The 144,179-nt window shown below is 38.2% G+C and overlaps 1 protein-coding gene across 2 annotated transcripts; it reads right to left on the bottom strand.

The window, feature by feature from the left end:
• Positions 1-19,240: 19,240 nt before the first annotated feature.
• On the bottom strand, positions 19,241-117,663 carry tmem19 (transmembrane protein 19). 2 transcript variants are annotated; one of them, XM_051688776.1, is made up of 7 exons: positions 116,921-117,663; positions 99,094-99,243; positions 96,973-97,086; positions 81,151-81,288; positions 52,602-52,856; positions 29,977-30,186; positions 19,241-20,402 (listed from the first exon to the last, which is right to left on the bottom strand). In XM_051688776.1, the coding sequence occupies exons 2-7, from the start codon at positions 99,221-99,223 to the stop codon at positions 20,239-20,241; spliced, it is 1,011 nt and encodes a 336-aa protein (XP_051544736.1). In that variant the 5' UTR covers positions 99,224-99,243; positions 116,921-117,663; the 3' UTR covers positions 19,241-20,238. The 2 variants fall into 2 exon arrangements, with proteins under 2 accessions (XP_051544736.1, XP_051544735.1); XM_051688775.1 differs by having other exon boundaries at positions 116,977-117,660.
• Between the last annotated feature and the right edge of the window lie 26,516 nt (positions 117,664-144,179).

Raw genomic sequence — 144,179 nt, forward strand, 5'->3', positions numbered from 1 at the left:
ATTTTCTCAACCAACTTCTTGAGGTATCACCCTGAGATGCCTTTTAAACAGTATTGAAGGAGTTCCCATCTATGTTGGGCACTTATTGGCTGCTTTTCTTTATTATTTGGTCCAAGTCATCAATTTCAAAAACTTTTTTATTTTTTATTTTTATTAATTTTAGTTTTATAATGAAATAAATTAATATGGTGGCACAATTATATTTTTGTCTACAAAACTAATTTCAAACATTTAAGCATACACCTTCAGATCAAAAGATTTTTAAGATCATGAGAAACATTTCAGTCAAGTGTTTCAAAACTTTTGACCGGTAGTATGTATATACAGTACATGTCTATTATCCCCTTTTCTCCCAATTTGGAATGCCCAATTCCCACTACTTAGTAGGTCCTCCTGGTGGCGCGGTTACTCACCTCAATCCAGGTGGCGGAGGACAAGTCTCAGTTGCCTCCGCTTCTGAGACCGCCAATCTGCACATCTTATCACGTGACTCGTTGTGCATGACACTGCGGAGACTCCGCATGTGGAGGCTCATGCTACCCTCTGCGATCCACACACAACTTACCACACACCCCATTGGGAGCGAGAACCACTAATCGCGACCACGAGGAGGTTACCCCATGTTACCCCTCCCTAGCAACCGGGCCAATTTGGTTGCTTAGGAAACCTGGCTGGAGTAACTCAGCTTTTTTTATTTTATTAATATTTTTTCTTGGTTATTGGTATAATGGTTGCACCATAAACTGCATCTGAAATTTAATTCAATTTAGACTCTTGTAGTCTCTGTGTGGCCCTCCCCACCACAGGAAGGTAAGACTAAGAACATTTAATATAGGCTACTAATTTTAAAAACTATTGGCAGATTAATTGCCTTTCAACACATTATCATATCTGCGAAACTGGTCGACCTCTTATTTGTATTAATTTATATAATGGTACATAAACAAATTTGAATGTGATATACTATATATGTGGAAAACATGTCTTGAGTATTTTAAACTTGCATTCAGCATACCCTGTTTTATTGATAAGCAATGTTGAGGCCTTGTTGAACGTGTGCCCCTGCCTGTTTAAGTAAGAGTCTGTGATACATTATTTATTTTTAGATCGTGTGGGTTTGTTTTTGTATAGGGATACGGTATTAATTTTATTTGTTCAGGTCTTACAAAAGGTCTTAAAAAGACTTAAATTTGATTTTAGAAACTCTGCAGCAACCTTGAATAATCTAAGATGTCTCAAACTAAACGTATATTATTAGATTTATGTCTATTATTAATAAATCCAGATTGCGTCTCATCTATTATCAAATCAAGTAAATTTTTTTAATTCACTTGGAAAATATATGGGCCAAAACTTTATAATCATTGTTTAACAAACTTATTGGGCGCAATTGTCAATAAAGAGCAAATCTTTATTCTGTTTAGCGATGAGGGATATTATACTTGATACATACTAGGAGGTAGTTCATTATTTTTAACACTCTCAATAAAAACCTTTAACAAAAAGGGGGCAAGAATGTCTGAAAATAGTTGGTAAATTTCTGCAACAATGCCATCATTACCAGGTGACTTTTTACATTTAAGGTACTTTATAGTATCAGCTACTTCTAAGTTTATAATTTGGTCACAGCGATCTTTTTCTAAGACACTAATTGGGGTTATATTTTTAAGAGTTCAAGAAATTAGCAGCAGCATCAGCAGCACTATAGCTAGATTTATAAAGGTTAGCATAAAAGTTATAAAAGCGAGAAATATCTTGATAATCATCAGCAACAAGACCATTAATATTGAGTTGATGGATTGCATTTCGTTTACCCCGCTGCCTCTCAACACAAATAAAATACGAGGAGTTTTGTTTACCTTTTTCCAGCCACTTAATTCTCGATCTGACAAAGGCCCCTTCTGCTTTGGATTGTACATTTCATCTAATTTGTAATGTAAGGTCAGACAATCGTAATCTTTCCTCAGGTAAGAGTCTATTAGGACATTTCATAGAAAGAGAGGTAATCTCAGACACAATTTGTTCCTCAGTGATTCTCTGCAATTTAAAAAAAGACTGCCATAATATCTCAAATATTTACCAACTTCAAATTTCAATAGTTCCCAATACCTGCCATAAGTACATTCCTTTTTTGCCAAATCCCAGTAAGAGGATATTAAGTTTAAAATTTCAAATTAAACTGCTTCAGGTGAAAATTCGTAGTCCACGTTTAAGAAATCAGTGCGCTGCTAACAGCAGCCGAAGAGCACCATATCTTATAAAAGATTACTGAAGTGTTCAAAGTCTAAATAGAAATATTGGAGAGATCACCTGTCTTGAGAAAAATTGGATGAACCCAACAAGACTCATATCTGGATTTCTCCTTCTCCTTGAATGAATGCTTGAGACCCCGTGAAGAAAGCTTTTTTTCCCTGCATCTCGTGCCTGCTTCATGAGTGGCCAAAGTTTGGTGCGTCTCTCTCGATCACTTTTAGAGAAGTCCTCCTTGAAAAGGAATCCGTTAGACTGCAGATAGGCAGAAGTCTTGGCTCGCTTCCAAACTTAATTTCTCAGCATTAGTAATGTAAACTGAAGACCAGAGGACATTTCTCCAAAAGGTAAGATCTTTGTCACCATGTGCATTTGCAAACTGTAGTCTGGCTTTTTTATGGAGGTTTTGGCAGTGGCTTCTTCTTTGCTGAGCAGCCTTTCAGGTTATGCCGATATAGGACTCGTTTTTACTGTGGATATAGATACTTGTCTATCTGTCTCCTCCAGCATCTTCACAAGGTCCTTTGCTGTTGTTCTGGGATTGATTTGCATTTTCGCACCAAACTACGTTCATCTCTAGGAGACAGAATGAGAATCCTGAGCAGTATGATGGCCGCATGGTGTTTATACTTGTGTACTATTGTTTGTACAGATGAACATGGTACCTTCAGGCGTTTGGAAATTGCTCCCATGGATGAACCAGACTTGTGGAGGCCCACAATTTTTTTTCTGAGGTCTTGGCTGATTTCTTTTGATTTTCCCATGATATCAAGCAAAGAGGCACTGAGTTTGAAGGTAGGCCTTAAAATACATCCACAGGTACACCTCCAATTCAGTACACCTCCTATCAGAAGCTAATTCTGATCATTTTCTGGAATTTTCCAAGCTGCTTAAAGGCACAGTTAACTTGGTGTATGTAAACTTCTGATCCACTGGAATTGTGATATAGTCAATTTAAAGTGAAACAATCTGTCTGTAAACAATTACTGGAAAAATTACTCCTGTTATGCACAGAGCAACTGCGCCCGACTGCGCCGCCTTGCATGGCCAGCATACGTCAGCATGATATTAGAGCAAGTCAGACGCGGTGATCACCGGTGAACGGTGCTGCACAGATTTTGCTCATCTCGAACGAGCCTATTGTCTGGAGAATGTTGCTTTTTGTGGTTTTTAGTGTGTATCAAAAAAGTGTGCAAGTATTGGGACATATGTCATTAAATCGCGTCTTGAAACCAAAGACCCTTCAGTCGTATTGTGACGTGCGACCTGTCAGTCAATCGTCCTGTTACAGTTATTATGACCTGCACATTCCTCATTTAATTTGTACTATCATTCATTCATCATTCCTCACTGCTTTTCATTTATGATACCCTACAATGCTTCCTACCTTATTGTAGAGGAAACAGCGCATCGTTGAAGATATGTCATGGGATTTTTTTGTGCGCCTGTTGTTTTGATATAATGATATATAGTAGCATATAGTAGCATTGGCAGTTCTAGAGAGGTGACAGAAGCCTGGCCCGGACGGAATTTTGGTGCCACCACAGACTGATCACGGTACCCTGCCTGGCACCCCCTGTAAAAAAATCCTGGCACCGCTCCTGTATAGTAGGTTTATAGTTTATACAAACCAAACTTACCTCTTTTCCTATCGTTATCTCTATTCAATGTGTTATGATCACAATATGTTGCAGATGAAATATAACACAAAAAACTGTTATATTTAATGTTAAAGATGTGATCTTATTATTCATAATCAACTTAAGTAAAAAATCTTGGATTATCTACTTAAATTGAAAGTTATACCAAGTCGGAAAGACAGACCATTTGAATGGCATTGTGCTTGATCACTTTATTTATTTATTTATTTTTTTTATTGTTTGTTTGTTTTTACCACTTTGGCAGTGTTAGCCTACTTACATCACAACAAAAAGAGAATCTAACCTCCACTACATTTCAGTGAAACAATAAATGACAAAAATCAGCTAGCCTCTCTTCACAATATGAAACTTTTTTTAAATCTTTTTTTTTTTTTAGAATATGTTTTATGTTTTTAAGAATGTGATATTATTTGAAAGCATATCAATTGAACTTTTAAGAAACAACAGAATTTTTTTTATGATAGAACTTTAATAATTAGAACTAAAATGTAGAAACCATGTATGAATGAAAATGTTAATATATATATATATATATATATATATATATATATATATATATATATATAAAATCATATAATTTAATGACTATCCAGAAACAAAGAATAAAAAAATACTAATTATAAAAAATAAAAAAAATTCTTAATGTCCGTGTCAAATATGACCTTACCTGAACAATTTCAGAAGCTTGTGTCACTTCTCTGTTGACTTGATCACTGATCACTGACTTTCAGTGACTTTGAAAATAGATATGCCACAAACCTTTACCATTAATCTAAATTAAATATAATAGCCAAACAAACATGGAAAAGTCAAAGTAAAATATCATTGTTTGAATCCAGGGTGTGCTGAGTGACTCCAGTCAAGCTTCCTAAGCAACCAATTGGCCCAGTTGCTAGGGTGGGTAGAGTCACATTGGGGTAACCTCCTCGTGGTCGCTATAATGTGGTTCTCACTCTCGGTGGGGCGCGTGGTGGGTTGTGTGTGGATGCCACAGAGAATAGTGTGAGCCTCCACACGTGCTAGGTCTCCACGGTAACGCGCTCAACAAGCCATGCGATAAGATGCGTGGATTGACGGTCTCAGACGCGGAGGCAACTGAGATTCATCCTACGCCACCACGAGGACCTAGAGCGCATTGGGAATTGGGCATGCCAAATTGTGGAGAAAACCCCCCCCCCCCCAAAATATCATTGTTTATATGTAGGGTACAATGGGGCTAAAGGCAAATATTAAGGTTTTTTCAGGTCACAAAATGTATCAAGGTCTAAAAAATGTATTTCTTTTTATTGAATATTGATGGAGCAACATAATTTGTGTGAAAAGAAATAATAACAGAAGGTTGTTTTTATTCAAATTAATTTATTCAAACCCAGATAGCACGAACCTTTGGGCCAAATGTGGAAGTTAGCTGTCACATCTGGCCTAGATCTGGCATGGCTAAACACATGTGGACCAAAATGTCACCATATATGTTTTGCCAAAGCTTTAGAATTGGAGGGAATTTTCTCTTGGGTCACAACTGGCATTGACCCTACACTACACCCTTAAGTAGCTTTGAGTAAGTGAATTTTTCACTTATATTTTCAGAAAATTAAAAAAAGAATTTTTTATTTTTTTTTTAGCTTAGAACTAAAAGTGTTAAGTGTAGATGATGTGTGTAGTGTTTTTCAGGTCATAAAAAGTGTCTGATATGTGACTAATTCTATTTTCTTCCAAACAGGTTGTGAGTAAAAAAGATATTGCCCATGGGTGAGATTTTTCTAATATGAATACCAACTTTAATACACTTTAATGTGTTATGTTTAACGTCATCTTAAATGAAAAATAAAATGATTGTAAGTATGTTCACATCATGCAGTAGACAATTCTAACTACTTTCAATATTACCACTAACATCAACACACTTCTGTCATGTTTAACATGTTATTTTCACTTTTTCAAAAAAGATTGTGATTTAATTTTGTGGTTTATGTTTGATTTATTGTGCAGTAAATTAAAGTATTGAGTAGGCTAGGTGTTCTTCTAGTTAAATTCTGGGATACTATCACTAAATACTAAATACTATCAGCCACATATGGGCCACATAAGGGCCGTCAGGCCTTAACAGAACTCGGCTGAACAATTACATATAAGGCCCATGTATGGGCCAAACAAGCTTTACTAATTTGGCTCGCTACTGGTGGAGTTATGGCATTGTTTTGGTTCAGTTCGGGAAAAAAATATCTGTACCAGGTTTGGGCTGTCACTCACTTTCTGAGCTGGGACACATTTCAGCTGGGCCAAAGCTGTGCCAAAGGAAATTTGTTGACTGGGAAGTTTTAAAAAAAAAAAGCTGGTGAGGGATCCGCAAATGGTGACTTAGGCTACTGTCCCAACTGTTACACTCTCCAATGTTAAAAACACGGAGGTTGTATTCTCTGTATAGAAATCTTTGTCCGCACTTTGAATATTTACCGGAAATAGTAGTTCTTCCGGGCAACTTTGGGACACTCATTTCCACATACTATGATTTGGGACACCCTAACTGTACGTTTCCACTGGTGCGTTGTGAGCGAAGGTGAGCGCAGTTTTTTTCTCATGCGCTGGCAACTATTTCTCATGGGAAGTCGCCAAAGTCTCAGTACTGAAATGTCGCTTAAAGTAGCTTAATGACATGATGACGTCATTTATTACGTAAGACGTCAAATTTACAAATGTAAAGGAATTGGCGTAAAGAGCTACGGTAGTTCCCTAATGGCATATTGTTGAAGAACCATTTTTTTTATTTTTTATTGAACTATTAATTTATCAATTAGTAGCATATTTAACTACTAATCATTAAACTTTTACTAATTCAACATCAAACATTCAGCAAGTTGTGGTGGACAGTGGGATTTATTTTTTTGCATGTTTTGTAATAAAACTATTTTAATGAACAATCAAGCCAAAAGTAGCTTATCAAACTATATGCATAGCAAGCAGGAGAAGACAGTGGGGGATTTCTATTTCTTTTTTAAATATTATTTTTATTTTGTTTTGTAATTGAACTGCATTATTAAACAAGGACAAGATGGCCAAAATTATCCTAGAAATAGCAACCAGGAATAGGCAGTGGTTTAGTGTTGGGGATTTTTTTTATTTAAACATAGATCTACTGTATATGCTTAATAATGTTTTGGAGATAGTATGTAATATATCTTATTTTTGAACATATCTGGTGTGTGATGCTGAAACATCAGTGTTTATTTCTTGTGCCACTGTGTCACAATGATTTTTGACAGTGACTCATCTGTTCATCACTTATCTCTATACTTTATTATAGATCGGGGGTTGATTTCCATTCTCTCTCTTGCCCTGCTATATAATTTCTCAATGCACTTCTATCGCTGTAGACTGACTTTTCTTCTCTAAAGAGAGAGCATGTACGTGAATTGAGTTTGAGACTGTTGCAACAAATACCAAACACAATTTTTTTTTTCCCACTGGCACGTTGTGAGCGAAGGTGAGTGAACGTTTTCAATTATTTCCTATTGAAGTCGAGCGGCACGCTCTCAAGGTGGATTGTGGGATTGACAGCGGTGTGGAGAAAGTGTTAAGCGTGGTCGAGAGTGTCAAAAAAGTTGAAATTCCTCAGCTTTATTCAAATGAGGAACGAAAAACGCTGGACGGTAACCAATCACTTTGAGCTGAAAGCAGTGACGTCTCTCATAAGCGCTTTACATATGAAGATAATGCTGCAGTTGCTGCTGGATTCAGAGCTTTCATCACAAGCAGACTTCAACTGATGGTTGTACGCATTTATGAGGCAATACTGTGGCTGTGTAAGCAAAAGTTATACTCCAAACAGAATTAATAAATGAAGACTGAATGCATTCACTGTGGCTGGATAAAAAGTACAATAAATCAACACAGTCTTTATACTTTGCACATTCGGAAATAAAGTCTGCATCATTCTGACTGTCATTGCGCATATTTGTGATGATTATATTGGAAGTGAACTGAAAACAATCATGGCTGAGTTCGAAATGGCACACTATATACTACACTTACAGTTTCTGCCATAGACTTATGGAGCAGAAGCAGTCAAAACAGTATGTCACATATATGCCAAATAGTGTGTCAAAATAGTAGTATGAAAATAAAAAGTGGAAAATCCACACACTGTTTTACTCTTCCCTTTTACTTAGTAAACCCCCCCCCCCACATTTCAATCAGAGAGATCTTCGTCAGGCACACCTCAATAGGCAACACTTCATTAAACATCCTTGTTTCAAACACACACCTCATTGGGTACACCTGTTAACAATCAGAATCAATTTATCTCATAAACATTCAATCACACTCAATGTGAACAATTAATTAGAGACCAATTCTAAAAACAGTACATACGTAATTATCTTAGAGATTCAAACAATGTAGACAACTCTCAAAAATATTCAGTGAATCACATTTTAAAGATAATGCAGTAATTTGAATAAAAACATATAGAGTAATAGAAAAAATTGGGACATAGGTCAGCATTAAACGCAAACAGGTACAAAAAACATCTCATCCAAAAGAGTCAGTAAATCAAAGAAATGGGTAGATACCAAAATCCAAATTCATGGGCGCCAAGCGAGGGTCGGACGTGTGAATGGCGAGCTCTGCGCACTTTGCTAGTTTTAATACTTTTTATGTCATAAACCAGTGAGATTCGATACACTCTGATTCTTTTTTCTTTTTGTTATTTTCTCCCCAATTTGCTACCCAGGCCCCACCACACACTGATTCTTGACTGTTCTAGGAAGACAATATGTCAAAGAATTCAAAATCCTCTGGCTCTGGAGACAATAAAAGACACTTACGTGCTCAAGCTTATACCCCTGACAAGGCCGCAGACCAGGGACTCAATTTGGACAGTGCAGTGAAAGAGATTCAGCGTCAACTGCTGAACATGTTGGCACTGCTGGCAAAGGTCGTTGCTGACTTGGAGGATCTTGCTGTAATACGTAGATCGATCACTGCCATGTAGACGAAATTCACTGACGAGTGTTGGATATTGAGAAACAGACCGATTATCTGGAGTCATCGGAGAGGGAATTAGCTGCTAATCCGCTAGTGACCAAGACAGACTTGGAGCGTGTTTGGGAAAAGTTGGAAGACCTTGAGAATCGTAACCGACGTAACAACGTCCGAATTGTTGGAATTCCTGAGGACGAAGAAGCTGGAAATCGAGCGAGCTCACAGAGTTCCGGCTCGGAGATCCGCTGAGGGAGACAGGCCCCGATCAATTCTGGCCAAATTTCTGAGATCATCCAATAAAGATCTTGTGTTATGCGAGACGAGGAGTAAAGAAAGGCTTTCTTGGAAGAACCACAGCATTTTCTTGTTCCCAGACTTTGCAAATTTGACAAGAGAGAAACATGATCGATTCAAGGAATGCAAGAAACTCTTACATCAACGGAAGGTCGCTTTTGCACTGATGTTCCTGGCCAAATTGAGAATAGATACTAAGGATGGCTGCAAAATATTTACATGCCCACAGCAAGTGATGTCCTTCATAAAGTCAATGAAATGAGTAGGTCATTGTGTGATACTCTCTATGCAGCTTAGTGGGCCTGATTCACTGAACATTCACTTGACTGTCCGAGGAAACCGAGCGCCTTATTTGTTTCTTTTTGTGCTGGTTCCGCCTAGCGGCTGGAGTGTGTTTTGTAGAACAACACTCCTTCGGGACAGTTTGTAGATGAAACTGCATGTTCTTTGTGCTTATGCCTCTTATGGGTTGGAGTTTGTTCTGTGGAATATTTCTTGCAAAACATTGGAGTGATTAGGGCATCTGTTGCACTCATGTAACATCCGAGTGGGCCTGACTCACTGAACATTCACTTGACTGTCCGAGGAAACTGGGCGCCTTTTTTTTGTTTGCTTCTTTTTGTGCTGGTTCTGCCTAGTGGCTGGAGTTTGTTTTGTGGAGGAACACACCTTCGGAACAGTTATGTGGATGAATCTACACGTTTTTGTGTTTCTTCTGCTTATTGGCTGGAGTTTGTTTTATAGATTATTTTTTGTTGTGTAATTCTGTCTCACAAAATTTGTGTAGAAGCTCCGGACTTAAGCAATCCGACGGCAACGTTGCCGTTGGGGCTCTCGTAGGCGTATATGGACTGTTTGAGTTTAGAGGGATGGACGCTGGTTGGCTGGTTTTTTTGTTCAGGGGGAAGTTCGGGGTTTGATTGTCACACTAATGTTGGAATGTGGTCGTTATAATTTTATTTTTGACACGCAATCTATTTTTTCTAATATGTCAAAATATCAAATGTTAATATGAGTGGACTGTCTCTCTCCACATGGAATGTGAATGGGTTGGGGCACCCCATAAAAAGAAGGAAGATTATTTATTTTCTTAAACGTAAGAAATATGATATAGTGTTTCTTCACGAAACATATCTTTCCCTGCAGGAAGCTGAAAAATTTGGGGAGATATGGGGTGGACATGTTTTCTTTAGTGCTGGCTCAAATAAGAGCAGGGGAGTCATTACACTAAGTAAGAATCTACAATTCAAATGTCTCAAACAGATTAAGATAAATTAGGAAGGATCATTATTGTTTTAGCAGAAATTCAGGGGTAAAGGTTGATTTTGGCTAATATTTACGCACCTAATGCTGATGACCTTTTTTATAGATCTTGAAGGGATGTTGCAAGCCGTTGGCACCCCTCATGATATACAATTGGGAGGACACTTTAATCTTTTGATGGACTCATTTCTTGATCATAGTGAAGCAAAAGTGTGTAAGCCCCCTAGAGCAACAGTGACGCTTCACAGAATGTGTAAAAAATCTTGGACTTACAGATATTTGGAGACTTTTGAACCCATCTGGTATAGTTTTTTTTTTATATCTAAGTCCTTCATTTCACCTGTTGTTGATTGTTTAATTGGAAACGTTTTAGTCTCAGATCAAGCCCTGGTGTGTTTAGAGGTGTTGCCACATACAGAGAAAAATAAATCATATAGTTGCCGCTTTAATGTATCCCTTTTGCAAAATCCTAAATTCCAACAAATGCTAAAGGTTGGAATCAGTGTGTAGACCAACTGGTCCTCAGAATCTTCTGTGGGCGTGGCTTGGGAGGCACTTAAGGCGGTTCTTAGGGGTCAGATCATACAGTATGCCTCTTTCACCAAAAAATCCAAAGCACGAGAACTCGTGAAGTTGGAAGGGAATATTAAAAGTGCCGAGGCAGAGCTGAAGCGCCGAATGTCGTCTGATGGCCTCAGAGAATTGACCCGATTGAAATACAGATATAATACTATTTTTCTACCATTCCCTCAGTGAAATCTGCTGGTGGTGAAATATTTACCTCAGCCATTTATATTAATAACACTTTTAAAGAATTCTATCTTGATCTCTATAGTTCCAGGTCTTCGACTACTGATGAAGATATTAGAAAATTTGTGGAACCATTAGAACTCCCTAAATTGACGACTGAGCAAAAAATTCTCTTGATTCTGAAATAACCTTGGAGGAGCTTGGCAAGGTAATTAAGGCCTTGCCTACAGTCCAGAGTGTTTAATTCAGACATTTATTTAAATGTTGCTTCGAGTATATGGCTGAACCCAAATTATGTATTAATAAGTCCCCTTTCTGCTGGACAAAGTGGATTGTGAGGGAGGTTAGTAGGTCTCAATTCTTTAGGTATTTACAGCTGTGCCACCTGCTTTGTACTATTTTTGTGAGTAGCATATACCCCCCTAAAGCGGCAGATACTCTGAAAGTGGTGATTACTGCTTTTGGAAAAGGCCATGAGGAATCAGTGTATTACTCCCTGCTAATTCAGAGTCTGGGGGATGGAGCTTCAACTTCTCTCAAGAGATTATGGGAGAAAGATTTAAACTTGGTATTGGAGGAGGGAGTGTGGGCTAGGATTCTAAAAAACGTCAAGTCTACATCTAGAGATGCAATCTACATCTAGAAATGCAATTTAAGATTTTACATCGATTCTACTGGACCCCATCTAGATTGTATTGGCTTGGTCTTAAAGACACACACCCACCTGCTGGCAATGCCAATCAGAAGATGGGGACACAACCCATGTTTTTTGGTGGTGTGTTAAGATCCAAGATTTTTGGTTGAGGTTCAGAGATTTATGTGTGACGTATTGAACACTCAAATTTCATTTTGCACCAGACTCTGTATTTTAGGCAATGGGGAAGTCATTAATATAGGGGATAAATATATAAAAAAATTAGGTCCTAGCCAATTTTATGATTGGCAGGCAGGTCATCCTTAGGGGATGGAAGTCGGTCGGCACGCCCTCATTTCAGGAGTGGTGCAAAGAGATGGGCAGGGTCGAGGCATTTGAAGCAATGTCATATAGAAGGCAGAGAAACTTGGAGTTATTTAATTAAAAATGGGGCAGCTATTTGGCATTTTTGGAAGGCTTTCTGGGAGGGGGAGTGGAGAGAAATGTGTAGTTTTAAATGTGTGTGATATATAATATATTATTATTATTTATTTATTTTTGTGTGTGTGTATTCTCAAGTTGGACCACGGGGATATTTGTTGAGGATCAGGGTGGCGTTGGGGATTAGGAGGGCGAAAGGGAATTATGGGGGTTAAAAGCTGATTCGGTGTATATGTGTTTGCTTTTCTGTTTCATGTGTCCGAATCAATAAAAGTGTTAATCAGAAGAAAAAAACAAATACGAATATTGTCAGTGACTGACTGAATTTATTAATAAATTATTTAGCATGTTTATGTGAGCAAGAATATTCCAATGCAAGTCAGAATGTGGTATTATTTAGATTATGTATGCTAAATGTAAAAGCTTTATTTTAAATAACAGAATTTTTTTATAGCCCTATCTGCACGTTTCCATAGTAAATACAGTTTAAGACCTACGAGATAACAGGCATGTATAATACACAGTACGTAATAGGCTATATCAAGCACAGTTTTGGAGCGAGGAGGAGGAGATATATAGTTTACAGTCCTTAAAACATAGCTAAATCAATATAGAGATGGTTGAAAGCACGGCAACAGTCTCATATTTAAAACTTGCCTTCATTTTTTCATCAATTCACCCTTCAGCCTCTTGCCACCTGTTGTTGAGGACAAATAAAAACGAGTGATTTGACTACAATCCTAATATGCAGTTTGATTAATGGCAAAAGCAAGCAGAAGAGAACAGCGGAAAAAGAAAAGTGCATGATTTTAAGATGAATTGCAATTTATAAAGTAGGATGCATTTAGGAAATTGTCGTACTGTCATATTTAAGATCATATTACGAAAGTCTTTATAAATGAGGCCCCATATGTGCAAAGTTAATAGAGACTTATTCACAAAGACTTGCTGCTGTAATAAATGCAAAAGGTGTGTCCACAAAGTATTAATAAGGTGGGGTCTGCAGACTTATGCAATCAGGGTTTTTTTTTTTTTTTTTACATTTATATTTACATTTATTCATTTGACAGATGCATTTATCCAAAGCAACTTACAAAAGAAGAATAATACATCATAAGCAATCCATCTTAAGGAGAGAGCAGTACGAAAAGTGCGGCATTATAAAGTTTCACTAGCATCAGAACAGTATCCAAGACAGATTAGAGCGCAACAAGAATATACAGTATATCATTTTTATTTATTTATTTTTTCTTTTTATGAGTGCATAGTTAAGTGCTCAAGGAAAAGATGTGACTTTAGCCGATTTTTGAAGACAGAGAGTGAGCCTGCTTCACGGATGGAGTTGGCAAGGTCATTCCACCAATGAGGTACAGTGAAACCAAAAGTGGAAAAGTGATTTGGTGCCTCTTTGTGTTCGCACCGCTTATTAGTCAACTGCAGGCTTCTGGTGGGAACATAGCTCTGCAGAAATGATTTTAGGTATGCTGGAGCAGACCCAGTGACTGTTTTGTATGCCAGCATCAGAGCCTTGAACTTGATACGTGCATCAACCGGCAGCCAGTGAAGAGAGACAAGGAGTGGTGTAACATGCGCTCTCTTTAGTTGATTAAAGACCAGACGTGCTGCTGCATTCTGGATCATTTGCAGGAGTCTAATTGCACATGCAGGGAGGCCTGCAATGAGAGCGTTACAGTAGTCCAGTCTAGTTATGACAAGTGACTGGACAAGCAGTTGTGTGGCATGTTCAGAGAGGAAGGGTCTTATCTTCCTGATATTGTAGAGTGTAAATCTACATGATCTTGCGGTCTTTGAGATGTGGTCTGTGAAATTGAGTTGGTTATCGATGGTTACCCTTAGATTTCTGACCGATTTGAAAGGCGTTATTGTAGTTAAGCCCAGCTGAACGGTGATGTTGTGTTCAACAGCAGGGTTGGCTGGAAAGACAAGGAGTCCAGTCTTCGCTGGGTTAAGTTGCAGGTGGTGTTACTTCATCCAGGCTGAGATGTCTGCCAAACAGGCCGAGATTCGAGCAGTCACCGTAGTGTCATTGGGCTGGAAAGACAAGTGTCATCGGCATAACAATGGCAAGAGAAGACATCTGCTGTCAGTGAGGTGTCAGGCGGTGGAGGGGGAGGATAGAGGAGTGTGTTAAATGCCCTAAATAGGCTGTGAGTGTCTGTGGTGCTGTAGGAAGTTTTTGCAGATTTAACGTTATCTGAAAAAGGAGCAAGCAGAGACTGATACTTACTTAGATCTGCTGGATCTTTAGATTTCTGCCATCTCCTCTCAGCCGCCCTGAGTTCAGTCTGATGTTCATGAAGAACATCAGAGAGCCAGGGGCTGGGCGGTGTCATACGTGCTGGTCTAGAGGAGAGGTTGTTAAAGTAGAGTATAGTGTGTCTGTAGCAGTGTTTTTTTTATTATTAATTTTTTTAAAATATTTTCTGGATTTTTGTTTGTTGGAAGATCACATTAAAAAAGTTGGAAAAAGTTTGACATTTACATTGTAGTTATTTCTATCTATACATTTAAAAAACCTGCAAATTCATAAGGGTGTGTGGACTTTTTATATCCATTATATATATAAGTTGAAGTCAGAAGTTTACATACACTTAGGTTGAAGTCATTAAAACTCAATTTTCAACCACTCCACAGATTTCATATTAGCAAACTATAGTTTTGGCAAGTCGTTTAGGACATCTACTTTGTGCATGACACAAGTAATTTTTCCAAAAATTGTTTACAGATAGATTGGTTCAGTTTTAATTGACTATATCACAATTCCAGTGGGTCAGAAGTTTACATAAGGTTTACTGTGCCTTTGAGCAGCTTGGAAAATTGAAAATGATGTCAAGCCTTTAGACAATTAGCATCTGATAGGCTAACTGGAGCCAATTGGAGGTGTACCTGTGAATGTATTTTAAGGCCTACCTTCAAACTCAGTGTCTCTTTGCTTGACATCATGGGAAAATCAAAAGAAATCAGCCAAGACCTCAGAAAAAAACTGTGAACCTCCACAAGTCTGGTTCATCCTTGGGAGCAATTTCCAAATGCCTGAAGGTACCACGTTCATCTGTACAAACAATAGTACACAAGTATTAACACCATGGGACCACACAGCCATCATACCGCTCAGGCAGGAGACGTATTCTGTCTCCTAGAGATGAACATAGTTTGGTGCGAAAAGTGCATATCAGTCCCAGAACAACAGCAAAGGTCCTTGTGAAGATTCTGGAGGAAACAGGTAGACAAGTATCTATAGCCACAGTAAAACGAGTCCTATATCGACATAACCCGAAAGGCTGCTCGGCAAGGAAGAAGCCACTGCTCCAAAACCACCATAAAAAAGCCAGACTACAGTTTGCAAGTGCACATGGGGACAAAGATCTTACTTTTTGGCCATAATGACCATCGTTATGTTTGGAGGAAAAAGAGTGAGGCTTGCAAGCCAAAGAACACCATCCCAACCATGAAGCAAGGGGGTGGCAGCATCATGTTGTGGGGGTGCTTTGCTGCAGGAGGGACTGGTGCACTTCACAAAATAGATGGCATCATGAGGAAGGAAAATTATGTGGAAATATTGAAGCAACATCTCAAAACATCAGCCAGGAAGTTAAAGCTCAGTCGCAAATGGGTCTTCCAAATGGACAGTGACCACAAGCATACCTCCAAAGCTGTGGCAAAAGGAGGCCTACAAACCTGACTCAGTTACACCAGTTCTATCTGGAGTAATGGGCCAAAATTCCAGCAACTTATTGTGAGAAGCTTGTGGAAGTCTACCCAAAATGTTTGACCCAAGTTAAACAATTCAAAAGGCAATTCTACGAAATACTAACAAAGTGTATGTAAACTTCTGACCCACTGGCAATGTTATGAAAGAAATAAAAGCTGAAATAAATCATGCTCTCTACTATTATTCTGACATTTCACATTCTTAAAATAAAGTAGTGATCCTAACTGACCTAAGACAGGGAATGTTTTCCATGATTAAATGTCAGGAACTGTGAAAAACTGAGTGTAAATGTATTTGGTAAGGTGTATGTAAACTTCTGACTGCAACTGTGTGTGTGTGTGTGTGTGTGTGTGTATATATATATATATATATATATATATATATATGTTTGTAACACCTTTGCGGTGGCACTAATGCGGTCATTTTCTTGATTGTTCTTTTCTACAGGTAAACGTTTAATGTCCAGTAGAAAGGATATTTGAATTTTTTTTTAGTTTAACAGACACTCGTATGAAAGAAAGACTACTTGGAGAAACAGAGTTAACACTTAATAAGGGATTGCACCTCTGCAGATGGCAGTGATAGATTCAGAAGCAGTGGTTCAAATCATAAATAACAGACATGGGCTCTGAGGCAAAGAAAGTGATAAAGAAATACAGAGGTACAAAAAATGAAAAAGGGCAGGAAACAAATAGACGTTGGAAATGTGGGAGGCTACATGAACCAAGGCAATGCCCAGCATATGCAATGTGGCAAGAATAATCACTTTGGGAAAATGTGTTTCAAATGGCCCAGAAATTAGATCTCAAAGGAGTGTTGACAACATTGAAAGTGATATTGACATTGATATGCTCAACATTGGCATAGTTTCAGTAGTTCAGTCTCATAAAGCATGGTATGCCATGGGACATGTAAAAGGCATTGATGTGAAATTTTAATTGGATTCAATGGATTCAATCTGGATTCCAGATGTACTTCCTGTAAATCCTACAAACACAGTGTTGGTGGCTTTTGGAGGAAAACGTATAAAGCCAGAAGGTACTGTATCTTTGATGTGTGAGTCACCCAGTGCGAAATCCATGTTGCAATTCTTCATTTCCCCTCATTCCAGTACTCCAATTTTAGGCAGGGAAGCCTGCAAGATTCTTCAGTTGATTAAGAGAGTGGAGACAGTTGAAGAGACCACTAGCGAAAGATGGAATAACTGAAGCATATTCATCTGTCTTTGCAGAGCTTGAAGAGTTTCCTGGTGTTTATCACATGTATGTTGACTCAAGTATAACTCTAGTAGTGCATAATTCCAGGAAAATCCCTCTGGCCATCACAGACAGACTAAAAACTACTTTGCAAGAATTGGTGAGAACTTAAGTCATAGTTCCAGTGCAGGACCCGAAGTGGTCATAAAAAAAAGAAAAAAAAAGAATGGATCATTATGAGTGTGTTTAGATCTAAGGGACCTGAACAGAGCTACAAAAAGACATTTATCCATTTCTACACCAGAAGATGTGAGATGAAAATTAGCTGGTAAATACATTTTCACGATTCTGGATGAGAAAGAGGGATACTGGCAGGTAAAATTGGACAAATCGTCATCCCTGTTATGCACATTCAACACCCCATGGCGAAGATATCACTTCGTTTATATCATAAATGAATATCAGATGCTAAAACTACACCGAATTATAGTCCTTACCAGGAATATACTTTGATGTCTATTGTTGTTTATGCTTGAGGACTTGCTATTAGCTATTGTCATTGCATAATTAATGAGGTACATCTGTGCAGGTTTTGGAGAGTGTTTGGAGGTGTTATTAATTAACATTTAAAAGTTATTGGGGGTTCCGTTTAATGTTATGTAGTTTTATGTTATGACATGGGTTTATTTTTTAGTTACCCTAGGTGAGATAGTGTTCTTCTGAGTTAGATGTGATACTGTTTGCAGTAATGTTTTTTATAAAAGAGTTTTCTTGAATGTCTGAATCAATTAAATCAGGTAATTTAGTAAGTGACTTTTTCAAATGGCTCATAATGCCATACAATGGCACGATTTGACAAGTATGATGCAAGCTTAGATGCATTGATTTGAAACAAATGATTAGTAAAAATGTCAAAGCTTTATGAAACATGTTTTTTAAGCACCTGTCATTTGTGTAAGTTTGTTGTAACATAACCTATTGATTATTTGAGCAAGACATCAGTTTGATCATTATTATCTATCAAGAACAGGAAGGCAATGTCTCAAAGCAGCTAGTAGTCACTCCTTTTCAGTCAATTCCCTTGCTATACTACTATTAATGCATGCCCCAAAAGTGTGCATATTTTTATTGAGGAGTACGCTAAAAGCCGTAAAAGGATCCCCTGTAACCCGGTTCACGAGCATTGACAGATACTGAGAAACACTATGCTCAGATTGCAAAGGAGCGTTTGGCTGTTGTTTTTGCTGTCAAACACTTCCATCAATATGTGTATGGAAAAACAATGATAGTGCAGTCCAATCATTATATAGGCAAATTATAACCCTAGAGAAATGTATATAAATATTTCAAAATGCATAACAATTAACCTTTTTAAGTGCTTTGTATTTTAGACATTTCAATGAATGTAGCAACAACTGTTCCATGTGTAGGCTACATTTCTTTCTTCTAGATTTTTTCCTCATAAATACAGTTATGTAAAACTCAGAACACAATGTATTAATAATGTTCATAGTGCCAAACAGCACACTGTTTATGAGTTTGACAGTTTTCATGAGTTTAAAAAATCCTCAGTTTTAACCAGATCTGATTGTAAAATGGTGGGTGGAAGAGAAACGCTGATGTTTGAGATGTAGATCTTTGAACCGGTTGCTGAATTAGTGATTGGTAATACCAAGTGAATATCAGAATCTCTGTTATTGAGCGGTGAAATCGTCTTTCTGTAATGCTGATCCCTGTGAAGGAATGTGCTCATGGTCTCAGGTGTAAATATGATTGCTGGTTGAGAGCAGATCAGAGCACATACATAAGCATCACCCAAGTGTCCATGGCCTGATGGTGAATGGCCTTCTTGGGCAGGCTAACAGCAAGGACAGAACTGTGTGGAAAAAGGTTTAAATGTACATACATTTTCAATAAGCACTCCAGTTTTTAAGCATAGTGGAAAGTGAACTAACTGCAGGGTAAGGCAATGTATTCCCCTCCTCCCATCTGAGATTTTATTAATAATAATATTAAAAAACATTTACAATAGCCTCCATACGTTCCACACAAATGTTTTTTATTATTTTCAAATTGCAGGTGTACAACATTCACTCATACAAACACTGCAGCTGAATAAATTGTTTATTATTGACAGATGTCAGTACATATTACTAATTATTTTTAGTAATTTGTTTTCACAACAAACTTGAATAATAAGTGCTGTTTTTTGAAGCAAAATGAAATAGAAATGTCTTATCCGCTTGGCTCCACATCGACAATGCCATTCAGCGATGACTTAAAACATTTTGAAAGTTGTGATAAAATCCAGTGGAGAGTGTCTTCTTCACAAGTTTAATCGTCTGATTAATTTATTTCCAAAGTCATCTCGGTGTTGGCTCATTTCGAGTTTGATTAGATGCTTATTGGTTTAAATGTGAATGGATATAATTAAAAAAAGAAATGCTACAAACTTGTGATGAACTTGTTTTAATTGAAGAGTTACACTATTTAATATTTGTTGTAAAAATGTGAATTAATTTCACAAATAAATGACATCGGCTGTAACCTCTCAAGCAATGTAAGATGAATTCGTCCACAGCCACTGATCTAGAGTCAGCCTTTCACTTCTTGAATTTGAATTTGTGGAGGGGAAGCTGATCCTATACCCAGAGATGCAAAAGCCATATATGCATGTATGCAACGCATATGGGCACCATATTAAGGGGTGCGCCAGTGGCACACCAAAGGGTGCAATTGGACGAGCTTCTCTCATGAACGTGCATACTGTAGGAGGGCTGGGCAGAAGTGAAAGTCATATGAGTTTGAGATGGTTTGAGAGTGAGTAAATGCTTTTCAGAGAATTTTCAATTTGAACTATCAATTTGAAGTGTGTAATTTGTCATTTTTGGATGAGCACATTCTTAATATAGAATGGTTCTGTTTTATTCCTTAAAAATTCAATTGAAAACAATGGTAATGTTTTTTAGTTTTTTTTTTTTTTACACAAACAGCCTTTTATCTTCAAAGTTATATGATGCACAGTAAAACTGCATTTCACTGCCTCGGCCAGAAGACCCATGCAAAGCCAGGCAGGAATAGTGCTATGATCACAGAAGAGAAAAGATTCACTCCGTTGTTATCCAGGATCAGTTTCCCACAAATTCGTTTGACACTCTGCGTCTCGTAACTCACAACTTTCCTGATGGCTTCATCGTATCCTTGATGGGGAGGGAAAAAACCTCTATTGGTCAAATATTTAGAATGATTACACAGAACACTGCAAGAAATAAAAGTTCATTGTACTATGTAAGCATACCATAACTTTTAGAACTAGAAAATTCCTCCACAGAAGAAGTGCGTTTGATTGGCAGATATCAAACTGTCAGAATGTCATTGATGGCCGATGGATGGTTATGAATGGCTGTCAATCATTATAAGGTGTCTAACTCTATTGTCAATCATGTTGAGGTTATGTTGGGATGAACTATCACTCAAACAAAGATGTCAAATGTGTTGTCAATCATGTTATATATAGTGTTATAAACTCTCAAGCAGATATTTTGCCAAAAACAATGTCAATATCGATTACTTTCATGATAAAATCATGTTACAACTCATTACACAAAACTTAGGGCAATGGTTTGCAGAAGACAGCATTTTCACCTGCTCAACTTTAGACAAAGGCTATCACTTATTGAATATCCATGTAATTATCCTTAAATTGTTCTACAGTCTGCATTCTGAAGATTTATTACATTAAAGCTGCACTATTTAAAAATAAAATTGGTTAAAAATGAACAAATTTCCATTATTGATTGAATACATAAACAATCAGTGTTCAAAACAATGTCCTTACCTTACCCCGATTCACTATGGTAAGCCTATAACAATTATTTGTATTTTGAGCTGCCGGGTTCAATTTGACAGGAAAAAGCTGTGACGTTCATCTTTGCGTCATTACGTCATGTCCGTATAAACACGAAAGAAGTGCCGGCTGCCTCACGTTCTGGCTGAACAAACACAGTTCAGGACAGCATCGTTGCAAACTAGATGGATGTTTATCTGTTATCCATTTGGCAAAGTTGTTTACCTGCTATAATGCCTGAATATTTTTTCTGCTAGGGTTGTTCAAGCTTATATTGCTTGTCATGCTTCGCGATGTATCTATGCTGTCCAGTGAGGTTACTGTGAAATGTTTAATATGCATGACTTCTGAAATTTGCATATTTAAGCATATTATTTTTACGCTGAATAAAGTATATTTTACCCCATCATTACTGAATCCTCGTTTTATGTTTTTAGTTTACGGTGTTATTGTGTGCATTGCATTGACATACTATTGTAGTAACTGAGGCTGGACAGTATAGTATGAAAATAACACGTATCAGCCATATCACAAGTTTAACCTCTTAAAGTGTAAATTGTAGTACAATTCAAACATTAATAGTAGATAAAACACTTGAATAATCATATTAAGATATACTGGTGGTGGCTGAGAGTCCCATTCTCTATTTAAAAGTGCTCTGAGTGTAGTGTCAGAAAAGCGAATTAAGTGTAAAATTCATTCAAATATGTAAATAAGAGTGTTGTTTATCTTCATCAAAGTAAGTCATATTTCCGTTTCAAATGTTTGATTGTATAACATATCAATATGAAAACAGCACAATATGACTCCAGCTCCAGTCATGATCACAGGCCATATCCAGGTAAGCTCAATTTGGGAGATTCATCCACCAGAAGAGCAGTGCCAGAACATGACTGACAAAAAGTATTCTTCCACAAATTGCTTGCAATTTTAAGTTTCAACCACAAATGTTGCTTGAGAGCACAAAATTAGATTTATCTTACCAAATCTTGATCCCGCTATTTTAAATAATTATTGTCCTATTTCTAAATTACCATTTATATTGAAGATTTTAGAGAAAGTTGTTTTGTCTCAGCTTTCTTCATTTTTAGTAGAGAATGATATTACAGCACAGAGTCTGCTCTTTTGAAAGTTTCTAATTATATTTTATTAGCCGTCGACTCAGGTCTCTCTGCTATTTTAAATAAGTTAGACCTTAGCGCTGCCTTCGAAACTATTGACCATGCTATACTCTTGAATTGGTTGAAGTGTGAGGTTGGCATTCAGGGAACTGCGCTAAAATGGTTTAAGTCTTATTAGAACATTTTCTGTTAAAATTGGACATTCAGCATCATCTTCAGCTCCTTTAAAATATGGTCTTCCTCAAGGCTCTGTACTGGGCCCCTTATTATTATCATTATATGTGCACCTTCTAGGATCTATCTGCTGCCAACATGGAATTTCTTACCACTTGTATGCCGACGACACAGCTTTACTTCCCACCAAAAATGGGAGACAGTCAATCGCTAACGTTGCTCATGAATTGTTTGAAGGATGTTATGAGTTGGCTATCTAATAACTTTCTTCAGTTAAACGACAATAAATCAGAAGTTGTTATTTTTGGCCCATCTAAATCTAAAGAGGCATTAGCCCATACACTTGCACACTTGCACCACTAGCGATTAGTGTAAAGGACAATGTGAGCAATCTTAGTGTAATACTAGATTCAGCTCTTACTTTTAATAAGCAGATAAATAATATAGTTAAATGCAGCTTAGAGTTATTTATAAAATAAAGCCTTTTCTTGGATTTAAAGATCTGGAGGTGATAATTAATGCTTTTATTTCATCCCGCCTCGACTACTGTAATTGCCTCTACTCGGGAATTGGTCATAAGCGGTTATCCCATCTACAACTTGTGCAGAATGCGGCAGCCAGGTTACTGACTGGCACCAGGAAAAGGGAACATATTACTCCTGTCTTGTCTTCCCTTCACTGGTTGCCAGTTAAGTACAGAGTCGACTATAAAATAGAATTGTTTGTTTTTAAAGCACTACATGGCCAGTCTCCACAGTTCATCAATGATCTTCTTAGGCCCTATAATTCCTCTAGGCTATTGAGATCGTGCAACCAAATGCTGTTAGCAATTCCAAGATTTAGACAGAAATCTAAAGGTGATCGAGCCTTTTCTGTGGTTGCCCCCAAGTTATGGAATGATCTCCCTATTCACATCCGGTCCTAAGTTTTATCTTTTTTAATTAGCTTTTAAGTCTGAGTAATGAATTCATTTTTAAGTGAGTGAATACATTTTCAAGTGTGTTGTGAAAGTATGTCTCTGATGTTCTGTTGTTTTCTTTTTATTGTTGTTCCACAAAAATTGGGAAGCACTTTGGATAATGACACTGCTATATAAATAAAGATGAGTTGAGTTGAGAAAGTCACGTAGTGCAGCTTTAATTATATATGAAATTAAATTTGTATTGCAATACATGCAATGAAAGCTAATACAATGAATGATGTTTAAATATAATATAATACAATAACCAGCCTGATGACAGAGCCATGTATCACAGTGAAAGATGGCTGTGGTTTGAAAAGCACATTTTACCATATGAGCCTAAACATATTACTTTCTTTCTTTTTCTTTCTTTCCTTTTTAACGGCATGCCAGCTTCTATGGCTATATTCATGGCCAGAGCCAGTTTAGTTATTCAAGAGTAAAACTAAACAAGGTAAAAACTAGGATTTTGATTAACTTGGTTAAAAACCTTTTCAAAAGTTTCAACAGAATAATACAGGTTCCCCAAGCGTGTAGAAGCGTTACAGTCCAGTAAGACATGTATAATGGATAGTAGGTTCTGACAGGATGGGCACTTTGGTGAATTTTCTCCAGATAGTAAAATTGGTGTGTGAGCCTTGCGTGTCCTATCCGGCATCGAGTGCAAGTGACTTGATCCCAACAATTATTAAAAGGGAATGTGTCTTGTCCCAACAACAGCATTTATTTCCTGTAATTTGTTGTTTAAACACTGATCCCATTCCAACTGTCATTTGTTTTTAGTGTATACGTTTAATGTTGGTTTTAGGTCTGTGAATGGAATAGAGCATTTTACTGGTTCTGAGGATAATGCTTCTTTGGCAGCTCTATCAGCTTGTTCATTACCAGAGATTCCTGAGTGGCCAGGTACCCAGCAGAAAATAATACTAAAATTCTTTGATTCCAGAGATGACAATTTGTTTAAAATCTTCACGATTGTTGTGTGATCGGTTTTTATAGACTCCAATGCTTCCAGACATGATTTGGATCAGTTATCATTAAAAAGGATTTCTGTGGAACAGTCTCAATGAACTTCAGTGCTAGTAAAAAAGCATTTGCCTCTGCAGTAAGAACAGAACTTTGGTCAGTGATGCGTATGCCTTGACACAGTTGACTTGTTGCAAAGGCTGCTGCCACTTGATTTCCAGATCTGGATCCATGTGTATATTGGGATATGTTGTGGGAACACTGCTCTTATATCCAGGATATTATTCTTTTTCAATAATTTAATATGAGGGATAAAAGACAGCTTACTATCAAAGTTGATACCAAGGAACCTGTTCTCTTTAATGACTTTGATGGGGACTCCATCCATAAACAACTCTGGTTCATTGTGGAATGAACAGAGCTGACAGAAATGCATACAGACAGTTTTTGTTTGTGAGAACTTGAAACCATTCTGAGTTGACCAGGAGTGCATTTTGTTTATCTAGTTGGATTTTTCACTTGATAGTATGCATGTACTTGCTTCTGTAGCAAATGCAGATGTTGTCGACATATAAACTACAATGAACATCAGAACCAATGACTTTCGCAATGCTGTCTATTTTAATACTAAAGAGAGTTACTGATAGAATACTACCTTGAGGTACTCTGAGTTCTTGTTTATGTAGATTAGACAAGGTGTTTGCTATCTTTACTCTAAAAAGTCTGTTTGATAAAAAAATTTCAATGAAGATTGGCAGGTGACCTCTAAAATTAATTCCGATACAGATCCTTTAAAATGCCATGTTTCCACGTGGTGTCATAGGCTTTCTCCAGATCAAAGAAGACAGCTACAACATGCTACTTTCTAAATAAAGCATCACGAATATACAGTTGTGCTCAAACGTTTGCATACCCTTGGAGAATTGGTAATATACTGTATGTACCATTTAAAAAAAAAAAAAACATGAGTGAGCAGGCAAAACACATTTCTTTTATTTCTTATGGGATTCATATTCAACTGTAGGTTATAACAGAATGGCACAATCATAAAACAAAACATGGAAACAAAGAAAAAAAATGAAATGACCCCTGTTCAAAAGTCTGCATACCCTTAGTTCTTAATACTGTGTATTGCCCCCTTTAGCATCAATGACAGCGGGCAGTCTTTTGTAATAGTTGTCTATGAGGCCCCAAATTCTTGCAGGTGGTATAGCTGCCCATTCGTCTTGGCAAAATACCTCCAGGTCATGCAAAGTCTTTGGTCGTCTTGCATGAACCGCACGTTTTAGATCTCCCCAGAGTGGCTCGATGATATTAAGGTCAGGAGACTGTGATGGCCACTCCAGAACCTTCACCTTTTTCTGCTGTAACCACTGGAGGGTCAACTTGGCCTTGTGCTTAGGGTCATTGTCGTGCTGGAAAGTCCAAGAGCGTCCCATGCGCAGCTTTCGTGCAGAAGAATGCAAATTGTCTGCCAGTATTTTCTGATAACATGCTGCATTCATCTTGCCATCAATTTTCACAAGATTCCCCGTGCCTTTAGAGATCACACACTCCCAAAACATCAGTGAGCCACCAACATGATTCACAGTGGGTATTCTTTTCACTATAGGCCTTGTTGACCCCTCTCCAAACATAGCGCTTATGGTTGTGACCATAAAGCTCTATTTTGGTCTTGTCACTCCAAATTACAGTGTGCCAGAAGCTGTGAGGCGTGTCAAGGTGTTGTCGGGCATATTGTAACCAGGCTTTTTTGTGGCATTGGCGCAGTAAAGGCTTCTTTCTGGCAATTCGACCATGCAGCTCATTTTTGTTGAAGTATCGTCGTATTGTGCTCCTTGAAACAACCACACAGTCTTTTTCCAGAGCAGCCTGTATTTCTCCTGAGGTTACCTATGGGTATTCTTTGTATCCCGAACAATTCTTCTGGCAGTTGTGGCTGAAATCTTTCTTGGTCTACCTGACCTTGGCTTGGTATCAAGAGATCCCCGAATTTTCCACTTCTTAATAAGTGATTGAACAGTACTGACTGGCATTTTCAAGGCTTTGGATATCTTTTTATAGATATCCAAAGCTCCCCATGGCTCAGTATCTTGCCTGCTCAGTGCATCCACGTGAGAGCTAACAAACTCATTGACTATTTATACACAGACACTAATTGCAATTTAAAAAGCCACAGGTGTGGGAAATTAACCTTTAATTTCCATTTAATCCTGTGTGTGTCACCTTGTGTGTCTGTAACAAGGCCAAACATTCAAGGGTATATAAACTATATATTTTGATCAGGGCCATTTGGGTGATTTCTGTTATCATTATGATTTAAAAAGGAGCCAAACAACTATGTGATGATAAATGGATTCATATGATCACTATCCTTAAATAAAAGACAGTTTTTTGGCATGATCAGTCATTTTTTCAAAATCAATGCCAAAATTTCACAATTTCTGCCAGGGTATGCAACTTTTGAACACAACTGTAGCTTTCAAGACAAATAAGATGATCTGTAGTGCTTCGGCCTTTCCTGAAACCACATACTAAAAAATATAGTTCTGATGTGCGGCAAAAGGTTGTTGAGCTTCACAAAATGGGATGTGGCTATAAGAAAATAGCCAAAGTATTGAAAATGGCCATTTCCACCATCAGGGCAATAATTCACATGTTCTAATCAACTGAAGATCTTAAGAATCGGCCTGGAAAAGGATGTGTGTCTACATTGTCTCCATGCGCAGTGAGGAGGATGGTTCAAGTGGCCAAAGAATCTCTAAGGATCACAGCTGGAGAATTGCAGAAATTAGTTGGGTCTTGGGGTCAGAAAGTTAAAAAAAAAAAAATATCAGACATCACCACAAGTTGTTTGGGAGGGTTTCAAGAAAAAAAGCCTCTGCTCACATCCAGTGACAAACTCAAGCATCTTCAGTTTGCCAGACACTACTGGAACTTCAAATGCGACCAGGTTCTATAGTCTGATGAAACAAAAAAAGAGCTTTTTGGCAGCAAACACCAGAGATGGTTTTGGCACACACAGAGATGAAGTACCACCCAATGCCCACGGTTAAATGTGGTGATGGATCTTTAACGTTGTGGGGCTGTTTTTATGCCAGAGTTCCTGGACATCTTGTTCAGTTACATGGCATCACAGACTCTATCAAATACCAACAGATAAAAAATCTAAACCTGGCTGCCTCTGCCAGAAAGCTTACAATGGGCCCTGGTTGGATCTTCCAGCAGGACAATGATCCAAAACAAACATCAAAATCAACACAAAAATGGTTCACTGCCCACAAAATCAAGGTCTGCCATGGCCATCCCAGTCCCCTGACCTGAACTCCATAGAAAACCTTTGGGATGAACTGAAGAGGAGAGTCCACCAACATGGACCTCTGTATTTGAAGGATCTGGAGAGATTCTATATGGAGGAATGGTCTCAGATCCCTTGCCAGGTGTTCTCCAACCTCATTAGACATTATAAGAGAAGACTCAGAGCTGTTATCTTGGCAAAGTGAGGTTGGAAAAAGTAATGAATAAAAGGGTGCCAATAATTATGGCCAATGCGATTTGGAGAAAAATATTTAATAATGAGATATTTCAATTGTTTTTCTTCAATTAAAGGTTAGATTTTTGTGATTTTTTTGAATGAAAGATCAAAAGGATAAACCATGCAGATTTGTTTTCACAGCCTTCTTTGCTCATATTTACCAAGGGTGCCAATATTTTTGGCCACAACTGTAGATTGTTACAGTGTATGAAGTTTAATTCTTGTTTGTCCTTCATAATACATTGTTGTGTTGGGACATTTAGTGTCGGTTTTGGTATTTTTTTATAATACTCTCTGTTTCAGGGTAAAACAAGAAGTTTGTGGTGTTCCATGCCGGCATCTGTAATGACTGCTCTCTTCAATTGCATCATAGTTATTTAATCCTCAATCTTGCAACACAATCGCCTGTATGTGTTCAGTTGGTTTATATTCATGTTCATTGTAGTTACTATATTGATGCAAAATGTCTCAGCTAGTAATATGATTTGCTAATTATTGTCCAATGGGCTAGTATTAGCAATACGGTGCGTCAGAATCCGTGTATCATTAGTTCATTTCATATTCAATTAGGATTTCAAAATCGGAAAAACAAAAAGACAATGACTTGTTTTTCATAATTACGATTTAATGCTCAAGTTAAAAATAGGAAATTGGATAAATAGCCATGTGCGTTTTGATAATTTGATCTCACTAATATATGGCTTGAACCACTTAAGGGTGGACCTGAAACTCCCCTTTCTTCTGATTGGTCAACTGCACCATCATCTTCCTCAATGCTGTGAGACAGAATAAAAGATCTCTGCTGTTTAATTGTTCAGATGAATTTGTCTCAGTTAAAGGTGCACTCCAATACAGTTTTCAGCCTCTTCAGTTTTCTTATTCTTTAGTAAAATAGAAAATACTGAATGATTATTTGCCAGCTGTATGGAACATTACACTAATTCTGATGCTGGTAGAATGGTACAAGTGCTGTATTAATTATCTGGACATTATTATTAAAGTATGTTTATTTTTTTGTTTTTAGTTTCACTCAGGACCATGCACAAACATTTTGAGGGGCAGTAGCTCAAACTAAGAAAAAGCCATTGCAGTATAAACACTAGTCCTTTTCCGAGAAAAACAGAGTGGTGCACATTGGTAGATCTTAACGGTGCGTAGTGTTTTATCAAACACAAACCCAGTCGGACCACTAGTAGACATGGTAAATTCACGCCTCACAATATTTGACAGTTCCATGAGTAATTTTTACAGACCACACCTTCTCCTTGGTGCAGAAGTCAGAGTCTTCACTGTTTAAACTGGCTCCCTCATTGGAGACAAAGTCATGGTCACAAGAGACACACTACAAAATACCATCAACATGATTAACAACAGGCTTGACATCTTAGTTTGAGTGATAGTTTGTCAACACAACCTCAATATGATTGACAATAGAGTTAGACACCTTATTATGATTGACAGTCATTCGTAGCCATCCATCAGCCATTCATCACATTTTGAGTTTGACATCTGCCAATCAAAATAATTTTCAGAGTTAGTACATTATATACTTCATCCCAGCAGTAAAAAAAACAACAAAAAAACAAAAAAACAATTCATTTATTGTAGCTAAACTGCAAAAACTTAAAAAAACAAATCTTCATGGTTGTGATGTCACAACACATGAACATAATATGACCACCCACAATGATGCCTTTTAGACGATTCATTTTTAGTAACATGGCACACCCAGTCCTGTAATAAGGAGGATAAATTAATTTATTCCTAAACATCAGAAGAATATAAATTACTATTACCATTCCATTTTAATGACTGGTGCAAAAAACGCTGAAATAAATTGTAAGTTAGGACCTCTGGGAAAAAAAATAAAAAAATAAAATAAAAATAATATGGTATGGTATGGTGTGACACCTTTAGATAAAGAATTCTGAAACAAATTAATTTGATGTACATGATTTATCTGTAATAATAAAGAAGTAGTTCACCATTTACTCACCCTCATCTAATTCTAAACCCATATAACCTTCTTTCGAGGAAAACAAGTTTAATTTTTGAAGAATAAACTGGCCGCTCTCATGTAAAGAAAGTGAAAGGTGACTGGACCCACTGAACTTCTATTGAAATAATTTTCTATTTTTGGGTGAACTACCCCTTTAATTACAAACCTTACCTGAATACTGCATGGTTGCCCCCAGGAAAGAGTCCAGCAGCGATCCCAGCAGGCCTGCTAAAGCTCCATACAAGATGATGGGCCACTGAGGAACTGCCAAATGCAGGTCTTTAACCATCAGGAGCTGAGTGCAGAAGAATGCTACACCAACTGAGACTCCACCCAAGAAACTAGCCACTAGACCAACAAGAGTGACTCCTCCATTGGTACCTAGAATTCATTAACCAATTTTATATCAAAAGAGACAAAGGAGCAACATATATAACTTCAACAATGTTTACAACATTTTAAGAATTTACTTCATTTAAATAAAGCAGGGGTGTTTAGGCTTTGTGATGCCAAGAACCTCCAAATATGAAGTAAGGGACCCCCTTCCTATTTTATGTATTAAAACCAATTTATACTGTGTGAGAGTAAAAAATTACATGTGATAATATAAAGACAACATGTTGCTTGCAATATTTACTAAGTGTATTTCTCATTGTACTAAGACATATTAAATTATTAAAATATTATCTGGAAAATATTTACTTTTGACAGTATATCTTTTTTTCTGCTTACTACTAATAAAAACAATAAAAATAGATATAGCCTCAAGCGGCAATTATCAGGGTCCAAGCACCTGTGAAGAGACAACTAAACAAGACGAACTTGACAGCAGTGATACTGTGAATGCTGTGGATACAGTTGTTTTGGAGTCAAAGTTAAACATTTTTGATCACTGTAGCACAATTAGGATTTTCTTAAGTTATAGCACCACCTAGCATTGTAAATTGATAAAATTTAAAATGCTCTGTTGTCCATGTGTACTAAGTTTTGTTAAGTTTGGATATTGCGCTCACTAGATAGAGGCCAATTAGTCATTAGGGCCACACCCAAAAACATATTGGGCTCTATTTCCATGACCGCACTAAGTGCAGCGCTACGTGCAATGACCGTGAGCTGCTACTTAACCAATTTTCGTGAGAGCACTAATTCTAATTGCAATTTTCATGCCAGCACAAAGCGCAAGTGGGTGGGAGTTTTTGCGCTACCTGTGGGTGTATGTGCACAAACTGGGGGTGTATTCTCTGTAAATGAAGTGACGCAAAGCGCGATTTGCTATTTTCCTGAGGTCATTGCGCTAGGACGATTCAGAAGCACCTCTATTCTCAGCGCAAATTCTAAACTCAGTTCCTGCATTTGCAGTTTAGAGATTGCACCAGCAGGTGGTAATAAAGTTAATTTACAAATTCTGAAAGTACAGAACATTAAATAATAGAATCAGAATCAGAATGAACTTTATTGCCAAGTATGCTTACACATACAAGGAATCTGTCTTGGTGACAGGAGCTTCCAGTGTACAACAATACAAAAACAGCAGCAAGATATAGATAATAATAAAAAATAAAAAATAATTATACACATACGTACATACACACACATACACATGGGTAGTGCAAATCTAATACAATCTGTTATGTACAGTGTAAATACAAATCAAATAATGTCCCTGACAATCACTGTTGTAGTGGTTTTATGGAACAAAAATGTATGAGAATTGTGTTAAACTTTCTATAGGTTATGATTTTTTTGTTTTGTTTTTTGTAACTATTATTAATATTATGTTAAGGCTATATTTACAGTAATTTTCCACTTGCTGTCTTAGAGTGATTTTGGATTTTTTTTGACAACTTCGTAATTTTTATTATATTTTCGTTTCATTTAAAGTGTATCTTGAACTTAGAAATATTTTTGGCTTAATTTTTTCGTGTTTCAATAAATGAATTACATTTTTCAAATCAAAATTGACCGGTAGAAATGAAGTGTGTGCAAAAATCCCTCGATCCACAGCCTAGCCTGGAAGGTCGATACAATCACTGTTAAGCCTTGACTTGTCTATCAGTACATGAAAATGATTAATAATTCTTACATTCTCTATAATTTAATGGATCCTACATACAAATACTGACGAGAACCACATTTCCCATGGGTATAAAAGGAGCATGTCACTGTCATAGAAATATGCCTGGCATTCAACAAGGACTGGAAGTCCAAACATTCCATAAGTCCATATTTCTATTTTTCTAATTCATTGTATGCAGTCCATTTACACAATCAGCTTTTCATAAATGTGCTGTCTTTACGCTCAGTGCTCTTAAAATAGGGCCCCTAAGCTTATATCTTCCGATCTCATTTTTTTTAAGTCATGAAAGTCTGTATATGATGTATACCAAATTTTGTGTGAATCAGACAAACAGCCTAGAATGAGTTTGACAAAGTAGGTTTTTCAACAACAACAAAAAGCATAGTGATAGAAAATAAAATGCATTTTGCATATCAAAATCCACATGACGTATTGATTTGGGGGCACTGAAGGATTCAGAGGAAACAGAAATTTTTATTCCAGCCCTTACATTTCCGAAGTTTGCAAAAATGCAAATTAGCTTATTATAGCGCCACCTTGTGGTCGATTCTCACAATATTTGGTATACAGCAGACATGGGCAACTTACAGCCCGTGGGCTGGATACGGCCTTCCACATGGTTTGATCTGGCTCCTTTATCGTAAAAGCATTTTTCATTGGATATTTAAGTTATCTTGCATTGGGACCTAACACGCCTCCACAAGCGTTTAACGTACTCAGGATTGCCAGATAATAGATGCAAATCCCCCAATTAGAGATTTATACTTGCACAAGTTGGAAATACTCCACCTAATGTTATACTTATTTTTTGCAATCCGGCAACCATGCATGGCTTTCTAGCTCTCGCTTTCGATCTCTAGTGTGATATTCTGCTCAAGGAAAAGTTCTTTAGGCTGCTTGTACTGTTTGGTACTACTAAGTTTCCAAGCAAACCTTCTCAGTGTTGAACTTGAATAAAATCTAAACATAGATCTTGGCATCATTGACACACAGAGTGGTAATCATTGACACGCGAGCAAAAGCAAGCGAGAGACGAATATGTATTTTTTATTTGTGCAATTTAGAAATGTTGAAGTCCCTAGTCACACCTGTATTTCAATTTAACTCTTGCAGTAATCATTTATCATAGTCATGCAACAGTTATTCAGTTGTGTGCTGAATGTAAAGCAAACCATAGGCATACAAACTACTGACGAGACACGCATCATGACCCTTTTAGCACGTAATTGGGTAATGTTTTGAGAAAACTGGCCCGCTTTGGGACAAACATTAAAAGTTCTATAATTTTGTATTTTTTTATTATTATTATTATTAATATTAAAACAGGTCACTGATGTAGAAAGTGTTAAATTGAATAATAATTACCAGGGAAGTAGAGAAAAAGAAATAGAAATAATAATAAATACAAATAATTAATAATTATGCTCAGCCTTTATTTGTTTTTTATTTTTTTATTTTATGAAATAATTGTAGAAAAGTATCTACCTTTGTAGAGCAATACAGTACTTAATGGGAATAGTCCCATTAGTCACATATGCACTTCAGAAAATTGAGTACACAACTATTTCTGGGTTTAAAAGGTACAAGAACCAAATCAATGTGGAACATTGTATCTCAAAAGCACTACTTTTGCACTACTTAAAGCCCAATGTGGCTCCTGTATCAAAATAGTTCCCCACAGTCCTACAGTCTAATTTTGGCGCCCTGTAAGTGGATGCCAAATTTCATAATGTTCAGCTGTTCTCAACACAAGTTATTAGCTGCTGAAATTTTATTGGCTGCTAACGGGCATTTTTGTTTATTTGTCGAATCGTTATTTTAAGAATACGTTAGCACTAGAACCAAAGAAGATGCATATTTAATTTGAACTATGGCGTTTTTCTTGGGGAAGCCTTACATTCATTAAATAAACTATAACCTAAACCATTGTTATCTTTGTTTCAAAGAGGATTTTATAATTATTGTGAGTCTCTAAAATATTACGACAGGAGAGAATACTTTCCTGCACATAGCTGTAGCTTGCAAGATTTGTTATTTGAAAATCTAAGTTTGGTCTACCGGCAATGTATATACCTGAAGAAGTGTGGCTGTGTACGTAAATATAATGATTTTTGTGAGCTCCACCGGTGTGGGACGTTCTCCTTTCTATACATTTAACTGTGTTCTAAGCACCTGCCTGCTACAATCCAGGTGTCTGAGTCATGTTTATTTGTTCTCTAAATAAAAAAATAAATTAAAAAAATGGGGCTTTGTTGTTGTTGTTGTTGTTATACAGTGCACTGAAAAGTACTCGGCCCCCTGTGCAGTTTTCACAATTGTTTGTGTCAGATTTCAAATTTAGAATATATTGAAGTATGACTTTTTCTCCCCAGCTGGTACATACACTGCCTGAACAAATAAAGTTACCATTTGGATTAACATAAGCAGATACAGTTGTGCTGAAAAGTTTGCATACCCTGGCAGAAATTGTGAAATTTTGGCATTGATTTTGAAAATATGACTGATCATGCAAAAAAAAATTTTTATTTAAGAAAGCAATCATTTTGATCAAATTAAGATCGTATTTGTAACGCGAGTAACAACAGAACAGAAACTATGATTGAATTACTAATAAATAAAGAGTAACTCCTTGAATCACATCATAGCAGGAAAACGGAACATATTCTGACTTTTGTTATAAAAGTCACACCCAAAACTGATTGTGCTTTGCAGTGACACTGAATGGACATCAAAAAATAAAAATACAAGGGCAATGAAAGTAACAAGCTCTTACCAAGTATAATATTTGTTACATTACTGCATGGTCAGAAATTAACTTTTCCATAAAAGCCCTATTATTTAATTTTCAGGGGAAGGTTTATGTGTGCAATTTTCTAAACATATAAAAATGTACTATATCATTCTTTTTTTCAAAACATATTTTATGTGATACTGTGTAATGCTACTCTTAAAGTAGAATTTTAAGAACTATATCAGATGGAATAAATAATAAAAATAATAATACTAATAATAAAAAACAGAAACCAGGGCATTGTTTGCCCTCACGTTGTGAACTTGAGGGCATTTTTTGCCAATTTTGGCCCTCTTTAATTTATGACCCTGCATCACTATTCTATTATAAGCATTCTTGGTGAGAGAAATATCCTTTAATAACACAAAATGTGATTAAAACTTGCATAATATTAAGCATAACATATAAAGATGATGCAATAGTGGCATTTAGCCTTTTTTAGGGCCCAAGCACTGAAAGTAAGGAGGGCCTATTGGATTTTTAGGGCCCAAGTACTGAAAGTAAGGAGGTCCCATTGTTCTTCTAAGGATTATAAGGGCCCAAGCACTGAAAGTGCGGGGTAGTTTTAACATGCGTAAAAACTCTTGAAATTTTGCACACACATCAGAGTCGTTGGCCATTAGGGCTGGGCAAAGTAGCAGGGGGGCTCTGTAGCACCTCTATTTTCACCTACCAAACTTGGTACATATATAGTTCTCATCAAGCCGAACAACTTTCATACTACAGTCATTAGCTCCGCCCAACGGGAAGTCGATCATTTTGGATTTTCTTAAAATCGCAGACTTTGAACTTTTAAATCCTCCTCCTAGGGAACTAAAATGACTGGCACCAAATTTGTGCAACATCATGCCTAGACATTGTAGATACTAAATTGGGCACGGATTTTTTATATTTTGAACTGTGTCGCCATGGTGAAACAATAAATTTATGGCGAAAAATGGGAAACAGGAAGTACCTTATATCATCTGTGTCCAATGCGTGATTTTGATGATAATTCAGCTGTATGTTTGGTAATGGGGGCTGATCACATTGATATGGCTATTACGGGTCACGGTAATAGCGCCACCAACTGGCAGCAGGAAGTATGACACATTTAACAGACTTTAAAATAGTCCACTTATATTTACCCAAATTGCTTCAAAATTGTTTCGAATAATGTCAAATGCCAAATGCATGTGCCCATCTTGCATTGTTTTCCGAAAGCCATCGGGTGGAAATTGACCTATCCTCGCTGCTTGCAGCTATATTTAATTATTATTATTACAACTGTGTGGCTCGCAACACCTTTATTTTTGCATCTGGGCCCCAGCAGAAAAAGTTTGGACACCCCTGTGATAGAGAGATTCAATTGAAACCCCACACATAAGCGTAATGAAATATATACACCGATCAGCCGTAACATTAAACGACCTGCCTAATATTGTGTAGGTCCCCCTCATGCCGCCAAAACCAGGCCAACCCACATCTCAGAATAGCATTCTGTGATGTTATTCTTCTCTCCACAATTGTACAGAGCGGTTATCCGAGTTACCGTAGACTTTGTCAGTTCGAACCAGTCTGGCCATTCTCTGTTGACCTCTCTCATCAACAAGTCATTTCCATCCACAGAACTGCCGCTCACTGGATGTTTTTTGTTGTTGGCACAATTCAGGGTAAATTCTAGAGACTGTTGTGCGTGAAAACCCCAGGAGATCAGCAGTTACAGAAAAACTCAAACCAGCCCATCTCGCACCAGCTGATTTGGCGGCACGAGGAGGACCTACTCAATGTTAGGCAGGTGGTTTTAATCTTGTGGCTGATCAGTGTATGTGCTTATTTTGTTGTTTTTAAATGATAAGTCTTTAAAGTTCCAGCGGTTGGTGTGAAGTAGTGAAAGCTCATGTGGATTGATAGCTCAGGGGCTGTGTGCTCATGTCTTGTATCAACTACAGAATACTGCCAGAACAGTTAAAAACCCACTTTTCTTTTCTATTATCTGTCTGAATACATGTAGAAAGTAAAATACATCTAGCAGATTCACAAAAAGCCATTTTCCTCCATTTTGACACTGTGTCTTGTAAGATTGGTCATTTGTTCTTATTATACTGTATATAATTTATACGTGATATTTAATCTTATATTTGTGATCAAGACTGTTTTAAAGGTAAAATCATAGGTGGTACAGTCGCATAGTGCGACAGCGTTTATGATTCAACTTAATGACATTATACAGTACAATAGCGTGAGTGTAGTTCACAACAGTGTGAAACATTATTGCTTTTTGTCACATTGTATTGTGCACGCTGCAGCCGAGCAAACCGAGACAAATAGCCCCGCGACATGTAAATAATGTACATGACATGACTTTGGAAGATTTTGTTCTCCTTGCTCCACTTTATCTCCAAATGTTCTACAGATGCTGGTGTGGTGGCCGTTTTCTTTTCATCATGCCTGCTGCCATATTGCCCTGTGATAGCAGGGTTTCCCTCTACGTCATTCTCTGGTATTATGATGTTACGGTTTAACTGGGCCTGCATTCGGAATAAACTTACTACATGATGTTGGCATTTCTGTACAGATGGTATAATTAACTAGAACGGCAGAAGGACGCAAGAAAAAAAAAACTCACTGAGGCGGGAGATTCGATCTTATTCATCCACAATATGATCAGTGCAACATTACAGAGCATTATCAGTTTGAGCTAGTAGGCGGTGATAACAGTCGTGAGCATATTTGTATTCAAATTAGGTTTCTTTATTTGTGTGAAATTGTGCACATTATTCAGCAATGTGTCCATGTTAACTTGTGCCTCACATTCACAATATGATGGTCTTGTCAGATTATGATATTGTATGACATCTGAATGTCTTTTTCTCATCAAAACACTGCTCCTAAATATTATGCAACATTTTAAAATCAATCAGTAATTGAATGAACAACAAACTGTCAGAATTAATAAAGCCCTACTGAGTTTGTTATTAGTGTGGACATGCTCATTAAGCCTAGGTCTAAATTGTGACATTAATGTAAGCCAACATCATAAAATAAAAAAAACAAGTAGCCAAAATTACCCATTGTTGCCCATTGACTGGGATTCCCTAGCGCATTTGAGCACAAACGCGGACATGAGGGACAGTAGTCTATTTTAAATTTGATGTTTTCTGGTGATTCGTTTGGACAGTTCATATAAATTAACCATAAAAAAAAAAACTGATTCTCGAAGTCAACTTCGCTTCTTTTTTTAATAAAATATTTCGGTAACTGCAGCTGTTCTTCAATATATTTTCAACTCAATTATACAAAATTGTGTGCTTTATTTATTTATTTATTTTTTTCAAAGTATGTTACTAGTCTAATCGATCATGTTTGATCCTGCCTGACAACATGTGAGTCCCTGCCCCTGCACCTTTTTCAGCTTAAACAAAAGATATAAACACCTCCTTCCCCAGTAGAGTTAAGGTGTGATTCGCTGAAGCTCTGTGTTTCTCGATGTGCTTAAAAAGTGTTAAAAGGTTTCAATAAAGTCCTTAGGAATCGAACTCAGGTTAAAAAGGCAGAGGATTACTGGTGTTACACCCCACACCACTGAAGCAACACTTACAACGCAGGTTGTCGTAGCTTTCTATGTTGCCAATAGACTATTGGGTTTACATCTGAGTGCAAAGTGTCACTCTGAAACATAATCAATAATGAAGATAATGAATAACAAAGCACATAACCTACAGTTTTGAATTGCATAGCATTTCTGGCTATTACATGTAGCCTAGCATAAAACTCAAATGAATTTATTGGGACATTTATTATACATTATTATATATAATGTGGTCACAATATTTCCAGTCTAATTCATGTAATGGAAAATTGTGATTCTTATTAAAATATTTTACAATATTTTATTTGATGATTATTCTGCTCCCATAAAGAATCATTCTTTTCATTTTTTCCTTTCGTTTTTATTGTCAGGAGAATATAACATAAAATGAAACAATGGTATACTGTGACGAGGAGGGCGTGGCCGGGCCGTGAGGATGCACGCCTGGCACTGAGTTGCCCCAATCAGCGGGAGAGAGAGATAAGGAGGAGCCAGAGACACCAGAGAGAGAGAGCGAGATGCACAAAGCTGTTGTATTTTGTTTATTAAAAGTCTTTTTGGTCGATAACCCGGTTCCCGCTTCCTCCTTTCCGATAAACAAGAGGCTTGTCTGCCACATATTCATATAAACTCATTAATTCACATTTGATAATCCTGTTTAAAAATAGAAAATATGAGCTAGCCTATTGGCACATTAAAAGTCTTGACAGTTTTTGGAAGATGCAGTTGTTTGAATATGCTGCCTAATGATGCTCGCTCATAACATCTGTGTATATGTATAAAAATACTCACAAATGCTAATTCTCTCTAATAAAATGTGAATGAATAAATGCAAACACAATTACTCTCTGATGCATGGGCGTCCTCATGAAAGCTGAACGCAGGAAAGTGTTTATCATGCATTTCCATTGCAACATCCCCCAGCAATTCAATGTTGTGGTGTTTTTACATTTGTTGTTCTTCTCCCTCTTTTTCAACTCTTTTATGGCGGTTGGCAAAACAAGCTTAACTTGTCCTTAGCGCCTCAAACTGAATGATTGTTATGTTGGGAGAAAGAGCTTTGAGGCATTCAGCTTTGGCCTGTTGAAATTCTATGGTTATAGTGCCCCTTAGCGGTTTAGAGCTACCAATAACTCATTCACGTGGCGATCGCGGCGGTAGAAAGCCTACTCTGGTTGACTACCAACTGTATAACCAACGTCTTTTCTGGAAGTTCTGAAACTTCCATCAAAATCACAGACCCAGAAATGCCTTCATATCAAAATACAAATTTGATTTAAAATAAAAGCTTGACTTTGAAATGTTGGTGCCAGATGGGCTGGTTTGAGTATTTCTTTAACTGCTGATCTCCTGGGATTTTCAAACACAACAGTCTCTAGAATTTACTCAGAATGGTGCCAAAAACAAAAAAACATCCAGTGAGGGGCTATTCTGCGGATGGAAATGCCTTATTGGTGAGAGGTCAACAATAATACTAACTCAGTAGCAATGATTCCATTTCTTTTGATTAAAGTTTGGTTTAATTTGATTAGACAAAATTTTGATGAAAAAATGTATTAAACTGTAAATCATAGAATAATAATAATAATAATAATAATAATAATAATAAAAGAAAAACGTGGAATTTTAAATAGAATTTAGAAAAAATAAAACTGATTTCATAGGGTCCTACTTAAATTAGAAGCAATGTTTATTTAATTGAGAAACATGCAATTGTTTTAATTAATTATTTACATTGAAATTTAACATTTTAATAGGCTAAAGCAGTGCGTTCAATATCGTATTACCTATTGTTTCTGTGGTACTGAAATAGGTATCGAGAATTGAAAAATGTTACTGGTATTGGTACCGACTACTGCATTTATGGTATCATGACAACACTACTGATGGCTATAGAGAGTTTGAGATGGAGACTCCAAATTCACCATGGTTGATGTGCCGACTCTTCTGTATGCGTTAAATTTCCACCTAACTTTCTTTCTTATGGATTTATGGGCTGCCATAGACTTCAATGGCAGAAGAATAATAGAAAAAAAGATATAATTGAACTCTAAGGAATCTACAGACATCAAGCTAATGATAATAAGCCAAACTACTTTGTGCATTTTGTTATATATTTTGACCAGTAGATGGATATGTCACTAAACTTCTCAGGTAGCTTCAGGGAATGGTGTCAATGACACATACCAAGTTTCGTAATGAAGTTTTCAAAATGGCTGACACAAAATATGGCTGACCTTGGAACACTGGATATCTTTCGACCCGGTAAGCCACACGAACTCTAAAGAGACCAAGACAGTACAAATATAGTATAATAGGTGCTTACGCGCCTCGGTGCTTGGCAACTAAATATAGCTGCATGCAGCAATTATGGGGCCAAGCACAACATCATACGATTTGTTGCAAATATATTACACGTAGCATACATTGAGCTTTATTTAGGAAACAGTTTAAAAACCAAAATGAAGTACTTGTAACATAATACTAATGTTTATAACTTTTGACCAATAGGTGGCGCTATTACAAAATTAATACGGTATTGTCAGGGTAGGGATACAATGGCACACGCAAAGTTTCACTTCAATACATTAACCCTTTTGCACGTGCGATCAAACCAGTGTGATTACACTAGGCTGGGCTCAGAGGTGTACAATCAAACCAGTGCGATCTGCATTCCTGCTGCAATTTACCAGCAAAGAGGGACTGAAGCTGTTGTCATAATGAACCAGCTGCTCAAATAGTCTTTTATTTTAACATCACAATATCTTTATTTTTTTATGTTACAAACATTCAGTAAATAAAAGTTTAAAGCCATTACCGTCAGACGTGACTGTTTTGATCAAACAAAGAATATACAGACTGCATAGTCCATTTGAGCCTTCTCCCATCCCGTCCGTAACTCATTCTAACCACTTCCAGTGCTGGGAAAGTGGAAGCCAGGTCAATCAAGGTGAGGATGGAGTAGCACCAGATCAAGACCCTGTCATAGCCAGCCCAATCTCCAGACCTGAACCCCGTTGAAAACCTCTGGAATGTGACCAAGAGGAAGACTGATGGCCACAAGCCATCAAACAAAGCCAAGCTGCTTGAATTTTTGCACCAGGAGTGGCATTAAGTCACCCAACAGCAATGTGAAAGACTGGTAGAGAGCATGCCAAGGCGCATGAAAGCTGTGATTGAAAATTAGGGATATTCCACCAAATATTGATTTCTGAACTCTTCCTAAGTTAAAAAATTTGTATTGTGTTGTTTAAAAATTAATATGAACCTGTTTTCTGCATAACTCGAGGTCTGAAAACACTGCATCTTTTTTGTTATTTTGACCAGCTGTCTTTTTCTGAAAATAGATGCTCTAAATGACAATATTTTTCTTTGGAATTTGGGAAAATATTGTCAGTACTTTAAAGAATCAAACAAATATGTTCATTTTACTCAAACACATACATATAAATATTAAATCCAGAGAAACTGATAATTTTGCAGTGGTCTCTTAATTTTTCCAGAACTGTATACACACCGATCAGCCACAACATTAAAACCACCTGCCTAATATCGTGTAGGTCCTCCTCGTGCCGCCAAAACAGCTCAGACCCGTCGAAGCATGGACTCCACAAGACCTCTGAAGGGGTCCTGTGGTATCTGGCACCAAGACATTAGCAGCAGATCCTTTAAGTCCTGTAAGTTGCAAGGTGGAGCCTCCATGGATTGGACTTGTTGGTCCAGCACATCCCATAGATGCTCAATCGGTTTGAGATCTGGGGAATTTGGAGGCAAAGTCAACACCTTGAACTCTTTGTCATGTTCATAAAGCCATTCCTGGACAATATTTGCAGTGTGGCAGGGCCCCATTTTACAGCTGAAAGAGGCCACTGCCATCAGGGAATACCGTTGCCATGAAGGGGTGTACCTGGTCTGCAACGATGTTTAGGTAGGTGGTACGTGTCATCCACGTAACATCCACAAGACTGCCAAGACCCAAGGTTTCCCAGCAGAACATTGCCCAGAGCATCACACTGCCTCCGCCGGCCTGCCTTCTTCCCATAGTGCATCCTGCTGCCTCCACCGGCCTGCCTTATTCCCCAGGTAAATGATGCACACGCACCCGGCCGTCCATATGATCTAAAAGAAAACATGATTCATAAGACCAGGCCACCTTCTTCCATTGCCCCATGGTCCAGTTCTGACACTCACGTGCCCATTGTAAGCGCTTTTGGCAGTGGACAGGGGTCAGCATGGGCACTCTGACCAGTGTGCGGCTATGAAGCTCCAAACGCAGCAAGCTTTGATGCGCTGCGTGTTCTGACACCTTTCTATCATGGCCAGCATTACATTTTTCAGCAATTTATGCTACAGTATCTCTTTAGTGGGATCAGACTAGATGGGCTAGCCTTCGTTCCCCACGCATCAATGACCCTGTCACCGGTTCACCGGTTGTCCTTCCTTGGACCACTTTTGGTAGGTACTAACCACTGCATACCAGGAACACCCCACAAGATGTGCAGTTTTGGAGATGCTCTGACCCAGTCATCTAGCCATCGCAATTTGGCCCTTGTCAAAGTCACTCAGATCCTTATGCTAGCCCATTTTTCATGCTTCCAACACATGAAATTCAAGAACTGATTGTTCACATGCTGCCTAATAAATCCCACCCTTTGACAGGTGCCACTGTAACGATATAATCAATGTTTTTCACTTAACCACTTCATATTATATATATATATATATATATATACACACACACACACACCGATCAGCCACAACATAAAAACCACCTGCCGAATATTGTGTAGGTCCCACTTGTGCTGCCAAAACAGCGCCAACCCGCATCTCAGAATAGCATTCTGAGATGTTATTCTTCTCACAAAAATTGTACAGAGCGGTTATCTGAGTTACCATAGACTTTGTCAGTTCGAAACAGTCTGGCCATTCTCTGTTGACCTCTCTCATCAACAAGGCATTTCCATCCGCAGAACTGCCCCTCACTGGATGTATTTTGTTTTTGCCACCATTCTGAGTAAATTCTAGAGACTGTTGTGTGTGAAAATCCCAGGAGATCAGCAGTTATATTAGGCAGGTGGTTTTAATGTTGTGGCTGATCGGTGTTACGGTGGAGTATATATATATATATATATATATATACACACACACACACACACACACACTGTATGTGTGTATATAGCTGAAGTCAGAAGTTTACATACATCTTAGCCAAATGCATTTAAACTAAGTTTTTCACAATTCCTGACATTTAATCTTAGAAAACATTCCCTGTCTTAAGTTAGGATCACTATATTTTAAGAATGTGAAATGTCAGAATAATAGTGGAGAGAACTATTTATTTCAGATTTTATATCTTTCATCACATTCCCAGTGGGTCAGAAGTGTACATACACTTTGTTAATATTTGGTATCATTGCCTTTAAATTGATTAACTTGGGTCACACATTTTGGGTAGCCTTCCACAAGCTTCTCACAATAAAATGCTGGAAGTTTGGCCCATTCCTCCAGATAGAACTGGTGTAACTAGTTTTTAGGCCTCCTTGCTCGCACACGATTTTTCAGTTCTGCTCACAAATTTTCTATCGGATTGAGGTAAGGGCTTTGTGATGGCCACTCCAATACCTTGACTTTGTTGTCCTTAAGCCATTTTGCCACAGCTTTGGAGGTATGCTTGGGGTCATTGCCCATTTGGAAGACACATTTGCGACCAAGCTTTAACTTCCTGGCTGATGTCTTGAGATTTTGCTTCAATATATCCACATAATTTTCCTTGCTCATGATGCCATCTATTTTGTGAAATGCACCAATCCCTCCTGCAGCAAAGCACCCCCACAACATGATGCTGCCACCATCCATGCTTCACGGTTAGGATGGTGTTCTTCGGCTTGCAAGCCTCACCCTTTTTCCTCCAAACATAACAATGGTCATTATGGCCAAACAGTTCAATTTTTGTTTCATTAGAACAGAGGACATTTCTCCAGAAAGTAAGATCTTTGTCCCCATGTGCACTTGCAAACTGTAGTCTTTATTTTTTGGCTTCTTCCTTGCTGAGCAGCCTTTCAGGTTATGTCTATATAGGACTTGTTTTACTGTGAATATAGATACTTGTCCACCTGTATCCTCCAGCATCTTTACAAGGTCCTTTGCTGTTGTTCTGGGAGTGATTTGCACTTTTTTCACACCAAACTACATTCATCTCTAGGAGACAGAATGCGTCTCCTGCCTGAATGGTATGATGGATGCTTGGTCCCATGGTGTTTCTACTAGCATACTATTGTTTGTACACATGAACGTGGTACCTTCAGGTGTTTGGAAATTGCTCCCATGGATGAACCAGACTTGTGGAGGTCTTGGCTGATTTATTTTGATTTTCCCATAATGTCAAGCAAAGAGGCACTGAGTTTGAAGGTAGGCCTTAAAATACATCCACAAGTACACCTCCAATTCAGTACACCTCCTATCAGAAGCTAATTGTCTAAAGGCTTGACATCATTTTCTGGAATTTTCCAAGCTGCTTATAGGCACAGTTAACTTGGTGTATGTAAACTTCTGGCCCACTGGAATTGTGATATAGTCAATTAAAAGTGAAACAATCAGTCTGTAAATAATTGTTGGAAAAATTACTCATGTCATGAACAAAGTAGATGTCCTTACTTCTCTGGACAGCTTGGTGGAAAGACTTTGCAATGGCAAGATAGGGGCAAGGAACTCCTGTTCAATAAAGAGCCAGAAGAACCTGCCCACATCGCCCGAAAACCTTTTTATTCAGGGGTCAAAATTAACTAATTAAATCAGACAAATTTGCTGGAAATAAAATGCCCAAATACTTAATGCCCTGTTTGGGCCACTGGAAGACGCCTGGCTGGAAAGCCGTTACTGGGCAGTACGCTATCAGAGCCAAAGCTTCGGATTTAGACCAATTGACTCTGTATCCCGAAAATTTAGAAAAGGAACTGATAATTCTGTGGAGGCAAGACACAGATCTGTGGGGTCGGAGACGAATAATAAAATATCATCTGCGTAAAGTAAAATCTTATGCGCCATACCTCCCGCCATCACCCCTGGAAAATCATCTTCCCTTCTTATCGTGGCTGCTAATGTTTCCAGGGCAAGACATAACAAAAATGGGGAAAGAGGGCAACCCTGCCGAGTGCCCCTATTCAGAGTAAAATAATCTGAAATTAATCCATTTGTTTGTACCGCTGCTAAAGGGTGTCTATAAAGTAACTTAATCCATCCAATAAAAGCATTTCCGAACCCATACATTTCCAAAATCTTAAAAAGATAATCCCATTCTACCATATCAAATGCTTTTTCGCCGTCAAGTGAGATGGCAGCAACCGGAGTCTGATCATTCGCCACTGACCACATGATATTAATGAGATGCCTAATGTTATCAGAAGAGCTATGGCCCAGAATAAACCCCACCTGATCTATATGTATAAGATATGTCATAACTTAATTGGTTAGCCAGAATTTTTGCCAAAATTTTTACATCTAGCTGGATCAGGGAAATTGGACAGTAACTTTTACACTCGCTTGGATCTTTGTCCTTTTTAAGAATCAGACTGATCTGGGCTTGTGTCATGGTTGGGGGAAGTTTTCCATTCTTTAATGATTCTGTATAAACTTCTAACAAAAGTGGAGCCAATTCTGTAGCATAAGATCTAAAAAATACAGCGGCAAAGCCGTCTGGCCCGGGAGCCTAGCCTGTAGGTAAGGCCTTAATTACCTCGTCAAGCTCCTCCAAGGTTATCTCAGAATCAAGAGAATTTTTTTGCTCAGTCGTCAATTTAGGAAGTTCTAATGGTTCCAAAAATTGTCTAATATCTTCATCAGTAGACGAAGACGTGGAGCTATAAAGATTAATATAGAATTCTTTAAAAGCATTATTAATATCAATGGCCGAGGTAAAAATTTCACCACCAGCAGATTTCACTGAGGGAATAGTAGAAAAAGACTCTCTCTGCTTTATATATCTAGCCAAAAGCTTCCCTGCTTTGTCCCCTGACTCAAAGTATGACTGTCTTGCCCTGAATAACCAAAACTTCACTTTCAGCGACAAAATAGTATTATATTTGTATTTCAATCGGGTCAATTCTCTGAGGCCATCAGATGACATTTGGCGCTACAGCTCTGCCTCAGCATTTTTAATATTCCCTTCTAACGCCACGAGTTCTCGAGCTTTGGATTTTTTTGATGAATGAGGCATACTGTATGATCCAACCCCTAAGAACCACCTTAATTGCCTCCCAAGCCACGCCCACAGAGGATACTGGAGACCAGTTGGTCTCCATATAAATATTGATTTCAGTCTTTAACATTTGTTGGAAATCAGGATTTTGCAAAAGGGATACATTAAAGCGCCAACTATATGATTTCTTTTTCTCTAAACTCACATAGGTGTGAACTGAGACTAAGATGTTTCCAATTGAGCAATCAACAACAGAAGAAATGAGGGATTTAGATATAAAAAAAAAAAAAAATCAATTCTAGAATAAATCTTATGAACTGATGAAAAAAAATTTATAGTCCCTCCCAGATGCACATCCTGTGAAGCATCAGTGTTGCTCTAGGGGGCTTGCACACTTTTGCACACTATGATCAAGGACTGAGTCCATCAATAGATTAAAGTCTCCTCCCAATATTATATCATGAGGGGTGCCAGCGGCTTGCAACATCCCCATAAATATTAGTCAAAATCAATCTTTGCCCCTGAATGTCTACTAAAACAATAATGACTCTTCCTATTTTATCTTTAATCTGTTTGAGAAATTTTAATTGTAGATGTTTATTTATCAGTATAATGACCCCCCTACTCTTACTTGAGCCAGCACTAAAAAAAACATGTCCACCCCATATCTTCCCAAATTTTTCAGCTTCCTGTGGGGAAAGATGTGTTTCTTGAAGAAAGACTATATCATATTTCTTAAGCTTAAGAAAATAAATAACCTTCCTTCTTTTTATGGGGTTCCCCAACCCATTCACATTCCATTTGGAGAGAGACAATCCATTCATATTTACATTTGACATATTGATATAATGAAAAAAATAAATTGTGTGTCAAAAGCAAGATTATACAGACCACATTCCCCATTAATGCAACAATCAAACCCCGAACTTCCCCCCTGAACAAAACAAACAGATAAAAGAAAAACGTATGCATTAACCCCATGCACGACAGCGCCAACCGGCGTCAATCCCTCTAAACTCAAAAGGTCCATGTACGCATGCGAGAACCCCCGCAACAACTTTGCCATCAGATTGCTCAAGTCCAGTGCTTCTGCACAAATTTTGTGAGGCAAAATTTCATAACAGAAAATACTTTGTAAAACAGACCCCAGCCAACAGGCAGAATAAACACAAAGAACATGTAGATTCATTCACAGAACTGTCTTAAAGGTGTGTTCCTCCATAAAACAAACTCCAGCTGATATAAAGCCGTTCAGTTTCCTCGGACAGACAGACAACTGTTCAGTTAGCCGACTATTATGAGTGCAGCAGATGACGTAATCATTCTAATGTCCCTTAAAAATACTCCACAAAACAAACTCCAGCCAACAGGAGGCGTAAGCACAAAGAACGATCAGATTCATCCACAGCTGACACGAGGCAGTATTATTCAACAAAACAAACTACAGCCGCTAGGCAGAGCCAGCACCTAAAGAAACAAAACAGGCATCCCGGTTCCTCGGATGATAAAGAATCAAATTCACTCGAAGGCCGTGTAAAAAAAATAAAAATAAAATAAAATAAAAATACACCATGACTTACTCAGTCCGTCAACTTTATAAAAGACGTCCTTTATGTGAGCGTGTAGACATTTTGTATAGTGTCCATTCTCAATCTGGCCGGGAACTTCAGTGTAAAAGCGATCTTCCATCAATGCAAAAGTTTCTTGAAGGAGTCATGCCATAAAACAAACTCCAGCCGCTAGGCGAAACAACGCAGAAAGAAACAAAAAATTGGCACTCAACTTCCTCAGACAGTCGAGACACTGAACAGCGAGTCAGTCCACTCACATAAGAAACGCCCAATGGTTTACTCACCCATAGTTTGTATGAAGGCCAGTGCCTTTTTGGGGCATAAAAATACTTTGCTGCCATCCTTGGTGTCTATTCTCAGTTTGGCCGGAAACATCAGTGCAAAAGCGATCTTCCGTTGATTTAAGAGTTTCTTACATTCCTTGAACTGATCGTGTTTCTCTCGTCGAATTCGCAAAATCCATAAACAAGAAAATATTGTGATTCTTCCAAGAAAGCTTTCCTTTGCTCCTCGCCTGGCGCAACACGAGATCTTCATCGGATGATCTCAGAAATTTGGCCAGAAGTGATCGGGGCCTATCTCCCTCAGCAAATCTGCCAGCCGGGACTCTGTGAGCTCGCTCGATTTCCAGCTTATGGCCTGTTATGTCGAGCAGATTCGGGAAGAGCTCATCCAGGAATTTCACCATATCTCTGCCCTCTTCACGCTCAGGAATTCCAACAATTCGAATATTGTTCCTTCGATTCCTATTTTCAAGATCTTCCAGTTTTTCAAAAATAAATTCCAAATCTGTTTTGGATGCAGGCGGATTAGCGGATAATTCCCTTTCTGATGATTCCAGATAATCGATTCGTTTTTCAACATCTGTCACTCTTGTGACCAACTCAGAGAATTTTGTTTCCATCGCCGTAATCGATCGACGTATTACAGCGAGATCCTCCAAGTCAGCAACAACCTTCGTCAGCATCACCAAGATGTTGGACAGTTGACGCTGGATTTCATCTCCCGATGTGCTCTCCAAATCGAGTCCCCGGCTCACAGGGCCGCCAGAGGCCTCAGCTTGAACACGTAAGTGTCTATTAATGTCTCCAGAGTCTGAGGATTTTGACTTCTTTGCCATGTTTACCTCAAAGAGCAAATATGTAACTGGGTGTATCGAATCTCACCGGTTATAACTTGAAATTAATTAAAAAAAAAAAAAAAAAAAATCAGCAAAGTGCGCATAGCTAGCCGCTCACACGTCTGCTTCTCGCATGGCAAAACGTCACAAAGTAGATGTCCTAAACGACTTGCCAAAACTATAGTTTGCTAATATTTTTATGACTTTAACCTAAGTGTATGTAAACTTCTGACTTCAACTGTGTGTGTGTGTGTGTGTGTATATATATATATATATATATATATATATATATATTTTATTAGTGGTCGACCGATATGGTTTTTTGTAACGGCCATTGCCGATGCCGATATCCAGAGAGCAGGGTGGCCGACAGGCCAATACAATGCCGATATATCACACAAATTAATATAGTATAAAACATAAACATAAAATTGCAACAAAAAAAATCAAACAAATAATAAACTCTTATTTAACACTATATTTACTCAATTTCACACAAAACTTACATTTGTAAAAAAAATTATCTAAAATATATATATTGTTTATATATATATTTAATCATAAAATTTTAGTAATTTATTTGCACATGAAGAAATTGATAATATATTAGGAAGAAGGAAATAACAGTACACACAGTAGTCCAGCAACCATGGATGGCTTGTCCACATTAGCAATTGCATTTTCTCAAAAAATACAGAATCAAACCAATTGTACATACAGTGCATAGTGAAAATGACATTTACTTATAGCACACGTGAAGCACTTTTACTTTGAAGCTGCACTCACGAGCTCGTGCAGATCCAGTGCGAGCTGCAATCTCCTGACAGTTTAAATGGCCTGGATCGCCTGATTGGATTGTCACGGAATGACCATCGTGATTTGTGAATCAGAGGAACTTTTGATCCTGATCCTGAATTTTTGATTCTGGCTGATAGAAAACGCGCTTCAGAGGAATATATTAGATGTGTGCTCGACAGGATGAAAACGCTGGATTTTCGTGAGGTTCGTGAATAACATCTGTTTAAATGAGATATCTGCATTTTTGCAAATGGTATATAATAGATTTTTCTTTGATATTTACCTTTTATCATTTGAAAAGTAAGTTAAAAATGACAGCTAGGGAACTGCTGAGGACAGACTGATAGAATACGTGATTTAAAAGTAAATGAAGGAGCACTCCACAGGATGCTGGATCTGCTCAAGTTTTGTGAGGTTTGTTTATTACATCTGTTTAAACGGGATATGCGCATATTTGCAGACAGTATATGAAATTAGTTTTATTGATATTTGCATTTTTATCATTAGACAAGACAATTAAAATTTACAGGTAACTGTTGAGGAGAGAGGGAGAATAAAACAGGCGAGCACTTTAACATTATGTATCTGCCGCAGCTCTTAGTGCAGCTCTGATATGCGGGTGGTTTAAATGAGACTGTGTCGCACACTGGTCTATTATTGTAGTAACATAATGGCACCTAACAACAAAACTAACCGTGACTGGTCGTTTACATGTTTCAGTCGATTCATATGCAAGCAGGCGATTTTCGGCGCCCTCAAGAAACAAATCGGCCAAACGGGAAAATTTATCGGCTGATGCCGATAATGAAAAAAGTCAGAATATCGGCCGATTTATCGGCCTTGGCGATTTACCGGTCGACGACTAATATATACATATATATATATATATTCTGTGCATCAGTTGTGAAGTGTACGGTAAAATTTGTTTTAATTACAGCGTGCATTAAAGTCAGGCTGGGGGATCCGTCGGTACAGGAGAAACTTACATGCATGAGATACAGCCTTAGATCTTTTATGGCCATCAAATTTAACGATGTGGTACATGAGAATGCTTTGTACATCTATTAAAAAGCTTTTAATAACTTTTTGCCAGCATGGTTAGAATATTATCTGACCCAAATTTGAACACTGTAATAGGAGTTTGAAAAAGTTTTCAATTAAATTTCAAATTGTGGACAGGATATATGACCTACCATGGCAAAATTGGTATCATTGTTCTCGGTATGACCCAGGGAATGTAAAGATACAAGTCTCATGATAATAGGCCAAATTATTTAAATGTTATAAGCATTTTTAAACATTTCATTATATTTTTTGAACACTAGATTGGCATGGTGCCGATGTCACATAAATTCATAACGATGTGTCAATGCGTTTGTAAAATGAAGCATTTTACGACAAAATTCTAAATGGCGGAAAATCTAGTTGATCGATATGCCTTAGACTTAGAAAAAAGAAGAATTTGGGTTCTAGGTATTACGGTTCAAAAGTTATTAACATAAACAGCAGTGCAACTTTGAGATGTTGGTAGTGCTAGAGGGTTGGTGGTGCTGTGGTATAAGTGGTCCTCTATCAGTGTGTCAAATTTGATAACTTTACTCCTTATATGGGCTGCCAGTGGTGAAAGAAGAAGAAAAAGAGTGCCTACACACTTTTTGTGCTTGACCCCTAAATAGGTACCTACTTTAATATCTGTCATATTCAGAAAATGTTTACTTTTTATTCTCTCTAAACTTTTCCACGGACCATTTAGCATCTCCTTGCGACCCCTGGGGGTCCCTGGAACCCGGATTGAAAACCCCTGCGTTCAATGAATATTCCATGTAAAAAGTGCTTTACTGAGAGTTCGGACAGTTATCTAACTATATAATTTTGCACAGACATGGTTAGTGATTCTATCTCACCAGTCTCATGCTCATGTGTAATTTTTAAATGATTTTTAGGAGCACTTTTGACTATTTGAAATCTTAAAAAAATGAAACTTCAAAAAACATTTCTCACATTTCCAGAAAAAAAAAAAAAAAAAAAAAAGAAGATTTGTTCAAGGCCTTGATCAAGTGTAATTTAGCATAATGTGTTATGATGTGCTTTTTTGATATCATATAGTATGTTATGGTAATGACATTTCTTCAGTTTTTGGATAAAAAGTTGTATCAGCCATGGACTTGCTAACACAGCAAGTTAGCTAGCAGTCATTTATAAAAATGAATCATTGTTTCTAAATTAAAATTCTCAATTACTTGAACGGTTTGATAATAACACCTAATAAGCTACTTTCAGATCATTATATAAATATCTTGAAATTAATTACATTTCAGATGTTCAAACTGTCACTCCCCTCATTTATATCATTAGCAACTAGACGCATTCCTAGTAAGCTCATTCAATATTCTAGTTCTCTAAAATGCTAAGTGTGATGGTAATGACAGCAATATTGGGGACAGGGATTCTTTGTTTTAAAAAAAACAAATTTCAGATTCTTAAGAAAAAATGCAAAGTAGAATTTACCTAATTTTAACACTTTCTATTAATTTACAATAGAAAGGGAGTTCAAAATTATGGGTAGGGGATTAGCCCTCACATGGTAACTGGCAGCACCTGTATCTTAAGGTTAAATTGTATTTAACCGGAATATTTCTTTAACTTCAGTAAACAAGCAACATTGTATCTGTACCTGCTGGAACATCTCTCCAGGTGGTAATGAGCCTGGGCTTGCTCTTACTGAGCACTGGACCGACCTCTGAAGCCCAGGTGTCCCCTGTGCTGCAAGCCAGGGCTCCCAACAGCGATAAACACATCCATGAGGCTGAATACTGCTTCCCAAAATCTATAGCTATTTCCCCAGGTCCAGCTTCAATCATATAGAGCAGGGCCAATTCTGCAGGAACTCCACCATTACAGAAGACCTGCAACCAATTCCTTTGGCCACCTGCAGAGACAACAAGAGTCATGTTATTCACAATGATTCTCTAAACCAGTTACAGATGCCATAATCTCCATAAAACCAATAAATTACCGAGATGTAGGGTTCCGCAGGTAAATATATAATACATTTTGTCCATAAAGAAACTGATTATTAAAGATAACAGAGTAGATCCTCAACCAGAATGATTTTGATATTATTTCAGGGATTAATGCAGTGGTAAATCTTTAAATTTACACATGTCAAACTCATTCGCAAAATCACCGCCATGAGGCCTAAGGGACACAGTTAGCACCATCGTTTAGTGAGAAGAAAGTGAGTTATAATTGTAAGAAATTACAGTATTCTACCCTAAAGTATGAGTTCCACATGACCTGATTTCAGAATGTCCACATCACCTAAATGGCTTGATTATTATGAAAACAAAGAAATGTTAACATCTTGGTGTTGTCCGATTCACACAAAATTTGATAAACATCATCTACAGACCCTCCTGACAAAAAGTTATCAAAATGTCTAATTATTCCAAAGATATTAGTGATACAGTTCCATCGGTAGAATGCAATTTGATACATTGACAAATATCTAATCAACGCAAAGTCCAAATGTAATGAAACCTGGTATACATAGACAACAGGACATTTTGAGGCTGCACACACATTTTCGTACAATTCTGCCCATAGGGTGCGCTACAACTAAAAAACATCAACATCTTCTTTGGTTTAAGTGCTAACATATCCTTAAAATCTAAATTAATTTAACAAAAATTGCCACCAGCAGCCAATCCAATTTCAGCATTTAACAACTTGAATTATGAATTCCCAATGGTAATGAAACAGATTATACACAAGCAGGGTGTCCACACGAAGCTGCATATCAAATTTTGAGAGAATCTGCCACAAGGTGGCGCTACAAGCTAATTCTCGTTTTTGCTAATAAATCCAGAACTTTACAGGCTAGAATAAAATGTTCTATCATTCAGTGGCCTATTATGACTAATTGGCCTGTATCTTGTAAGAGCAATATTTAAACTTAACAAAACTTAAAACACATGGACAAGAGAACATTCTGAGGTCACATGCAAAATTTCACCAATTTGTGATGCTAGGGGGCGCTATAACTTAAAAAAATAATGTGTGCGCTACTGTGATAAAGGTGGAAATTAGATTTTTGCCTTTGTTTAAAATGTACGGCATTGCAATGAGGTTGACGTAAAACAGCAAGTGAGACTATATCTCTGTAAAGTTTTATACTATCGAAACAAAATTTGGTATGCTTCATCAGGACCATAATCTGAGGGAACATGCTAAATTTGGTGACAGCACCACCTATGGGTCAGAAATGTCCAAATTGGCTCTTTTGGACTAACTTTTGAACAGTTTGTCCTAAAATTATGAGTTTGGTGTCTTTGGATTACTTGGGTCATGAGGATTTAAACTACTTTTTTCCAGCATCAGCCATATAACCTCACCGCCATTTTGAATTTTATGAAAAAGTTATTTATATTTTAAACGCTTCGTCCAATTTTTATGAAAATAGACCTTTTTCACACGAAGGGTAATTTATATAATAAGGGTAATAAGGGTATATAACGTGGAAATAAACGATTTCAGGGTAACCTTCGACAGCAGTAAATGGGAGTTAATGGGAGACCACAGCAAATATTATTTTCACTTACCCATTTGCTCCAAGAGCAAAAGAAAAAGTCCACTATTACATTGGAATGACTTTCCAGAAGAAAACAAAAAGAGAGTGGTGGATTAAGGCAGTCAGATGGGAGAAGATGCCAAATTTAGTGTCACTCTCTCAGCAGCTATGGTAATTAATTTTTTAAAACTAATTTCAGGGTAATATAACACAAAGCATAATGTTATAAACTTACATTCAATATTTTAAAAAATGATCATATAAAAAAGTTTGCTAAATATATGCTGCTAAATAAGGCATAACACGTCATCACAGTCTGTGAAAAAGGTCTATTGGAAGGGGTCTTCGACATCATGTCCTGAGGTTACCTGAGTAGTTTGGAGACAGCGCCATATAGTGGACAAAATGATTAGTCAATAAAAACAAAACTTTTAATGTATTATTTCTCCTTATTCTAAATCTTTTGAAAATGGCAGTGAAAAATTTCTACATTCATTTATTTTAGTGCTGTTAGTCAATAAAAATATTTAATTGTGATTAATCACATAATTCTTTTTAGTTAATCACGATTAATCACAGATTTTGAAAGTGCTGAAATTTGACCCTATATATATATATATATATATATATATATATATATATATATATATATATATATATATATATATATATATATATATATATATATTTTTTTTTTTTTTTTTCCTTGTCAAAATGCATTTATTTCCATCTCAGGAAATAAAACAATATGTAACAAATGCTTTATTAACATTTTCCAAACCAAGCCTTCCACAAGAAATGCACTAAAACAGCACCAATTCAAGTAACATTAAACATTTCCCAAAGACTAAGTGGGAGTTTGACTAATTGAAAGAACTAGTCCCCACATAGGTTGCATATTCATTGCAATGCACATTCAATATCTTAAACTCACGCGTTCATGATTCGTGTCAGGGCGGCACCGCCAGCAGCGCTTTGAAATCCACATGCAAACAAAATCCCGGTTGCAAACAAAAACATCTCATTCTGCATTTTGGTGATAATTAAGATTTGACGGGCTTCTGTGGTAATTAAAATGCACCTTACAAAGGTGGAAAAATACTTGATTTATATCAAGTCCGATCTGGGCTGATTTTGTACATCAAACAGCGTTAAGAGCTCCTTTCTTCATCATTTTATCATGGAAGCGCTGTTGTGTGTGTGCAGACAATCTTTTATTTACTGAAATAACAACCTGCACTGCTCTACCATAGGAGAGAGCGTAACGGTCAACTAGCGTGCTCCGCTGAATTTTTTGTCTCTTAACTTCCAATTTGCATTGAAGCAACTGAGAAAAATCTATCAAAATGAATTACATGTGGAAGCACAGAAAGTGTTTTTCACCAGGAGTTGATGGTGCGAGTCTACTACCCTCTACTAAGTGAAGATGCTCAGAAGGTGTTTTACTGTCACTGTAAATGTTCGTTTTCCTGAGAACCACGGAGGTAAATTAGACCTGGCAGATCACATTCAGACAGCTATGACACACTGAACCTTTTCATGATACAAAAGCATTTAATTGTTAAACATGTTATTTTTAGGTTTCAACTAGTTAATAATTTGTGTTAATATGTGTAGTTGGCATGAAAGTTTAAACAGTTACAGCTCATATTATTTTTAAAGGAAATTACATTTGTTCTTTTCAAAATGTATTTGTAACCCCACATTTTTAAAAGGCTTAAATCTGATTAAAATAGTTATAAACGGAATATAAAATAAAACCTAGCTACACTTTCACATGTATATTTGTGTATGTGCATATGAATACAGTGGCAGTCCCCATCCCCTGCAGGTTTAACATGCAAAAAAATCTGCTTACATTAACAACACAATGGGTGAATGTCAAGAGAAGATGGCCAGAGTTGTCGTACAGAGATATTTGTAATGACTTTGTGTTGTCACTTTCATGAGCACAGAGACATCAGTATCAGTACGTCCAGAGCGTGAAGGTAGGATTTGGTGTATTTATGAATGAAGTACTCTTGTTTTAAAATCTCCCCGCTCTGCTTCCAGTTGTCTTGACATCCCCTGAACATGTTAAAATACTCATGATAACTTGGCAACTCTATAACCTGTAAATCCACTTTGCTAGCTAATAACACTTTGACATCAACACCATAGATATCTTTACAGTAAATGCTAAACCGGAAGTTCTGAGACAAAATTTTCAAGATGGCTGCATGCTTGTTTCTCTGGCACATAAGGTGAGCAATAAAAAAAAAATATAAAATATATATACAATACAAATAAATACACAATTACAAGGCTATATGGTTTGTCAGTTGTTTTGTTTTTACAAAAATCAAGGATGCTTAAATGAGAAATACTAACCAGTGTAACCTGTAGCATCATTTAGAAAGCTACAAATAATATGTCTACCTCATTCTATGAACAGAATCCACAAACAATCAGAAGATGATGTTGATGTGTTTAGGGCTGCAACAACTAATCAATCAAATCGATAAGCATCGATAATGAAAATCATCAACAACGAATTTCATTATCGATTAGTTGAATATTTGTGGCGAGCACGGAGAAGCCCCTTCATTGACGTCACTTTACAGTCCAGTGAAAAATGTGTTGCATGATGAAACTTGTTTGAAAAATAATGGAGACATATTGAAGCTGGAAAAAAAAAAAAAAACACGACCCAAGACATCCAGCGCCTGAGAGCACTTTATAAGTGGGGGGGAGGGGGGGGTGCAGCGTGAAACATTTACATATTTCAATTGATCATGGTATAAATAATGGGGGGGGGGGGGGTTGTACTTGCTTGTTTTGATTATTGGGGGGTAATCAATTCTCTCCACAAATGTTTGCAATGGGATTTTAATGATGGACTGAAAGGGCCATTTTTTTGTCCCACACCATCAATGATGAAACATTTTACCCTTTAATGAACAGTACTTTTTAAGGAACTATTTTGCATATCCTGAAAGTAAAAATAATAATTAGAAATTCAAACTTAATTTTTTTATGATTCAGGCATTGTTTCAAGTTTTGTGAGAGTACAGAATTATGAATTCAGTACAGTTAATCAAACTAAATCCTTTCACCCTTATTCATTTCTGTTTTTGTTTTTTTTTATCCCCTTTTTCTCCCAATTTGGAATGCCCAATTCCCACTACTTAGCAGGTCCTCATGGTGGCATGGTTACTCACCTCAATCCGGGTGGTGGAGGACAAGTCTCAGTTGCCGCTGCTTCTGAGACCGTCAATCCACGCATCTTATCACGTGGCTCGTTGTGCATGACACCACGGAGACTCACAGCAAGGGAGGCTCCGCGCATGCACAATTTACCACACACCCCATTGAGAGCGAGAACCCCTAATTGTGATCACGAGGAGGTTACCCCATGTGACTCTACCTTCCCTAGCAACAGGGCCAATTTGGTTGCTTAGGAGACCTGGCTGGAGTCACTCAGCACACCCTTTTTATATAAGTGTATTTTGTTTCACTGTACTGGCAGATTTTTTTCACGTTTTTCAAGTCAAAAACAAGTGAAAAAAATCTGCCAGTGCTAAAAAACAAATATTGCAAAGTATTTTGATTACGTTACGGACGATGAGTAATCTAACAGGATACAATACAAATTAAATTTTGAAGCATGTATTCATTAAACTGTAGTGGAATACATTTTAAAAGTAACCCTCCCAACCCTGATGGCAGCCCATAGAACCGTACATAGGAAAATGATGAAATTTGGCACACTGATAGAGGTGAGCATCATTAGCCACCAGACAAGATTTTTGGGGTCTCTAGGCCAAACTCTATAGTGCCACCACCAGTTCAAAAATTAACTTATCTTTTGCACATATCTTTTGAACCGCTTGTTAAAAAAAATTCTGATTACTGATTACTCTCCTCTTGATGATACCAATGGATCCATCTTGGATTGTGATGTTTACAGTTTAAACCTTTCACATTCTTTAAATTTGGAGTGATTTTCCCAAACATTGGCTCAAAATATTCTCCAGTCCATGCTGCACAGACAAGACTTCACTTCATTTATTTTTGCAATTGTTTAAAAGTTATGGTTTGAGAAGTTAACGAGGTAGGCTCGAAACAGGATTTGAGTCTAAATCTCGGCAGCACTTTGTCCTATCAAAACTTGGTATGCTTCATTAGGACCATGGTCTTAGGATACATGGACAGTTTGAAGTGCGCTGCCTAGGAGTCATGAAATGTGAAAAATTGCTATTTTTGCCCATAACTTTAGAACCATATGTCCTAAAATCATGAGGTTGGTGTCAATGGATTCTGTGGGTCATGGGGACTTCAACGATACTAACTGTCCCCATATCAGCCATCCTGCCTCTATGCTCATGGATTTCAAACTGGGAGGCGTGCCTCCCCAGGGGGGTGCCAGAGTTTGTCCGGAAATTGATGATAAATTCACCAAGTAAAAAGATACATAAATATTTATTGTCAAGATAAATGAAAATTAATAGCTTAATGGACCGTAGTCAATCTTAATAGGCCGTAGCTTTATAGCGATATATTATTAGATGTCGTGAACAAATGCATATCATGCGAGAGCGCATCCATATACCAGTTGTCAAGCGCAAATCTCGCTTGACTTGTACATTTTGTCAGAGGGGGGCTTTACTGTTCAGAACTTTGAAAACCCCTGCTCTACGCCATTGAATTTTATTAAAATGCAAAATATCTTTTGAATGCATTGTCGGATTTAAAAGAAAATCGGTATGCATCATCGACATCATGCCCTGAGGATACCTGAGCAGTTTGATGACAGTGCCACCTATAGTTCAAAAGACAACCTAAAGTTGTATGCTAACTCTACCTTGGGAAGTCTCTTTGCCATGGCTGGGCTGTGTCAACTGAGTGGCCCAGTGTCTAAGATTCTGGATTGTTGTTCTAAGGGTCAAGGGTTCAATCCCCAAATGTGCAAGTCATGCAGTAAAAATATCTGAATTTTGGAATTGTGTTTACTGAATGGTTGCTGGGCTTTTCCCCACACAAATTGAATTTTCCCCTTTTTTGAAAAGTTACATGAATATGAAGTTGATCATCATAATTGCTGTGCTCATTGTGATTATTCTCTGCTTGGTATGTCCCTTTGGTGACTGTCAATGTTGTGGCTCTTTGGTGCAGTGAATGTGTACTAGGGATGTGCCCGAAGCCGAATACCTTATTCGGAAAGGCACAAATAATGACTTCAAAATGAATAACAAATTTATCCGACTAATAGAAACAATAATCGTTTGACTGATTATCCAAGAAGCACAAGGATAAAGCAACATTGTAAATAAACATATCCAAAATGACAACAATGATGAGTCCGTGAAGTCAATATAAGTAGCCTACTAAAGTGTGAAACTTAGGAATGAAAATGCACACAGTGTGATTTCAGATCAGATGGGTGCAGTCTCGACTCAGTTTGCGGTCTCTGTTAATTGTGCGCGTCTGGAGCTTGTCAAGTGTAACATTAACTAACACACTACATCATATAGGCTACATTTTCCACTCCTTAAAATGTCTATATTAATGTAATCACACGATTCATACATAATGATTTCCTTGTATTCATTTATAAACCAACCTGAGCGCAATGTTAAATTCCTGACCTGAAGTGATGATTTCACAGCGGAGCTCGTCTAGTCACCTCTAAAAGTTGACCACATTTATTTTCACATCACCAATTAAGGTAAGTATCTGGTTAAGATTTTATTCGAAAAAAGTTTAAATGCTCAATAAAGGTTTAAATGCTCCATATAGTGTACATCTATTCAGAATATTCCTGCTCATGTGATACAAAGAAACCGAAACATCTTTTTTCCCCTCCCTTTAAACTGTACTAAATTTTACAATGTTAACGTAACATTATTATTATTATTATTAGACTATTATTATTCTTTCCCCACTATTTCGCTAATTCTGTACATGTAATTTAACTAAACAATTATGTTAAAATACGTGTGCACAAATCAGCCTCGAGTGTAAAATGTCTGATATATTTATGGGATTTTCACCTATTTGTAGGCTATATTGATTTATTCTAATTTCTTTTAATGTTTGTATTTAATGTTCACTGCAAAATGTGTGCTTGACATTTCACAATTGCTTGACACCTCGTGCCTCAGTTAACAACATATTCTACAGTTCATGAGCAGCTTCATCTGGGAAGAAAACAAATTATAAAATAATAATATAATTAAATAATAATAGCACAGTAATAATAATAATAATACTCAATAGTAATAATAATTAGTATTATATTTATTAGGCTATTATTATGAATAGGCATATGCAAGGCATATTTTATTAATAGAAAATATACATGTAATAGAGTTACATTTTAAAAATGGGTGTTTCATTTAGTTGTCGCACTTCTGGGTTAAGCCCCGCCCACATTCAGTTCTATTTGAATACAGATACAAATACAGATAATGGCTGCACTGCACACCCCTAATGTGTACTGATGTGTCAGGAACGGATTCTGACCACATTCAAAGAAAGCGTAAATGCAAACGATTTTTCGTTATCCAGATCTTATCAACGTAAGTAATTAATTATGTGATGAGGTAACGCTACAGTCATCCGTTGTTAAAGCGCTGTGTTGTGTGTTCTTGCATTTTATTGTTTATTCTGCCATTGCAATGTGAAAAACACAACAGACACTCCCTTCTTGCAATCTTGTCACTTGAACAAGAAACAATATTCCATAATTATTCCATTGGAATATTACCTTGGAATATCTCGTCTCTCTCCTCAAATCCCCACTTGCTCACGTCTCTCTCCGGTTTTCAAATCACCCGTGACACTCACGTGAAACAAGGCGTCACTCGTGCATTTCAGATTAGAAGCATATTTAGCACTAGAATATCATTAGATTTGCTTAGGCGACCTGAAATTTAGCTTTGTCGGCCTCCAAAATATATTAATGAAGGAAAAACCCCGAGAGTCAAAGTGATAGAAAGCATTTGAATTAGTTTTTGTTTTTTTTTATTTGTTAAAAGACATAGAATTTTCAGTTACCACAGGCTCTGATGTAATATATTAGTGTTTTCCATTTTGCGCAGGTAACTTTGATTGGATCTCTATCTGATCACAGAGAAAATGCATTTGACTGCATTTGGTGTTAACCTGGCTAAAGAATATCCAGATACTATCCGCATATGAAATGCATGTTAATGCTAGGTGTAAATGGGGCCATAGAGGACACTGTAATTGTAACTCCTAACAACAAACTAACAACGCTCTAGCCACCAATTGTTCAAAGTTGCATTTATGTTTATGCTCATAACTTCTGAACCGTAAAGCCTAGAATCAAAACTTATTTCCTCTGATTCCTTGGCTCACACTGAGTTGAATGCACACCATGGTTTAAATTTCCGCCTGTCTAGATTTACAGCTATTTTAAATTTTCAGGAAAAATATACTTTTTCAAACTCCTCCTAGGCCGTATGTCCGATTTGCACAAAATTTGTAGTGTATCATCTAGGGACACTGGGGACACAAAATGATCAAAAACTTTATGTTAGACCAAACCGTTCTTAAATTATGCTTCAATGAATTCTACGGTTAGCACGCCAAAATGGACGTGAGGCTGTATTTTCGCGTCGCTTAAGCATATTGACACAAAACTTGCTATATGTCATCACAAGCATGACCTAAGAGTACCAGCACATTATCGTCTCTGGTCCTTCACCAATGCTTAGGAGAAGCAATGAACTTTTTAGAAGACTGTTAGCACACAGTGACTTGTTAGTATGGTGTCTACATGTATGCTCCATTGTGACCAAAATACCTCAGTAGAATGTCTCTCAACCTCAGAAAACTGTTTATCTAGATTTCGTTTCATTTCTTGTGTTGTCACTTATGATAGGCCAATATTAACTAAAAAAAGGTCAGTCAATTCTAACAATCTTATAGCGGTTAATACTTCTTTGAATTATTCTTTGCCAGCAGTCAGAAAGACGTATCTTATACATGTCAGATATTGTCAAACAAGAAGTTTATTCTAAATACTTGGATTATTTATTTCTAACAGAAACCTGGTTAAATTAGGAAGAGCATAGCCAACTTTGCGAAGTGTGTCCACCACATTTTAGTAAGCCTACAGGTCAAATGGTCATGGGGAAGGTACTGCAGTGGTTTTTAAATATCGTTTTATTTGCACTGAGCAGTGTTTCTGGATTTTCTTCTGTTTAAAATATCAGGAAAAGAGCTTATATTTTGTTGTGTGATATATCGTCCTCCAAATTATAATACACATTTTAGGGATGAATTCTCAGAGCTGCTCTCTAATTTGGTTTTAAAGTATGATAAGATGATTATTGCTGAGGATTTTAATTTTCATATAGACAGGGCCTGTGGTTAACTCATTTTTAAATATTACACAGTTTTTTAAATTTCGAGCAGCATGTATCTGGTTCGATACATAATCGAGGTCATACATTAGATCTTGTGTTTACGCTTGGATTAGTTCAGAATAATCTGAAAATAGAGGACACTTTTGTTTCAGATCATAAAAGCATTCTCTTTGACATTGGATTAACTGCAGAGAAAAGAAAGATAAGTTGCTCCTATCGATCTCATACTATAACTCCAGAAATTGCAGTTAGATTTTCATCCATTTTTTTCTGCTTCTTCCGATAACTGGGCTCATGATGCCAGTACAACCAATCAGTTAAAAGATTTCAGTTATTGGTGTGTATCAATATTAGTCTCAATTGCCCCTTTCAAAACAAGAACTAGGTCAGAAGTAAATAAATCCCCTTGGATAAATGATGATATTCAAATGTTAAGGAGAAAGTGTAGGAAGGCAGAACATGCTTGGAAATCAACTTAACTTCTTGTTCACTTTGAGCAAATGAAGGATCTGCTGTACAATCATACGGCCAAAACTACTAGAATTGCATATTTTTTCTGAACTATTAACTAATGCCATAATGCTAGGCTTTTATTTAATACAATTAATCATCTGATCAACCCAGTGTCTAGGGCGGCATGTTGTCCGATAGGTCGTATCTTTTGTTTTTTTTAACAAAGTCTCTAACATAAGGGCATCAATTATTCCTCCATTACTATGTGTAGATCAATCGGGTTGTAGGGAGAATTTGTTGGATTCTTTCTCACCTATTTCAGAGCAGGATCTTTATAAAATTGTACATCAGTTGAAACCATCTAGTTGCCATACAGATGCTGTTCCTTTAAGACTTTTCAAAAAAGTTACTGGGACTTTAAGCCTTTCTTTGTTGTCTATAGTAAATAGCTCGCTTGTGTCAAGATGTGTTCCAAAGGAGTTAAAGACTGCGATAGTGCAACCGCTTCTGAAGAGACCCTCATTAGATAAAGAACTATAGACCAATCTCAAACGTATATTTCATCTAAAAATAATAGAGAAAGTGGTAGCTAAGCAACTGTTATAGGTAGTGAAGGATAATATTTTTAAGAAATTTCAGTCAGGTTCACAGAACAGAAACTGCCCTTCCTAGGGTGACAAATTACTTATTGATGTTGGAGGATGCTGGAGAGTGATCCATTTGAGTGTTGCAAGATTTAACTGCGGCGTTTGATACAGTTGATCATTCAGTTTTAATCGAAACATTGAAGAGATGGGTGGAAATATCTGGGGTGGCTTTAGACTTATTTGTTTCCTACTTTACAAATAGGAAATTTGTAGTGTCTGTTGAAGATGAGATGTCCTCTTTAAAAGTTAATTGTGGTGTTCCGCAAGGATCCCTTTTAGGGCCAATATTGTTTTCACTATATACGTTACCGCTTGGTTCTGTGACTCGTAAATATAAACTTTTTTCGTAAATTTGTATTGCTATGCAGATGACCTGCAATTGTATTTGTCATTGAATACCAATGATCTGACAAATTACAAGCTTCTTCCAGTGTGTATAGGAGATATAAAAAATTGGATGGCAAATAATTTTCTTCAGTTACATACTGACAAAACTGAGGTGGTTATAATCAGTCATGATTCTAAAAAAAGTCAGATTGAGTCAGCACTTAGACAGGTGGTCCCAAATAATCAGCAGGTGGTGAAAAATGTGGCAGTCTACTTTGATTTTAATGTAGTGCTAGAGTTAACACATGCGATTAATTGAAAAAGTATAACGCGTTAATTTTTCTTGATCACAATTAACACATTTACCATTAATATAGCATTAACCAGTATAAACGTTTCTTGGGAGGGCGGAACCTTTGTAAAGTGTCCGTCAAGAGGCATTACACTGATGGACACATCACAAACACACAGAACAGCGCTTCCCTGTCGGTGATAAAATGACGGAGAAAGGAAATCTTAATGCTATTTGATGTACAAAAAAGCCAGGATGGTGCATTTTAATTACCACAGAAGCATGTCAAGTCTTAACTAACACCAAAAACGCAGAATGAGACATATTTGTCTGCAAGCGTGGAGTTAAAGCGGAGTCTGACGCTGGCTTTGATGCTCTGTTGCAAATCATGAACGCAGTTTATGATTGCTGTAGCAAAGCGTATAGCCACAGTCTACAGGCAGATTAATATTGTGGAGGATGAGAATGTAAGATATTTAATGCCCATTGCAATGAAAATGCAACATATGTGGAGACTAGTTCTTTAAATTAGTCAACCTCCCACTTAAACTTTGGGAACATTTAATGTTTCTTGAATCGGTGCTATTTTAGTGCATTTCTATCTTTATCCTGTGGAAGGTTTTGTTTGGAAAATGTCAATAAACCATTATATTGTTGCATTTTTTTTTTTTTTTCTAATATGTTAATAAATGCATTTTGACTGAAAAAAAAAAAGTATATATAGAGTCAAATTTCAGCATTTTCAAAATCTGTGATTAATCATGATTAACTCCAAAAAATAATAAGATTAATCACGATTAAAAAAAAATATTTCTATTAACAGCACTATACTTATGTACATTTTTAATATCATGTCTGGAAGTTAGTTCAGTCTTGTTTTTAGCAGTTAAGGAACATTTCAAAGGTTAGACATGTCTTGCGTTTCAAGGATACAGAGAAGCTTATGACCGTTTCATATTGCAAGTTTGAGCAAGGCGTGAACAGAGCGTATTTTGTTTTTTTGTTGCCGCCCATAATAACAGATTAGAACATTCACATCAGAAGCGTCAGCAGTGCGTCAGAACGTCGCATGAGCTGCAGTGCAGCGGGGGTTTCGGCTCAGAGTCTATTTTTGCAGCGCTGCTCAAGCTCAGTTAAAGTGACAGCACACTGATGATAGACAAAATTAATGTGATTTGACACCAAAAGTGCATAATGCACAGAATAAGCATGTATTAGTAGTCTAGTGTGCTTTTATATGAATTAGAGCACATCAGAAAAAAAAATGAAAAGAAAAAAAAATATTTCCATGAGATTTAACTATTTAAAATGTTTGAATTATAGAGCTTAAGCAAAAGTACGGTTTATCATTTAAAACTATAGTAAACTACAACTTATGAGCCTGAAAATATGTGATAAAAGCCGTCTATTAGTCTATTCTGTACTATAAAACATAGACCGGGTCTAAAGGTGTTATTATTTAAAAAAAAAAAAAAATTGTAAGTGCGATCTTTTTGATTTGAGGAAGGTTATTAACACTTAAAAGTTTTTGCTGGTGTTTAAACAAAATGTTGCCATTCAATGGCTGAATTTAACGATGTATAGCTACTTATTTATTGACTATTTTATACAGCTGATTGATTGAGCCAAACACAGTGATCACCTTCCTTTGTTGTGCAAAACAACATTAAAAGGCTCGTCACCCACCCCCATTCATGTACAAACCTAGATTATCTATGAATGATGATGTTTGTGAGCTTATTGGGTTGGCTGCATTACATGAAATAGTTATTGAACTAAAAAAATATTAACCTAAAACAATTTTGCTTCATGTGGTAACATCAAAATTGACTGGTTTAATTCATGTCGAAAATATGTTTTATATGACTGTATCAACATGATTACAGTAGTTATGTGGAAATAGCTCCCTAGGTAACAATTGCATGTATCCACATTTATCAGTGTGCTATAGTTAAATTAATTTTATTTTAGCCATAAATAGAACATCAAGTGATTTTAAGCAAGAATTTATTTATAATGCAGAAAAAAATCACTTTATTTTTCTGTATAGAGCTGCTGCTGTGATGCTGTAAAAGAGCTTCCAGTGTGAAAGCCCTTGCCAGTCTGCAGCTGTAGTTGTGATGTTGTTAAGCTGACGCTTTGCTCACATCTTGCTTAAGCTTGCGATGTGAAACGGGCATTATACATGCTTTTAGTGTGTCTCACCTTGATTATTATAATGCACGGTGTTTAGTTTTAAATCAACACAGTTTAGCATGGCTACAAACAGTGCGAAATGCTGCAGCTAGACTTTTGACACAAATTAGGTCTTTTAAACATATTACTCCAGTTTAAGCTTCTTTGCATAGGCTACCAATTCATTTTAGGGTTGATTTTAAGATTTTATTAATCACGTAAAAGCATTACATGGGTTGGTGCCAGAATACTTAGCATAACTTTTAAGACCTTTTGAAACAGTTAGACCTCTTAGATCTTGTCATGAACTGTTTGGCTGTTTCAAGATCCAAATGTAAAACTAAAGGTGACAGAGTGTTTGAAGTGAAGACTCCATGATTATGGAACAGCCTGCCCTGGGATATTAGATCTGTTTAAAAACTAATTTGTATAGACTGGCTTTTATTACAGTGAATGTGCTGTGTTTTACTGTGTGTGTTGCTTTTATACTATTCGATGTGAATATGTTGTGGTTTTCTGTGTCTTGTTTTTTATTTTATGTTTTGTGAAGCACTTGGTGCTTAATCACCAAAATGTGCTATATAAATAAAATTATTATAAATTACTATAATAGTTTGTCTTAAAAACATAAAACTGGTCTCTGAAGATTCATTGGGGCATAACGAGTTGAATTAAACCAAATGTTCCTATATCTGACATTTTGGCTGTCAGCAATTTTGAATTTTGTGGTAAAATGCTGTATTTAATAAACAAATTGGTGTATTGTTAATTGGCCCCATAACTGCTGTTTGCATACACCAGTCAGTCACAGCATTAAAACCACCTGCCTAATATTGTGTAGGTCCCCCTCCTGCCGTCAAAACAGTGTAGACTTTGTCAGTTCTAACCAGTCTGGCCATTCTCTGTTGACCTCTCTCATCAACAAGGCATTTCCGTCCACAGAACTGCCGCTCACTGGATGTTTTTTTGTTTTTGGCACTATTCTGAGTAAATTCTAGAGACTGTTGTGTGTGAAAATCCCAGGAGACCATTTCAGGGCACAAATGCATTCACTAATCATGTGTGCAGATAAAGAAATGTCTATACAGTCATCCTCCGATAGAGGGCACACTGTTGCTTGTGCTGCATGTCACATCCAGTCAGCAACACAGAATAAAAAACACAGATGAGAATCCTTCACTTCATTTCTCTATAGAACATTATGTTTAAAGTATAAATCGTAATAGTGTGTTAAAGTACAACATTAGCATTGTTGATCTGCCGGTCTCCCTGTATCATCCACACCGACAATCACCTAAATTCTTAACGGGAGAGCATGCAGGCACATTCACCTGAAATCTGACCAGTTTTATCTTGAATCACATATTTTATACAAGTTACTATTATCAGTAACACATTAACAGTAAATTAAACAATTTATAAATTCATTCTAAACACATCCTGAATGTATTAAAAATGCATTGAACTAGGGGCCAGGGTAGCTCAGTGCTAAAAGACGCTGGCTACCACCCCTGGAGTTCGCTAGTTCGAATCCCAGGGTGTGCTGAGTGACTCCAGCCAGGTCTCCTAATCAACCAAAATTGCCCGGTTGCTAGGGTGGGTAGAGTCACATGGGGTAACCTCCTCGTGGTCGCTATAATGTGGTTCATTCTCGGTGGGGTGCATGGTGAGTTGAGCGCGGATGCCACGGTGGATGGCGTGAAGCCTCCACACGCGCTATGTCTCCGTGGCAACGCGCTCAACAAGCCACGTGATTAGATGCGTGGGTTGATGGTCTCAGACGCGGAGGCAACTGGGATTCATCCTCCGCCACCCAGACTGAGGCCAATCACTATGCGACCACAAGGACTTAAAAGCACACTGGGAACTGGGCATTCCAAATGCCCAATGGGAGAAAAAGGGGAAAAATCCAAAAAAAAACAAAAAAAAAAACAAATGCACTGAACTGAAAATACATTAAGAGAAAAATACCAATACTCAAAAATATTAATAAATGTGTATTTATTTAAATTATATTTATACTGTAGGCTACATGCATATACTAAATTCGGTGGATGTTTCACGTTTTCATGTATCCTTCTACAGTAAGGATTTTTTTTTTTTCTCAGATTTTTACATTTTTAAGTTAGAATGGTTGGTCAGTCAAAAATGTAACCATGTATAAATAAAGCTTTGATTTAACAAAAATGTGTCATGTATTTTTTGAGTTTCAAGCTGTTCACCAAAGTAGGGCTGGGCGGTTTTTCCGTTTAATTCGAATTTGCGTTATGACATGATTTATTGTTTTATTTTATTTTTAATCGAGAAATCGAGATTTTGCAAAAAATGTTGCAAACGCTAAAGTTAGAAAGGTTGTAAATCAACCAAAGGCTGAATAAGGAAGAGAAAAAGAATTCATAGTGCTTTTCTTAATGCCGCTCCCGATCTGATCAGCTGCACGTGTGTGGCGTGCACCAAATAAACGTGACAAGTTAACAACACAAAGACTGATATAAAAGACAGCTAATATTCCCAGTACGATTGTACACAGTGTGACTGTAGCTCAGCTTTGTCCATCATGCAGGAATACACTGGCTTATGACCATAACTGGCCTCGGCGTGCGCATGTTGATGAATGGTCTCCTTTATTTTCTTTTTACCCAAAAAAAAAGCTCGTTGCGTAACAGTTACGGGCGCTTCATTTCAAATCATATGGATATAGGCTATATATGGGAGAATCAGTTGCTCAGTTGTCAATTTAGGGAGTTCTAATGGTTCCACAAATTTTCTAATATCTTCATCAGTAGACGAAGACGTGGAACTATAAAGATCAAGACAGAATCCTTTAAAAGCATTATTAATATCAATGGCTGAGGTAAATATTTCACCACCAGCAGATTTCACTGAGGGAATGGTAGAAAAAGACTCTCTCTGTTTTATATATCTTGCCAGAAGCTTCCCTGCTTTGTCCCCCGACTCAAAGTATGACTGTCTTTCCCTGAATAACCAAAACTCCACTTTCCGCGACAAAATAGTATTATATCTGTATTTCAATCGGGTCAATTCTCTGAGGCCATCAGATGACATTCGGCGCTTCAGCTCTGCCTCGGCACTTTTAATATTCCCTTCCAACTCAACGAGTTCACGTGCTTTGGATTTTTTGGTGAATGAGGCATATTGTATGATCCGACCCCTAAGAACTGCCTTTAGTGCCTCCCAAACCACGTCCACAGAGGATACTGAGGACCAGTTGGTCTCCATATAAACATTGATTTCAGTCTTTAACATTTGTTGGAAATCAGGATTTTGCAGAAGGGATACATTAAGGCGCCAACTATATGATTTCTTTTTCCCTATATGTGGCATCACCTCTAAACTCACCAGGGCGTGATCTGAGACTAAAATGTTTCCAATTGAGCAATCAACAACAAATGAAATTAGGGATTTGGATATCCACAAAAAATCTATTCTAGAATAAATCTTATGGACTGATGACAAAAATGTATAGTCCCTACCGGATGGGTTCAAAAGTCTCCAAATATCCAAAAGACCAAGATTTTTACACATCCTGTGAAGTGTCAGTGTTGCTCTAGGGGGCTTACACACTTTTGCTTCACTATGATCAAGGACTGAATCCATCAAAACATTGAAGTCTCCTCCCAGTATTATATCATGAGGGGTGCCAGCAGTTTGCAACATCCCTTCAAGATCTTTAAAAAAAGCCCTGACCATCAGCGTTAGGTGCGTAAATATTAGCTAAAATCAACATTTGCCCCTGAATGTCTGCTAAAACAATAATGACTGTTCCTATTTTATCTTTACTCTGTTTGAGAAATTTGAATTGTAGATGTTTATTTATCAGTATAATGACTCCCCTACTCTTACTTGAACCAACACTAAAGAAAACATGTCCATCCCATATCTTCCCAAATTTTTCAGCTTCCTGTGGGGAAAGATGCATTTCTTCAAGTAAGACAATAACATATTTCTTAAGCTTAAGAAAAGAAATAACCTTTCTTCTTTTTATGGGGTGCCCCAACCCATTCACATTCCATGTGGAGAGAGATAATCCACTCATATTAACAACTGACATATTGATATAATAAAAAAAAAAATTGTGTGTCAAAAGCAAGATTATACAGACCACTATATTGTTCCTTCAATTCCTATTTTCGATATCTTCCAGTTTTTCCAAAATATATTCCAAGTCTGTTTTGGACGCGGTGGATTAGCGGTTAATTCCCTTTCTGATGATTCCAGATAATCGATTCGTTTCTCAACATCTGTCACTCTTGTGACCAACTCAGAGAATTTTGTTTCCATCGCCGTAATCGATCGACGTATTACAGCGAGATCCTCCAAGTCAGCAACAACCTTCGTCAGCATCACCGAGATGTTGGACAGTTGACGCTGGATTTCATCTCCCAACGTGCCATCCAAATCGAGTCCCCGGCTCACAGTCCCATCAGAGGCCTCAGCTTGAACACGCAAGTGTCTTTTAATGTCTCCAGAGTCTGAGGATTTTGACTTCTTTGCCATGTTTACCTCAAAAGAGCAAATATGTAACTGGGTGTATCGAATCTCACCGGTTATAACATGAAAATAATAAAAGAAAACAGCAAAGTGTGCAGAGCTAACCGCTCACACGTCTGCTTCTCGCATGGCGTCATGTGACCCCTCCAATTGTTGTTAATCATTAATCGATTTTCATTTATTAACAAACAATTGTTGATTTAAGAAAATGTACAATTTGCAACCTAGTGCATATGAACTGAGGTTTATATGGAGGCATGAAAATACTGCATTGTTTTGCTCTCTGCAAGAAGCAGATTATATTATCATCTCTTTAAAGGGGTCATCACTTGAGGAATAAAAATTTTCTTGAGCTTTTAACATGTAAGAGTTCATTGTACAATAAAAACATTCTGTAAATTTCAGAACTCAAAACATCCTCCTCAATACAAAAAGAGCATTTATTTAAACCAAACTACAAGAATGGCTCATTTGGATTTTCCCTACTTTGTGACATCATAAAGATGACACCAGTCCATGACTATAGCAAGACAACTCCTTTTACATCATCGCACCCTTGGCCTGCCCACTAGCGCTCAGTCAGAAAGGTGAAGAGGAGAGAACAAGATAAGCTTTCTCTACACCAAAGAGACTTACAGAGGACACCTTCTTGTACCCATCTGGACTAATTTTAAACATTGTTTGACATAAACATACAATAGACAAACTGCTTTGGCCATTATCATGCATCTCGCGCTGCTTTTAAAAGGTGCGATGTCAAGTTGTAACTCTTAAAAGGAGACCACCATTTTGCATCTTGCTGTTTAAGTATACTGTAAGCACATCCTGGACGCGTGGAGCACCCATCTACACGATTATACGATGTACTTAATTTACTGTGTAAACATGCACTAGATGGACATATTTTTAACGTTTTGATGCATTTCCGGTAATGTCTACCATGTTTTAAGTGTGGTACAAGCTTAACTTTCAAAAATGCATATGTTCTGGTCCATTCCACTGCTGCCACTGGCTGGGAAAACCTTGTCCAGAATAAACTGACTGTGGAAGATGTGATGTCGTGCCTGAGAAGACCAGTGTCTTTGCTTTTGCCTCTGTTGAAGCATCCCAACATTAGGAAATAGTGACTGAAGAGTAACAAAGTTCCTGATCGCATCAGTGCAGGATGATATGTCTGAATGTCATGTTTCACTGTGTTTAGAACATTTCATTATGGATTGTATGTGTTTTCCGCTCATATCAAGCTTTGCAAAGGAACTGTTATTGAAAGATAGGGCTGTTATAAACAATACTGGACCTGACTGCAAAACTTAAGTAACCAATTCCATTCATGAATGTTTCATATGTCATGACTGTTTGATATTTATTGCTTATGGGGCTGCTGTGCTTTAGTGAACAGTTTGATACATTCGGAAGCAATGTGTTGGTTGTGCCTTATGTGTAAAACCTGAAATGTAGTTTTGTATTGTTGTGGAGCTGGTTCACTCTTCTGACTGAGTTTCAAATATATATGGCTGTATTCGAGGGGCTGCACGATGTTAGCCAATCATAACAGTGGGCGTTTACATTGAAGTTTAAAAAAAGATGCTGAGGCCTAAAAAGAGCATGAAAAGAGTATGTCATGACCCCTTTGCATTGCGGCTAATAACAACAGAACGTCTCAGTTTCGATGTTACCTTGGTTCCCTGAAAGGAGGGATGATCTCTGAAGCCCTTATAGAATTACGGCAATCCCATTGGCAGATGGCGCTTGGCACTCCACACCATCTGCGCATGTTATCTCAAACATATAAACCTGAGCACAGCACCCTTTCATCAGGATTTTTCGACTGAAGGGATGTGTCATCTCTTGGTCCCTTAACAGCGAGAAATAAGCAGTGCGTCAAGCTATGCAGCATCTCATTCCAGGGAACCGAATTTACAGTTGTAACAGAGATGTCCCTTTTCAAGTCGGTCTCTTCGATGCTGCGTCAGTAGCTGATGCGATGGGAATCATATACTATAACGCCAGTACTACTGATTTACACACCAGAGCAATGCTCAAAAGTGTAGTGAAAAGCATTGAACAAACTCCCCTTCACATTGACAAATTGACAAAGGCAGAGGAAGAACACATATGTGCCAACTGGCACAAACATACTTAGCAATGCCATTAGCTAATTAGGGCAGTGAAAACATTGAAAATGAGCTCCTCTTTGCATACACAATGGGAAGAGAGAGAGGACGGCATGGTTATGAAACCAGGCAAATGTTACAAGCAATGACACTAGCCAAGTGGGGACCAGATTTCGGACCAGAAAGTGAAAGCTCTGCATGTCGGCCCGAAAGGCTTCCAAAGCAAGTTTATGTGCCATGTGACTCGCGCAGTTGTCCAGGTGCTGAAGGCCAGATGACACACAGGGAACTCCAACCTGAGGCGGACTGGTCCGTCATTAAGTCAGCCATGACAGCCATCAGCCCCAACATTCGCTGGAACTCTTAGCAGTGGTTGGGCTACCCTCGGCTTGAACTTCGTCAAGCACTGGAGAATACACTGAATGCGAGCACCAGTCAAAAGTGGCGACATGGTCATGGAGTTTCATTCCAAAGAAGGAAGATTGCCAACTGGGCCCTAAAGTGCTCTTTGCCCGATTGACTTTGAGGCCCAAAAGTTCCAGGTGCGAAAGCAACAGATCTCTGTGCTTGCACAGCAGTTGCTACGATTGTGCTAAGAGCAGCCAATCATCGAGGTAGTTCAGCACACCGACGTCGATCAGCCTGAGCAGAGAAAGTGCTGCATTGACACATTTGGTAAATTTTGCAGGGAGTCAGGGACAAGCCTAAGGGAAGGATATTGGACTGATATGCTGCCCCCTCGAAGGCAAATCTCAAAAACGACCTGTGGCAAGGGGATTTTTATACATGAAAGTACACGTCTTTCAAGTCCACTGATACAAACCAGTCAAACGTATTGACAAGATTCAATGGGCGCAACGAAGTCTGTCATTTGTGTTGGGAAGTGGCAGCCTTCTGGCATGCTGCCAAAGGCAAAACAAAGAGTCACAAAAGTGGAATCGTGTTCTTTTTCCCAGGCATACAACTCAAGGGAGAGCGAGAGGTTCATTTCGAGGACAAGGAAGTGTTATCCGGGCCTTTTTGGGGATCGGAGGGAACCGTTCTGTAGACTTTAGTCCCTGTTTTCAAGGTCCGCAGACTATCAAGAACACTTGTCTCGCCCAGAAGAGGTGGAAGAGGTGATAGGGAGGCCAGCATGGGGTGCTCACCCTGCGGTCTGTTTGGTCCTAATGCCCCAGTATAGTGACGGGGACACTATACTGTAAAAAGGCACCATCCTATGGATGAGACGTTAAACCGAGGTCCTGACTCTCTGTGGCCATTAAAAATCCCAGGGCACTTCTCGTAAAAGAGTAGGGCTGTAACCCCGGTGTCCTGGCCAAATTCCCCCCATTGGCCCTTCTCAATCATGACCTCCTAATAATCCCCATCCATAAATTGGCTCTATCACTCTATTCTCTCCTCACCACCAATAGTTAGTGTGTGGTGAGCATACTTGTACTCATCCAGGTGGATGCTGCACACTGGTGGCGGTTGAGGAGAGTCCCCTGTTCACTGTGTAACGCTCTTTGAGTGTTGTGTCCGAAAAAGCGATATATAAATGCAACATTCATTCATTCATTCATAAGGAGGTTTTTCCACCGAGACGAAAGCACAGTTTTCTTCCTTGGCCATGGCCGTAGCAATTTCACCATCAGCTCAAGAGCACTCGGCTTCATGGGGTGCCGGCTTGAAGAAGACCAGTGCACCGGCTGCGCTACAATGCCACCTCGCCAAAACGTACTTGTAGGCAATGCTTGGCCAACTGGAATCTCTCTGTTATGGCACTTATGAGAGATGCAATTGTGACCCTGAAGAAGTTAAATTCTGATCAAATGGCACTGTGCTCTAGTTTATATGCACGCCATGACGTCATATGGAGTTGATGTTGATACTATAGAAATTATACTGCAGAGTGATGACATCTCAGTTCATTACCTCATCTCTTGTATTCTGCGATCAGCTAATAGCTAATGCTATCATTCAGGTAGAACTATTCTTTCGACCACTAAAAATAGCTTCCAGATCTATCTCATAAATTAGTAAGCCCCAGAGTCTAGAAGAACTTGATGAAATAACAGAAAATATAAATACAGACTTCTCTAGCACTCTTGATAGTGTCGCCCCCCTTCGATTAAAGACAATTAAAGAAAAAGCCCGCACCATGGTACAATAATCACACTCAAGCTCTCAAGAGAGCAGCTCGGAGAATGGAGCACAAGTGGAAGAATACAAAATTAGAGATATTTCGCGGGTGCATGAAGGATAGTGTCCGTAGCTACAGACAGGCACTAAAAGCTGCCAGGTCAGCATATTTGAGCAAACTCATAGAAAATAACCACAACAATCCTAGGTGTTTATTCAGTACTGTGGCTAAATTGGTTAGGAATAAAGCCTCAACTGAAGGCCTTAACAAAAGTTAAGTAGGGAGTACCACAGGGATCAGTTTTAGGGCCTCTGCTTTTCTCCTTGTATATGCTTCCCCTGGGAGATATTATCAGGAATCGTGGAATAAATTTCCACTGTTATCCGATGATACCCAACTTTATATTTCTTCAAAACCTGACGAAATTTCACAATTCTCCAAATTAGCAGTGTATCAATGAAATCAAAGATTGGATGGCCAGAAATTTCCTTCTACTCAATGTTGACAAAACAGAGGTACTAATTATTGGACCAAAAACCTCTAAAAACAAGCCGCTAAAACATAATTTGACTCTCGATGGATGTACTATTACATTGTCTTCAACAGCGAAGTTGTTTGTAGAACAGCATTATTCCACCTAAGAAATATTGCTAAATTACGACACATGCTCTCTGTTGCTGATGCCGAAAAACTAATTCATGCGTTCATGGCCTCAAAACTAGATTATTGTAATGCATTACTGGGAGGATGTCCTGCAAGATCAATAAATAAACTTCAATTGGTTCAAAATGCAGCAGCCAGAGTGCTGACTAGAACCAATAAATATGATCACATTAGCCCCATTTTATCGTGGTTACATTGGCTACCTGTTAAATTTCATATTCATTTTAAAATTCTCTTAACTATGTACAAAGATTTGAATGGTCTAGCTCCGCAGTACTTAGGTGACCTTCTACCACACTATATTCCATCACGTTCATTACGATCACAAAATTCTGGCCTGTTAATAGTTCCTAGAATATCAAAATCAACAAAAGGAGGTAGATCCTTTTCATATTTGGCTCCTAAACTACGGAATAGTCTCCCTAACACTGTTCGAGATGCAGACACACTCACTCACTTTAAGTCTAGACTAAAGACTCATCTATTTAGCCAGGCATACTCCTAATTTATCCTTCAACTCACAATTAGGCTGCTTTAGTTAGGTCTGCCGGAACCAGAAACCAGAAACATTGATCATGATCTATAGCTGTAATAAACTGAATGGCATCTATGCTAATATTATTCTATTTGTATCCCTGTCTCAACCTCGGGTCTCCTATCCTGAGGTCACCAGAACCGGCTGGATCCAGCTCCATTCCTGCTTCATGTTGGACTCCACTACTACGTGTCTCAGAGTGATGATGACTAAATGCAGCCAGTCCAGCCAAACATCACTTCAGTCTATTACGATGGACTTCAGAGGATGAACTGATGCCAACTCCAACCATAAGACGTGGGATACTTCATATGCCATTGCCTGAATCTTGGATTTAGGATAGATCTCACCAAAATTACCGGCCAGGTTGAACTGCGATGCACCTAACTGATCTCTGCCTGCATCACCTCGGTCTAATGATGGACTACACTCTTGAAATGGAATACATAGACTATCAATTAATTGACAACAAAACCCTTCATCAGCCAACTAACAAAGGACAGTGCATCTATGTGAACTTCTGCAGTAAATCCAGGATGAACTTCAAAGACATTAGTCATTAATCTTACAGTTCAAACAAAATCTTTGTTTAAACACTGACCCTTAATACTTACTTAGTTTAATAATTTTAAACCATGACTTGTACTATACATAATTAAGTAACATTGTCATTATATTCATGATGTTAGCCAGAGGGGAACTGGCCCCCACAGTGAGTCTGGTTTCTCCCAAGGTTATTTTTGTCCATTAACCAACATCTTATGGAGTTTTGTATTCCTTGCCACAGTCGCCTTCGGCTTGCTCACTGGGGTTATAAATACAATTATTATTTAATTACTTATTTTTAAACACAATTCACAATCGTATTTTATCAAACTACACAATGATGACTCTAAGACTTTATAGTTATTACAGTTTAATTATCTGTTAATGCATGATTTTCTGTAAAGCTGCTTTGAAACGATGTGTGTTGTGAAAGGTGCTATACAAATAAAAATGACTTGACTTGACAGAGAAGGGTTTGATATTTCATAGCACCTATTTCAGTGATATCTGCCAGTAATATGGTTGTTTTCTGCATGCCATTTCATGAAAAAAAATCATAGCACCTTTAAGGGCTGTTCTCAAAGGATGTGTTCTCTGCTATATTTTTGTTGGTCTATGTTAGAGGTGCTCAAACTTTTCCTACGAAGGGCCAAAAATCAAACTTGATTGAGGGCTGTGGGCCGAAAGTAAATGTTGCATTATAACAAATTCAGGGACTGAAATTGTTGGGGGGGATGGAGGGGATTCCCCCCTTACACAGCCCATATGGGAGGTATTTGGAGGCAAGGTAATTTTTTTCTTACCTTTTAAAATTACACTGAATTAATTGTTTAAAATAAAATATTTGACAAAAGGATGACACTTTTAAAATGGCAAGTTTCAATATTTACAAAAAATGACAATATTACTGAAACAACACTTTATTTCTCATTCACATACTTCCAAATATTTTGGCTGTTATATTAACATAGCCTACAAAAGTAATGCACTGACACCGGAGATGACAGAATTTCTCCAGATTTGGAATTAATTGCTTTTTAAAAAAAAAGTCATGCCAATCAATTAAAACAATGCAAAAATAAACAATAAATAATTTAACAATTAATATCAGTCAGAGATATGATTCATACACAAAAAGTGGTTAAAGTTCTGTAAAATTATTATTGTAGGCCTATCATTAATAATGTTTTATTTAATATCATGGCTATTTAACACATCTAGATATTATTTTTGTTAATATTATTATTAACTACATTGTAGCATTTGGTCATTTTAGCGCGGGAGCACGACAACGAACTGATGCGGAGCATGAGAAATTGAGTGTCTGTCTGTGCACGTTCAAGGAGTGAGCATACGCCACTGACACGGCAACATCTGCACAACGGACAACATGAAACAAATAATGTTCAGCAAAAATTCAAATGAAGATTGCAATGTATGTATTTGGAACTATACCAGATTGTAGGAGATAACCCTGGACGGTTTCTTCTTAAGTAAAAAACGTAAGCATTCAAATTCTCGATTTTTTTCCCCTTAAAAATCATCTTAAATTCTTAGATCTTAACTTAACAGTTGTCTTAAATCCTAAAAATTAAGATGTTTAATTAATTTACTTGTTTCTTTCAAATGTGACACGCTCAATCATGCTGAGAATTCACAATGGGCTGTTTATGTAGAAATGGGATTTGTGACAAAAACACGTTTTTTTACTGTTTTGTGTTTTATGTTCTTTTTATTTTCAGCTTGTAAACCATGTAAATGTTATTACCAAATTCAAACAATAAATATTGATTTGAAGCTTCTTAATATGGTGACCAATTACCAAAAACTTCTTTATAAAACTTTTTTATAAGAGAGACTGGAATTACAGTTTGATACAAATTATAAAAACAAGTTTATTGATTTGATTTGTACATCTGTATCTATTGGTTTACTAATTCGCAGCTGCACTGTAAAGTGGATAAAAGTCTGCGGGAATTTCCCACATAATAGACATGGAACTTCTGCTAAATGAATGCAATGAAAAGCTGCGTCAATAGCACTTTTTAATTTTTTATTTTTTCCCCTATTATTGAGTATATTGTCATATACTCAAGGCGGGACAAATCAAAGGTCATCACGAGCCAACTTTGGCCCACGGGCTCTGGTTTGGGCATCTCTAGTCTATGTACATAAGTCAGACCGACGATTTTGGAGAGTCTCACAGTGTTTACATTGTGTTTCACTGGTTTTCAGAGTCCCATGCATTTTTAGAACACTGTATTAAGTTAAATGCTAAACATTTCTCCAGAATGTGGTTACATTTAGGTTTTATTTTTATAACCATAAACAAACCTTCCCAGAACATTGCAGGTAGGTTTTTGTTTGACAACCTAATGAGAACTTTACAGAACGTTATCTGATGGTTATTTTTACGTTTTACTTTTCACATTTTTCATTATTTTTCATAAACATTATAGAGAGGTTATTGATAGACAACAATGACTGAAATTAGTGCAGAACTGCATCTAATTAAACATAGAAATGGAAAGCAGTGTATGGGATTTGAACTCATAATGACCATTAAGAACATTACTTATTAAGTAACTGTTTTTTAACAGTAGGCAAGGCTTCACGAGAGAATTTAAGAAACATGGACAAGGTTTTTATGACATTAAAAAATTTTCAGCAGCCGTCCAAGAAAATTCAATGACATGTTCTTGTGTTCGGTGCTTAATATGCTTCTCATCAGACACGCTCATCTGTGTTTCATGTGCATGTTGCCTTCGCTATCTCTGGAGCATGCAAGTGCGCACGAGTCCAGCAGGCTTCCCGATATTTACAGGAGAGCGCAGAGCGGGATCACTCACTTTAATAATTTTTTACCCAGAAAAAAACCCTGCAAAAACATCTCCACAGAACGGGACGACTCCCAAACAAGTCAAGAAAATGTAGAGGAGCTTGTTATTAAAACAGGTGCTACATCTGTTGTGTAGTTTCACAAGGTGTAGGTTTTTTTTTTTTTACTTAGACTATTGTCAAGTTCTAAATAAAGAGAAAATTATATAATAGTAAGTATTTGGAAGTATTTAATTCACTGACTGGACACTGACTGGATTAATGGATCACATTTATTTAATATATTAACCAACTGTCGTTATCCTGATATAAGATTTTGGTCATATCGCCCACCCCTACTTGTTATGTGCCCCTTTGGATAAAAGCGTCTGCTAAATGACAACGTGTAAATGTAAATAAGTACACTTTTCACTGCCTAAAATGCTAATGTTAAAATGTTAGTGTGAAAAGCATACAAGAACCATAAAATACATTCCTCGCTGCGTCTGCTATATGGACACCGATATGATCGGCATGCACTCCTTCAAAATAGTCTCCATGCTCGCACAATTGAAAAGTTCTGGTGGATGACTCACTAACTGACATTCATCTAAAGGAATAATCCCCTCTAGATGTGAGATTAACTATATGTGTTAGTGATTTTATAAATATTTGACTCAGAACATGATGTTAAAAAGTGTAAACGTTTTTTTTTTTTTTTGGCATAGATGTCCCAACTTTACACTTCAGTGTCTTTTAGCCTAGTTAAAGTTTAATTGAATGTTTATTCACCTTTTAATGTCTGTCAATAAATATCAGATTTTTAAAAACATTTGATCGTGTTGAAGTCATTGGTTATTTGGAATGATTTAAGTACAGTGCTGTTTTGGGAAATGTAAAATCTGGGCTCAGTTTTCAGTATTGTGGCAATGATAAAATCTGTTCCAGCAAATCTTGCATAAGACTATTCATGGTAGAATTAAATCTTACATATTCATTATAATACAACTGAGAGATGAAATTATGACCAATATTTTTATTGTTCAGAAAACAAACAGCCATGCGTACTTACCTTCTTTGTAATCGGAGTCGATTTGTTTTTTAATGGCCCCCTTCCATTTTGTTAGTTTGCTGGATGTGACGAAAAAGGTCAACAAAGCCGCAAAAAAGCTCATGTTGGCCATAGTAAGAATGAAGCCGACCAGCATCGCTGAAATGAGATTAAACATTTATTAATTTCTTAATTAGTCACAAAATTAACCAAATCAATTATTGGATGCACTGCCCTACAAAGGCAAATTGCAGTAACTACATATTTAGTCAAAATTGATACATAACTTAAATATAACAGTCTCTTAGACTATTATCTGTCAAATGACAGAAGGGTTTTGCTGTAAGAAAACAGAGTGTGAAAATTTGATAACACTGGGCTGGACAATCAAAAAGCCTTAAAGCCATTTTTATTTATCATTGTTGGCGTAGTGACTGTGCTTTGCCTTTGTAGGTCAGTGTAGTTCATCGACTATTTTCAAGTTATGGTCATGTGTCACAATATTTTTTGAATTGTTTTACCATTTCAAATAAAAATAAAAAAACGTGTTAAATATTTTGCTTGAAAAGTGTGCTTGTGTTATCTTTCTTCACAATCTTTTGTAAAAAACGAAATGGGGGATTTCACTAAGAATGAATTGTGGCCATAAAAACCGCCATTTATTTGCACTGTTTTAGTGCCTGATTCACTAAAGGAATGATACAAATCAATCACTGGCACAAATCTGTGTTGAACACAATTTACACAGTGCAATTCCAGATTTGAAGTCGTTTTTGAGTGCTACTGTAGGTTGTGGAGGATGCAGCAGACTACCACAATCTGGCAAACTTTGTCAGGACTATACAGCATCACTCTGCCTCTGTGACCCTGCCACCTGAATCCTCTCTGATACTGCACTTGACAACACAGCACATCTGTGAAATTCTTTTTACCATCTGCTTTCCACAGATGGTAACTGCATGACATTAATTGCACCAGGCAAACAGTACTGAGTTTTAAGAATTAAGTACAATCTATATTAAGCCTAGTTTACATAGAAAGGAGGCATGTTTGCGCTAAAAATAACAAACTAAAACACAGAAATAAGGCGCAGCGGCGATTGCACCTGGTTAAACTGGACTGCTGGTGAATAAGAGAGGTTTTTGTGCCGAAATATGCACGCAAAAATGAAGCAACGTTTAATTAATTTGCGCTGCTATGTTTATGATGTAAAAAAGCCTTTTTTTTTTTAAAGCAAGCTTTATGTCTAAGAGCGGATGTCAAGATTTTCAGAGAGAAATTACATTAATCTGGGTCTGTTTCTGACACAAAGCTTTTGTATGGCTTCAGAAGACTCAGAATATAGAATAAGAATAAGTCATATGGACTACTTTTATGATAATTTTATGGTGCTTTTGTGGTGCACTCACTCAGTTTAAGTCTAGACTAAAGACTCATCTATTTAGCCAGGCATACACCTAATTTATCCTTCAACTCACAATTAGTCTGATTTAGTTAGGTCTGCCGGAACCAGAAACATTTCTCATAATCTATAACTCTGCAAAAAATTGAATGGCATCTGCGCTAATATTATTTTATTTGTTTTCCTGTCTCAACCACGGGATTCATAGAGCCAGCCAGATACAGCTCCGTTCTTGCTTCGTGTTGGACTCCACTGCTACATCACTTCAGTCTTTTATGATGGACTTCAGAGGATGAACTGATGCCAGCTCCAACTGTAAGACATGGGATACTTCATATGCCACTGCCTGAACCTTGGATTTAGGATGGACCCCACCGGACCTCCCCGAAATGACCTGCCGGTTGAACTATGATGCACCTCATTGATCTCTGCCTGCATCACCTTTGTCTACTGATGGACTACATTCTTGAAATGGAATACATAGACTATCAATTCATTGCCAACAAAACCCTTCATCAGCCAATTAACAAAGGACAATGCATCTATGTGAACTTCTGCAGTTAATCCAGGATGGTCTTCAAAGACATTAGTCATTAATCTTACAGTTCATACAAAATCTTTGTTTAAACACTGACCCTTAACACTTCCTTAGTTTACAAATTTTAAACCAAAATATGAGCAAATAACTAATATTGGCATTATATTCATGCTGTTTAGCCAGAGGGGAACTGGCCCCCACAGTGAGCCTGGTTTCTCCCAAGGTTATTTTTCTCCATTAAAATCTTATGGAGTTTTGTGTTCCTTGCCACAGTCCCCTTTAGCCTGCTCACTGGGGTTCTAAATACAATTATTATTTAACTATTTAATTATATATTATAATACACAATTTACAATCATATTTAATCAAACTACAAAATGATGACTTAAGACTTTATAGATATTACAGTTTCATTTTCTGTAAATGCATGATTTTCTGTAACGCTGCTTTGAAACTATGTATGTTGTGAAAAGCGCTATACAAATAAAAATTACTTGACTTAAATATGAAAGCTGTTTTGCGGACCGTCGAGAGGACTGTGGTACTGAACCCGAGACTACCTGTAGGAGGTGGTCTGAGCTTGGTTGCAATGGAACTGTGGCACGGTTCGCTTGAGTGATAGCCCTTTTCCACCGAAATGGCGATGGTTCTCATGCCGAGCCTGTGCTCCACTGGTTCACAGCCAGGGCAATCTGGAGCTATCGTATCCAGCTGCACTTTTCCACTGTCTTGAGAGCCGAACGGTGACGTAACGGGTTACTGTCTACATGGTAGTTTCACGTGACTACCTTAAACATAACATGGCACGACAGTGTGTTTGTATACAGCTTTTCCTCTTGTTTTTGAGGACATGTTTCAACATATGTATTAATGCAATCCAACATTATTACATTGCTCAAATAGCTTGCCAGAGACAACATCTACGTTAAAGATGACAGGTAACGTAATTACATTATTATGTATGAACTTTTTAAAGTGGCTTAACTTGCTAAGTTAGGTAAACTGTAACAGTGGAATAATTTTTAACATTGGTGTAGCAGATGGTAGTATTTGGATTTTTGCCATAGCATATAATATTATGTTTACGTCTTGATTGAGAATCCCACCGGTTTACTTAACAGACAGCTCTATCTTCCGAACATAGCAAGTACCTGCTTAAAAATCCCCTTACAGAAGAAAAAAAAAAAGCATAAAATAAGATGGCAACAGTGTAAAGAAAGCTAACAAGTAAGCCGGCCCCAGAACAACCTTTTCTGCGGTGGAAACGCGCGGAACAGTTCGAGAATTCGCACCGGCCCAGGAACCCGCATCGGAACCATGTCGGTGGAAAAGGGCTACGAGAAAGCAACCTGTACTCGGGTCTGTACTTGTTCAGGAAGTTAAATAAATTGTGCATGCATTTTTGCCAATTTAAGTATGACGAGATCATCAGTTCTACAAAAACATGCACCACGAGCGACAGGGGAACATAAGCAGTGCTGCAAATACATTGCTCGCAACCAGCTGTCTCCTCAAAAAAGTTTGCAAGCATCGGATGTACAGTAGTTGCCTTCTCTAAGACATGCATATCTGCTGAATTATGGCATGCGATGCACACAGACGCACAGAGAGAAGTGTCGTTCACTCTGGTGTGCATAATAACACCAAATTAATAAAAAAAAAACACACAAATACTGTATAGTGACCACTGTTGTGTTCTCCATCATGCACATGTTTGTGATTATGAAAGTTGATGATGGAAAAGCACAGAGGTTCAACAGAACCTGGGGGGCGCTAAGAACAATCATAATCGGATTCAGACCACAGCAAATGTGCCTACTATGAAAACCAGAGGTCGTCCAATTGTGGATTTTGCCGATACAGATAACTAAGGTGGTCGAATAGGCCGATAACTGATTAATCAGCCGAAAGTTTTTAAAATAGATTTATAGAATGTTACAAAATTTTCCTAGTCTTTCCATACAACAACGGGCACAGACAGAAACTTCAAGAGTTTAAAATGAATAAAATTTCAGATTCAGTCTATTGTGCAACCAAAGCCCAATAATAACCAGAAAAAGTTAAGGACTTATTTTGGCAACTATCAGCATAGATTTTTGCAGATAACCAATAGCTCCAAAAAGCAACTATCGGCACCGATTAATCAGTAAAACCGATATATTGGTCTACCTCTAATGAAAACCACCTTACTGTTGATCCAGTCAGTTTGCTAGATCAACAACTCATGTTTCCACCAGTGGTGTTTCGATTGGGAGGCTTCTGGGGCTTAAGAGCCTGATGTATTGTCCAAACACCCCTGATCTTTTTTGAAGATTTACACATGATTCACTTCACAAACAAAACATGTTTTATGACTTTTTTCATTCAGTAGTCCACCTGTCAGTGCATTCATTCAGTTCACTGCAGAAACGACCAGCTGCTGCCTGTTTTAAAGACATGTTCAACATCTCTTCTGGATCTCTCTCAAGTCAGAAGCACCACTTACTGTCGCATCGCATGTGCTCTCGAAGGCTAACGAGGTCAAGCCATTAAAAGGGCTGCTTCATCGCGATGGCCACTGGAGAAAAAGCATTACTTTTTGTGGATATCTCAACATTGTCTCCTCAAAGGAAAAAGGGAACATTAAATTTCAGTGCAGTTTATCCATTCCAGCTGTGAAGATGCTGTCATTTTCCAAGGGCCTGACATATCATTTAAAGAAGTTTTTGATGGTAAGACCCACACAGAAATTACGTTTGCTAAATTTGCTAAAATTAGTTCCCTTTGAAGAAGGTAACTTCAACACTGCATCAGAAACTGATGCTATGGGAGCACCCTTCAAGGGCTTTGACTTTGAAACCCTTTGCCATCACACCAATTTGATTGGCTAGTGAAGCCTGACACTCCACCTATGCTGAAGTCATCGGGAGCATGTAGACGGAGCACAGTGTCACACCATCAGAATTTTCTTTTTTCAGGGCAGCGTAGACATGTTTCGTGCTCTTGAACCCTAATCCAAAGCTTTGCTGTTGCACTGCACCCGGTCAGCGAGAACGAGTTATATTCTTTTCCCTGCTGTGTAGAAAGAAGCACATTTTCAAAAACTCTCCCATGTTTGTAGTGTGTTTACACTGCGCTTCTAAAAGTTAGTTAGTTTGTATTAGTTTAATTGAGTCTACTCCCCTAGGATATTGTTATAAACATGAGCCTTGCCTAAACAGTCGAGGAGGTGTTGCTACAATTTGCAGTGATGTTTTTGGTGTTACTCAGAGGTCAGGATATGAGTTTAATTCATTTTAAAAGTGATAATGCTTAATGTGACATCGTCAGACATAAATAAAAAATCTCTGTCATCTTTTGCTCTTGCCACTATATACAGTATAGACCACCTGGGCCATATTCTGATTTCCTTAGAGAATTGGCTGATTTTCTGTCAGATCTAGTTGTTACTGTGGATAGAGCTTTAATTGTTGGTGACTTTAACATTCATATAGATGATGAAAATGATACACTGGGATTAGCATTTATCGATATTCTCAACTCTGTTAGGGTCAGACAAAATATGACAGGACCAATTCATCGCCATAATCATAAGCTAGATTTAATTCTGTCATATGGAACTGATGTTGATAATATAGCAATTATGGCGCAGAGTGATGTTATCTCAGATCATTACCTAGTCTCGTGTATGCTGCGCTTAGCTAAGGTCACTCAATATACATGTTATCGATCAGGTACAACTATTCTTTCGACCTAGCTTCACTAATAATCTCCCAGATTTGTCTCAAGTATATAAAACATAAATACATTCTTCTCTAGCACTCTATAGTGGCAAGAAAAGTATTTTAACCCTTTGGAATTAGCTGGTTTTCTGCATTAATTGGTCACAAAATGTGATCTCATCTTCAAAGTCACAAGTATAGACAAACACAATGTGCTTAAGCTAACAACACACAAACATTTATAGTCTTTCATGTCTTGAGCACATCCCATTAAACATTCACAGTGCTGTGGAAAAAGTATGTGAACCCTTGGATTTAATAACTGGTCGATGCTCCTTCGGCAGCAATAGCCTCAACCAAGCATTTCCGGTAGCTGCGAATTAGACCCGCACAACGTTCAGAAGGAATTTTGAACCATTCTTCCTTACAGAACTGCTTCAGCTCACCCATATTCTTAGGATGTCTGGTGCGAATCCCTCTCTTTAGGTCATTCCACAGCATCTCTATTGGGATTTTCTTTTTTTGAAGCCATTCTGGAGTGGATTTACTTTGATGTTTAGGGTCATTGTCCTGCTTCATTATCCAGCTTTTACTGAGCTTCAGCTGGTGCACAGCTCATGAACAGAGACGTTAACCTGTTCCAATGATTCCTTCAAGTCTTTAGCTGTCCCTCTATGGTTCCTTTTTACCACACTGAGCATTCAGCAGTGTGCCCTTTGATTCATCTTGGCTGGACAGCCACTTCTTTGGAGTGTAGCCACAGTATTAAACAGTCTCCATTATAGACCATTTGTCAAACTGTGGACAGATGAATATCTAAGCTCTTCGAGATAACTTTGTAACCCTTTCCAGCTTAATGCAAAGACACAATTCTAGATAGTAGGTCTTCTGAGATATCTTTTTTGCGAGGCATGATCAACATCAGTAAATGCCTATTGTGAATAACAAACTCAAAATGTTTGAGTGCTTTTTAAAATTCTAAGCAGTTCTAACCCACCTCTAATCTCCTTTCATTAATTGGATGCCAGGTTTGCCAACTCCTGACTCTGATTAGGGCATGTCCCAAGAAACTTTAAGCTGGCAGTTATCAAACCACTTATCAAGAAACCACAGCTTGATCCTGGACTGTTGGCTAATTATAGACCGATCTAGAAAAGGTAGTGTCCTCCCAACTACGTTACTTTTTACATAGAAATTGTACAGTATATACACTGCCTGGCCCAAAAAAAGGTTGCATACTCTATTATTTCACTGGACCGCCTTTAGCTTTGAATACGGTGCGCATTCGTCGTGGCATTGCTTCGACAATATTATGCAATGTCATAACATTTATTTCCGTCCAGATGTGCGTATATTTTTGGCCGAGATATTGTATTGATGTCGGGAGAGTCGAACCACTCTGTAAAGTCTTTTCGAGCATATACCAAAGACTTTCATTGGGGTTAAGTTCAGGACTCTCTGGTGGCCAATTCATGTGTGAAAATGATTCCTCATACTCCCTGAACCACTCTTTCACAATTTGAGCCCAATGAATCTTGGCATTGTCGTCTTGGAATATGCCCATGCCATCAGGGAAGAAAAAATCCATTGATGGGATAACCTGGTCATTTAATACATTCAGGTAGTCAGCGGACTTCATTTTATTGCCGCATTACGATGCTGAGCCTGGACCTGGCCAACTGAAGCAACTCCAGATCATAACACTGCCTCCAGAGTCTTGTTCAGTGGGCACTTTGCATGACATGTGCTTCCCTTCTTACCCTGATGCACCCATCATTTGGAATACGGTAAATCTGGACTCATCAGACCAAGTTACCTGTTTCCATGGCTGCACAGTCTAATCTTTATGCTCCCTAGCAAATTTAAGTTGTTTTTATCTGATTAGCCTCACTAACAAGAGGCCTTCTTGTGGCCACACAGCTGTTTAGTCCCAATCCAGTAAATTCTCGTTGCATTGTGCGTGTCAATTTTTTACGATGTGACTTCAAGCGTTTTAGTGATCTCTGATCACGATCATTCAAGATTTCTTTCCAAGCACATTTCTTCTGTGAAGCTGACGGTTCACCGCTATCCTTCCAGATTTTAATAATGCATTGGACAGTTCTTAACCCAATTCCAGTGATTTCAGCAATCTCCTTAGTTGTATTCTTTGCTTGATGCAGAACAATAATTTACCTCTTCTGAAACACAGTAACTTCTTTTCCACGACCACGAGATACATCTTCTGACATGGTCATTTAAGAAATGAAAAGCTACACACTGCATCAGTTTTTGCCAGCTGAAACATTAATCACTGCAATAATGATCCAATCATGGTGACTTTTTTTGGGCCAGGTAGTGTATGAAGAATTTCAGTCAGAATTTAGGCCTCATCATAGTACAGAGACTGCACTTATTAAAGTTACAAATTACTTGCTCTCATCTGATTGCGGATGTATTTCTCTTCAAGTGTTTTTAGATCTTAGTGCTGCCTTCAACACCATAGATCACAGCATTCTCTTGCATAGGCTTGAGAATTATTTTGGCATTTGTGGAGAGGCATTAGCTTGGTTTAGGTCCTATCTATATATCTTGGGTTTAGGTCCACTAGAGGAGATAAAACTTTGACCCCCAGACTCTGAATTAGCAGGGAGTAATACAATGATGCCTCATGACCTTTTCCAAAAGCAGTAATCACCTCTCCCAGAGTATCTGCCACTTTTGGGGGGGGTGCTACTCCCAAAAAACAATACAGAGCAGGTGGTGCAGCTGTAAATACCTACAGAACTGAGATCTGGGAATCCCAAAATGTTGAACCAAATTTTCAAAAGACCTCAACACTCCACTCTCATATAGGTCACTGAGTGTAGTAACCCCCCTCACAATCCACTCTGACCAGCAGAATGGGGACTTATTAATACATAATTTAGGGTTCAGCCATATGCTTGAGGCAACATTTAAATAAATGTCTGAATTAAACACTCTGGACACTTTTGTCCATACCGAGTGCAAATGCAAGATAACTGGGTGTGACTTAACTTCTCCGATTAGTTTGATAGAAAGGCTTTGCAATGGCAAAATAGGGGCAAGAACTTCCTGTTCAATACAAAATCAGGGAGGGGCTATCTCAGGTGGAAGCGACCAATGAGCCAAATGTCTGAGACCGAATGCATTATAATAAAACTAAATCTTGGGTATGTCTAGCCCACCTTTGTCAATCGGCCTATGTAACTTATTAAAATGAAATCTTGGACGCTTACCATTCCAAATGAAGGACTTAGCTATGCCATCAAATTGCTTGAAATAAGAGAGGGGGACATCTACAGGGAGAGATTGTAACAGGTAGTACAATTTTGGAATACATTTTAATAAAATTAACCTTCCCAATCATAGCTAAATGTAATGAAGCCCACCTGCCACATCGCTCGAAAACCTTTTTATTAAGGGGTCAAATTTAACTCTAAATAAATCAGACAAATTTGCTGGGAATAAAATGCCCAAATATGCCCTGTTTGCGCCACTGGAAGGTGCCCGGCTGGAATGCCGTTACTGGGCAGTACACTGTCAGAGCCAAAGCTTCAGATTTGGACCACTTGACTCTGTATCCAGAGAACTTAGAAAAGGAATTAATAATTCTATGGAGGCAAGGCATAGAGCTAATGGGGTTGGAGACAAATAATAAAATATCATCTTCATAAAGCAAAAGCTTATGCGCCACACCTCCCACCACCACCCCTGGAAAATCATCTTCCCTTCTTAACGTGGCTGCTAATGGTTCCAGGGCAAGACAGAACAATAATGGGGAAAGAGGGCAACCCTGCCAGGTGCCCCTATCCAGAGTAAAATAATCTGAAATTAATCAATTTATTCGTACCACCGCTACCGGGTATCTATAAAGTAACTTAATCCATCCAATAAAAGTATTCCTGAACCTGTATATTTCCAAAATCTTAAAAAGATAATCCCATTCTACCATATCAAACGCCTTTTTGGCATCAAATGAGATGGCAGCGACCGGAGTCTGATCATTCACCACTGACCACATAATATTGATAAAACGCCTAATGTTATCAGAAGAGCTACGGCCCTGAATAAACCCTACCTGATCTATACGTATAAGAGATTTCATAACTTTACTTAAATTCTGGCAAACCGATTTTGACAATATTTTTACGTCTAGCTGGATCAGGGAAATTGGAGGGTAACTTTTACATTCGCTTGGAACTTTGTCCTTTTTAACAATCAGACTGATCCGGGCTTGTGTCATGGTTAGCGGAAGCTTTCCATTCTTTAATGATTCCGTATAAACTTCCAACAAAAGTGGAGCCAATTCTGTAGCATAAGATCTAATAAATTCAGTGGCAAAGCCATCTGGCCTTAATTACCTCACCAAGCTCCTCTAAGGTTATCTCCGAATCAAGATAATTGTTTTGCTCAGTCATCAGTTTAGAAAGTTCCAACGGTTCCAAAAGTTTCTAATATCTTCATCAGTAGACGAAGATGTGGAACTATAGAGATCAAGATAGAATTAAGGAATGGTAGAAAAAGACTCTCTCTGCATTATATATCTAGCCAAAAGCTTCCCTGCTTTGTCCCCCGACTCAAAGTATGACTGTCTTGCCCTGAATAGCCAAAACTCCACCTTCCATGACAAAATAGTTTTATATCTATATTTCAATCGGGTCAATTCTCTGAGGCCATCAGCTGACATATGGCGCTTCAGCTCTGCCTCTGCACTTTTAATATTCCCTTCCAACTCCACGAGTTCTCGTGCTTTGGATTTTTTGGTGAATGAGGCATACTGTATGATCCGACCCCTAAGAACCGCCTTAAGTGCCTCCCAAGCCACGCCCACAGAGGATACTGAGGACCAGTTAGTCTCCATATAAACATTGATTTCAGCCTTTAACATTTGTTGGAAATCAGGATTTTGCAAAAGGGATACATTAAAGCGCCAACTATATGATTTATTTTTCTCCATATGTGGCAACACCTCTAAACACACCAGGGCGTGATCTGAGACTAAGATGTTTCCAATTGAGCAATCAACAATAGATGAAATGAGGGATTTGGATATCAAAAAAATCTATTCTAGAATAAATCTTATGGACTGATGAACAAAATGTATAGTCCTACCAGATGGGTTCAAAAGTCTCCAAATATCTGCAAGACCAAGATTTCTACACATCCTGTGAAGCATCAATGTTGCTCTAGGGGGCTTACACACTTTTACTTCACTTTGATCAAGGACTGAGTCCATCAATAGATTAAAGTCTCCTCCCAATATTATATCATGAGTGGTGCCAGCGGCTTGAAACATCCCTTCAAGATCTATAAAAAAGCCCTGATCATCAGCGTTAGGTGCGTAAATATTAGCTAAAGTCACACTTTGCCCCCGAATTTCTGCTAAAACAGTAATGACAGAACTAAAGAAAACATATCCACCCCATATCTTCCCAAATTTTTCAGCTTTCTGCGGGGAAAGATGCATTTCTTGAAGAAACACTATATCATATTTCTTACGTTTAAGAAGAGAAATAACCTTCTTTTTATGGGGTGCCCCAACCCATTCACATTCCACGTGGAGAGAGACAATCCATTCATACTAACATTTGATATTTTGACATATTCGAAAAAATAGATTGTGTCAAAAATAAAATTATAAAGACCACATTCCCCATTAGTGCAACAATCAAACCCCAAACTTTCCCCCATACCAAACAAACAGAAAAAGAAAAACGTGCGCTTTAACCCCGCGCACGACAGCGCCAACCGGCATCCATCCCTCTAAACTCAAACAGTCCATGTACGCCTACGAGAGCCCCCGCGACAACTTTGCTATCGGATTGCTCAAGTCTGTTGTTTCTATACAAATTTTGTGAGACACACCAGAAGATAATCTATAAAATAAACTCCAGCCAATAGGCGGAATAAACACAAAGAACATGTAGATTCATCCACATAACTGTCCCGAAGGTGTGTTCCTCCACAAAACAAACTCCATCCGCTTGCGGAATAAGCACAAAAAAAAAAAAAAAAAAAAAAAAAAAAAAGGCCGTTTAGTTTCCTCAGACAGTCAAATGAATGTTCAGTGAGCCGTCCCATTCGACTGCTACATGAGTGCAACAAAGACCCAATCACTCCAATGTCCTGCAAGAAATACTCCACAAAACAAACTCCAACCAATAGGAGGCATAAGCACAAAGAATGTGCAGATTCATCCACAACACTGTCCCGAAGGTGTGCTACTACACAAAACAAACTCCAGCCGCTTGGCGGAACCAGCACAAAAAGAAACAAAAAAGGCGCTCAGCTTTCAGACAGTTAAGTGTATGTTCAGTGAGTCAGTCCACTTGGCTGCAACGTGGATACCACAAAACAACTTACTCATTCCATTGACTTTAAGAAGAACATCACTTGCTGGGGACATGTAAATACTTTACAGCCATCCTTAGCATCTATCAGCTTGAGCACATACGTCTCTTTTAATGTCTCCAGAGCCCGAGGATTTTCAATTCTTTGACATATTGCCTTCCTAGAACAGTTAAGGATCAGGGTGTATCGAATCTCACTGGTTTATGACATAAAAAGTATTAAAACTAACAAAGTGCGCAGAGCTCGCCGTTCACACGTCCGAACCTCACATGGCATCACGTGACCTCTGTTTTAATTGACTTTTAAGTCTTCTATATCAAATAATAATATTTATGTGAATAAATGTGTATATATGCTATAAAAGGAATGCCGCATGTCTGTTGGGTACATTTACTAAAAAACAAACAGCCAAATGCCTTGTAATATATAAGGGCTATTATCTACTATTGGTCACACTGTTCTTCCCATCCCCCGCAAAGACAGACACTTTCTTTTACTAAACATTAACAAATATTTTGAAGGGTTTTGTGGAGACACATGTTAATCATTGTATTGATTCTGTGAATATTGATCATTGTAACACATTATTTAGGTCTTTATTTAAATACCCTTTAACTTATTTTTTTATTTTTATTTTTTACAGACATAAGTTTTAAATACCCAGAGCCTCAGCAATTCACACCTTTCTAACTCAATGTGGGGGGAGGAGCTGTTTAGATCTTTGTTTGAGGTGAAAATGCTGCTGTGTTGTGGGTGTGACATTCAGTTTCCAGAAGACGTAATGGTTAGACTTATTTCGATTTTCACCCAGATCTTTGGATCAGGACAAATTAAATTGAAATAAATGTACACACTATGTATTAAGACCAGACTGCCCCACATATTTTATTGCAGTGGTGGTGACTTATAGAGGTGTAACGATTCATCGATCTGGATCAATGCATCGATTCAATGACCAACGGTCCAATGTTATCGATACAACATGTAAATATTGATATACACATTTTTTTAAGATGTATGTTTATTTTAATACTCTCACGTCAGCCACATCCGTACGCATTTCCTTCAGGCGATGAAGCAACCTTACTACATTCATTTCACTTTATGAGCGCTAAATACGCTTTTCATGTGGAACACGGACGTGCGCAGGATCTGTGAAGCCAAATTGTGCTCTGTTATCTGTGTGGCGTGCGCATGCGTCAACCGGGCTTCCCGCAAAATGTGAGCTCCATTGGCAGGATCTGTGCGAGCGCATCAGCCGGGCGCTCCTTAAAATGCAAACTCTCGTGACAAACACAGAGCGGCTCACATGCGTGATTAATTCGGGCTTCCATCGATATCGTTGCGCATGTGACCCATTTGAATTTTACATGAGAATTTGCTGTTTTAAAGCACCATGGAGAAGTTCAACCATGTGAAACGTCTTGACAACGCCGACATTCTGAACAGCACTAACGAGGGAACGAGAAACACCTGCTCAACTCCAGCATCAGTTATAAGACTTTACACATCTACACAGCAACACCCTTACTAACATCCCAGTTAACTGTAACAGAATTTTTCAGTACAACTGTGGAAGTTGTAGCCAAGAAAACCACGGAGAGCACAAATAGTTGGAAACAAGTCAAGGGTATGCAAGTACTTTGAATTGGATTAAACTGAAAAATTAGCTGTCATAAAACGAGTGATCACTTGTGTGTGACTGTTTTTTATATTATTTATCTGTATAATTTTCTTCAAGATCTGAAGTACCATATTTTGTTGTGGATGTGTATACAGAGAGCTGAATAAAATAATAAAATAATATTTTGGTTGCATTTGAGGGCAAAAAAACCAAACATTTTTATTGATTGTGTAAAATAGGCACATAATATCGGAAAATATCGATCGCAGGCCCCTGAACTGTATCGCGGCAGACTTTGAAGTATCTGGAAATATTGGATCGCAGGCCAAGAGAATCAATTCAAGATCGTATCGTGATGAAACGTCCGATTTACACCTCTAGTGACTTACATGTTGTCAAGCAAGACCAAACATGATCGATTAGAGTAGCAACATTAAATTGAAAAAAAAAAAAAAAGAAGAAGAATTTATAAAAAATTAAAGTAATAAAACACACAATTGTATATAACTGAGTCAAAAACATATGGATAAACAGCTGCAATTACCTAAATAGTTTTATTCAAAAAAGAATTTTGCTGAATTTTTTATTTGAATTGGTTAACCCTTTCGCACATGAGTTTTTCCTGTACTGACGGATCCTCCAGCATGAGTTCTTTACTCCTTCTCGGCTCGTTCGGCTGCAACAAGCACAACACAATGTGACAAAATAATAAAATAATAACAAAATAATGTACTGTATAATGTAATTAAGCTGAATCATAAACTTTACCATGCAATCATGAACGCTGCCGCACTATGCGACTCTATCGCCTATGATTTTATCTTTAAAACACAAACGTGGCAACAAATATAATATTAAATATCATGTATAAATTATATACAGTATAATAAGTCCAAATGACCAACAATGATCTTACAGGACACCGTGTCGGTGCCAGCCACAGCACAAAATGTCTGTTTGTGAATCTGCTGGATGTATTTTACTTTACTTTCAATTTTTTGCCATGATTTTCAATTACGTATTTCAATGAAACTGCTCACTGGGGACTTTAAGACATTCAAAACATTACACATTACAGCATGTTTTTCTGTAAAGCTGCTTTGAAACAGTGTATTGTGAAAAGTGCAATAAAAATAAAAAAGACTTTACTTGATGTTGCTATGTGCATGAGTTTAAGGGCTGCAACAACTTTTTGATAAAACTGATAATGAAAATAAGTAACAATGAATTTCATTATTGATTAGTAGGATATGTGCGGCGTGCACAGAGAAACTCCATCAGTGATGTCACTTTACAGTCGTGAAAAATGTGTTTTCATGATAACTCTTTTGAAAAATGGTTGAGAAAAATGTAAGCAGAAAAAACACGACCCACTTTATCATGCACATGGGAGCACTTTATAAAGACTTCAAAGAAGATCATAAGCACACAGTTTAATGTGGACCGGTTTCTGCGTCAGGTGCCTTCACAGAGTGCTTGTGCTGTTTGATGCGCTTGAGAGCTGTTTCTCTCCAGTGCATAACTAACATTTTACTTTCTATGTTTTATAATCAAACCAATCGCAACAGAGAAAGGGCACACAATCGTTTGGATTAAACTGTGCTTTGCGGTTTATGGCAAACAATATTTTACTGGCAAACAATGCCATTAAAAATGTATTTTTGTGAAGAATATTTTAGAAACATGCAACCAGTGACAATATTATGTTAGAACTTACAATATTCATTTGAAATATTAAAAATGTGATCAGTGACAGTGTGCAAACATATGTATCTAATATAATTCTGCATTTTTAGCTGAGCAGAATTATTCATATTTCTATTCTGGTGTCACCATTGCCTTTAGTCCCACTCCATCTCTGAATGATCATTTGCACTTTAATGAACAGTACTTTTAGTTGTTTTACAATTAAAGGAAAGGAACTGTTTTGAATATGTCTTAAACATTCAAACTTAGCTTTTCTTCATTTGGACTTTGTTTAAAGTATTGTGAGTGTATCGAAGACTGAATTTTAATAAATACATTTGAATAAAATTTTACTTGTTTTATACGATTAATCAAAGAAATAATCGAAGATCAATCTATTATAAAATTAATCGTTAACTGCAGCACTAGTGAGTTTGTGTAAGAATGAAGGATTTGAGCTTCTTTTGAATAATGATCTTGTAATTGATGCACACAGTTATCCTGCTAGATCATCAGAACTTCAAAGTATAGTCCTTACCTCCTATTGCACCCCCATGATCAAGACTCTTTCTTTTAAAGGCTCGAAAGGTGATAATGAGAGGGACGAGCACTGAAAACAGCCATCGAAATGGTGATACTGGTTCTAGTGTACCTGAAAAACAGTAAATAATATGCAATGAATTACAGACCAGTAGACACATGAGACACATAAAGGTCTGCTAAAAAAAAAACTAGTGAGCTGCCTCACTGACTACTGCCTATAGAGGTAGCTTCCTTCTAAGGCAGTTTCTTAAAAGAGATGGAACCTTATAAGTGATCCACAGGTGCATTTTGGCTTTTTGCCTAAATTTGGCAGCTGGGAGTAAGACACGACTCACGCAATATTCCAATACTGCAAAACTAAAGTACTGCATAACACGACAAACCTCCATCTACCAATAAATATGTGGAGATAAAGCCAGCAATATGTGCTTTTTTTACCCTCAACCAAAGCATTAAATGAACTAAAAGGTGGGTACTGTTTGAACAGTGACAGGTAATTTAGTACACCTCCCTACCGACCTGTTCATTTTGGACCCCGTTCCCACCTGTATTTAGGGCTGTGCACCTGTGATCAGACCTCCCGAGATGGATGTTAATACCAGGTCTGAACAGGGCAAGACAGAGTAACATTTGACAAGAGATGTCACTGCTTAGACACAAAGCATTTTTTATTTATTTTAACAGCCAAATAGAAATGTGAAGCATACAGTTAAATTAAATCAAATCCCATTCAACTCCACCCCCTCCCATATCCCTCTACCTCAGTTGGGTGTACAGTACAAATCTACATAAGTACAAAAATAAAAATAAATGAAATACATTTACATATATTTATATACTGTATATACATACATATACACCGATCAGCCACAACATTAAAACCACCTGCCTAATGTTGTGTAGGTCCCCCTTGTGCTGCCAAAACAGGGCCAACCCGCATCTCAGAATAGCATTCTGAGACGATATTCTTCTCACCACAATTGTACAGAGTGGTTATCTGAGTTACCATCGACTTTGTCAGTTCGAACCAGTCTGGACATTCTCTGACCGTACTCAAACCAGCCCATCTGGCACCAACAATGCCACGCTCCAATTTTTTCCCAATTCTGATGGTTGATGTGAACATTAACTGAAGCTCCTGACCCGTATCTGCATGATGTTATGTACTGCACTGCTGCCACACGATTGGCTGTTCGTATTGATGATTGTTGGTGCCAGACGGGCTGGTTTGAGTATTTCTGTAACTGCTGATCTCCTGGGATGTTCACACACAACAGTCTCTAGAATTTACTCAAAAAACAAAATACATCCAGTGAGGGGCAGGGGACCTACATAATATTAGGCAGGTGGTTTTAATGTTGTGGCTGATCGTGTACATACAACATACTGATAATGTTCTTTCCTTTAATTTGAGATGGGGAATTAAAGAGGCACTACACTGAGTGAATTTGGAAGCCTGGTCTATAATTGGTCATGCAGACACAATGTACATCTCATCGTCTCCTTGGCGATCATGATTTCAAACTTGATTACACTTCCTATAGCGCCATCTAGCGCTCTGCGCATACGTCAAGCGCTAGGAAGTGCAATCCACCTTGAAGTCATGATCGTGCCTAGAGACTGTAATGACAAGATGCACAGTGATAAAGGAATAATATTTTTGTCTGTTCTCACCTAGTACCAACTGAATTGCTTCAGAAGACATTGATTAAACCACTTGAATCTTACGGATTACTTTTTATGCTGACTTTATCTACTTTTTGGAACTTTTGGAGTTCTGGTCAACAGTCACTTGCATTTTAAGGACCTACAGAACAGAGATATTTTTCTAAAAATCTTTTTTTGTGTTCTGCAGAAACACTTGGAAACACCAGGATGGCTGGAAGGTGAGTAAATGATGAGAACATTTTTGGGTGAACTATACCTTTAAATTAAAAAAAAAAAAATTTAAAAAAAAAGGTGCAGCCCTCGAGGCTAAAGGGATCCTGCTTTCCAGGCCCTGGCTTTCCAAAGCTGAGTACCCCTGCTCTAGAAACTCCAGAATGTATGCATCACCACTGGCTAAATTCTTCTTCAAATATGACAAAATAACTCAAAATTGAAAGTGTTGTCTCACCATAGTATGTGCTGGCGGTTATGGACAGGACCCAGAACGATAATGAAATGGCCAGTGTCAAACACAACAAAATCATGTAAGCCATCATCTGGATGTAATCCTTCATGTATCCTTCATCCTCAAAGTGCATTTTCCTTGATAAGCGCAAATCTATGAGAAACATAAAATCAGACAGAACTAGGTGAAATGTCAACATAAATTATTTTTTATAACACTTTAAAAGGTTGTAGAAATTATATATGTATATTTGGAATTTTAAATAAATAAATATATATATATATATATATATATATATATATATATATATATATATATATATATATATATATATATATACACACACACACACACACACATTTAAATATAAACATTTTACAAATAATTAAGCAATTCACAATACATTTCATAATTTTTCAAATACATAAAAAAAAACAAAAAAAACATAAAATATAGTTGTAAGAGGACTTTTTTGACCCAAAGGTGGCGCTGTCACAAAACTTTTCATGTTACCTCAGTTCATGGTCCTAACGAAGCTTCACTTCTATAGGACAAAGCGTAAATGAGACACAGCCTCACTTCCTGTTTTACAACAACCTCGTTAACTTAGTTACAGCGTAATTCGATAACGGTTGTGTAAATCAAAAACCTCAGTCTGAAGATCACCTGAGAGATATTGTGACAATCGGAAGACATCTTTAGGAGAAGCAAAAAAAAAAAAAAAAACGATTAACATCATTGTTTAAGATAGTGGCCACTGTAATGGGTTTTTGGGATTTTTAATTTAAGGGGTCCATTACTATCTCCATGAGGAGAGTAATCAGAAGAACAAAGCATTTGTTTCTAGACCAAATGATTTATAAGGTACGCACAAAAGAAAAGTGCATTTTTTATCTGGTGGTGAGACCCCAAATTTTGTGTTGGGTCTAGACATACCCACCCCTATTGAGTGCCAAATTTCATAACTTTCCTTCAAACTGTTTATTTGTTTGCAATAGACTTCCAGCCAGAGGAAGAACAACTCTAATAAGAAATGGAACAGATACAATAGGTGCCTTTGCACCTTCGGTGCTTGGCCCCTAGATATAGCTGCAAGCAGCAATTACAGGGCCAAGCAGACCAAGGGAAGTATGATTGGACATCACTGATTATGAATTTAAGTAAAGCGGTGTAAAAAACATGAGTACAATTGTAATCGATGTAACCGAGTAATCTAACGATTATTCTGACAATTAATTGAGTAATCTGAAAAATTATGTAACTCAGATTGCACAATGTTGTTAAGGTGAAGTCACATTCTGCGAAAATGCGTTCAATGGCCTAAGTTTTGATGTACTCTATGACTGAATAATAAAGACAACAAAATGAATGTTCAAACAATCTCTAGAGCCAACAGACACCCAAAGCAGATCTATAATATAAAAATGTTTATGATTCCAGCTGAAAGATATTGGCTGCTCCAGGTGTGCTCAACTTGCTGAACATGATCTACCCATTTCAGATTAGAACTCAAAAATGGGAAAACAGGCCATGGAAATAAAATGTTTTATCTTTTCGGAAACAAATTCTGTGTAATGACCGTCACAACTTCTTTCCCACATCTGGAAGCAGCAACACAAATTGCATGAATTTATCAGAGTTTAGAAATCAAACATTAAAAAAAAAAGAACAAAGCATCACGGTTGTTTAAGCCAATGAGCATTAGGCGGTGTCATCAGCAAGTCGTTTCCCATCATGCTTGCAGTTTGCGCACCTAGGAAAAAACATCTGCGCTGCCTACCTCCACATTCCAGAGACTGCGACCGCCTCACTCTCACAGGAATTTTTTTTACATACGTCGTCATGACAGCACAGCAAATCGGACAGAGTTCTAACCGGCATGCACCTGTCGGTGATCATCAGTCATTGTTGTTTTTCTCTAAATGCCTGCACTGTCTGCATCTACAATTGATATGATCCTACTTGTGAATTTGCTCATCTCAAAAGAGTCTAATGACTTTCAAAAATGAACCTGCCCTGGGAAATATTCTGTGGAGTTAAAAGTGACAACTAGCCTCTGTCTCTCCATATTTATGCTGCATTCCATTCAACTCGGAAAGTCAGATTTCCCAACTTCCTACAAGGAAAGGTGCAATGGAATGCCACTTCAAGTTGAAATTCCAACTTGGAAACTCTTTACAACACCAGCTTTGCCGAGATGCAGGTGCGTGATGTCACACAAACTTGTTAGCACCAGGGGAGATATACAAAGTAAGTGATAAACATTCACTTTTATTAAATAATATTGATAAATGAGTCAAAGTTCCTACATTACATGATATTAAAGCTTATTTAACAATACCTGAAGAAACAAGTGTATAAAACATGGAATTATACTCTCTTTTGATAATTGTACACCTGTAGTACAAGTGCTAGCATTGCAGCATTGTTTATCAATTGGGTTGCTAGGAGACGTCTCTGGTGACAATCAAACCCCTGCTAAGCTAACGGGAGCATTGCAGTTTTGTTTCCTTAAATTCCTTATCATTTTCCGAGCATCTGTCAATGGAATGCTTTTGTTGGACCAGCATGGAGGTAGTTTTGAGGAGCTGAGAAATTGTTTTTTTAATCTGTGTGGCTTTACAATCAGGGTTAGGAGGGTTACTTTTGAAATGTATTCCACTACAGATTACAGAATACATGCTGTAAAATGTAATTTGTAACGTATTCCGTTAGATTACTCAAGGTCAGTAACATATTCTAAATACTTTGGATTACTTCTTCAGCACTGGTAGATTTTTTCACTTGTTTCGACTATAAAAACTCTGCCAGTACAGTAAGACAAAATGGTGAATTGTGTACTTAACACAGGCTGCGTCCTCCGGAGGTCGCATTTGTCAGCCGCATATGTCATCGAGGCTGTCTCGTTTCAGAAAAGCGAGTAGGACACTTTGAATGCAGCCTTCGAATGTGACCTTCTTTCATGGGAATTCGCAGGATGTATGAGGTGTATCCTTCGTGGGCACTCATAACCCACAATTCGTTTCAACGGAAATGTCTAAAAACAATAACGCCAAGCAATCGAACCAAGTGTGAAAGCTCCCTAAATTGTTAAAGATGTCTCTATGTTCCACTTGGTTCGATTGCTTGGACTTGTCTTTATCCCAATATTGATGACTATCAATCAGAATTTATGAAAGGTCGACACATTTGTAACAATATAAGGCTTGTTTTGGATTTAATTGATCACAATGTGTTTATTGAAGTAATAGTTTAATTTTGTTTATTTTTTTTAAAGCATTTTATATTGTTGACAATATCATTTTTTGGTTTTGGACAATTTTTTAAACATGCTGTTCAAACTTTATCCAATGACTGTAACAGCTCAATTAAGTTGCCATATGGAACAACATTATGGTTTGAAATCAATAGAGGTATGAGACAATCTCACCTTTTCTTTTTTTTATAAGTCACGCAGACTATTGCCATACATATAAAAAAAAGAGAGATTTCAAGGTATTCAGCTTTTAGACAGAATTTCAATGTTCCCAGTTAGCAAACGACATTGCCCTTTTCTTGAAAAATGAAACCAAAATCAAGAAAGCAGTTGATTGTCTTAATATTTTTTCATCTGTGTCTGGTTTGTCCTTAAACTTTAAAAATGTGTTTTGTTTCCTTTGAAAACACATAACATGGGGAATATACATGGGATACTAGTAAAGGAGGTGGTTGATTATTAAGGAATCAAGATCTGCAAAGACCAAAAGGAAGGAATAATTAGAACTTTAATCCAAATATAGGAAGAATTCAGTGAAAATGTACTGCATGGTTAATGAGAGCTCTATCATTGAAAGGTAAAGTATTGATGTCCAAAATTGAAAGGTTATCATGCTTAGTGTATACAGCACTTGCATTAAACGTACCACAATCCACTATAAAAGTAGATACCCTATTATTTAACTTTATCTGGAAGAACAGAGTCAGACCTCACTATATTAAAAAGGGTATTGTAAGCAATCCAACAGAAGAAAGTGGTTTAAACGTACTCGATTTTTATTCTTTGAATTGTTTGTTAAAAAATAAAATGGGTAAAAATAACCCCAACTTGTTTTTTGATAAGATGGGTGGTTTGGAGTTTTTCTTCAAATGTAATTTTGATGTAAACGAGGTTCCTGTGAAGTTACCTCATTTCAATAAGCAGGTTTTATTATCTTGGATGCTCATGTAAAAACACAACTTCTCTCCATACAAATCCGTTATTTGGAATAACAAGAATATTCAGTTTAAGAACAGGACTTTATTTTTCAGAAACTGGTATGATAATGATATTATAAAGGTGAGACAGTTATTTAAGAGTAATTGACGACTTTTTAATTATTATGACTTCCATAATCACTATAAGATTCCTATAAGTACAAAGGAATTTGCAATAGTATTTGATGCCATCCGGATGACCTTATTGAACTAATATCAGGTGACATGTCTTCTGGGTGGATGAATCTTTCCACGTATGACACACAAATAAAAGTAAATGGTGTTAACATTTTAGAAAATAAATGTAACAATTTTGTTTTTGATGCATGTGGACAGACGATTTTCTTTATTTTATACTTTGCTTATATTATATTATGCTTGTAATCAATTATAATCCACTATTAAGCAATATTCATATATCCATTCTTTATGTATTCATTTATCTATGCAGTTATGTCATCAATGTACTTGATAATTCTCAAAATGTATGCAGGGATATTAAGAATTTATTTTCTTATTCCGTGTTCAGTGACAATTTTTGTCACTCATGATACCTAACTACTGTAAGTGCTACAATTAGTTAAGGTTATTATAAAAACATCTTTACACTGCTTACACAGTTTTAGGCCTTGAATATCATCGAGACCCAGGCTGAATGTGTTGTTTTCTCTGTCAGAACAAAAACATTGCGATAAACCAAGCTCGCACGCAGATTTGAATTATATAGGTTAGGACAAATATCTTTTCAGCTCTTCTCTCCTCGCTCTCTGCAACGACTACATCTCTGAGGCCTCACTCTATCTTAATGCTTTCTTTTACTTAGTTCATTAGATGAGACAACATACTATAGACTTAATTTAGGAGTTAAGTCTTTAAGACCTATTTACTAAATATTCAACATTTTTTTCTTTATTATTTTGCATTTATTCAGTGGTCATTATAATTGATTTTATTTCATTCATTTAATTTTACCAATTAAAATAGTTATTCCTTCTTCAACTTATCTGAGTTATTGGAGTTATTTTCCATCTGCTGGATCAGCCTCCACTAATCGGAGGTTGCAACCGAGATAAAGTTGAAATTGGATCAACTTTGTGATTTTTCTCCTGCAAGGCAAAGATTGGGAAGGTGAGTTTTCATCTTCTTTCTTTTAATTTCTAGATTGATTGTTGGTGAAGTCTCGTGAGGTATATTCTTTGAGGCCAGTTCTCTCAATTTTGGCTGCAGACGGAGAGAGAACAGGCGAGTATGAGCAAAACTCACTTGAGCACTTGAAAATCAAGATGTGAGAGAGCAGACTACCGGTGTTGGGTGGGGGCAGGGCCAACGAAGCTGTGACTAATCACTGGAGCTGGAACAACTGATGCCAGGCCAATCAAAATGGATCATAGTACTTACTTGATGGCTATCTACTTTATATAGAATTCAGTGTAAGTTATAATGAATCTATTTTCCTGCTGCACCTAAATTTGAGATATAGAAATGTGCATTTTCTAATGTTTTTAGTAATCGCTCAATTCCCTTATTTAGATGTCAATATATGATTTAAATTAAAGCGCACATGACCATGGTAATCTCAAATAATCATGATTAAAGCAAGTCATCGTGGTCAGGCAATTATAAATCTTATTCTTAAGGCGTCAAGGTGCACTTTCTTAGTGCTTGATTTTAAGGATTGATCAGCATGGACGGGTTGATAAATGCTTAAAAAGACCTTTAACTAGAATTAAGAAATGAATTACTGTCATGTAAAAGATATTTAAAATGACCTGTTTTATTCTGAATGGATAAATACAGGTGCATCTCAATAAATTAGAATGTCGTGGAAAAGTTCATTTATTTCAGTAATTCAACTCAAATTGTGAAACTCGTGTATTAAATAAATTCAATGCACACAGACTGAAGTAGTTTAAGTCTTTGGTTCTTTTAATTGTGATGATTTTGGCTCACATTTAACAAAAACCTACCAATTCACTATCTCAAAAAATTAGAATACATCATAAGACCAATAAAAAAAAATGTTTTAGTGAATTGTTGGCCTTCTGGAAAGTATGTTAATTTACTGTATATGTACTCAATACTTGGTAGGGGCTCCTTTTGCTTTAATTACTGCCTCAATTCAGCGTGGCATGGAGGTGATCAGTTTGTGGCACTGCTGAGGTGGTATGGAAGCCCAGGTTTCTTTGACAGTGGCCTTCAGCTCATCTGCATTTTTTGGTCTCTTGTTTCTCATTTTCCTCTTGACAATACCCCATAGAGTCTCTATGGGGTTCAGGTCTGGTGAGTTTGCTGGCCAGTCAAGCACACCAACACCATGGTATTTAACCAACTTTTGGTGCTTTTGGCAGTGTGGGCAGGTGCCAAATCCTGCTGGAAAATGAAATCAGCATCTTTAAAAAGCTGGTCAGCAGAAGGAAGCATGAAGTGCTCCAAAATTTCTTGGTAAACGGGTGCAGTGACTTTGGTTTTCAAAAAACACAATGGACCAACACCAGCAGATGACATTTCACCCCAAATCATCACAGACTGTGGAAACTTAACACTGGACTTCAAGCAACTTGGGCTATGAGCTTCTCCACCCTTCCTCCAGACTCTAGGACCTTGGTTTCCAAATGAAATACAAAACTTGCTCTCATCTGAAAAGAGGACTTTGGACCACTGGGCAACAGTCCAGTTCTTCTTCTCCTTAGCCCAGGTAAGACACCTCTGACGTTGTCTGTGGTTCAGGAGTGGCTTAACAAGAGGAATACGACAACTGTAGCCAAATTCCTTGACACGTCTGTGTGTGGTGGCTCTTGATGCCTTGACCCCAGCCTCAGTCCATTCCTTGTGAAGTTCACCCAAATTCTTGAATCGATTTTGCTTGACAATCCTCATAAGGCTGCGGTTCTCTCGGTTGGTTGTGCATCTTTTTCTTCCACACTTTTTCCTTCCACTCAACTTTCTGTTAACATGCTTGGATACAGCACTCTGTGAACAGCCAGCTTCTTTGGCAATGAATGTGTGTGGCTTACCCTCCTTGTGAAGGGTGTCAATGATTGTCTTCTGGACAACTGTCAGATCAGCAGTCTTCCCCATGATTGTGTAGCCTAGTGAACCAAACTCAGAGACCATTTTGAAGGCTCAGGAAACCTTTGCAGGTGTTTTGAGTTGATTAGCTGATTGGCATGTCACCATATTCTAATTTGTTGAGATAGTGAATTGGTGGGTTTTTGTTAAATGTGAGCCAAAATCATCACAATTAAAAGAACCAAAGACTTAAACTACTTCAGTCTGTGTGCACTGAATTTATTTAATACACGAGTTTCACAATTTGAGTTGAATTACTGAAATAAATGAACTTTTCCACGACATTCTAATTTATTGAGATGCACCTGTATACGAACAGAGTCTCACGTCAAACAAGAATGCACACTGTGCACAATATTATCTTTATTTCACAAATGGGTTTCTTACAATAATTACAGCAGCACTGCAATTCATCTAAGCAAGTACTGTCTATATCATGTACGACCACTGGGATGTTGTTGGGGGCCAGGGTGGGATTGGGAGGGGTAATAGTGGGGGTTAATGTTGATTCTGTGTATATATGTTTTGTTTTTCTTTGTTCAAATATGTGAATCAATAAAAATTGTTAATCTGAAAAACTAGTAAGAATAGTAAAAACGTAAGATTAAATTGAGTAAACTATAGTGCCTGATTAATATAGTTATCCATTCATGTGAAAACAAGGAGAAGTTTTTGGAAGTTGTGTTTTACACTTAAAAAACAAATCAAACATGTCTCCGTCCAAGCACTTAAGCAACATGATACCAGACTTTGTTTAAACATTTTAATAAAACATTTAAATAATACCGATGATAAATAAATGTCATAAATTTACTGAAATACAGCAAAACGATGCACACATACATCTCTTGTTGTTTTACTGAATGCAAACATCCTTAGACATTACATGTGTGGTCTGTCGGCGCCGAATTCTGCATTGATCAACGTGATCAAATAGTCTCATTTCATTTGTTACAAGATAAATTCACTCTCAATCATTTAATTGTCAAGTTATTTAACTCAAGGCCGTAACCATGTCTTGAACATTGGGGGGGGGACCAAACCATTTTGGGGGTGGAGGGTTCGCAAATATAACTGTCCTCTTTGGGCCTTATAAATAGTAAAGGTGCTGAATGCAATAATTTTCTGAATAAAGGCTTTAAATACGATAAAGGCCCAAAATTGTATAATTTATTTTTTTCACACAGAAGTTCACATTGCTAGCAATTTCAGTCATCTTTTCTTTCTTTTTTGTGCTGTCTCAAAGAAAAGATTAATATAATTTGAATTTCTTTTCATCACTGATGTATCTGTAAAATGACATGACTGTGTCAGCTGGCTAGCAAAAAGAAAATACACAAAATTATTTACTGCCCTCAAGTTGTCCCTCATTGTGTTTTTTTCCCCAGTAGAATCATAACACAATCTTTTCTTCAAGAACCTGAACACTGCTCTTTTCCATACAAAAACACTTCATTTTGAGCACTACTGTCAAGGTCCAAATAAAAATCATTATTAATATACCATAAAAGTAGTCCATACAACACATAGCTGCTGTATGGCCCCAGAAATCTTGGAATATAGTGCACTTGTCATATGGACTACTGTTATGACGTCTTTATACTGAACTTTTAATAGTGCTTTATAGTATTTGTCCTTTTTGAAGCTTGACAGCTCCTGCTCACTATAAACTGTTATTCTGTGGAATACAAAAGTAACAGCATGTGGGTTTTGAACAACATAAGGGTGAGTAAATGAGTGAGTAAAAGCACAATAGAAGTCACAAGTCACTGGTCTTACCATGTTCTAGTTCTAATCTGGGTGATGATAACGCTCTACTTTGTGTTTTTTTTATAGATCATTTTCTAAGAGAATGTCAAGAGAATTTTGTAAAAAGCTACTACAAAAGCCTGCCAGATTACCACATTCATTCAGTTCCTTAACAACATGCACACATTCACTCTTTGTCTTAAGTCTCACATGCTGAAAACTGCTCTGTTAATGTTTTCACATTCATGATTATGAATATATGAATCACGTACTGTACGTGACATATTTTAAATTCAAAATGGTGAATTTAGCCAAATGGTGAATAGTTTGCGCCCTTGGAAATTAATGTCGGTCAGTACAACATTTCAATCATAAAACAGTGGTCAAATATTGCATGTTTAGTTAGATACTGACATCTCACATAACACAAACACTCTTAACCTTAACTGCTTGCTGATGCATGGCGCTGGGATAATCCACGAGGTTCCCGCTCAGAGACTCAACTTAAGTCCCGCCTTCATTTATTTGATTGGCTATCTCATATGACACTGAAGAGTGGCATTAAGACTACTGTGCATGCTAAAAAATATTTATTTTTTTAAACCATTATGTTATTCCTGCAACAACTTAATGACAATTAGACAGCAGTGCATAATGAACTGCAGCAGAATAGCAACAAGGATATCAATTATTGGGGGGACAATCTGGCCATATCTGATTATTGGGGGGGACTTGTCCCCCTCAGTGTTTATGTGGTTACAGTCCTGATTTAACTTATCCTGCCACTGCATCAGCCAGCCATTGGCACCGCTGGACTCGTTTTGCTTACAAAAAGAGCACTGGCTCTGTTGCGTAACGTTATCGTGTTCTAAGATTATCCGTTTTGATTGGTCCAGCATCAGTCGTTCCAGGTCTTGTAATTTGTCACAAATTAATTTGCCCAGCCCCTGCCCAGCACCGGTAGTCTGCTCTCTTGATTTTCAAGTGCACAAGTGAGTTTTGCTACAGGTTTTTTGAAAAAGTTGTTGCAAAAGTCATAGCGGGAAGATTTTAAGATGCAGTGGCAGATTTGAGAGGTTGTACTGCGACAGTCAATTAAAGTACAAAGGTAATTATGTCATACAAGTTTGTGTCTGTCATTGTATTTATATGAATGTAATTTTACATATTTGTGACTATTTGTATGTAAATTTGAATTCAAAAAACAGGTTTTGGATTATTGTCTGTGAGTGCAGATTGCAACATTCAACACGTTTTCACATCAGGATTGTGAGTGTAAATTTCATCTTACAAGTTCTCAAATTCAAATCTACAAGTTCTCGAGTTTTGCAACAGATTTACCATCATAGGCAAGAGGCAATAATCTCCTAATCTGAGGACTGATTGGATGTGATCAGTCCCATAAATTTAATGTATTGTGGGGTGAGAAAATATAGAATCTTTGAGATCCCAAGCGGTAGATCAAGGGATATGGGAGTAGCAGCCTGAGATTTGGTGCGCACCAATTTAAGATTATCGATAGTTTGCAATAGTGTTATATTGCGTGATTGATAAGGGTTGAACATGACTGATAGGTTCATTTTGGATGTACCTCCATTTATGAGACGCCACAATCAAACAACAGAGAACCTTGCAGTGTGTTTGTTTTAGAAAAATAATTAAATGCAGAATTTAAAATTCTGATCCAAAAAAAGCAGATGAGATCAATTTGGTATAATTGTCTAATCATACAACTGAAATTGTAATACCCCCGATACAAGATACAAAGAAACAATATATTAGTATGTATTGAAATAAACAAATGGAAGTTTATTTGAGATTTGCATTGTATTGTCTAGTGAACGAGGTAAATTCTTTTGTTGGTGTTGTCACAATACTGAAAATGGCTTTTTCATTGGAAAAGTGATAAACTACAGATTGCTGAGTTATTTTTAGATGGAAAAAGTTTGAAGAAAGCCATTGGTGATGCTTTGTGAGGAAAGCACTATATAAATATAACTTTTTATATTTACCACTAATCTCAATGTTCAAGATCAGCTAAAACTGGTTTAAAACGGGTCTTTGAACTGTTTGAATTGGGGGAGAAAGAATCAGAGTGGAGAGAACTGAAAATCCTCCCTGTCATCTCAGTCTCTGTTTTGCCTGAAACACAACAGCAGTGAAAATAAAGATAAAGATAAACTAAACATTGGGAAATCTCTCAAGCCCTGAGAGGCAGAGAGTTATGGTCCGATGCTTATATTTTGAGGGCCTATATTTTGTGTGGATTGTCTTTATTAACACTGGTGCACAACTAAATGTAATGCAGTTCCATTAAGTTATCTTAGGTGATTTTCACACTGGGCAAGTTTGCTGCGGTCTGAATCCGAGCATCATTGTTTCCGGCGACCCCCGCAGCATTGGCTGGTTTCAGACTCATTATGATTCTGTTGAACCCCGGAGCTTTTCTGTCATCAACTTACATCATCACAAACGTGCACATGATGGAAAGCACAACACAGGTTGCTATATTTGTGTGTTTGTTATTAATTTTGTGTAATTATGCATACCAGAGTGAACGACACTTGCGCCTCTGTGTTTCGCATGCTGTAATTCAGAAGTTGTACATGTCCAGGGGAAGGAGACTATATCTGATGCTCACAAACTATCTTTTTTGAGGACACAGCTGGTTCCATGCTCACACACTCACATATATAAAAGGCACCTCACCTATTCTGTGTCCCGAAACATTTCCCTGCCACTCACGATGCACGTGTGTGTGTTAGTTTTTGTGCAACTGATGATGTCATCATGCTTAAATCGGCAAAAACGCATGCACAAGTCATTTTATTTCCTGAACAAGTGCAGACCCGAGTACAGGTTGCTTTCTCACTCATGCGAACCGCGGCACAGTTCCAGTGAAACCGTACTCAGACCACCTCCTACAGGTAGTCTTGTCTGCAGTTTGCGGGTGCGCACCCGAGTTTGGAAAACAGCGTTCACATTATTGCCCGACCGATTTATCGGCCGATATTAGCCTTTCACAGATATATAGTATCGGCGTATATGTTTTCCAATATGCGCAGATATGAAAACTTTTTTCAGAACATATAATGCAGGAAACAATGCTTGGGGTGATTTAGAATTGGTGTCATAACATAGTTTGTCCAGCAGAGCGTGCTCCGACTCCATTGTTTACAGAGCTGAGCTGACGGTGGTTCTGCAGACAGTGCGGAGTTAAGCGGTGTCTTCACGGTAAGTTGCTAACTAGTTTGTGAAATACATACTGGAAAGTTAATAAGCAATGACCCCATCATTTTCCCTTTTCAATATAACTAATACAACATTAACCCTGTCCCTGACAACCATGTCACTCGTGCTTATCACATCTGTTTGTTATGTTAGCCAGCTATAGTTTGTCAGTAACGTAGCAGATTGAAAGGTAAGCATCAGAGCATCTTTTTGCAGCTCAGCAGACAATGGTGCAGTGGTGGATTGTGTCTGTTGAGTGTTGATTTCACGCTACGTTGTTACCTAGTTGGTGAGACGCAATGCTGGAAGGTAAATAAACAATGTCCATCTTTTATGCTCCGTGACAACGAGCTAATAGCTAACTAGCTAATCACGTAGCTACTTTCATTGCTTGTCAGCTGAGTGGAAGCTAATGTGTAAACATGTATTCACCAAACTCTTTTGTTCAGGATTCACAATTTGTTACCCCCTTCAACTGAATAATTCCAGTCATTGTATTTACAAAATGTAATATTTAAAAGTCTGGTTTTCCACTGTTGAAAGTTTCCCCTGAACTTGTATAGCAGAATACAGTGTATCACCGCTGCCACTGTTTATCTCTTGACTCGGCAGGTGTAAATGCAGAGAAGCTGTGCTTCTTGTTTTACAACCTGCCCCTAATTGATTGGCAGTATTAAAATACTCAGCATTTGACTGATACTAAACAGTAATACTGATATTTATTTAGCAATTTATTTATTTTTATTTATTTATTCTTTATTTAAATGGTCAGCAATTGACTGATCCTAAAGAGTACTGTTGTTTATTTAGCCATTTATTTATTTTTATTTATTCTTTATTTTAATGGTCAGCATTTGACTGATACTAAACAGTAATACTGATGTTAATTTAGCTATTTATTTATTTTTAATTATTTATTCTTTATTTAAATGGTCAGCAATTGACTGATCCTAAAGAGTACTGATGTTTATTTAGCCATTTATTTTATTTGAATTTATTCTTTATTTAAATGATCAGTCATTGACTGATACTAAACATACAGTACTGATTTTTATGTAGTTATAATTTTAATTTATTCTTTATTTAAATGGTCAACAACTGACTGATACTGAACATACAGTACTTATTTTTATTTAGCAATCATTTTCATTTATTCTTTATTTAAATGGTCAGCATCTGACTGAAACTGAACATACAGTACTGATGTTTATTAAGCTATAATTCTAATTTATTATTTATTAAAATAGTCAGCAACTGCCTGATACTGAACATACAGTACTGATGTTTATTTAGCTATTTATTTTAATTTATTCTTTATTTAAATGGTCAGCAACTGACTGATACTGAACATACAGTGCTGATGTTTATTACGCTATTTATTGTATTTTTATTTATTCTTTATTTTCTCAGTGTTCATTTCTAGAATTTGTTGACAATGTATAATAATAATGTCAAATACTCTTTGATAAAAATATTTAAGAAAGCAGCCTTCTGAGTACCTTTGTATAGTCAAATCGGTGCACAATCCACATAGAAAAGTCTGTTTTCATTCCAGCTCAAATTAACTATATCGGCCACCATATCAGTAATAGGTGAATTTCCCCCTCTAAAATCGGTATCGTTTGGCTCTAGTTCACATTATCCAAACTAACTGAACTCTGATGTCATTCGACCTAGGGTGCGCACCAAAAGTTCTAGTATGAAAGCACTCTTACAGAAATATGCAATGACATCAGAGTGAAACTTTAATGGTTGAAGGTATTTTACAATCGCAAGGATATGCATCCAAATTATAAATTGTTATTACAAAATCTGGCCGACAAATTAATCAAATCTCTGCTAGTGGAGAGATGCAAATTGCTGCCATTTCAGGCACAAAATTAAGCTAAATTCCTGAGATTGAAAGTGAAAGTTATGAGGGCAGTGAATATGTGAAACTGTATCCGAATTTGAAGTGTGTATATTTGCGTTGCAATTTAATAATCTGCGTACCAACGTTCAGCAAATCATCGTCTTTTCAACCATAAGCTGTTAATCAGGATATAATTATAAATGTTACAGGTAATTTGTGTATTTAACCTTTGAGGTGTGACTGAGTGTCTGATTTATTTCAGGTATGCAGGAAACAGTGCTTACTCATTTAGCCTGGCTCCCAGATAACAGATATACATGTGAGTTTTAATTAATTCATTGATCATTGATCAAAGTAAGAGTTTTATTGTGTTTAAGTTTTAGGTCAAGAATTAATATTCTGTATCCCTTTTACAATTTTTTGAGTCTGCAGACTGTGTATGTGCGAATTGTGGTTTATCTTCGATGACCTTCAGCATTTAGAAAAGAAAAAAAAACTCTTCAAGGGTTATCTGGCTCTTGTTCTTTCAAACTTTCACTCTCACAATCAAATGTTTTTGATCCAAATTTGGGTTGGAGAGAACCAGGTTGGTACTGTTTTGGGTATGGACATTTTGAATAAAATTGAAGCTGACATTTTACTGACACAAGGTAAAATTACTAGATGCCTATTTGCAACAAGTATGGCATTCCAAATCTGACCATCAGCTGTTTCGTTAAAAGAAACAGAACAAACTGATTAGACTATAATTCAGTATTTTTCCACACTTTTTCCCAAATTGTGGTCAAAATCAAAACTTGATGTTGGCCTACGCAAAATTGAACCGCTGAACATTTCAGGCCCACACCATTCCTCCAGTGTATCCTCTCAGACGAGACGCTGAGAAAGCTGCACAGGAAATTGTTAACCAATTTAACACTGATAGCATTATAGTGAAGTGCTCTTTGCAGACCAATTCACCTATGTGGTCAGCTCGAAAACCTGATGGTAATTATAGATTGACAATTGATTATACCGCACTAAATTCTGTGACACCAAAAATTACTCCTATTGTTGAAATTCTGAACAATTTTGAACAACATTTCTCCCAATCACCGCTGCTTCAGTACGACTGACATCACTAATGGTTTTTGGTCGTGTCCAATCAAATCAGAAGATCGATATCGATTTGCATTCACCAGCAACAGACAACAATACACCTGGACGAGATTGCCACAAGGGTATCATGATAGCCCATCTCTGTTTCATGGTGTCGTTGCACACGCTATCAAAGCAATTGTGAATTCTTGCTCACAGTCAGTAATAATCCAATACTGCTATGACATTCTTGTCACTTCGCCCAGCAAGGGGCGTCATTTAGCTAATTTGACATCATCGTTTAAGTCGAAAAAGAAAGCGCAACTCTTTCTTGCTGAGGTGACGTTTTTGGGACAGTGTGTTGATTGCACTCAAAAGCCTCAAATCAGTTATGGGTCTTTTCAATTTCAGTCAAATTTATATTCCAGATTTTTCTGATTTGGCCGGACCCCTTACGGAGATCCTAAAAGGAGGTCTTCCTGGTACTGCTCCTCTAGAGTGGTCCCAGTGTATACAGCTCCAACATCTTTGCTTGTTGAAATCGAGCCAGGCTTGACTCAATGGATGCATTTCCCTGCTTGCTCTACTAAACCCACTCACTGATCCTGCCGACGCTATTCTTAATGCTGCTATAATGATAACACTACCTTCACCCCCTGACAGGTCCACCAATGTAATGCTGCTTTGACAGAAAATAAATTCTCCTTATACAAAAAAAAAAAAAAAAAAAAAAAAGGACCATAATAATAATACTAGTGACTAACTTTGTTCTTCTCTTTTTTGCCTTCTTTCTTTTTGATAACAGGTACTGACTGATGCTCTCTGGACATTATACAGAGTTCCTAGATCCAGATCTTGTGATCTACCACTTGACGCCTTCCTAGCCATGCTGAGGCATAATCTCTTCCTGAATGATCCTGCTTTCCTAGCTGTGCTGGTTGCTGATCGATCCTAACACCACCACCACTCTTCGGGGCTGGGTCTGTCACCACTGGAGCCTAGTTTCAGCCACTGATGTTTCACTCTGGGTCCAGGACACACCCTTTGACTTGACTTCTCCATTCTCCAAGCAAGATACACACACTCGATACTGGTTTCGTGAAAATTTCCCTAGTTGTGGTTGCGAGAACCAACACAACATCACATCAACACTTTCCATTACACTTTTCCTGTTAACAGATTTCATACCGGTCATGGTGGGATCATTTAGAAAAGTTTTATTTGATTAAAGAGATTTTACAAACTCAACTGGGGGGACTGATGCATGTGGACAGACGATATTCTTTAATTTATACTTTGCTTATATGATATTACACTTGTAATCAATTAAAATCTGCTATTAAGCAATATTCATATATCCATTGTTCATATATTCATTTATCTATGCAGTCATGTCATCAATGTACTTGAGAATACTTTATCTTTAAAGTTGAATTTAGTTTAGGAGTTATGTCTTTAAGACCTATTTGCTAAATATTCAACATTTATTACTTTATTATTTTGCATTTATTCATTGTTCATTATAATTTTATTTCATGAATTAAATTTTACCAATTAAAATTGTTATTCCTTCTTCAACTTATCTGAGTTATTGGAGTTATTTTCCATCTGCTGGATCAGCCTGCACTAGTTTTTATCAGAATAATCTGCAGAAATACATTGTTACCTAGATGCAAAGCATATTGGAATTCAAAGTCTAATAAAATAAAATGAAAGGATGTTTGGAGGTTGCCCAGTAAATACTGTCTCACCAATAAAGTCAAAGAAATTACTTATAGAGTTATCCATTTAATTTACCCTGTGAAACAAGTAATCTCAAGATTTTTCAAAGACATGGAGATCAAGTGTGTTTTCTGTAATATAGAGAAAGAGACCAAAAAGTATTAATTCTTTGAATGTATGTATACCAAAATGTTTTGGATTGACATTGATCATTTAATCTCACAACATGAAGATTCGGCTAAATGGTGAAGATTTATTTTAATTTTATAAGAACATGAGTTTTTAACTACATTTTGTAATAAATGTATTTATCATATATGGAAAATACCATATTCACAAAGAGAAATGGGCAATTAATAAACATAACATCCATCAGAGTTGTTGCAGAATATTGTGACTTAAAAAAAAAAAAAAAAGCAAAACTACTGTATAGAATATTTAAAGCCTTTTCTCGAAATAATTCATTTTAATTTGTATTACACTGACAATTAATTCGTTTTATTATTATTTAGATTTATTTTATGTTGGTGCAGTAACAGTGAGTTCACATTGTAATCCTCTGTCTGCGTTTGTTTGTAAAAGTTTTTGTTTTGCAATTAAACAAAAATGTTTATGCTTTTGTGGTCGGAGATTGGAGATGTCAAGTAGGAATATCCCAAGAGAATCTGCATTTGAGTCATGAATTCATTAGGGATCGTCCTATAGGTTTTATTATGGCAGTTTTGGATTATTGAGTATAATAAGGTCTGTGGTAAACAAACATTACTTAAATATCCTTGGACGTTTTGTTCTTCAACATAAATAACACAGTCATCATTCCTCAAACGTTAATGTTGAAGCCACATTGAAGCAATATATTGAAAAACATTATAGATTTTCAAGAAGCATAATACTTACACAGCAAAATAAAGGCATGGTGAACTTTGTGAGATTAGATACATGATCAACAGTACCTGAATGAATCCTGGCAACAGTACTTGTTCCCAACTTGTTCCATGTTTCCTGAACTTTAGCCACGTTTATCAATTTACAATAATAATACAAAAAAATTATAATAATCGAGATTAAGAAAAATCGAGCTCCTACAATATGCCTGTATCAGATGGAACTACTCAACTGACTTCCGCTCATTTACCGTCCCAAGCAGAGAACTTATATAGCGAGATCACAACCTCCGCACTTTTACCATAGAAGAGAGCGTACGTCAACTAGCGTGTTACGACAGTAAGTAGCCGTTTGCGGATCCCATACAAATGAATTAGGAGAGCCGTAAACTGACACATACCTGTCGCAAAATCGTCCGTGAGTTCTCTTATAAAACAGCAATTTTATCGTAGTAAACGCTACACATAGTTTACTCCAAAACTATTTCATAGTGTAAAACATGTTGAAAAATAAGTGATTCATGAAGAATAAGAATAAATTAGATGAAGATAAGCGAATAAGTGATGAGCTGTTTCCTCACAATAGCCGATAACGAACAAGGGAGTCTTAAATAATGCCTACACTAAATTCGGTTTCGATACACGTGTTAACGGACTATGATAATGACCTACTCGGACAACACATTGTTTCCTAGAGCTGGCAGGAAATACTCAAAACAGACACAAGCAGCGTATCTGTCAACCACAAATAATATAATATTGAGCAGCAGCCGTCGGAGTTGCGTTGGAGTGACGTCACCTCCCCTCTTCGAATGATTGGCTAGAGGAGGAGCTGTCGATCAAGAACCCTATGTGAAACTCTGGAAAACCAAGCGCGGAACTTGGAAATAAAAGCAAAGAAAAATACAGCGTAAGCGTACAAAAAAAATGAAAATATGAGCAAAATTGTCAGTGAGCACAAAAAACAGCAATATAACCAAGGAAAACATGATTTTGTTTGCAATTCTGATGACTTTGCTTTAATTTTTTTTTCTTTTTTTTTTTTTTTTTGCAGCATAAAAATTATATATTTTTGATTCATGCTTGTTATTTTTTGATCTGCACTAATTATTTTGATCTGCGCTTAGTATTTTGATCTGCGCTTTTTATTTATTTTTGCGCTTATTATTTTTTTATCTGCACTTATTATTTTTTGATTAGCGCTTATTATTTTGATTAACGCTTATTATTTTTGGATCCGTGACCGCAATATATTTGACAGGATTTTTATCCCATAGCTGTCATTCCCATTAAAAATCAAAGATGCCGTTGCTATGAATAAGGTCAATAGAATCTCTATGTGACCGCTTTGTTGTACTATTCTAAGCTAACTATTGGGGCTATTCCACTGCACGGTACAGCTCTACTTGACTCGACTCTGCTCGCTTTTTGGGGGTTTTCCACTGTGGATAGTACCTGGTACCTGATACTTTTTTTAGTACCACCTCGGTCAAGGTTCTAAGCGAGCCAAGCCGATACTAAATGTGACGTCAAAACCCTGCAGATCACTGATTGGTCAGAGAGAATCGTCACTACCAACGTCACTGGATTTGCGACACGGGACATCAACCCGCTAGTTTTAAAGTTAGCAACAGCGACAGCAATATCATTTGTTCACGAGACTTTCGAATTGTACAAAGAAATGGCTGTGCGCAAAACCACGGCGTGGTCAATAAACGAGGTGCAGATGTTCCTCTCCTTAGCGACGAACGAAATGACGTGAAACAAAAAAGTGTTTCAGGAAGTGTCTTAGATTTTGGCCACACACGGCTACCATCGGACCTACCAACAGTGTAGAGAAAAGTTAAAAAAAAACTTAAAAGTGACTACAGAACCATCAAGTACCACAAAAGCCGGAGTGGTTCAAACAGAAGAAAGTGGAAGTGGTTCGACCAAATGGACGCTATCTATGGCAATAGACCGGTGAGCAATGGGAGGGAGAGTGCCCTGGACTCTGCGTTATTGGAGTCCACTATGGAGGATGGTACGTTTTGTTACGTTAACTTTATATTCTGCTTGAAAGCTTCACTTTATTTAGTTGACCAGCTACTGGAAAGCTTGCTTCTAAAACAACCAGGCCAATTTAACTGTTACACTTGTGTAAAATCACCTTGCAACAACTTGCTTTATGCAGCACAATGAGCTAGTAGCTAACAGCTAGCAGTCGTGTTATTGTTTATGGTCAGTAATGTTTGTGTCGCGTTTAAGATGATGTCACGGCAGTAGAGGCAGCGCAACTATGACGATCAGCCTACAATCCCACCCACGTTGAGGTGGCACTAAACTGCAGTGGAAAAGCAAGCTCAGAAAAGTAAAGCGAGCAGAGTCGAGTCGAGTCGAACCTTAATGTGCAGTGGAAAAGTGCCATATGTGTAGGCTCCCCTTCAGATGGGCTCTGGTCCCAACCAAGGAGCTCTAAAATGGTCAACTAGCATGTTACGACAGTAAGTCACCGTTTGCGGATACCCTGTTGCAAAATTGTCCATGTCTTCTCTTATAAATCAGAAATTTTGTCGTAGTAAACTCCACACATAGTTAATTCCAAAAGGATAGTGTAGTGTAAAACATGTTGAAGATTAGTGGACAGGCGGTCAATTCATGAAATGATGAGCTGTTTCCTCACAAAAGCTTGTAGGCTCAACTATGAAGAAGGGTTCTGGTTACGCTCTGCCTTATGAGAGAAGACCCGTTTGTGATTGTCTGTCTTTATTAATCATTTACACTTAAATTGGTCCACACTGCAACATAGGCTATAACAATCACTTTGCCACACATAGTAAACTGGAGACCTTTTAACATATATAAATGCATCAATATATTGTTTATTAAGTTGTCAAGCATCAACTTAATCTTTCTGTTAGCAGCTAGTTACTTTAACAGCTTCGATAGCGCTACCGGTTAGCAATAGGAAGTGAAGGGCGGTGCGTAATGAAGAGTCATTGCACGTCACAACACAGCAGATCGACTAGGGGTAAGGGCAAATTAGATATCTGAAAATATAATTTTGACTTGTCAAAACTGAATTACAGATATCTCTAATCATGTTTGTATGTGTGTGATGTGTCTATTGACGAAATCTGTGACGTTGTAGATATCTCAAATGGAATTTCGACTAGGCAAAATATATTAACAGATATCTTTAAAGTTCTTTCTTACTAGTCAAATTATAATTGCAGATATCTCAAATTAGCCTTCTGACTAGTCATATTATAATTGTGACTCATCAAAATGCAATTGTAGATATCTAAAATATAATTACAGAGAGTTAGACAAAAGCTTTAGTAGACAAAACGGCTTGCGATAGGCTGAGTGACTCTAGCTTTGTGAATAAAACATTTTGCTAAAATAATTAAGGGATTAAGGACATATTTCTCGTTTTCTGAAGTATATGGTTTTCTAAACAAAGTAAAATATCACATTGTTTGTGGTTCGCCATGCACAAGGATGGATTAAGAACTGAGAGGCCCATGGGCCAGTACACCATGGTGGCCCCCCATGACATGTCACGTGACTACGTTCACTTTTATGCGCTAAAAGACGCTTGCCAGATTTGGTTGGATTTTTCAAATTGATGGAAGAAAAATTTGGAGCAATGTCTTACACGGCCAGTTACAGTATATATACTTCTTAATTATGAACCGATCCAAAATCATGTGTTATTAATAGGGATGTGCATAGTATTCAAATACCAAAATCACTATTTGGTTAATCTGCACGTGTTTAGAGGTCTTCAACAATCTGTGTCCGACGGTACCCGACAAATCTACAGGTTTTACTACCACACCTGGAGTCGCAAGTTTGAATTCAGGGCGTGCTGAATGACTCCAGTCAGGCTTCCTAAGCAACCAACTGGCCCGGTTGCTAGGGTGGGTAGAGAGTGGGTATAATGTTGTTTTCGCTCTCGGTGGGGCACGTGGTGAGTTGTGTGTGGATGCCGCGGAGAATAGCGTGAAGCTTCCACATGCGCTAGGTCTCCGCGGTAACGCACTCAACAAGCCACGTTACAAGATGCGCGGATTGACATTCTCAGACGCGGAGTCAACTGAGATTCCTCCTCCGCCACCCGGATTGAGGCGAGTCACTACGCCACCACGAGGACCTAGAGCGCATTGGGAATTGGGCATTCCAAACTAGGGAGAAAATCGCCTCAGGTTTGGGTCAGTTTTTCAAGTAGGCTATAGGGAGAGTTATGTGCTGTTCACTGAGCCTATGTAAACACGCACTGGACGGACGTCTTTGATCATTGTGCCACAACTCACTGTTGTGATTAAAATAACTTTAATATTTATAATGCATCTCAAGACACCTGTATTCTGTTTAACCATTTGTTGTGCTGCATCAAGCTTTTTCAACGCTGCTGTCACAAATCGACATTCTGATGAAGTTCAGGTTGCAAAGAGGACTTAATGTGACTGTTACACATCATTCCCGATTGTTTTTCACCCTGGCAAAGTTTCAGCACTTGATAAACGGTGAGCCAATGTTTATTTCTCCCTTTTGCTCTGGTGTGCAGACAATAATTACACAAGTTAAATGCTGAATCATTTAAAAATCAAAGCATCCCGAATAAGTACTATAAACTGTAGTGTTTGCTGCCTCATGGAAAGTGAACCTGCCCCGGGCAGAATTAGGCATTTTCCATTTATTAAGAATAGACCTACTATGTTGCAGGCAGTGCCAGAGATTATTTTTGTTCAACTTTAATGTGATTTTATCATTTTAAGTTTTATGTATTGTGCTATTTAGGCTCATAGCTCACTGTGCACTTTATTCCCTGCTATTTGAGATTGTGTTTGACATATCCATGGAAATAAACGTTCTTTATTCCCAAATCCCGACAAATAACAGAATAACCGTTTGTGAACTATCGCAGTTAACCAAATATTACAAAATGTTACCGTGCACATATTTAGTGTATTAAGGCACCTTTCTTTTTACCATTAAATATTAAATGCATGCAGGACTTAAACATTTTAAAGTCCTCTATACTGTTGCGCAAATTCTGTCGCTTATATGAATTTAAACCATCAGCATTGCACACAACCAGTGTAAACTGCACCTTATCTTTGTGTTTGAAAGCATTTGTAAATCAGGTGCTGTTTTCTGTAGACCTTCAAATAAACAGGCTGCACCTGTGAGATATAGATTCCCTGAATGCGCACTCAAGTGTCTGTGCTCACGCTGCTGTCGTCCAGCATGCATTCGGCCGAACAAATGTCTGGCATAAGGCTGACATTTACGTGGATTTATAATAGGTATCTCAAAATAAAGCAATTACTGATTTAGAGCTTGCGGCCCTTTGGGTTTAGAGGCCCCTGGGCAACGGCCCAATCGGCCCGGTGGTTAATCCGTCCCTGGACATGCACACTTACTAGACCGTCTCATTCTAACGCTGAATGCTGAGAAGGAGCCTAGCCTACAGCCTCCGGAGGACTCGTCTAGGAAGGACACAGCCTTACTAGGCTGCAGCCTTCTGTTTGAGAAGCACCCTGAAAACTAGATGGGGATCTAAAGGTCGGCAGAAGGGTCTGTATGCGTCATGCAAGACATGACCACTACACATTACGCCCCTCCAACTTATTGATGTTCAAACATTATAAAAAGGCTTTACATAAATTGACATGTTATAAAAATCAAACCAAAGAAAATGAGCAGCAGCAACAAGAAATTACAAATTGTGGCGGAATGATCCGCCCCTCTGGCTCGTCATCGTCGCCCCGCCTCTTAGGGCCGCCCTTCAGCCAGGCTCACGATGGGAGTTGAGGGGCCGGCTTCAAATCTCCATGCGTGCACACACTGGCATCCTCGCACGCCCAGGACCAGAGCTGGGAGGGATCGGACGAGTGGACGCGCTGCCGGTCCCGTTCTTCGGACCCCCGGACGCCGTAATGAGTCGCCGGGGTGAACTGCTCACGTTGCCGCCGACAGGCTAGATGCCGGGCCGCCTTCCCCTCACGCTTGCCGCGGGCCTGGGAAGACAGGCCGCAAGTGACGCCGCCGCCCCACGCTCGGTGGACTTTGGAGGGGAGCGTGAGCGGCCGACTGACCCAGCCCGTGCTTGGGCTATCCTATGGACACTACCCTGCCCCTTTCACGGAGCCCCGTTCACCGCGAGAATGCCAGATTCCCCCTTTATTATGATCACTATTCCCCCTTTGACACTTTATTACCCCTTTTGGACATTTACGTTTATGTAACCCCACACAAGGGGTTAATCCTCAAAGAAGACAATTAAAAGACGACATAATTTAAGAGCATTTTTGTTACGCATACATTTAAGTGATTTATAAAAGACCTTCAACTCATTTTGAAAAGCCAAGGTAACTGGATGGTTTTTTAAAAAACCTGAACTTATGTACGTATATAATATTTGGCAAAAATCACAATAGTTTTGACCACGAATTCAACTTCAGAGTTCCCTATAGAAAACCCATATTTTATGCTTTTGTAGTCCAAGCCAGGTACTGTATCAATAATATCCAATCATAAAGATCAACCCAAAAATTTCTGGAAAAATTACATGAATAAAATAAATGCACCAAAGAGTCTATATCTTTTTCATAAACTGTACACAGTCCATGTTTAATCTGTCTCTGTCTCAAAAACTCATTACATGGATAATGTTTTTTTATTTTTTTTGCCTTTTGTAAAATAGGAAAATAAAGATATTTTGTTCTAACTCCTCTTTTGTACACTCCAAGACAAGACATCTCTTTTTAATTTTCAGTGGAAACAATTCTTTAGTCAACAAAGCTCTTAGCACTTTATTATTACAGATTTTCTCTTCAAAACAAATGCCAGAAATACTTCAACTGACCAACCTTGGTATCACAAGAGAGTAAAGCAAAGTGCCTTGAATCAGCTGAATCATACCAAGTGGAATTGCTCTAATCAAAGACAGATTTTTCCTTTGACTAAAAGTGATATTTTAAATTTTACAGAAGTCAGTGTATGTCAGGAAGTTCCCTACTCCATCCATTAGATGTACAATAGATCAGATTTCTTTTTCCATCCAACCACGAAAGAACACAGATATTATATTAATTAGAATACATATATTATTCCACAAGGGACAATTATGTGGAGCAAAATTGTGCTTGTGTAACAATTTCCAGTATAATAGAAAAATATAAAAATATCTCAGCTCAGTAGGTCCTTATAATGGATGTGGATGGTAACAAGATTTTTGATGCTCCAAAAAGCACAGACAGTCAGCATTAACATCATCCATACGACTCCGGTCATTAAATGAATGTCTTATAGAAAGATACGATCACTTTTGGTGCTAAAATGATCAATATTGAAGTACTTTTTAACTATAGATCATCACGTCCCTTAAGCAGCAGTATGTGCGTTCAAAAACTTGTATCTCCTCTTCACCTCTTAAATCAAAATCTTCTTACTTCTTTGTTTAAATTTGTTTACGGTGTTCGGTCTGTACAGCGCTCCTCCTACTCAGTTGTAAACAGTGCTGCTCTTTCGGGTGTGTCATGCATGTGTCGCTACTCGCGTGAACATGCCAACGCCTATATGTCACACGAGAGACCGCGTGACCTCAGGGCTCCCGTGAACCCGCATACTGCTGCTTAACAAAAGCGATTATTTATAGTTAAAAAAATACTTAAATATTGATCTTTTTGCACCAAAAGTGATCGTATCGCTTTATAAGACATTCATTTAACCACTGGAGTCATATGGATGATGTTAATGCTGATTGTCTGTGCTTTTTGGAGCATCAGATACCGTGTTACCATCCACATCCATTAAAAGGACCTACTGAGCTGAGATATTTTTCTATTTTTCTTCAAATGTGTTCTGCTGAAGAAAGGAAGTCATATACATCAGGGATGGCATGAGGGTGAGTAAATTATGAGAGTATTTTTATTTATGGGTGAACTATCCCTTTAATGAAATCAGGCAATGATCAGTCAATGGTGCATTTGAGATATACACATCAGAAGCAAACCTAGCACAATCATCAGTTACAAGCCAATAGTCTAATTTTGATTTACTCAAACCATTTGGCTTCACTCAAGAAAACTTCCATTATGATGCTTTGCTCTCCATATATCTGTTAGTAAATCTGACCTGCAAAAATCATGTATAATTTTGTTGAAATGGTGAGTAGAAAAAAAGAGATAGAAATCTGTCTAACCAATCATCAGAAGTCATATTAAAATCTCACCAACCAAAATGAACTCTGTCCGAAATTTATTTTTAAGCAACGTAATGGCATCAGTAATATTTGAAAATAATACTTAGTTTTGCTCAATGTTGTTATAACCATAAACATTTACCAATATAAGGAAAACCCTTTCTATATTTAGCACAGCAGCAAGCTAATGGCCTTTCACATCACTTTGATGAGTAACAGTATTGCCAGGGCAATTATTAAAGCAAATGGTAATGCCAGCTGAACAATTGGAGCCATGACTGTACAAAAAATTACCTCCCCACTGCATTTTCCAGAAAGCAGCATCTTCTTAGGTGGAATGAATGAGTCTCTTGTAGATAAACAACATGTGACTTCTGCCCTTTACAAAACAAAAATATACTTTTACATTTCACTTTTTCTTTTAGTCCCCTTGTGTTTAAAGGACAAAAAGTTAAGTGTGAATTTAAAGAGAACATATGCCAACAGGCCAACTCACCACTATAATAAAAGCAGATAATATAATAAAATAAAAAACTTAGAATGCCTCAGTAAAAAATACTAATGAAATGCAACACTGACAAATAGTCCCTCAAGACCACAGCACTTTCCCAGTCTTAGTATTCCAGACCCATTTTGCACATTGTCAGCCTGCTATTTGCTTCCCTTCTATAAAACCAAAAGAACCACAAAAATAAGCCTTTATTCCTAGCTCTCACTTGCTTAATCTGTGGCCAAAGTGCATCTCTTACCAAACTGTCCTCTTTGCTCAGATCCTCTGCGAAATGAATACCACCCTCCTTGCAAAAAGATGAGTCCTTTGACAGTGCCCGGATTTAATCTCTGTGTATGCGCTTTGTGAACTGAATGATAATCTGACACGTGTTCCCTTTCGATTCAGTTCACTCGACATTGCGAGAATCGCTATGAGGGAATTCCTTCTGATTAGTTGAAGCCCTTGTACAATAATGCCAATCCTGAGATTGGCAATGGTATTTGAACCCCACCCCTTTAGGCGTGCAGTTGACCTATATAAGTGGGTGCGTGAACACCATTTCTTTAGAATTTTCTTCCTTCAAGGCAGCGACATCATCTCTTGTCTTGAAAGCCCTCCTTGCTTCGCCGTCTTGATACACTTCTTCAGCGGACGGGATCTTCTCTGCAGATGTGGACAGGTCGACTCATCGCCTGTACCACTCAGCGCATGCAGTGAGAAGACTCACCCCTCCCCTGCAGTGTTCCAGTGAAGATTCTCTCCGCCTCGCCGTTGAGACGCTTCTCGGTGAATGAGTTCTTCACTTCACACACTCGCCGTTGAACAACGCAGTGCCTCAGCAAGACACCCCTGCTTCCCTCAGTGTTCCGGCAGGAGATATTGTATCCTTTTCATATATATGTATTAATATGTTGATGTATCACATAAAGAGCCGCTTGCGTGCAATGCATCTTTTTCAAGATGTTGTTCGGCAAGTGTTCTGCATGCGAGCGACACATCCCGCCGTCAGATGAACATGAGAGCTGTGTTCGCTGCCTGGGCCTTGCACACGCCGAAGCGGCTCACGTAGAGACAGACTGCCCTCACTGCGATGGCATAAGTCTCTGGATGCTCCGCTCAAGGATCGCTCTTGTTCTGTGGGATGATCCCGCCTCCTCCCACCCACCTCCTCTGTATTATATCCCGAGGGTTCACACAGAGAGGCACGGTGGGGCCGTGAGGTTGAATTGGATGAAGTCGAAGAAGATCCCATGCCGGTGCAAGCCCCACGATCCCCTCGATCTTCTGATGTAGCATCCGCGCCAGTACAGTATTTGCATGATGGGAGATTACATGTGTGTTGTTTCTGTGTGGTGATTTAATCACACAATAGAGAAAGCGCTGGTTGTGTCTGCTCATGCTGCACATGCTCGACACACACTCACACTTACATGCTGTTCACTTCCCCTCCCTGCCAGAATTTGCCAGGATGTTGTTCCTGTGTGATGTGTTAAATAATGAATGATTCTTACAAAAAAGAGAAAAGCGCTTGTGATGCCTTCACGAGACACACAAACATTGTCGTTTCTCTCCCCCTCCCTGCCGGAGTTCGTTGGGACTGGGATATTACACAGAATGTTGCTTCTGTGTGTTGTGTTTAAATAAAGGATGTTCTCATAAAGACAAATGCGCTCATTGCACTACACGAGGCACTTACACTTGAAGAAGCCCTTCATGCTCCTCTTACCCACACACTCTGTGCACAACCGCTTCACGGTGGTGAGCGGCGATCTATCTCCTCCATAAAGTGGTATCTCGGTTACGACATTTGGCCATCTATGGTCCCGGCTCGGGATGTACCTGTGTTGCGCGCAGGAACTCACAATCTCTTCGCAGAGAATATGATAGAGATTGTTTCGAACTGCAGTGCATACAAAGGTTCTACAGCCAATGTCTTCCGTTCCTGAGTGAGACGGCAGGCTTCAACCCATTTTAGATCCGAGACACTTGAATCGTACGCTCGCAAAGTGCCAATTCAAAACAGTATCTCAGAATCAGATCTTACCCACATCCGCCCTCGGGCTGATTTGCATCAACAGATCTAAAGGATGCACACGTACTTTCATGTACGAGTTGCACCCCGTCTCAGGCTGTTTTGAGATCTGCATTCGAGGGAACAGCTTATTCATTCAGAGTCCTTTCCTTGGCTCTCCACACTCTCGAAGTGTATCGATGCAGCGCTCGCTCTGTTGAAGCTGAGTGGCGTGTGCATTTTGAACTATTTCTTTGATGGATATTATTAGCCCGATCAGAGGCTTTGTTGTGTGAATATGGGAATTTACTACTCTGAGGCCCAGGCTGTACAAATAGCAATGTCAAACTGGGCAAAATGTCGCATCTGCCATCACACTGTTAGGTCTTTTACATGAGACCTCTTCAATGCTGGTGGCACACCTGGCACCAGGAGCGAATGCTCATTGGTATAACTCGCCACTGTCTGGCTGCTCTAGCACCTTGGACAGTTCCAACCTTTTAACAGCATCATGCTGTGTCAGGTCTTCTGGCAAAAGGTTGTAATCACAGATGCATTCAGTGCAGGCTGATGCGCACTGTGCAGCAGGCGCCCAGCTTTCAGCACCTAGTACTTCAGTCGTCTGGAAATACTAGCTGTCTCTTAGCCTTGAAGGCTTTGCATTCAGAGGTAGCGAATCATCATGTTCTGATTCGATCTGACAAAATGACAGTGGTTGCTTACATAAATGTCATGCCTTGCTGGGGTGAATGTCATTCTGCAAGCTACAGCGCTGATAGCGAGATGCCTCTATGTGGTGTGTGTTTACAATGTGAACTGCTCCATAGCATAGATCCTTGCGTTCCTCCAAAAGCGGCTGGATGTGGATCTCACCACATGGAGCTTGGGTAGCAAATATGTCAGCATACCAAGCCCCGGAGGCTGGCTCCTCCATGGGCAGACATGACCTATTTTTCAGTTCCTCAAGGGAGCGAGGCGCTTAAACCCCCTCGCTCTAATACAGTCCCAGCATTGGATTTAAACCTGATGCTGAAGGCGCTCACGAGCTCCCTGTTCGAACCATTGGAATTTGTTGAGTTGCGTGTGCTTTCTCTTGGACCGCACTGCTATTGGCTCTGGCCTCAGTTAAATGGGTGGGTGATATGCAGGCGCTGTCAGTCGACAGCTCATGCCTGGTAGTTGGGCTGGGTCTTTCAAAAGCCACTGTCAACCCAGAAAGGCTATGTGCTTAAGGTTCTATCCACACCATTCGAGCTCAAGTGGTCCGCCTACAAGCCTTTTCCCCCCACTGTTTAATTCCGATGAGAAGCAGTCGATGCATTTGTTTGTTATGCCCTATGCGGACATTACACATTGCACCTGGCAGTTTAGGCTGTCGGATCTGCTCTTTGTTTGTTATGGAGGATGCACAAAAGGCATGTCCATCTCCAGGCAAACGTTCTCTCACTGGATCGTTGATGCGAGTGCCCTTGCTTATGAATCACAGGGCATGAGATGCCCTATTGTTGTGAAAGTGCATTCAATTAGAGGCATGGCCTCTTCATGGGCATGGACAAATGGTGTGTTCTTGCAGGACATATGCTTTGCAGCAGGTTGGTCGTCGCAAACACCTCGTGGTATCGCATGGCGAGTTGTGCGTGAATGCCGCGGAGAATAGCGTGGGCCTCCACATGCACTACATCGACTGATGGTCTCAGACGCGGAGGCAACTGAGATTCTTCCTCCACCACCCAGAGGCGAGTCACTACGCCACCACGAGGACTTAGAGTGCATTGGGAATTGGCCATTTCAAATTGGGGAGAAAAAAAACAAACAAACAAAAAAAACAATCTTGTGTCTATGGCGTCCGTGCAATTTTTCTTTCCTCAGTTAAATGAGAGCACACTCTCTCTCTCTCTCTGTGTGTGTGTGTGTGTGTGTGTGTGTGAGAGAGAGATAGAGAGAGAGAGAGACAGAGCATGCAATGGACTGATGGTGAGAAATGGAAATTTTTAATGCAAAGTATTTGCATTTCTCTCGACACAAAGTTATGATGTAGCATAATTACTTTCATTATCAGCAGCGCAATCATGTTTTAAAGTAAAAAACCTTCATTAACCTGACATTTTTTGAACTGTAGTCCTGAAAAGCAATAGGTAATGGCTGTACCTCATTACCTGTACTGCTAACCGCATGTGCTATAGCTGGTTCTGTTCACTGCAGAACCGACCGGTTATCGGAGGCTTCTGATGGGTCTTAAAGCAGTCAATTAGGCGGCCGCCTACTATTTCCTTGCACGGCAGGCGAAACTTAAAACATAGGCTAATCATGTATTATTTCCTAAAAAATATAAATATAATGTTTCATTGCCTAAAAATATTTATAGAAGTAAGGGTGACATGTTCCCCCACCCCCAGAAATGGCAATGGTGAATTAAATGAAATTAAATATATAAATATTCTAAGAAAAGAACAACAGATGCAATAAAGGTTATTCCAAATATAACAATAATACGAAAAGTAAAGTGCAAAGATGTAACATTAATTGTATTTCGAAAGGTTAACATTACTTACAATATCGGGGTTATTCAAATAAATAATTTAAGTCAAAGGGGTTCGGCTTACAAATAAGTTTGGGAACCCCTGGTTTAAGCCAATGAGCATTAAGCTGTGTCGTCAGGAAGTCATTTTCCATCGTGCCCTTAGTTCACGCAGCTCGGAAAAAGCAACTGCACCGCCTGCCTGCTACAACTGCAGCCGTCTCGTTCCAACAGATTTCTAACCGCCATGCACCTTCCGATGATCACCGGTGATCGATTCTACGCAGAACTTGCCTGTTGTCTTCTTCTTTCTTTGTTTTTATGGCACTTCGCACATGTAACATTATTCTAGTGTCAAACTAAGAGCTTTTCGTTACCGTTAGGGGCACTATTTGCCCCCAGACAGATTTTCAGGGGCATTTTTTAAGCATTATAAGGGCATTTTTAAAACATTGTGTTATCAATTTATTTCAATATTAAATTTAATTAATTAATTAAAATAAATTGAAAATGTATTAAATAAAATGAACATTTATGACTGTTACATATCAAATAAAATCAACATATAATACAAAACCTTGATAGCCACATACATCACCCAGACGTCTATTTGATATATGTGATTACATCTGAAAGACGTATTTTTTGTGTTGTTTGCTCAGACGTATGTCAATAAGTATGTCTTGGATGTCAGTAAGACATTCAGCAGATGTCTTCGTGACGTTTATGATTTAGAATGTTTGTAAATCTGATCTTTTTAAGATGTTTAGCAGATGTTAATTAGATTGTGATGCTTTCCAGATGAAAAGATCTAAAACAGACATCTCAGAGATGTACGTGTGTTATTTAGGAAGTAGCTGCAAATGATGCACAATATATTATAACACAATAAACACTCAGCTAGAATACATTTTAAATAATTGGCCAGGCAGTATGTTCGATTATACACCGCTATTGGAACTGTTAGGAGTGCTTTCTTTATGTTCAGTGTTTTTATAGTTTTTTATTAATTAAGAAACACATAATATTATCTCCACGGTCAACAACTCTCACCTTTGAAACAATGAATACTGATACAGGTCACTATGGTGTCTATAGAGGCATTTAACAATGGCAAGAATAGAATACTATGAAAAAGCCTAGACATTGCAAGACAACAGAAAAATAACATTGGAAATACATGTCTCCCTTTTTGCTTGTATTTTGCACTGAACCCTAGTTAATTTCTGACAATAGCACTAAAAAGAAAACTAAATAAATATAAATGACACTTTGTTTCAGAAAAACTGTAGACTAATTGATTATAGGAAACATTTTATAAACTGCAGTTATTGATAAGAAAATTACGATGATCTCCTTATCAGAAAAGTAATAAAATGACTAAAAAAATTGCACCTACCCTGTTTATGACTTCTGTATCTTGATGTGTCTCTGTATGAAACAGCAAAATAAGGCATTTCAAGTAAGAAAAGCATCACATGATATTCAGAAGACCCCGTGCTCTGAAACGCTTTTGATACCTAATTTTCACAGCTGCCTGTCATCTCTTCACTGCAGCTCAATGACTATATTCATCATCAAAACCCATGAACTGAGTTTTTAATTTGTGTTAAAAGTACATTGGCTAAAGAAATTTAAAGGAGCAAAACTGCAATAAATCTCTGAGATTAGAGAGTTCATGTACTTGACACAAGTGTACAGCAGTTGTTTTCTATTCATGGAAGTAGTATGGAAGTGGTTTTGTATGTTGGTTTCAAACAACTTGTTCAAAACCCTATTGATTTATTTTGTGTGAGTGTGTGTGTGTGTGTGTGTGTGATTCATATCCTCCAAACTAAAATTCCAATATCATCATAGTTTTGTAGTAACACTTATGTTGTGGTAACAGTAAGGTTGTATTTGTTGTATTTGTTACCATAAGTTATTCATTCATTAAAGGTGCACTCAATATTTTTTCCTCGTTGAAAAACTTTTACTCCGAAAGAAATGAAAAGTAATTTGGAGAAATATGTATAAAACCATGACAACTCGCATGAAGCGAGAACTGTAGTTATATCAGTAACCTTATAAAAACTGTTTTATTCTAGATTTAGAGGGTCCCCTCATGGGAGCCCCCATGTTGGAATCACATGACCAGCAGTATACTACTCACTTAATCTCAGTGACCCTTCTGTTATTTGACACTTTAATTCATTTAATGTTTTAGTTCATCCAAAAAATCTAATTCTCTTATAATTTTCTCACCCCTCATGCCATCTAAGATTTGTATGATTTTCTTTCTTCTGCAAAACACAAACAAATGTTTTTAGAAGAAAATCTCATCTTGTACATCTGTACATCTTGACAGCAGTCTCCTTGGAGATCATGATTTTAAGCTCAATTACACTTCCTACAGCATCATACTGTATAGCGCTCTGCACATGCGTCAAGCACTAGGAAGTGTAATCGAGCTTGAGATCATGACTGTGCCTAGAGATTGCAATTGCAAGATGTACTGTGAAAAAAGGGGTAATATTTTGGTCCGTTCTCACACAAAACCAACTGGATTGCTTCAAAAGACATTGATTTAACCACTGGAGTCATATGGATTACTTTTATGCTGACTTTATCTCCTTTGTGGAGCTTCAAAGGCCTAATCACCATTCACCTTATGGATCTGCAGAGCTGAGATATTCTTCTAAAAATCTTTGTTTGTGTTCTGCATAAGAAAGTCATACATATAATATTGTCAAAGCATCAATAAACTCAACAAATAATGACAAATAACATACCTGTCTTTGAGTATATAAATATGACAAAGAATAACTTTTAAATTACATGTCACATATAATATTTTGTTGTTGTTGTTGTTGTTAACATTTTTGTTGATTCCATCCACAAAAACCAATAAACACAACATAAAATATGGAATCAGTTATTTTAATTCAACCTCTCCCCCCCAAACAAATTGTGTGGCCAACACGTCACACATAAATCTTTGAATCTTCAACCAAAATTCCTGTATCTTAACACATACCCAAAAAACATGGCTTGTGTCCCTGTCTTCTGATTGGCATCATCAGCAGGTGGGTGTGTCTTTAAGATCAAGTCTATACAATCTAGAAGGTGTCCAATATAATCAATTCAAAATCTTAAATTGCATCAGACGCACCCTTGAATCTCTAGATGTAGTCTTGACATTTTTTAGAATCCAAGCCCACACTCCCTCCTCCAATACCAAGTTTAAATCTCTCTCCTATAATCTCTTGAGAGAAGTTGAAGCTCCATCCCCCAGACTCTGAATTTACAGGGAGTAGTACACTGATGCCTCATGACCTTTTCCAAAAGCAGTAATCACCACTTCTGGAGTATCTGCCCTTTTAGGGGGGAGTATGCTACTCCCAAAAATAGTACAGAGCAGGTGTGCAGCTGTAAGTACCTGAAGAACTGAGATCTGGGAATCCTGAAATGTTGGACCAAATTTTCAAACGATCTCAACACACCAGTCTCATATAGGACACCGAGCGTATTAACCTCCCTCACAATCCACTCTGACCAGCAGAAAGGGGACTCACCAATACACAACTTTGGGTTTTGCCATGTGATCGAGGAAACATTTAAATAAATGCCTGAATTAAACTCTCTAGACACTTTTGTCCATAGCGCGTGCAGATGCGAGATAACAGGGTGTGACTTAACTTCACCAATTAGTTTAATAGAAAGGCTTTGCAATAGTAAAATAGGGGCAAGAACTTTCTGTTCAATACCAAACCAGGGAGGGGCTCTCTCAGGTGGAAGTGACCAATGAGCTAAATGTCTGAGACCGAATGCATAATAATAAAACAAAATCTTGGGTAGGCCTAGCACACCTTTGTCAATCGGCCTATGTAACTTATTGAAATGTAATCTGGGATGCTTACCATTCCAAATGAAGGACTTCACTATGCTATCAAATTGCTTGAAATAAGAGAGGGGGACATCTACAGGGAGAGATTGTAGTAGGTAGTTAAATTTTGGAATACAATTCATTTTAATAACAATAACTTCCCAATCATCGATAAATGTAATGAAGCCTACCTACTCATGTCACTCGAAAACCTTTTATTAAAGGGCCAAAATTAACTCTAACTAAATCACACAAATTTGCTGGGAATAAAATGCCCAGATACTTAATGCCCTGTTTGGGCCACTGGAAGGCGCCCAACTGAAAATTCGTTACTGGGCAGTACGTTGTCATAGCCAAAGCTTCGGATTTAGACCAATTGACTCTGTAACCTGAGAATTTAGAAAAGGAATTAATAAATCTATGGAGGCAAGGCATAGATCTAGTGGGGTTGGAGACTAATAATAATATAATTAAAGCAAAAGCTTATGTGCCATACTTCCCGCCATCACCCCTGGAAAATACTCCTCCTTTCTTATCATGGCTGCTAATGGTTCCAGGGCAAGACAGAACAATAATGGGGAAAGAGGGCAACCCTGCCCCTATCTAGAGTAAAATAATCTGAAATTAATCCATTTGTACCGCCGCTACAGGGTGTCTATAAAGTAACTTAATCCATCCAATAAAAGTCTTCCCAGAACCAACATCTCAAAAAGATAATCCCATTCTACCATATCAAACGCCTTTTCGGCATCAAGTGAAATGGCCGCGACCGGAGTCTGATCATGTGCCACTGACTACATGATATTGATGAAATGCCTAATGTTATCAGAAGAGCTGCAGCCCCGAATAAACCCCACCTGATCTATTTGTATAAGAGATGTCATAACTTTACTTAATCGGTTAGCCAACATTTTGGACAAAAATTTAACGTCTAGCTGGATCAGGGAAATTGGACGGTAACTCTTACACTTGCTTGGATCTTTGTCCTTTTTAAGAATCAGACTGATCCGGGTTTGTGTCATGGCTGGTGGAAGCTTTCCATTCTTTAGTGATTCCATATAAACTTCTAACAAAAGTGGAGCCAGTTCTGTAGCATAAGATCTAAAAAAGTCAGCAGCAAAACCATCGGGCCCAGGAGCCTTGTCTGTAGGCAAGGCCTTAATTACCTTGCCAAGCTCCTCCAAGGTTATTTCAGAATCAAGAGAATTTTTTGCACTTTTAATATTTCCTTCCAACTCCACAAGCTCTCGTGCTTTGGATTTTTTGATGAATGAGGCATACTGTATGATCTGACCCCTAAGAACTGCCTTAAGCGCCTCCCAAGCCATGCCCACAGAAGATACTGAGGACCAGTTGGTCTCCATATAAACATTGATTTCAGCCTTTAACATTTGTTGGAAATCAGGATTTTGCAAAAGTGATACATTAAAGTGCCAATTATATGATTTATTTTTCTCTATATGTGGCAACACCTCTAAACTCACCAGGGCATGATCTGAGACTAAGATGTTTCCAATTGAGCAATCAACAACAGATGAAATGAGGGACTTAGATATAAAAAAGAAATCTATTATAGAATAAATCTTATGGACTGATGAAAAAAAAATTATAGTCCCTACCAGATGGGTTCAAAAATCTCCAAATATCTGTAAGTCCAAGATTTTTACACATCCTGTGAAGCGTCAATGTTGCTCTAGGTGTAACGATGCTGGCTGCTGGCAATGACGATGACAAAGACGATGATGAAGATGAGAACCCAAGTGCAGTTTATTTACAAAAGTGAATCCAAAACCCTAACTATAAACGTGAAACATGAACTTGACTAGACTTAAAACTTGACTTGACATAAACATAACATGGCTTGACTTGGCTAGAAAGAAACACATCCACATACATTCAATACTTCACAATGGACAATGGCAAACATAAGGGCTTAAATACTAGACATGGGAAACATCAACCAATGAACAGACAGAACTGATAACAAGATAATTAAACAATAAACCAATGAAAACATGACACATGAACATGGAGGGAAAACATGAAATCACATGACAAGGGAACAGGAACTAAACTTTTTAAAATAAAAGACATGAATCAACAAAATACACATGACATATCCCCCCCACTAAGGGGCAGCTCCCGACGCCCCAACACATAAACAAAAACACGTAAAACATGACAAAATTCAAAGTTCTGTAGGGAGCTGGGGGGGTATCTTGAGGCGTGGGGTGTGGCGTGGCGAGAAAGGGCGAGGGACATGGGACCAGGGCAGAGTCCATGGGGGGTGGAGCCATGAGAGGTTCGAGGGACGGAGCCATGGAAGGCGGAGCCGTGAGGGGCTCGAGGGGCGGAGCCATGGAACTTGGTGCCCGGAGAGTAGCCAAAGACTCGAAGGGCCAGGGTGGAGCCGATGGCATGGAGGACCAAGGAGGCGTTGGAGGCTCAGAGGAGCAAGGCGGAGCTGAGGGATCGGAAGACTGAGGTGGAGCCGGTGGGACTGAGGACAAAGGTGGAGCCATAGGGAAGGAGGTCCCCGGTGGATATGACAGATCGGAGGGACGAGGCACAGCCAGAGGATCAGAGAGCCAAAGCGGAGCCAGGTGACTGACAGACCAAGGAGGAGCCGGAGGGACGAGGGACCCCGGCAAAGCTGACAGGCTGAAGGACCGCAGTGGAGCCGACAGGCTGAAGGACCGCAGTGGAGACGAGGGAACACCGAGCTGAGGCAATGTCGAGGGACCGACAGGCCAAGGTGAAGTCCAGGGCTTGGAGGGCCAAAAGTTCCCCTTGCCTGCTCAGGGGAACTAAGGGTGGGTATAAGAGTGGGAACCATCTCCAGGTCCAACTGCTCAGGTGTGGCTGTGACGTGGCATGGAGCAGGCTGAGGCGTTGCTGTGATGTGGCATGGAGCAGGCTGAGGCATTGCTGTGATGTGGCATGGAGCAAAAGATGGCGCTAGGTCAGCGACCATGACGAGGAACTCTGGCTTGGCTGCCATGTCGTGGAACTCTGGCTCGGCAGCGGCCATGTCATGGAACTCTGGCTCAGCATCCGCCTCCCCCACAGTGAACGTGGGACCAATGATCTGTAGGGCGAGGTCGATATATTGAGCCAGGCTGAGGGAACTGCGACCACAAAGCATCAAGGAGGAGATCGGCTCACTTAACCCCACCCTAAAAATGTCCTTGAGGGCGACCACATTAAAATCCACCTGGCTGGCCAGAGCGCAAAAGTCCTCTACATACTCCTCCAGGGGATGATTCCCCTGACATAGCCGTATGAGTCGAACTGCTGGGTTCATAGTTAGATCAAGTTTTCTGTAGCGATGCTGGCTGCTGGCAATGACGATGACAAAGACGATGATGAAGATGAGAACCCAAGTGCAGTTTATTTACAAAAGTGAATCCAAAACCCTAACTATAAACGTGAAACATGAACTTGACTAGACTTAAAACTTGACTTGACATAAACATAACATGGCTTGACTTGGCTAGAAAGAAACACATCCGCATACATTCAATACTTGACAATGGACAATGACAAACATGAGGGCTTAAATACTAGACATGGGAAACATCAACTAATGAACAGACAGAACCAATGAAAACATGACACATGAAACTTTTCAAAATAAAAGACATGAATCAACAAAATACACGACATATCCCTCCCACTAAGGGGCGGCTCCCGACGCCCCAACACATAAACAAAAACACGTAAAACATGACATAAATTCAAAGTTCTGTAGGGAGTTAGGGGGTGTCTTGAGGCGTGGGGCGTGGCGTGGCGAGAAAGGGCGAGGGGCATGGGACCAGGACAGAGTCCATGATGGCTTATATACTAGACATGGGAAACATCAACCAATGAACAGACAGAACTGATAACAAGATAATTAAACAATAAACCAATGAAAACATGACACATGAACATGGAGGGAAAACATGAAATCACATGACAAGGGAACAGGAACTAAACTTTTCAAAATAAAAGACATGAATCAACAAAATACACATGACACTATGGGGCTTACACACTTTTGAATCCATCAAAAGATTAAAGTCTTCTCCCAATATTATATCATGGGGGGTGCCAGCAGCTTGCAACATCCCTTCAAGATCTATAAAAAAGCCCTGATCATCAGCGTTAGGTGCGTAAATATTAGCCAAAATCAACCTTTGCCCCGGGATTTCTGCTAAAACAATAATTCCTAAATTATCTTTAATCTGTTTGAGACATTTGAATTGTTGATGTTTATTTAGCAATATAATGACCCCCTGCTCTTACTAGAACCAGCACTAAAGAAAACATGTCCACCCCATATCTTCCCAAATTTTTCAGCTTCCTGTGGGGAAAGGTGCGTTTCTTGAAGAAACACTATTTCGTATTTCTTACTCTTAAGAAAATAAATAACCTTCCTTCTTTTTATGGGGTGCCCCAACCCATTCACATTCCACGTGGAGAGAGACAATCTGCTCATAATAACATTTGACATTTTGACATATTAGAAAACATAGATTGTGTGTCAAAAACAAGATTATAGAGACCACATTCCCCATTAGTGCAACAATCAAACCCCGAACTTCCCTCAGAACCAAACAAACAGAAAAAAGAAAAACGTGAGCATTAACTCAGTGCATGTCAGCGCCAACAGGCGTCAATCCCTTTAAACTCAAAGAGTCCATGTACACCTACGAGAGCCCCCGTGACAGCTTTGCCGTCGGATTGCTCAAGTACAAATTTTGTGAGGCAAAATTACATAACAGAAAATAATCTATAAAACAAACTCCAGCCAATAGGCAGAATAAACACAAAGAATGTGTAGATTAATTCACAGAACTGTCTCAAAGGTGTGTTCCTCCACAAAACAAGCTCTAGTCTCTAGCAGAACCAGCACAAACAAATAAAAAAAAAAAGTGTATATATATATATATATATAAAGCCGTACAGTTTCCTCAGACAGACAAATGAATGTTCAGTGAGCCGGCTGGTCATGAGTGCAGCAGATGATGTAATCCTCCCAATGTCCTAGAAAAATACTCCACAAAACAAACTCTAACCAATAGGAGGCAAAAGCACAAAGAACGTGCAGATTCATCCACAACTGTCCCGAGGCAGTGTTATTCCACAAAACAAACTCCAGCCGCTAGGCGGAACCAGCACAAAAAAACAAAACAGACATCCCGGTTCCTCGGACGTTCAAGAGTGTATTGAGTGAGTCTATTTCACTCAGAGGCCACATAAGAAACACACCATGACTTCCTCAGTCCATTGATTTTATGACAGACATCGCTTGTAGGCATGTAGATATTTTGCGGCCATACTTAGAATCCATTCTCAATCTCGCCAGGAACTTCAGTGTAAAAGCGATCTTCCGTCAATGCAAAAGCTTCTTGAAGGAATGTTATTCCACAAAACATACTCCAGCCGCTAGGCGGAACCAACACAAAAAGAAACAAAAATGGCGCTCAGCTTCCTCAGACAGCCAAGAGTAAGTACAGCGAGTCAATCCACTCTCATGAGAAACACCAAATGGTTTACTCACCCATTCACCCATTATTTCTATGAAAGACAAGGCTTGCTTGGAACATGTAAATACTTTGCGGCCATCCTTAGTATCTATTCTCAGCTTGGCCAGGAACATTAGAGCAAAAGCGATCTTCCGTTGATGTAAGAGTTTCTTGCATTCCTTGAATAGATCACGTTTTTCTCTTGTTGAATTCGCAAAGTCCAGGAACAAGAAAATGTTGTGATTCTTCCAAGAAAGCTTTCCTTTGCTCCTCACTTCACGCAACACAAGATCTTTATCGGATGATCTCAGAAATTTGGCCAGAATTGATCGGGGACTGTCTCCCTCAGCGGATCTGCGAGCCGGGACTCTGTGAGCTCGCTCGATTTCCAGATTATGGCCTGTTATGTTGAGCAGACTTGGGAAAAGCTCTAGGAATTCCACCATATCTCGGCCTTCCTCATGCTCAGGAATCCCAACAATTTGAACGTTATTTTGCCTACTTTGGTTCTCCAAATCTTAAATTTTTTCAAATCTATCTTGGTTGCTAGCGGGTTAGCAGCTAATTCTCTCTCCGATGACTCCAGATAATCGATCCGTTTCTTGACGTCCGACACTCTTGTAACCAACTCAGAGAATTTCGTTTCCATTGCCGTAATCAATTGACGTATTACAGCAAGATCCTCTAAGTCTGCAACAACTTTCGTCAGCATCACAGTTGGACAGTTGACGTTGGATTTCTCCCGCCACACCGTCCAAACCGAGTCCCTGGTCTTCAGGCCCATCAGAGGTTTCAGCTTGAGCACGTAAGTGTCTTTTTATATCTCCAGAGCACGAGGATTTTTACTTCTTTGCCATGTTGACTTCAAAGAACATATATGTAGCAGGATGTATCGAATCTCACCAGATTATGATAATTCAAAACTAGCAAAGTGTGCAGAGATCGCCATTCACACATCTGCTCCCCGCATGGTGTCACGCGACTCCACATATAATATTTTTAAACATAAGATATAAATGCTGACAATAAACATCAGTCTGATTTCTCCACTAGACTTTACCACTAGACGAAGAATTAATTCCTTACATTTATATAGCGCTTTTCTAGGCACTCAAAGTGCTTTACAGTAGCAGGGGAATCTCCTCAACCACCACCAGTGTGCAGCATCCACCTGGATGATGCGACGGCAGCCATAGTGCGCCAGAACCCCCACCACACACCAGCTATTGGTGGAGAGGAGAGAAGAGTGATGTGGCCAATTCAGTGATGGGGATTATATTAGGAGGCTATGATAGATAAGGGCCAATGGGGGAAATTTGGCCAGGACATTGGAGTACACACCTACTCTTTATGAGAAGTGCCCTGGGAATTTTAATGAGGACCTCAGTTTAACATCTCACCCAAAGGACATTCCCTTTCACTATACTGGAGCATTAGGACCCGCACAGACAGGGGAGCACCCCCTGCTGGCCACACTAACATCTCTTCCAGCAGCAACCTTAGCTTTCCCCAGGAGGTCTCCCGTCAAGTTACCGGCAAGGTTCAACCCTGCTTAGCTTTTGTGTGGAAACAGGCGAGAGCTGCAGGGCGATATATACATCATGATGGCGCTGTGGATGGCCGCCTCGATGTGGAGCGCTTTTATTGTTTTGTTATTTTTGTTTGTTTGTCCTGTATTTAGTAATCTTTTTTCAGTCAGTTTTACCAGAGACGAACTGCTGAACATTTGACAGCATACACCAGTCAATATTTTCCCAGATTTTGAATATTCAGACGTTTTGTTTGACATTCTAGTCGGAGGTGCGGCTGTGTTGTTTGAACGCGCTTTGAGACGCAGGTGAGGGAGACAAGCAGGCGTGCTGGTCAGGCTCCGTCGGCGCGGCTTTCGAACAATGCTGCCGAGCATTCATCTAGCAAATCTCCGCTCTCTCCCTAACAAAATTGATGAACTACATCTCCTCACCCGCACAAACAAGGACTTTTCAAACTCTGCTGCCTTGTGCTTCACAGAAACCTGGCTGAGTGAAGCCATTCCGGACAGTACGTTACATCTGCCGGGCTTTCAGCTGTTCAGAGCAGATCGCATCGAGGAGTTAACTGGGAAAACGAGAGGCGGTGGAACATGCTTTTACATCAATGAAAGTTGGTGTACAGATGTAACAACGTTAAAGAGGATGTGCTGTCCTAATTTGGAAGTGCTCTTTATTAACTGTAAGCCTTTCTACTCGCCGCGGGAGTTTTCCTCGTTTATTCTGGTGAGTGTGTATATCGCGCCAAACGCGTGTTTGAACACAGCGCTGCAACAGCTGGCTGATCAAATCACAGACACAGAACAACAATACCCGGACTCACTTATTATTATTCTTGGGGATTTTAACAAAGCAAACCTCACATGTGAACTGCCCAAATACAAACAGCACATTGCATGCCCAACCAGAGACAGAAATATACTGGATCACTGCTACATAACATTAAAGGATGCATATTGCTCTGTTCCTAGTGCAGCTTTGGGACTATCTGATCACTGTCTGGTTCATCTTCTTCCAACCTACAGGCAGAAATTAAAATCAACCAAGCCAGGACTGTAAAGAGATGGACCAATGAAGCAGAGCGAGAACTACAAGCCTGCTTCGATTGCATGGATTGGAGTGTTTTTGAAGCTGCAGCCACAGACCTGGACGAGCTCACAGATACTGTTACATCATATATCAGTTTTTGTGAGGATATGTGCATTCCTACTAGGACTTATTTAACATTTAACAATGACAAACCATGGTTTACAGCGGAACTCAGGCAGCTTCGTCAGGCCAAAGAGGATGCTTACAGAGTTGGGGATAAAGTCTTGTACAATCAGTCCAGGAACACACTGAATAAGGGAATCAGAGTGGCTAAAAGAAGATACTCTGAGAAGCTGAAAAACAAGTTTTCAGCTAACGACCCTGCATCAGTGTGGAGTGGCATGAAACAACTTACGAATTACAGGAACTCCTGCCCCCAACCCTGTGGTGGACCAACAACTGGCTGATGACCTGAATGTGTTCTACTGTAGATTTGAAAGGCCCAATCTCACACCCCACACCCACTCTGACCTTCACTTCACACAAACACCAACACCTCCTGCAACCCCCCTCCTCCCCCCTCCTGCTACTCAACCTGCACTTAAGATCTGTGAAGATGATGTGAGCCGCGTCTTTCGACAACAAAGGATTTGGAAAACACAGGGCCCAGATGGCGTTTCACCTGCATGTCTTAGATCCTGTGCTAACCAGCTAGCCCCCATCTTCACACAGATCTTCAATAGATAACTGGAGCAGTGTGAAGTCCCATGCTGCTTCAAATGTTCCACTATCATCCCCATCCCAAAGAAACCAAAAATCACAGGACTTAATGACTTCGGACCTGTCACCCTGACGTCTGTGGTCATGAAATCATTTGAGAGACTGGTGTTGGCCCATCTGAAGGACATCACTGGACCCTTTCTAGATTCCCTTCAATTTGCTTATCGAGCAAACAGGTCTGTGGATGATGCAGTCAACATGGGATTGCATCATATCCTGCAACATCTGTACAGACCAGGGACATATGCAAGGATCCTTTTTGTGGACTTCAGTTCGGCTTTCAACACCATCATCCCAGCTATACTCCAGAATAAATTACACCAACTCTCTGTTCCCTTGTCTATTTGTCAGTGGATTACCAGCTTTGTGACTGACAGGCAGCAGCTTGTGAGACAGGGGAAACTCACTTCCAGCACCTGTACAATCAGCACTGGTGCCCCCCAGGGATGTGTGCTCTCCCCACTACTCTTCTCCCTCTACACCAATGACTGCATCGCCAAGGACCCCTCTGTCAAGCTCCTGAAGTTTGCAGATGACACCACTGTCATCGGCCTCATCCGAGATGACGATGAGTCTGCATACAGAAGGGAGGTTAAACAGCTGGCTGTCTGGTGCAGTCAAAACAACCTTGAGCTGAACACGCTCAAAACGGTGGAGATGATTGTGGACTTTAGGAGGAACACCCCAACACTGACCCCCCTCACCATTCTAAACTGCACTGTGGCAGCAGTGGAGTCATTCAGGTTCCTGGGCACTACCATCTCACAGGACCTGAAGTGGGAGACCCACATTGACTCCATTGTGAAAAAGGCCCAGCAGAGGTTGTACTTCCTTCACCAGCTGAGGAAAATCAACCTGCCACAGGCGCTGCTGATATAGTTCTACTCAGCAGTCATTGAGTCTGTCCTCTGCACTTCAATAACTGTCTGGTTTGGTTCAGCTACGAAATCAGACATCAGAAGACTACAAAGGACAGTTCGGACTGCTGAGAGGATTATTGGTTGCCCCCTGCCCCCCTTCAAGAACTATACACTTCCAGAGTGAGGAAAAAGGCTGGAAAAATCACTCTGGACCCCACTCACCCTGCCAATTACCTTTTTGAAGTGTTGCCTTCTGGCCGACGCTACAGAGTACTGAGCACCAGAACCGTCAGGCACAGGAACAGTTTTTTCCCTCAGGCTATCCATCTCATGAACAGTTAAAACTGCCCCTTTGAGCAATAACTATGTGCAATACACAGTTTAGTCTTTTTTATATTTATCCAACACATCCAAACTCTTCTGCCATTTCATTCCTCTAGAAAAAATAAATAAATAAATAAAAAATTGCACTGTACATAACAG

Source organism: Myxocyprinus asiaticus, chromosome 45 (genome assembly GCF_019703515.2).
Source record: "Myxocyprinus asiaticus isolate MX2 ecotype Aquarium Trade chromosome 45, UBuf_Myxa_2, whole genome shotgun sequence".
Lineage (NCBI taxonomy): Eukaryota > Metazoa > Chordata > Actinopteri > Cypriniformes > Catostomidae > Myxocyprinus > Myxocyprinus asiaticus.

Bases quoted from the DNA above. Each gene is read 5' to 3' on its own strand.
- tmem19 (XM_051688776.1), bottom strand. From the start codon at position 99,223: ATGCACTTTGAGGATGAAGGATACATGAAGGATTACATCCAGATGATG. The intron at 97,087-99,093 runs GTGAGACAACAC...ACTGTTTTTCAG, and splicing joins AACCGCCAGCACATACTATG to GTACACTAGAACCAGTATCA. The intron at 81,289-96,972 runs GTAAGGACTATA...ATCTCATTTCAG, and splicing joins TCATGGGGGTGCAATAGGAG to CGATGCTGGTCGGCTTCATT.